Source organism: Drosophila albomicans, chromosome 2R (genome assembly GCF_009650485.2).
Source record: "Drosophila albomicans strain 15112-1751.03 chromosome 2R, ASM965048v2, whole genome shotgun sequence".
Classification (NCBI taxonomy): Eukaryota; Metazoa; Arthropoda; class Insecta; order Diptera; family Drosophilidae; genus Drosophila; species Drosophila albomicans.
In genome coordinates, this window is record NC_047631.2 from 20358020 (window position 1) to 20472009 (window position 113990).

At 38.1% G+C, this 113990-nt stretch overlaps 9 protein-coding genes across 17 annotated transcripts; 4 read left to right on the top strand and 5 right to left on the bottom strand.

Moving 5' to 3' along the window:
• Positions 1 to 21298: 21298 nt before the first annotated feature.
• On the bottom strand, positions 21299 to 22441 carry LOC127566113 (uncharacterized). The gene is made up of 2 exons (XM_052007699.1): positions 22092 to 22441; positions 21299 to 22030 (listed from the first exon to the last, which is right to left on the bottom strand). The coding sequence occupies exons 1-2, from the start codon at positions 22188 to 22190 to the stop codon at positions 21629 to 21631; spliced, it is 501 nt and encodes a 166-aa protein (XP_051863659.1). The 5' UTR covers positions 22191 to 22441; the 3' UTR covers positions 21299 to 21628.
• A 6350-nt stretch (positions 22442 to 28791) lies between these two features.
• Positions 28792 to 30841, bottom strand: LOC127566112 (uncharacterized). Of its 2 annotated transcripts, XM_052007698.1 has the most exons (3): positions 30489 to 30841; positions 30249 to 30427; positions 28792 to 30166 (listed from the first exon to the last, which is right to left on the bottom strand). In XM_052007698.1, exons 1-3 carry the CDS (start codon positions 30585 to 30587, stop codon positions 29980 to 29982), a joined length of 465 nt encoding a protein of 154 aa, XP_051863658.1. In that variant the 5' UTR covers positions 30588 to 30841; the 3' UTR covers positions 28792 to 29979. The 2 variants fall into 2 exon arrangements, with proteins under 2 accessions (XP_051863658.1, XP_051863657.1); XM_052007697.1 differs by having other exon boundaries at positions 28792 to 30427; positions 30489 to 30835.
• A 2501-nt stretch (positions 30842 to 33342) lies between these two features.
• Positions 33343 to 39484, top strand: LOC117575603 (probable WRKY transcription factor protein 1). Its single transcript, XM_034259875.2, has 5 exons — positions 33343 to 33622; positions 37603 to 38109; positions 38202 to 38289; positions 38375 to 38645; positions 38795 to 39484. Exons 1-4 carry the CDS (start codon positions 33493 to 33495, stop codon positions 38568 to 38570), a joined length of 921 nt encoding a protein of 306 aa, XP_034115766.1. The 5' UTR covers positions 33343 to 33492; the 3' UTR covers positions 38571 to 38645; positions 38795 to 39484.
• Positions 39485 to 46961: 7477 nt separating this feature from the next.
• LOC117575602 (transcription factor Sox-8) lies at positions 46962 to 65513 on the bottom strand. Of its 2 annotated transcripts, XM_052007694.1 has the most exons (4): positions 65242 to 65513; positions 62136 to 62795; positions 50865 to 51011; positions 46962 to 49053 (listed from the first exon to the last, which is right to left on the bottom strand). In XM_052007694.1, the coding sequence occupies exons 2-4, from the start codon at positions 62321 to 62323 to the stop codon at positions 47628 to 47630; spliced, it is 1761 nt and encodes a 586-aa protein (XP_051863654.1). In that variant the 5' UTR covers positions 62324 to 62795; positions 65242 to 65513; the 3' UTR covers positions 46962 to 47627. The 2 variants fall into 2 exon arrangements, with proteins under 2 accessions (XP_051863654.1, XP_034115765.1); XM_034259874.2 differs by lacking the exon at positions 62136 to 62795.
• A 778-nt stretch (positions 65514 to 66291) lies between these two features.
• Positions 66292 to 72942, top strand: LOC117574003 (discs overgrown protein kinase). 4 transcript variants are annotated; one of them, XM_034257571.2, is made up of 5 exons: positions 66292 to 66629; positions 67458 to 67584; positions 69536 to 69691; positions 69787 to 71123; positions 71595 to 72942. In XM_034257571.2, the coding sequence occupies exons 4-5, from the start codon at positions 69834 to 69836 to the stop codon at positions 71814 to 71816; spliced, it is 1512 nt and encodes a 503-aa protein (XP_034113462.1). In that variant the 5' UTR covers positions 66292 to 66629; positions 67458 to 67584; positions 69536 to 69691; positions 69787 to 69833; the 3' UTR covers positions 71817 to 72942. The 4 variants fall into 4 exon arrangements, with proteins under 4 accessions (XP_034113462.1, XP_051863656.1, XP_034113463.1 ...); XM_034257572.2 differs by lacking the exon at positions 66292 to 66629 and adding an exon at positions 67009 to 67296; XM_052007695.1 differs by lacking the exon at positions 66292 to 66629 and adding an exon at positions 67331 to 67349.
• Positions 72943 to 74910: 1968 nt separating this feature from the next.
• LOC117575366 (odorant receptor 74a-like) lies at positions 74911 to 76218 on the top strand. The gene is made up of 3 exons (XM_052006881.1): positions 74911 to 75702; positions 75918 to 76100; positions 76162 to 76218. The coding sequence occupies exons 1-3, from the start codon at positions 74911 to 74913 to the stop codon at positions 76216 to 76218; spliced, it is 1032 nt and encodes a 343-aa protein (XP_051862841.1).
• A 523-nt stretch (positions 76219 to 76741) lies between these two features.
• LOC117574564 (uncharacterized) lies at positions 76742 to 77984 on the top strand. Its single transcript, XM_034258435.2, has 3 exons — positions 76742 to 76827; positions 76925 to 77096; positions 77259 to 77984. Exons 2-3 carry the CDS (start codon positions 76982 to 76984, stop codon positions 77822 to 77824), a joined length of 681 nt encoding a protein of 226 aa, XP_034114326.1. The 5' UTR covers positions 76742 to 76827; positions 76925 to 76981; the 3' UTR covers positions 77825 to 77984.
• Positions 77985 to 78364: 380 nt separating this feature from the next.
• On the bottom strand, positions 78365 to 82280 carry LOC117574563 (alkaline phosphatase 4). The gene is made up of 3 exons (XM_034258434.2): positions 81888 to 82280; positions 79902 to 80143; positions 78365 to 79835 (listed from the first exon to the last, which is right to left on the bottom strand). The coding sequence occupies exons 1-3, from the start codon at positions 82051 to 82053 to the stop codon at positions 78471 to 78473; spliced, it is 1773 nt and encodes a 590-aa protein (XP_034114325.1). The 5' UTR covers positions 82054 to 82280; the 3' UTR covers positions 78365 to 78470.
• A 1619-nt stretch (positions 82281 to 83899) lies between these two features.
• Positions 83900 to 90524, bottom strand: LOC117573436 (serine/threonine-protein phosphatase 2B catalytic subunit 1). 4 transcript variants are annotated; one of them, XM_034256652.2, is made up of 13 exons: positions 90405 to 90523; positions 89463 to 89755; positions 87906 to 88237; positions 87731 to 87842; positions 87391 to 87536; positions 87041 to 87258; positions 86891 to 86984; positions 86493 to 86618; positions 86331 to 86412; positions 85993 to 86067; positions 85718 to 85802; positions 85553 to 85650; positions 83900 to 84501 (listed from the first exon to the last, which is right to left on the bottom strand). In XM_034256652.2, exons 2-13 carry the CDS (start codon positions 89659 to 89661, stop codon positions 84188 to 84190), a joined length of 1881 nt encoding a protein of 626 aa, XP_034112543.1. In that variant the 5' UTR covers positions 89662 to 89755; positions 90405 to 90523; the 3' UTR covers positions 83900 to 84187. The 4 variants fall into 4 exon arrangements, with proteins under 4 accessions (XP_034112543.1, XP_034112542.1, XP_034112544.1 ...); XM_034256651.2 differs by having other exon boundaries at positions 89463 to 89908; XM_034256653.2 differs by lacking the exon at positions 85993 to 86067 and having other exon boundaries at positions 89463 to 89908.
• Between the last annotated feature and the right edge of the window lie 23466 nt (positions 90525 to 113990).

Here is a 113990-nt window from a genome sequence, read left to right on the forward strand (position 1 = left end):
CCAATTTCCATAAATCTGAAGTAAATATTTTCGTAGACTTATTTGGCGTTTGTAAGGCACAACCATGCAATATTTCGTTGACATGATAAAAGGTATTTCACTGTTCACATTAGTCTTCAATTCCATATTTGCCTTAATGTCAATTGTGATATTGTGTATGTTAGTCGGTAACTCCAATATTCGTAGAGTTCCATTTACATATCGCATAAGCTCTGCTATCATAATGCCTATTCCACCACCAAGGCTTTTGTTGACGCCTGTTAGATCACGCTGATCCCATGATTCATACTGAAAACACAAAAAGTAATAACAATTTATTGATAATGATTTCTCTTGAAGCTTACCACAAATACATTTGGAACGCTCTGATAAACAGATACTGTTGATTGTTTCCCATGCATTCGACCCAGGATCGATGGATTAAAACCACGTATAATCTGCTCTTTAATCTGAAACATTGTGAAGTTGGGCATACTTCCGAAATACGACCAAATCTCATCTTCATTATAACTTTTAATAATGAGTGCTACATAATATAGATGAAATTTCCGACACCATTTAAAAAAGGCTTCTTTTTCAGCCACATTAAGTGGTAAATTATTTTCTGACTTGTGCACAAAGAGCAAGGGAAGAAATATTAAGTTTCGCATTGTGTTTTGAACAACTTTGAGAATTGGATCAGAATTTCCAGTAATGAAAACGACAGCAAAATTATGCGTACTGATAAGATTATGCAGTGAATCTGTTTCGGATCCTGCCATAATCACTGGCTTTCCAAATGTTGTCATAATTCGATGGATAAATGAAGACTCGTCAGATTGTCCTTCCTCTGCATAGAAGCTGCCATATATGATGAAGTTGTTATAGTGATATATGTTGTCGTACATCATTATAATTCGAAGAGTACTTGAATATTTCTTTTCACTTTGCACTATGGGCTTTATCTGACCATTTATGAAGGCCAGGAGGCAGAAGCACAAGATACAGAGGCTAACACACTTCATGGTTGCACTTTTTCTACTATTGTCCTTAGCATAAAGGTGACGTTATGTAGGTAGGTAGGTGAGCTAGAAGTAAAAAGTCTTTGTTTACATAGTCATTATAGAATATTAACACTGAATTCATACGCATCCGCTGTGTAGCATAAAATATAATCGACACTTTGATACAATGATAGCTACCTATTAGAGTCAAAAGTTGGATTAGGTTTTATTATGGGTTTTTACGATTTAAATAGTTCAGAATAATTGCACGTTAGCTGGAAATGTAGCTGTTTTTAATTCAAGAATAATATTTGCTACTTCTTTTCTTTTGCAATATAATATATCATTTATTCGAGTGCTTTTAATAGACATCAAGAGAAAAAGTTTAATTTTATATTATCCTTATACTACTATTACATTGGTATATTCATTCGAATGTTGACGCCAGCGAATTATAATGCATTCAAAGAGAAAGACGACCAGACTCATTGTCAAACTACTTAATAAAAATATAAAAGCACTCGTAAAGAATTCCAAAGTTAATGGTAAAAATATAGGTGGATCGTAAGGATATTGCTTGATCAGGTTTGCTTTCTTCATCTGCTCAAGTCCCATTCGCATCCATTTCTGGTTAAGTCCTGTTTCCCTTATATAATCAAAGAAGTTACCTAATTTGATTGTTAAAGGCAACTCAGGGCGTATAGGAAGCTTCAGATAACGCGACACGCCGCACAAGGGCTCGGATGCCATTTTGAGTTTGGGTTGTCGTAGACGCTTTTGGGCGAACTTATATTGAAACCATTTATGTTGCGGAATAATGTAGACGAAGTTGTTATTAAGAGAATGTAAGTGATCATGGTATACCTTTTCATCGACTATGAGCACGTTGTTTACTAATTCTTTTGGTACTGCTTCATACTTTAACATATCATTCATACGAGACATTGGCACCATAATGCGTAAATCATTTACAAAAAACGAATCGACGTCTACAATTTCTGGCATATAAAAGCCCGTAGTAATATGGGTTGTTAGGGCACCAGAAAATAATGCCAGCATAAGCAAATTATAAATCATTATGCAGATCATCATTATCTTCTCTGCCACTCTCATGTTACGAACTATTCGATCGCAAATTGGCTGGCTACAACAAATTTCCATAGATTCAACCAAAATCTCTTCCAGTGGCATACGCCAATGGTTTAATTTTTTAATGATAGCATTTGCGACAAAGTAGAATATAAGAAACAAGATCGTTGTCCAATTTCCATATATCTGTAATAAATATTTTCGAAAACTTATCTGGCGTTTATAAGGCACAACCATGCAATATTTCGTTTGTATTATAGAAGGACTATGACGGTTTACATTAGTCGTCCATTCCATATTTGCACCAATATCAATTGTTATATTGTGTATAAGGAACTGCGTTTTTGTGTGGCTCACATTGTTACTTGGTATCTCAACAATTCTCATAGTTCCATTTACATAACGCATAAACTCTGTTAGCGTAATTCCCATTTTTCCACCAAGTCTTTTATTGTCCCCTGTTACATCAAGCTGAGCTAATGATTCATACTGAAATGAAATATGAAATTAACATACATCAAATGTGAAATCGATTTAAGCTTACTACAAATACATCGGGCACGCTTTGATAGGCAGATACAGTCAATTGATACCCATCCATTACGCCTAAGGTTGATTTAGTAAAATCACGTATATTCTGCTCTGTCATTTGAAACATAGTCCAGTTAGACTTCCTTTCATAGGTCCAAATCTCATTTTGACTATTTTGTGTACAAATGAGTGTTACATAATATAGATGAGATTTTCGGCACCATTTAAAAAACGTTTTCATTTCATTAATATTCAAAGGTAAATTATTTTCTGATTTGTACACAAATACTATGGGAAGATATGTCAATCTTCTCATCGTTTTTTGAACAATATCCAATATTGGATCAAAATTTCCACTAAAAAAAACAACACCACAATTTCGGATACTAATGAGATTATACAGTGAATCTGTTTCAGACCCTGCATTAATCACTGGCCTTTTATATTTCGATATTATTCGATGGACAAATGAAGATCCGACTGATTCTCCTAACTCAGCTTTAAAGCTGTCATATAGAATAAAGTTGTTAAATTGAAATACATTGTTGTACATCGTTATAATTCGTAAAACACTTGTATAATCATATTCGCTATTTACTATGGGCTTTATTTGACCATTTATTAAGGCCAGAAGACAGCAGCACCAGATACAAAGGCTTACAATCCTCATCGTTGCACTTTTTCAACTGATACCCTCGCTTTGCAGGGCAACACTTTTTAAGTATTTCCATCGTGTTTGCATAGTAATTATGTGATAATTTATTCGCGCTTGGAATTTTCCCCATCGTGACAATAAAGTTTACTTTGTGAAGAATAGTTCCAGAAATGTTACTCTTTTCAATAATAGCCCTTTCCATGTGGGTTAGCCCTTTAATTTTTTATTTGTTTATTTTATTTGTTTATTAAAAAGAAGAAAATTCAATAGTGATGTAATTCAGCCTGATTGAAAAATATTATAGTTATCACATTAATCCTAGACATGAATATATAAATATATTTATATACTATTTTTTAATCATGCTGAATTACATCACTTTTTACCTTAAATATTCTCCCATTTAAAAAATGTAAATGCCTATGCATATATATAACGCATATGTATGCATACTATGTACATACTATATTGTTTACAATTTTAATGTTTATATCGGAGCTGACGATAGTTTTAATTCGGGAAAAGCCAAAACTTTGTAACAAAGGCCGTCTATATGTTCGCAAGACCCAAACAATCTCACTGACTATAGGAGATAGAAATATAACAAGTAAAATTTCCAAAATAAGATCGCGATTCACAATCGGTATAATTTTGTACCATTTTTTAAATATACCGAGATATCAGTTGGTTTTTATACCCGCTACCCATAGGGTAGAAGGGTATTATAACTTTGTGCTGGCAGCAAATTTATGTAACAGGTAGAACGAGGCATCTCCGACCCTATAAAGTATATATATTCTTGATCAGCGTCAACAGCCGAGACGATCAAGCCATGTGCGTCTGTCTGTCTGTGTGTCTGTCCGTCTGTCCGTCCGTCCGTATGAAACACTGGATTTCAGAGACTATAAGTGATAGAGCTATAATTTTTTTCGACAACATTTGTTATGTTTGCACGCAGATCAAGTTTGTTTCAAATTTTAGTCACACCCACTTCCTCCTCCGCAAATCAAAAAAATCGAATAACAAGCGTAATTTTAAAACTAGAATTGGTTGAATTTTGGTATATACAATAATTACTATATAAGTTATGATTCCTGAAAATTTGGTTGCGATCAGATAAAAATTTTCGATATACCAAATATACCATTTGGTATATTTTTAGTATTTTTGCAGTGTATTCGGTATATTTTGAGAAAAATATCGCTAAATATATTTCTTTTATTCAAAATGGGTAGCGGGTATCTCACAGTCGAGCTTTCTTTCTTGTTGTATATTGCAGGCTCAATGTGTTCTTCAAATCATAAAAATTGCAATAAACGTTATGACGTTATGGCACTATAGTAAATATGTACATATACAATTAGCTTAATAATGATGCTATTTAATTGAATGTTTCTGCCTTGTAGAATATTGCTAATCTCCATCGATTGACAAAGATATCCGAGTTGTTGTTAACGAAACAAACATTCTTAAAGAAAATGTCCAAAATAGTTATTAGTGAAAAGCAATACAATATTTATTTAAGTGCTTTGAAGTAACATCGATTTGATAATAGTTATTTCATTACTTATACTATCATAACATTATTATAATTTCCGCAATGCATACGCCAGTAAATACACTCAAAGAATATTACGACTGTGCTGAGAAGCAGGCCAAATACGTATATTCGAAAGGCATTTATAAAAAACTCTAGTGGCAATGGCACAAAAATATTGGGCTCATAAGCAGGCTGTACGATCAGTTTGGATTCTTTCATCTGTTGCAATCCCAATCGCATCCATTTCTTATTAAGACCTGTCTCGCGTGCGTGACTGATGAATTGTTGTAGTTTAGATGTTAAAGGTAGCTCTGGACGTACAAGAAGCGTCAGATAGTGATCTACGCTGCACAAATTATTGGGTGAGAGTTTTAATTTGGGTTGGTGTAGACGTTTTTGCAAGAAATCATATTGATGCCAATTATGTGATTCTAAAATGTATGCATAGTTTTCGTTTAGGGAGTTTAGGTGCTCATCTCGTGTATTTTGATCAACATAAAAGATTGAATTCGATAAGTCGAAAGGCATACTTAAAATATACCTTGTTTGCAGATTAGATGCCATGATTCGAAGATGACTTTCCACAAAAGTTTCATAATCGACAATATCTGGCATATACATGCCAGTAGTGACAGACATTGTTATAGCGCTGCAAAAAATACTTCCTAACAACATGGTATATAACCCTGAGCTAACCATCATTATTTTTTCGGGCATGCCCATACGATTGACAATTTTTCTTGAGATTGAAAGCCCCATGGAGATCTCAAATGCTCCAAAAATTAGCAAAGCTAATGACATTCGAGGATTATTCAATCGTTTCATCACTAGATTTACAAAAAAATACAATACAAAAAGTACTATTATGGACCAGCTTCCGTAGAAATAAAATAAATAATTCTCACACTGCAATCGTCGTTTGTAAGGTAAAACCAGACAATATTTTGTTGATTTGACAATAGGACTGTATAGGGATAGACTAGTATTATGTAGCAAATTTGCACCAATATCGATAGTAGAATTGTCCAAGCACTCTGAGACTTCGAGACAAGCTTTATCTGTAAGATGAATTTTCATTGTCCCGTTAACAAATCGCATAAACTCGCCAATCATAATGCCAAATTCACCACCAAGGCTAATATCCCCACCGGTTAAATCTTGTTGATCTGTGGAATTATACTGCAATTTTATAAATTAATTATTTGGATAATATATCGAGGAATTTCTCATGAACTTACCACAAATACATAAGGCAGACTCTGAAAAACAGCAACCGTCGATCGATGAAGATTCATTAAACCAAATTTACTATTTTTAAAATTCTCTATGAGTTTCTTGGTGATTTTAAAAATATGGATAGTCGATTTTACTTCATATGTCCATGCCTCCTGAGCGTCATTGCGTTTAAAAGTAAGCAGCACGTAATATAAATGATTTTTCCTGCACCAATTAAATAAGTATTCAATAACTTTAGCAGAAGGCGGTAATTTATCATCTGACGTATATAAAAATAACCGAAACTTTAATATATCGATGAAAAAAATTTTGTATTTTATTGAGAACAGCGTCATCAATTTCGTGGAAAAACATCACCGCTAAATTATGATATGTTATCAGATCCTGTGATCCTGTTTCAGGGCCTGCAATAATCACTGGTCGTTCAAATATCTTCATTATCTGTTGGTGTAGTGGAGTTATTATTCTTGCCCCTTTTTCCTCTTCCAAGTTTCGTCCAAATATTATAAAGTTGTTATAGGGATGCTTTAATATAAATGTTGATATCATTTCAAGTAGATAATTATAATCATTTCTACTTTGCTCTACAGGTTTTAGCTGACCAGCCACAGAGCCCAAAATACACCAACACCAAAGATACAAGCTACCGCACCTCATGATTGCACTTTTTCAACTGTTGACCTTACCATCCAACTGACGTGGCTAAAAATAAGTCCAACAATTTGTGTTTACATTGACATTAAAGGTCGTTAATACCGAAGTTACACATATCATAAATTATTATTATTCACCTTTTAACAGATTTTACAAGCTTTAAACTTTTTATAATGTTCAATTCAAGTGCTTTTAATAGACAATAAAAGAAAATATTTAATATTATTCTGTGCTTATACGATTATTACATTGTTTTGTTCATTTGATGGTGCACGGCAACGTTTGAAAATGCATTCAAAGAGAAAGACCACCAGACTCATGAACAGCCCACTTAGTAAAATTTTGAAGGGAGACATGAAGAATTCCAAAGGCAATCGTAAATGAGTTGGTGGATCGTAAGGATGTTGTTTGATCAAGTTTGCTTTCTTCATCTGCTCAAGTCCGATTCGCATCCATTTCCGGTTGAGTCCAGTCTCATGTACATAATCAAGAAAATTAGTTAATTTGATTGTCAAAGGCAATTCCGGGCGAATGGGAAACTTCAGATAACGTGGTACACCGCATAAAGGTTCGGTTGCCATTTTTAGTTTGGGCTGTCGTAGACGTTTTTGGAGGAACTCGTATAGAGCCCATTTGTGTGCCGCTTCAATATAAACAAAGTTGTCATTAAGAGAATTCAAGTGATGATTGTATGTCTTTTCATCTACAAAAATCATTCTATTTTCTATTTCCTTAGGCACTGTTTCAAATTGTAATATGTGCTTCTGTTGAGAAGTAGGAAGCATGATGCGCAAATCATTTGCTAAAAACGAGTCAACATCCACAATTTCTGGCATATGAAATCCCGTGGTAATATGAGTTGCTAGAGCACCAGAAAAAATTGCGATCATAAGCAAATTATAAATCATTGTGCAAATCATCATTATCTTTTCAGAGATTCTCATGTTTCGAATAATTCGATCACATATTGGCTGGGTACAACAAATTTCCATAGATCTAAACAAAATCTCATCCAGCGGCATAAATGGATAGTTCAATTTCTTAATCACGACATTTGCAATAATGTAAAATATAAATATTGACTTTATCGTCCAATTTCCACACACCAGTGGTAAATAGTTTTCAAAACCTATCTTGCGTTTGTAAGGCACAACCATGCAATATTTGGATAGCAAGATGAAAGGACTATGATGGCTTACATTAGTTTTCCATTGCATATTTGCAACAATATCAATTTTTATATTGTTTATAAGGAATTCTGATTTTGTGACGGTCAAGTTGTTACTTGGTAATTCCAAAATTCTCATAGTACCATTTACATAACGCATGAGCTGTTATATCTCGCTGATCCGTTGATTCATACTAAAAGCAATGACAAATTACAATATATATAGATAGAAAATGTTTTATATTTAAGCTTACCACAAATACATCTGGCACGCTCTGATAGACAGACACAGTTGATTGGTATCTTTCCATTTGACCCTGTGTCGCGTTATTAAAATTACGTATTTTCTGTTCTGTCATTTGATATGTAGTCAAATTAGACTTGAAGTCATATAACCAAATATCATTTATACTGGTTTTGTTAGAAATAAGTGCTGCATAATATAAATGCGATTTCCAACACCATTTAAAAAAGGCTTCAATTTCTTTAACATTAAGCGGAAAGTTCTTTTCTGACTTGTACACAAATAGTTGGGGAAGATACGGTAATCTTCTCATCGTGTTTGCAACAACATCCAATATCGGATCAGAATTTCCACTAAAAAAAACTACAGCAATACTTCGTGTGCTAATGAGATTATGCAATGAATCTGTTTCGGGGCCAGCCATAATCACCGATCTTTTAAATTTTGTCAGTATTTGTTGGACAAATGAAGACCCGTCTGATTGTCCTTCCTCTGCATAGAAGCTGCCATATATTGTAATAGGCCGCTTGTCGAAGTTGAAATTCCCTAAGCCTAAAAGTATGCAACATTTTTTTTTCTTCTTTTTCTCTACACCTACATATTTCTATCTATTATTTATTATATTATTTATTTATATGTTTATTGTCCTAGTTAATTTGTATTATTTAATTTGTTTAGTTGTATAAAATTATTTGTAGTCTGAGAAAATGGTACTCAATGTCTTGTCATGTTTTGTTCTGAAAAGCGGAGCTTTATTTAGCAATGAGACTGAAAGCTCCAAAAATAGCGCCATCTATTGGTGGACCACGATACATGCAAGCATGAATTGCTAGATCAGCTGATTGTGTTAAGTCCAGACCAAAATAGACAAGCGATTACCTTTTTGAGTAGGATTAATTGTCAAATTTCCGAAAAAAAAAGGTTTTTTGTTGTTGGTTTTGGTTGGAAGAAATGGTTAGCAGGTTATGCGCAGAACCTGAAAAAAAAAAAAAAAATAGTGGAAAAGTGCATGTGCTTTAATAGAAAAAAAAAAAAGTACATCAGTGAAGTGGTTGGTGTAGTCAGATGCATAAAACGTACTTGTGAGTATACAAAGATACTTCATTGTATAATTGTTATACTGAGTCGTAATCTTGTCATCTTCTTTTCTTTTACAAAAGTGCACCTTGCCGTCCACTTGTAGCTGTTTGTCCACTATAGGAATTTGCCAACTGGCGTAAATAAACCAAGTGCCGTTTTCCAGATTAGGGTAAATATTTGTTATACGTATATTTAGTTTTTTGTTGTTCTAAGTTTAGTTTTGTCTATTTATTTTTAGATTCGGCACTTCGTCATAAATTATAATAACTCAATCCTAATTTATATAATAACCCAGCCATAATTTATATAATAACCCAGTGTGTAAATTATAATAACCCAGTGGTAGAATTTTAAATTAATTTAAAATGAAACGTCAAAACACACAACTGCTTGATTAACGGCCAACCACCAAAAGCTCCAAGTCGCAGCTGTGCTGGACACATCAGCTGTCTGGGCAACGCAAACAGATGAGCTGTTGCTAGCTGCAGACGCTCATTGAGCACAGGAGAATTGCTTCCCAGCAGGTTGTGTTTCTACTGCAAAACACCTGCGTCCGGCAGCCTTGCGATCTCCGTTGGCTATTTGCTCCGCACTTGTGGTGGCATCGAGGCCGAGTATCTGCGTCACCAAGGAGGAAGGCGAACGGCTGACTAACAGCTTATGTTTTTTTTTGTTTGTTTGTTTATTATTGTTAATTTACGTTATGTTGTTTAACTATGCATCAATAAGTGATAGTCCATCAATGTTGTAAGTGTAATATGATGTGGCGAGAAAGTTGAACCAACAACTTTTCTGGGTCCTTCATAATACAAGTACCACTGTACTATTGTATAAAATAGAAATGGCAATCATTTAAGAAGGCATGTAAGGCAACACCTATAGGCAAAATATCTTTGTAAAATTGAATTTAGTTATAAATATTAATGTTTTTTTATTGCCTGAAAAGCATGTAAAACCATACTTGCATACATTCGTATGTATGCATGTTTGTTTTGATCGACGCTACCGGTCATAGCAAGCAGCTTTCATGCAGGCGCAAAAGCTCGCAATTATTATTATTCCCCACAGATACACCACAGACAGGCACCAACACAAGGAAAGATCTTTCTGCGTGGGAGTCTCTAATGTATGTAAGTCTGTTTCACTCTAACTAATTAATAATACATGAGCTATAGCTAAAGCTTCCCTTTTGCTGGTGGTCCATCTGACCATAGCGCTGCTACAGCTGTCTGCAGTCCCAGCGGTCAGTGACCTTGCGAGACTGGCAATAGCAAAACATTTCACTGAGTGACAGCCATCAGCTGATCCTCATTTTTACTTGCATCTAGTGTTTGCCTATATTCGGTGTGATGGTCTAACATTGCATTCCTAAATGAACCAAAACTAGTTCATTTTAGCTCATTTTTTCCTTCTCTTAATTTATTCAACATTTAAATGCAAAAATAATTATTTATATTATAATTATGCTAGATCATATTTTATATTTATAGGTTAATTATTTTTAGTTTTTCTTTATTTATTCTTTTTTTTTTTTTGCCTTATTTAATTAATTCCGCCTCATACACACTTAATATGTTTGTCCGTTAAATTATTTATTTATTTATTTTTCTTGTCATTTTTTTTTCTTGTCATTTCATAATGTTGTTAATATTCCAAGTATTTTTGTTATCTGTTAATAAATTAAGTATGTCCGCTTAATTGTTCACTTTTATTTGGAACCATGCCTAACCAAGCAGGAGTAGGTTAGCCGAACCACTGTCTTTTAGGGATCCTGCCAACTTTTAGTTTTTGGCAATGAATGCAGGATCACGGTAGGGTGGGCGTCTGCACACAATAACAGCTGTGTTGCGTGAGAGAGTGGCTCCGTCTTCTTTGTTAACCTACCTTCCTCTCCTTCCCTTTCTCTTCTCTTTCACTATTGTTTAATGTAACCTTCCCCTTTACACTCCTTCTTTTCTGTTTTCCCATATGTACGCGAAATTTAAATGTATTATTGTTATAAGTGGTGCGTCCTATTAGTTGGCCCTTTCCTTGAACCCCATGCTATCTGAGCAAAGCCGGAGAAGCCAGCGCGTACGCCACACTAGTAAACCTTCCACCAGCACCAGACGAATATTACACTAGTGATTCGTTACAGATATAATTATAATTTAATAATATATTTTGGCGCCCAATCGTGTGGCCTGTTTTTGAATCTAAACATGGCCTTTAAAAATATTATATATGCTCTAGAATCAATAACATCTAGTGATTCAAGTCTTTTTGTTGTCCTTATCCATATTTGTGTACTAGGTTAGTCTCTTTGTGTCTGTGTTGTTATCGAGAAAGTAATACCTCATAAGACCAGGGCAAAAGAACTTAATCAAGACGGTAGTGGTTGACGTTTTCGAAAATAATAGCTTTAACATGGCTTTATACTCAAACGATCAAACTGTCTACTGTCATTTATATGCTGTCGTATTTCTTTAGGTGTAGAGCTTACTTTGAAAAAGTTCGTGGACCAGATCTGCCTCTTGCGGTAAGCAAAACACCTAATGAAAACGGTGGAAATAAATTAGTACAGCAAAATTAATTCAGCAATGGACAACTAAACTCATTGACTGGGGTTGCATAGTCCCGTGGTGGCGCAAGTCAGCTTAATGTGTTTAGTATTGTTTATTGTCCGTCTTCATCAATCATAAAAGTTTAAAAATGTAATATTACTAATTAGGCGATCTATTATCGACCGAGTATGGTTTGCATGCGCTATTACGCTATACTGGGTTTTGAAATAATTGCTCTTAAAGTTGGTATTATTAACATGAAGGAGCTTTATGAATACTTATATTTTCCCCAATTTCTGTTCTTCCCTTTTAGTGGCTGTTAAGGCATTCACATTTCAATTAGTGTTTGAAACGGATCGTGGCTCAGAGCTGCTTTCTCGTCATACTAATTGAAGGTATGCTTATCTAGCATCTAGTCCTATCCATTCAGGTGGGTTAATTAGAAAATATGGAGGCTAACTTACACTCTGTGAAGTTTTGCATGGTTTCCAAATATCTTATGAATCGTGTTTGATTATCAGTTTTGTTGAAATTTGCATTTGTATTATTATTTATTTATCTATTTAGTTGTTCAGTTATTTTTGTGTGTTAATTATTATTTGGTATTTGTTTATTTATTTATTTATTTCATTTTTCTCTTATTTATTTATTTATATATTATTTTTTTTCCCATTATTATTATTTATTTATACAGTTGTTTGTAGAAAAATTTTTCCTTCATTAGCAGAAATTCTGAATATTAGGTCTTACATATCATGCCAGGTCCCATAATTCAAGGTGAAACCATTTGTTGCGTTTGCACTCAGGAGGTCGAACATCCTGCTCAATTGTTAGCTACAAGGTGCAATCATTATTTTCACCACGCCTGCTTTAATACTCGCACTGACAATAGGAATTTGTGTCCAGTGTGCCGAACGGTGTTAACAAGATCTTCTGCGAATCTTGCTGAAGAATTAGAAGCAGCCAGTTCAAGTGCCACTATGAGAACTAGAGGACAAGCGAAAGCCACGGCGACGGTCGCAGCGGCAAATGCCAATGTAGGAAATTCTACTGGTATTGGTAGTAGGTCCAGCTCGCAGCCAAGGCAGCCGACTCCAATTCCACAAGCCCCGCAACCAGTTGTAGTTCAGAGTCCAATAGCTCAGCCAGCAGCAAGTGCTGTTGGCCAAGAAATACAACAGACCATTGCGGCTGCGATATCAGCAGCCTTAGTGCAGCAGACGCAGATACTATCGCAGGTGCTGGAAAATGGTTTTCAGAGATTAGTTCAGCAACAGCTAGCTGTCAACTCTGAACCAATCCAATCTATTCCTAGACCTTCTCCAACAAGTCCACAGCATCAAAGCTTTGAGGAGTTGTTTGGATTACCAAATCGGCTAGATACGAATCCGTTGGTAAATCCGAGAGCGCCGCAAGTTGGTGTCAACTCTTCGCCACAGGGTTCACAACTTAGTAATAGTTTGCGACCCGACAGAATTAGCCAGATTATTGCTAATTGGAAGCTGCGTTACTCTGGTCATTCGTCTATGTCGATAGAAGATTTTCTTTATCGCGTAGAAGCATTGACTCGGCAAACCCTTGACGGAGACTTTGAGTTGCTAGCCAAATATGCGAGTAACTTGTTTGAGGGTAGAGGGAGTGAATTTTTCTGGAGGTACCACAAAAGTGTGACAGAAGTTCGTTGGGCAGACTTATGCAAGGCATTGAAAAATCAGTTTACAGATGGCAGAACTGATTTGGAGATTCGAGCAGCTATTTCGCAACGAAAGCAGAGAGCCAACGAATCGTTCGATCAGTTCTACGAAGCCATTGTGGCATTAGTAGATCGTTTGAACAGCCCAATGAGTGAGCAGTCCATGCTGGAAGTCTTGCGAGCCAATTTGCTCTCGGATATTCAGCACGAATTATTATATGTGCCAATATTCAGCGTTGAGCAGTTGCGTCACACTGTTCGTACGCGAGAGAGGTTTTTGAAAACTATTTCAATGCCATCAACCGTTCCCAGGGGTTTACCGAGACGGCATGTAAGTGAAGTCACGGTTCAAGCCACAATGGACGAAGAGGATGATGTTGAAGAATCAGAGAATCTGGAGGTAGATGCTCTAACACTTTCTTGTTGGAATTGTGGGAAAAGTGGTCATAGATACCAAGATTGTGTAACCGTACGTAAAGTATTTTGTTATGGTTGTGGTAAGCGTGACACTTATCGACCCAGTTGCACGAAGTGTGCAATTCCAACTAGACCTGTAGGTGCGTGCACCGTTAACAAGTGCACGCAAACAAGTCTCAAAGGATACCAACCCCGAGTAAATGAAGATAATAGTTTATCCAACATAGTTTCTGAAATTCAAATAAACCCGGCCAGATCTATTAGTTCGAATGTAGAGAATGTTTGTAGTTCAGGTCTTCGCAATAAGCAGCGGAAGGGGAACTACATAAAAAGTAGTAAAGAGGAAAAAACAGCTGTATTAGCGTCAGTAGTAGACATCTCTGGTGATCTTCGTCCTTATGCCCAAGTCCAGATGCTAGGCAAAACGATAACTGGGTTAATGGACACTGGCGCTACTATTAACTGCATTGGTGGGAAGTTAGCTGAGGAAATACTAGCAAACAACACCGAATATACGCAAATATTGTCATCTGTGAAAACTGCTGATGGAAATAGGCAGCGAATTTGTGGGAAGTTGAGTGTTCCTGTCCAATTTAAGGGCAAGATACAACCACAACGATTTTATATCGTACCAACTTTGTCACAAGACGTATATTTGGGTATTGAGTTTTGGAGAGATTTCAAGCTATTGCCAATATGTTTAATGCACCCGGCTGACACTGACAGCATTGCATCAATTACCTTTGATAATTCGCAGCAACTCGAGTTGACATCGGAGCAACAAACAGAACTGGCAAATTTCATGCGAAGAACCTTAAGCAATAATCGCTTATCTTCGCATCATTGCAATTAAGCTACCTCCAAGCGGGTATCCCACTTTGTCGTTACAACGACTAAGTGTGATTTTGCCAGGGGGATGTGTAATAGGCCGCTTGTCGAAGTTGAAATTCCCTAAGCCTAAAAGTATGCAACATTTTTTTTTCTTCTTTTTCTCTACACCTACATATTTCTATCTATTATTTATTATATTATTTATTTATATGTTTATTGTCCTAGTTAATTTGTATTATTTAATTTGTTTAGTTGTATAAAATTATTTGTAGTCTGAGAAAATGGTACTCAATGTCTTGTCATGTTTTGTTCTGAAAAGCGGAGCTTTATTTAGCAATGAGACTGAAAGCTCCAAAAATAGCGCCATCTATTGGTGGACCACGATACATGCAAGCATGAATTGCTAGATCAGCTGATTGTGTTAAGTCCAGACCAAAATAGACAAGCGATTACCTTTTTGAGTAGGATTAATTGTCAAATTTCCGAAAAAAAAAAGGTTTTTTGTTGTTGGTTTTGGTTGGAAGAAATGGTTAGCAGGTTATGCGCAGAACCTGAAAAAAAAAAAAAAATAGTGGAAAAGTGCATGTGCTTTAATAGAAAAAAAAAAAAGTACATCAGTGAAGTGGTTGGTGTAGTCAGATGCATAAAACGTACTTGTGAGTATACAAAGATACTTCATTGTATAATTGTTATACTGAGTCGTAATCTTGTCATCTTCTTTTCTTTTACAAAAGTGCACCTTGCCGTCCACTTGTAGCTGTTTGTCCACTATAGGAATTTGCCAACTGGCGTAAATAAACCAAGTGCCGTTTTCCAGATTAGGGTAAATATTTGTTATACGTATATTTAGTTTTTTGTTGTTCTAAGTTTAGTTTTGTCTATTTATTTTTAGATTCGGCACTTCGTCATAAATTATAATAACTCAATCCTAATTTATATAATAACCCAGCCATAATTTATATAATAACCCAGTGTGTAAATTATAATAACCCAGTGGTAGAATTTTAAATTAATTTAAAATGAAACGTCAAAACACACAACTGCTTGATTAACGGCCAACCACCAAAAGCTCCAAGTCGCAGCTGTGCTGGACACATCAGCTGTCTGGGCAACGCAAACAGATGAGCTGTTGCTAGCTGCAGACGCTCATTGAGCACAGGAGAATTGCTTCCCAGCAGGTTGTGTTTCTACTGCAAAACACCTGCGTCCGGCAGCCTTGCGATCTCCGTTGGCTATTTGCTCCGCACTTGTGGTGGCATCGAGGCCGAGTATCTGCGTCACCAAGGAGGAAGGCGAACGGCTGACTAACAGCTTATGTTTTTTTTTGTTTGTTTGTTTATTATTGTTAATTTACGTTATGTTGTTTAACTATGCATCAATAAGTGATAGTCCATCAATGTTGTAAGTGTAATATGATGTGGCGAGAAAGTTGAACCAACAACTTTTCTGGGTCCTTCATAATACAAGTACCACTGTACTATTGTATAAAATAGAAATGGCAATCATTTAAGAAGGCATGTAAGGCAACACCTATAGGCAAAATATCTTTGTAAAATTGAATTTAGTTATAAATATTAATGTTTTTGTATTGCCTGAAAAGCATGTAAAACCATACTTGCATACATTCGTATGTATGCATGTTTGTTTTGATCGACGCTACCGGTCATAGCAAGCAGCTTTCATGCAGGCGCAAAAGCTCGCAATTATTATTATTCCCCACAGATACACCACAGACAGGCACCAACACAAGGAAAGATCTTTCTGCGTGGGAGTCTCTAATGTATGTAAGTCTGTTTCACTCTAACTAATTAATAATACATGAGCTATAGCTAAAGCTTCCCTTTTGCTGGTGGTCCATCTGACCATAGCGCTGCTACAGCTGTCTGCAGTCCCTGCGGTCAGTGACCTTGCGAGACTGGCAATAGCAAAACATTTCACTGAGTGACAGCCATCAGCTGATCCTCATTTTTACTTGCATCTAGTGTTTGCCTATATTCGGTGTGATGGTCTAACATTGCATTCCTAAATGAACCAAAACTAGTTCATTTTAGCTCATTTTTTCCTTCTCTTAATTTATTCAACATTTAAATGCAAAAATAATTATTTATATTATAATTATGCTAGATCATATTTTATATTTATAGGTTAATTATTTTTAGTTTTTCTTTATTTATTCTTTTTTTTTTTTGCCTTATTTAATTAATTCCGCCTCATACACACTTAATATGTTTGTCCGTTAAATTATTTATTTATTTATTTTTCTTGTCATTTTTTTTTCTTGTCATTTCATAATGTTGTTAATATTCCAAGTATTTTTGTTATCTGTTAATAAATTAAGTATGTCCGCTTAATTGTTCACTTTTATTTGGAACCATGCCTAACCAAGCAGGAGTAGGTTAGCCGAACCACTGTCTTTTAGGGATCCTGCCAACTTTTAGTTTTTGGCAATGAATGCAGGATCACGGTAGGGTGGGCGTCTGCACACAATAACAGCTGTGTTGCGTGAGAGAGTGGCTCCGTCTTCTTTGTTAACCTACCTTCCTCTCCTTCCCTTTCTCTTCTCTTTCACTATTGTTTAATGTAACCTTCCCCTTTACACTCCTTCTTTTCTGTTTTCCCATATGTACGCGAAATTTAAATGTATTATTGTTATAAGTGGTGCGTCCTATTAGTTGGCCCTTTCCTTGAACCCCATGCTATCTGAGCAAAGCCGGAGAAGCCAGCGCGTACGCCACACTAGTAAACCTTCCACCAGCACCAGACGAATATTACACTAGTGATTCGTTACAATATGATGAAGTTATTATAATGAAATACGTTGTCGAACATCATTATAATTCGAAGAACACTTGAATATTGATTTTCACATTGCACTATGGGCTTTATCTGACCATTTATCACGGCCAGAAGGCAGCAGCACCAGATACAGAGGCTAACACTCCTCATCGTTGCACTTTTTACACTGATGCTTTACAGGACATAAAGCTTGAAGTATTGCAAGCGTGTTTGTATAGTAATTACGCAACATTTTGTTCGCGCTCGGGTTTATCCCCATTTTGGTAATAAATAATATTTCATGGAGTGACGTATCTATGGGTTCATCCGTTGTTTAAATAAAACCACATTAGAAATAGTTGCTTTTTTCAACAACTAACTATTTCATGAAAAATACTTGGCCCTGTAACAGGTAGAACGAGGCATCTCCGACCCTATAAAGTATATATATTCTTGATCAGCGTCAACAGCCGAGACGATCTAGCCATGTCCGTCTGTCTGTCTGTCCGTCTGTCCGTCTGTGTGTCGGTCCGTCTGTCCGTATGAACACCTAGATCTCAGAGACTATAAGAGATAGAGCTATAATTTTTTTTCGACAGCATTTGTTATGTTTGCTCAAGTTTATTTCAAATTTTTTGCCACGCCCACTTGCGCCCACGCAAATCAAAAAAATCGAATAACGTAGCGTAATTTTAAAGCTAGAGTGGGTATTTACAATAATTACTATAGTAGTTATGATTCCTGAAAATTTGGTTGCGATCAGATAAAAATTGTGGATGTTATTATAGAAATACTTTTGTATGGGCAAAAACGCCTACTTACTAGGGGTCTTATTTGCCTTGGCTGACAATCTGGTATATTGTGCCGTCTATGGTATATTTTGAATGCGGTACTATATCGATATACCAAACATACCATTTGGTATATTTTTAGTATTTTTCAGTATATGCAGTATATTTTGAGAAAAATACCGCAAAATATATTTCTTTTACTCAAAATGGGTAGCGGGTAGCTCACAGTCGAGTACACTCGACTGTAGCTTTCTTAATTGTTATTTTAACTTTAGCTCCTTTTTAATTTATGAAGAAAACAATTAAAAAAAACAAATAATAAAAAATCTCACGCTCTAAATGTGAATAGTATATAAATTTATTTTTTTTATGAATATCTTTAGTGCTATAATATATGATTTATTCAAGTATTTTAAATAGACAACAAGATAAAACAGTTAATGTTATAATGTATTGTAATTATACTACTATTACATTGTTATGTTCATTCGAATGTAAGAGGACACGCGTTAAGATACATTCAAAGATAAAGACCACGAAGCTTATGAGCAAGCCAGTTAATAACAACAAAAAGGGACCCATAAAGAACTCTAAAGGCAATCGTAAATGAGTTGGTGGATCGTAAGGAAGTTGTTTAATCAGATTTGCTTTCTTCATCTGTTGGAGTCCAATTTGCAACCATTTTTGACCGAGTCCTGATTCGATGGAATATTGAATGAAATTAGTTAATTTAAATATTAAAGGCAAGGCCGGACGAGCAGGTAACCCCAAAATACGAGATTTGCTGCACAAAGGTTCTGGTGCGAGTTTTAGTTTTGGTTCTCGTAGACGCTTTTGTGCGAATTCATATTGAACCCATTTATGTGTCGGAATAATATAAACAAAGCTATCATTAAGAGAGTCTACATGATAATCGTATATATCATCATCAACAAAAATAATGTTATTCCGAATCTCTTTGGGAATTGATACAGACGATAATACTATATTCTTATGAATAAATGGCACCATAATGCGCAAATCATTGGCCACAAACGAATCAATGTCCACTATTTCTGGCATATTAATTCCTGTAGTAATATGGGTTGTGAGGGCTCCACAAATTATTGCCAATAGAAGCAAATTGTAAACCATTGTACAGATCATCATTATCTTTTCGGCCTTTCTCATATTGCGAACTGCTCGATCACTTATGCTTTGGTGACAGCAAATTTCTATAGATCTAAAAAGAAGTTCATCCAGTGGCAAACGCCGATGGTTCAGTTTCTTAATCACAACATTTGCAAAAAAGTAAAATACAAAAAACGAGAGAGTCGTCCAATTTGCGCAAATTATGTATAAATATTTTCGAATACTCATCTGACGTTTGTATGGCACAACTAGGCAATATTTGGTTAATTTAAGTAATGGATTATTAAAGTTTACATTAGTCGTCCATTGCAAGTTTGCACCAAAATCAACTGTAATATTGTCTACACAGGACAGTGTATTTCCGTGACACAAATTATTCCTTGGTAATTCAACAATTCTCATAGTTCCATTCACATATCGCATAAGTTCTGTTAACATAACGCCAACTTCACCACCAAGGCTTTTGTTGCTTCCTGTTATATGTAACGTGCAACGATATATACCGCAAGGGTGAACGGACGATCTGTGGGTGCGGGGCACGCTATAGTATCCGGCTCTAGCTCGTCGGCTTTGGGGGTGGTGGTCTTGCTTCCACAAATCTACCCTATATTCGCTGCGTACTATCATTAATAAGTCTAGAATTGAGCGTGCTGCGACAAAATGAATAGCTAGAACACTAACCGGAAGAGAAGTGATAAAAAAAAAAAATTTAAAGTTTCCATAACCCTGCAGAGAAAGAGAGAAAGAAAGAGAGAGAGAGAAGAGAGAGAGAGAAGAAGAGAGAGAGCACGAGATTTAAGTTACCAGCTTGTCACTGGTGTTACGTGACAAGGATCCCCACCCATCCTACGATCACAAGCAACAGAGCTTGGCTCTGGTGATCCCTTTTGGGCCCTACGACGGTGGAGCCTAAGGCCCGGTTCGGCTAATTAAAAGAGAAATTACTCCATGTTCAAATTTGTTTTAATTAAGGGTGTAAGTATATAAGAAATAATACATTATAAACAAATATAAATAAATTTTAAAAATGATATAATATGACAAAAGAATATAATATTTAAATCTAATAATTTTTAAATCGTATTTCAGAATGTTTCAATTTTGTGCCGTATTTGTTTTTTTTTTTTTCTAATTGTTTAATATTTATTTGCTTAACAATAATCATATAATTTGTCTATTTTTTTTTTTTTAGTTTGTTTTGTTTTCATCGGCTGTGTTTCATTTAATTTTATTTATATTTATTGAGAATTAATTTTCTTCTTTTTTTTCCCAACTATTATCGATTTTATTATTCTCATCTATCTTTTATACAAACTCATTTTTTTTGTTGCGTGAATTTTTCGTGTGCGTAATGTGCAATAATTAAAATATTTGTACAAGATGTACATCTTTTAGTTTTCGTTATCGAACTTACCCCCAGAACTCCTGCGGCGGTGATCGATCTCCGGCGAAGTGCTGGAACGGGCTAAACGACGAGGTGTTGCAAAAAAAAAAAAATAAATTTTTGCACAATAAGCACATCCGCACATTTTTTCTTTTTTTTTTTTTGAATTATACACTATCAATTTTCAGTACGACAAATTATTAATTAATTTAGACGAAATTTTACTTATAATTCATGTTCTTTCTTGACATGACTTTCATACTGTTTTTAATTTTCGATTTGCTTTTCATTCTTATCTTTACAATTTTACAGCACTCTTGTTTTAATAATTTCCTTTTACAATTTCATTCTTTTTATCTTAATCGCACTTTTAACTCTGTTTTAATCTATTATAACTACGATTGCATTTAATAATTTTTGATTTTTAATATGTGTTGGCGCTTCGCAATTGTTTCAATTAGTATTCAGACATAAGTGATTTTAATTTTTTCGTTTTGTAGTGCACCTTTTACATTTCTTAACTCGTCTGTGTTTTAACAAAACTGCACTTCCATTTTCTATTTTTTTTTATTTAAATTTTGACTTGAATGTGTAAAATTTTAATTTGTTTCGGTCGAAAGCGCTACACTTTTTCAAACATTTTTAAAACTTGCAATTTGCATTTTATTTGCTTTGTTTTATTTAAAATCTAGCTTTCTTTTCAAGCGCTACACTTTTCGATCATTTTTTTTTTTTTTTTATAACAGGTAAATTAGATTTTGTTTGTTTCAAATTGCAAGAGTGGCATGATTTAATTTAAATCATCTTTTTGGTTTTCACAACACTTTTAATCGACGATTAGAGAATGATTTCACAAAAACAATTTGATGATGATGGCAGAGAGTTAAAGTTGGCACCTAAAGGCGCTTCGCTGGCCAGGCAGTGGCCTGTAGAGGCGCTCCGCTGGCCGAGAGGGCCGGTGCAGGGGTGCTCCGCTGGCCGTGAGGGCCGGAGAGGTGCTCCGCTGGCCGAGAGGGCCGGAGAGGTGCTCCGCTGGCCGTTGCAGGGGTGCTCCGCTGGCCGTGAGGGCCGGAGAGGGTGCTCCGCTGGCCGTGAAGGCCGGAGAGGTGCTCCGCTGGCCGTTGCAGGGGTGCTCCGCTGGCCGTGAGGGCCGGAGAGGTGCTCCGCTGGCCGTTGCAGGGGTGCTCCGCTGGACAAGCTGCGGCTTGCGAAGGCACTTGGTCGAAGCAAACTGGCTGTCTGCTTCGAAGCAAAGAACAAGGCCTTGAAGGCAACAAAACCAACCCTGCGAATAAAATTTTAGTCAAAAGGAGTCCTCCTATGACATGATAAAACTTTTCTCTTACCAAATATTTGCTATAACAATAAAAAAAATCGCCAATAGCGCTCGATGCCTTCCGATTTAAATCTTCGGTAATTACGCGTCTATGTACGCAGCCGGTCATTAGAAAAATGACCAAACCGGAACCGGCCTTCGCTAAGTTGGCCGCGCTCAAGCCGATGCAGCTGGCGCAGATGTCAAAGCTGAGCTTTCCAGTGCAACCGATGCACTTTACGCTTATCAGCAGTTTTACAACACTGCTCAGCTTATCAGCTGCTTACAGCGCTGCTTTAAGCTCAGCTTAACAGCAGCTTAAGCTAACTCGACAGACTAACAAATGCATACTTTTAGGAGCTACTTGCAACAACATGAACCTTGGCTTAAACTCAGCAGACTTTTAGGCCGAATTCAATACATGTTGCTGTAGGCGCCGTTACAAAACCCCCCCGCTACAATCAGACTAGGGTATTCCTTTTCAATAGATACCCTAGACTGATACCGCCGGAAGCAACATCATTGTCGAATGTCCTTGACATGATAATTGCCTAGCAAACGGCCTTGCAAATCCTCGAGCTCGTAATTCGAGTTGCCGAGTTTTCTACGAACTCGCGACTTTACAAATGCAGGACCAAACTTTGCATTATAGCCAGTCTGGAAGCAACTTTGCTTGAAATTTCGACGGAACACTTCTTGTCCAGGCGCGAAAGTTATTATTCTTGACCGCAAATTGTAACGCTTCTCGTTCACATCATGCTTCAGTCGCATCAGCTTACATGCATTCTTACGGATCAAATCAAAAGAGTCCTGTCGATTAAATACTAATGATCGATCATCCAACATGTTTAGCTTACTAAGTAATGCATATGTCGACCCAGATGTAATCATGTGCTGACCGAAAGCCATGTAATATGGAGAAGTACCGATGCTCGAATGCACGGACGATCTCAAAGCACAGCATATTTTGCTTAAGCTTTCGTCCCAATCCTTCTGATCTGGACGCAAGTAAGCTCTTATTCCCGAAATTACCGAGCGATTAACTCGTTCGGATGCATTCGCTTGAGGGGAATGAACAGCGGTGAACATTTGTTTTACTCCATACTGTTTCAAGAGCTTTTCAAACGCCTCAGAGCGAAACTGCGATCCATTGTCAGAGACAATAGTTTCTGGAACGCCGAAAGTCATGAATAGTTCTCCTTCCAGATATTTAATTACGAGAGCCGCGTTTATTTTTTTTTACTGGCTTGAGGAAAACATATTTTGAGAAATGGTCGAGTACTATAAATATTCCAATATTTCCACTCCTTGATCGGGGATACGGTCCAAGAAAGTCAATGAAAAGGCGTTGGAAAAACCGCTGACTTTCAGGAGCTTTACCCAAAGGAGGTCTCAGAGCATGATTTGGTGCTTTCGTAGTTTTACAAACTTCACAAGCGTTGATGTAAGCTTTAACGTCAGAAACGAGACCAGGCCAGAAATAATATCTCCTCACTCTTTCGATGGTTTTGTGGATACCACCATGTGAGCACAAAGGACTGTCATGCGACTGGAAAAGAATTTCAGGGACCAATTCTTTTGGTATCCAGAGTTTCCAGGCATACTCGTCGTGTATCTGCACTCCTGTCAAATGCTCAGCCTTACGATACACGTAGCCACTATCAACTTTTAAATCCGGAAAATTTGTACTATTAGCTTTTACGCTATCGAGCAACTCCAAGTACTCTTGAGACTTGAAATGTGGCGAGTCTAAATCCACAATTAAACCCTGTCGTAAGTCTATGGCAGCCACGCCATCTTCATTCACTCTCGACAGAGAATCTGGTACCACATTCATCGAGCCTTTCCGATGTTCTATTTTAAAACGATACCTTTGTAACGATAATGCCCAACGAGCTAGACGTGAATTTAAATCATGGTTGGACATCAGCCATTTTAACGAAGCATGATCAGTCACAATGGTGAACTCGTGACCTTCCACGTAAGCACGAAAATTCTTCAGTGCTACAATCGCTGCTAAACACTCTTGCTCGGTGACAGTGTAATTGCGTTGAGCTTTGTTGAGTTTTTTCGAAATGAAAGCCACTGGACGTTCATCTCCGTTCTCACTCAATTGAACTAATACTGCCCCAACGCCAGATTTACTAGCATCGCAATGTATTGCGAATGGCTTAGTAAAATCAGGGCTGCATAACACGGGAGCTTCACTAAGGCGTGATTTCAACACGTCGAATGCTGTGCATGCTTCCGGTGTCATACTAAATCTTCGTTTAGTGGTCATTAAATCAGTTAAAGGTGAAGCTAACGAGGCAAAATTCGGAACGAACTTGCGATACCAACCGCACAAACCCATGAAGCTTCGCAAACCTCGTAATGTTTTCGGAAGTGGAAAATCTTTTATGGCTCTGACTTTCTCTGGGTCAGTCTTAATTCCACCGTCTCCGATTATGTGGCCCAAATAGCGCACACGGCGCATGCAGAAATGACTTTTGCCAATGTTGATTGTCAGACCTGCACGCTCAATGTGGAGAGCTATCTCTCTCAACACCTCCAAATGGCCATTGAAGCTAGATGAGACTATAAGCAAATCGTCTAAATATACAAATACTTCATTTCTAAGATGGGCCGGTACTACCTTGTCCATCAATCGCGACATAGTGCTAGTCGCGTTACACAATCCAAAAGGCATAACCTTAAATTGATATAACGGCCTACCAGGGACAGTGAAAGCCGTTTTATCTCGGGCTTGAACCTCGAGAGGCACTTGCCAATACGCATCCTTTAAATCTAAGCTGGTGATGAACTCAGCTTTAGGTAGTCTACTCAAAATGCCGTTAATTTGAGGAAGTGGATACGCATCTTTCTCCGTGAAGCTGTTTACTTTACGGCAGTCTAAACAGATTCGCACTTTGCCTGGTTTTGTTACCATAACGATTGGGGAAGACCAGGCGCTTTCTGACTCTTCTATCACTCCCAGTTCCAGCATCCTGTCTATTTCAGCATACATCGCCTTTTCTACAGCAGGCGAGACTGGGAAATGTCGCTGCTTAATAGGCTTAGCGCCGCCCACATCTATAGAATGCGAAATTAAATTCGTCTTCCCTAATCCCTTTCGAGCAAATGAAGGAAAACACTCTATCACAAGAGCTAGCTTGGCCCTGTCACTGCTCGATAATTCATGTTGGTCCTCATCTTCAACTTTGGTGTTAAAATCTTCGACACTGGCTACTTCTAGATTTTTCGGAAGAAGATCGTAAAGCTTCCAGAAATCAATACCCAAATACAGGTCTTGTTTCAGGGATGGAACAATATAAACTTCTAAGAGTTTTTCAAGGTTAGCGTACTCTACCTTAACTTTCATCCGCCCTACAACTTGTTGAAGACTTCCATCGGCAGTGGTTGCGCTTTTATTAATTTCTTTAAATGCGATTTTATTCTCAATAATTTCTTTTGCTAGCTCTCCTCCGCAACAACTTATTGAAGCCCCTGAATCCAGCAGACCGTACACAGTGCGATTGAGAATTCGAACGGACAAAAATGGTCGAGGATCACTAGATCCTGGTGAGAGTGTGCCTATGTGTTCTAACCCAAGCACACACTTTTTGACCTGCTGCCAAAACGATTTAATGCGCTTTGTGCTTCGAGTTTTGGATTTCGTAAAATCAGGTGAAAAATCATTTGTAAGAACGGTTTTCTCTTTCAATATTGGTATTTTCTGATGTAGTAATAAACTGACATCGTTCTGTAAGTCCGGTAAAATTTTTACGTTTGGTAAAGTGTATGGTGGAAGTTGTGAGACTTCCGTCACTCGTCTGTCATTGTCGCTTGGCTTCGTGAGGCACTCGAAGTCTTCGGTTTGTACGCTGACTTCGATGTGCCGGGCTTGGAGTTTTTTGAGCACTTGCCACAACTCGGCTTGTACGTGTTAGCTGCTCCACAGCCATAACAAAAGACTCTTCGGTCTGATACGCAATCCTGGTATCGGTGTCCTTCCTTACGGCAATTCCAACATACCAAGGATAGAGCTTCTATGTCTAACTCGCTTTCGCATTCTGACTCAATACTCTGAGTTTGACAATCTACAAACTCTGCGACTTCACGTCTAAATGGTGTCCTTTTTACGTAGCCGTGAGACTTTTGGACATCGTCCAAAAAGGTTTCGCGTCGACGGCATATCTCTCTCAAATCTGACACAGTTTTTACGTCTACATTTAACAGCTCATGCCGTATTTCAGGCCTTAAATTGTTTTTAAGGACGCGAACGACCTTCAGAGTAGACCACGGCACTTCTAACTGATCTATTAACACAGATAAGCCTTCGTAAAAACTGTCAAACGATTCATTTGGTTTCTGTTTTCTGTTTCTAATAAGCTCCTCTATGTCACAATCGTCTCGTGCGATTTTGAACTGTGATCGCAAGGCTGCGCACAATTCTTCCCATTTCACATCATAGACGCTTTTGTGGTAACGCCAATAGAATTCGAGGGCCTTGCCTTCGAAAAGTACGCTAGCATGCTTACATAGAACAACAAAATTCCCGCCTAAGGTCTGATGTGTGAGTGCCTCTGCTCTATATATAAAATTGTCAACGGATACTCCTGTTCCAGAGAATTTCATTTTCCAACCATTTAATACTTGCACTACCTTGTCTGGCCTATTTAATAGGTCGGATACATGCGACATTGGAGTGCCAGAATTGATCCTTGCAGAGTCAGCATTGAAGTTTTGCTCTCTGACATACTCAGGCCTACTTTCCATTCTCTGCCCTGTTGGAGGTGTGCTGGTTCTAGCATCGCTATTTGCTGGAGTCGCGATCAACCTTTGCACACTATCTACGACCGAACTCTGAATTAGTTCGGCCATCCTCTCGGAGAGAGTAGTGAGCAATCTTCTCTCCATAGCGAGCCAGGAAAGAGCATTCACGGATTCAGGATTCTCTGAATCACTTACGCGTATGTTCGATCTCATTTGCGATGTGCTAGCAACGTCATCCGTCACTGAATCGCTACTCCGCTCTTCTGCCTGACGGCTTTTAGACTGTGAGCGAGTTTGCAACCCTTGAGTATTCGATGGCTCAACTGGCCTGGATTGCACTTGACAAACTGGGCATTTGTCCTTCGTTTTAAAATGCAATTCTATGCACTTTTTGTGAAACTCGTGGTTGCATGCGGTTCTATACGCCTCTGCAACGGACTTAATTTCCTTTTTGCATAAAGGACATGAAGCGATAGGCAAGCCCATTGCTCCCTTGTTCGGCGATCGAGCAACACTCATTTTTCAAAGGGAACGAAACAAACTATAGAGCTAATAAATGTTTCCAGAGTCGATCTTAATCGAAAATTATCAACAGAAGAAAAAACCAAAAATTTACTAACCAACGAACAATGTATATAAACAAAAAAAAAAATAATAAATAAATAAATAATAAAAATTAAAAAAATACAAAAATGGTACTATTCAAAGGAACCAAAAATAACGTAGAGATATAAAGAAATAATTCATAAATATTTTTAGCCGAACTCGAAACCAGACATCACACCTGTCGTAGGGTATTTTAACTTTTAATAACTAAAAATTCTCGTACAAAGGATAAATAGACAAAGGGATGCGTTTAGAATCTTAGCTGATTTACGGACAACAGAACGATCAGAAATCTTCTTATTGTTTTCCAATTAAATCTTCTAAGAACTAAAGCTTCCAAAGTTTTGAAGTGAAGTCTGCCAAAGTCATACGGGGTTGTGACACTTTTTAATTAAAATGTCCACATTATCCACCGTTTGAACTTTGTGCAGATTATCCTGTGTCGATAACGTGTGTATCTTATAATAAGGGCCAGAATATCCACCGGAGTTGAATTCTTCTGTAGTTCCTCTTATTAACAGATACCCCATTATTGACCCATTTGATAGAAGAGGAGATAGAATTCTGACGTCAACTTTAAATAGTGGCCAAAACCGAAAATAAGATTTTCTGTTTTGTTTTCCAAAGCTATTAGAAAATTGACGACGAATTCTTTTAAAGAGTTTTTAATATTAAGAAAGGAAAAAAACCAAAAACTGTGAAACAAAAGGCAAACTTTAGAATTTTCTTTTCGAGAGTCTTACTGAGTTATTACTGTACCCAATAAGGCCCCACGTTGGGCGCCACTTTTCTTATTAATAATAATGAATTATATCTGTAACGTGCAACGATATATACCGCAAGGGTGAACGGACGATCTGTGGGTGCGGGGCACGCTATAGTATCCGGCTCTAGCTCGTCGGCTTTGGGGGTGGTGGTCTTGCTTCCACAAATCTACCCTATATTCGCTGCGTACTATCATTAATAAGTCTAGAATTGAGCGTGCTGCGACAAAATGAATAGCTAGAACACTAACCGGAAGAGAAGTGATAAAAAAAAAAAATTTAAAGTTTCCATAACCCTGCAGAGAAAGAGAGAAAGAAAGAGAGAGAGAGAAGAGAGAGAGAGAAGAAGAGAGAGAGCACGAGATTTAAGTTACCAGCTTGTCACTGGTGTTACGTGACAAGGATCCCCACCCATCCTACGATCACAAGCAACAGAGCTTGGCTCTGGTGATCCCTTTTGGGCCCTACGACGGTGGAGCCTAAGGCCCGGTTCGGCTAATTAAAAGAGAAATTACTCCATGTTCAAATTTGTTTTAATTAAGGGTGTAAGTATATAAGAAATAATACATTATAAACAAATATAAATAAATTTTAAAAATGATATAATATGACAAAAGAATATAATATTTAAATCTAATAATTTTTAAATCGTATTTCAGAATGTTTCAATTTTGTGCCGTATTTGTTTTTTTTTTTTTCTAATTGTTTAATATTTATTTGCTTAACAATAATCATATAATTTGTCTATTTTTTTTTTTTTTAGTTTGTTTTGTTTTCATCGGCTGTGTTTCATTTAATTTTATTTATATTTATTGAGAATTAATTTTCTTCTTTTTTTTTCCCAACTATTATCGATTTTATTATTCTCATCTATCTTTTATACAAACTCATTTTTTTTGTTGCGTGAATTTTTCGTGTGCGTAATGTGCAATAATTAAAATATTTGTACAAGATGTACATCTTTTAGTTTTCGTTATCGAACTTACCCCCAGAACTCCTGCGGCGGTGATCGATCTCCGGCGAAGTGCTGGAACGGGCTAAACGACGAGGTGTTGCAAAAAAAAAAAAAATAAATTTTTGCACAATAAGCACATCCGCACATTTTTTCTTTTTTTTTTTTTTGAATTATACACTATCAATTTTCAGTACGACAAATTATTAATTAATTTAGACGAAATTTTACTTATAATTCATGTTCTTTCTTGACATGACTTTCATACTGTTTTTAATTTTCGATTTGCTTTTCATTCTTATCTTTACAATTTTACAGCACTCTTGTTTTAATAATTTCCTTTTACAATTTCATTCTTTTTATCTTAATCGCACTTTTAACTCTGTTTTAATCTATTATAACTACGATTGCATTTAATAATTTTTGATTTTTAATATGTGTTGGCGCTTCGCAATTGTTTCAATTAGTATTCAGACATAAGTGATTTTAATTTTTTCGTTTTGTAGTGCACCTTTTACATTTCTTAACTCGTCTGTGTTTTAACAAAACTGCACTTCCATTTTCTATTTTTTTTTATTTAAATTTTGACTTGAATGTGTAAAATTTTAATTTGTTTCGGTCGAAAGCGCTACACTTTTTCAAACATTTTTAAAACTTGCAATTTGCATTTTATTTGCTTTGTTTTATTTAAAATCTAGCTTTCTTTTCAAGCGCTACACTTTTCGATCATTTTTTTTTTTTTTTATAACAGGTAAATTAGATTTTGTTTGTTTCAAATTGCAAGAGTGGCATGATTTAATTTAAATCATCTTTTTGGTTTTCACAACACTTTTAATCGACGATTAGAGAATGATTTCACAAAAACAATTTGATGATGATGGCAGAGAGTTAAAGTTGGCACCTAAAGGCGCTTCGCTGGCCAGGCAGTGGCCTGTAGAGGCGCTCCGCTGGCCGAGAGGGCCGGTGCAGGGGTGCTCCGCTGGCCGTGAGGGCCGGAGAGGTGCTCCGCTGGCCGAGAGGGCCGGAGAGGTGCTCCGCTGGCCGTTGCAGGGGTGCTCCGCTGGCCGTGAGGGCCGGAGAGGGTGCTCCGCTGGCCGTGAAGGCCGGAGAGGTGCTCCGCTGGCCGTTGCAGGGGTGCTCCGCTGGCCGTGAGGGCCGGAGAGGTGCTCCGCTGGCCGTTGCAGGGGTGCTCCGCTGGACAAGCTGCGGCTTGCGAAGGCACTTGGTCGAAGCAAACTGGCTGTCTGCTTCGAAGCAAAGAACAAGGCCTTGAAGGCAACAAAACCAACCCTGCGAATAAAATTTTAGTCAAAAGGAGTCCTCCTATGACATGATAAAACTTTTCTCTTACCAAATATTTGCTATAACAATAAAAAAAATCGCCAATAGCGCTCGATGCCTTCCGATTTAAATCTTCGGTAATTACGCGTCTATGTACGCAGCCGGTCATTAGAAAAATGACCAAACCGGAACCGGCCTTCGCTAAGTTGGCCGCGCTCAAGCCGATGCAGCTGGCGCAGATGTCAAAGCTGAGCTTTCCAGTGCAACCGATGCACTTTACGCTTATCAGCAGTTTTACAACACTGCTCAGCTTATCAGCTGCTTACAGCGCTGCTTTAAGCTCAGCTTAACAGCAGCTTAAGCTAACTCGACAGACTAACAAATGCATACTTTTAGGAGCTACTTGCAACAACATGAACCTTGGCTTAAACTCAGCAGACTTTTAGGCCGAATTCAATACATGTTGCTGTAGGCGCCGTTACATATATCATTCTGTTCCATTGATTGATACTAAAAATATGTAAGGAATCAGAATTTACTGTAACTGATTTTGATTTGTACCTACCACAAATACTTCGGGTACACTCTGGTAAACTGATACAGTTGATTGATGCCGTTCCATTAAGCCAAGAGAATCCAAATTCAAATCCCGTAAGTTCTGATCAAAAGTTTGATATATATTGAAATTGGATTTGAAGTCGTACGACCAAATTTCATTAATGCGGTTGCCTTTAAAAATTAGTGACACATAATACAGATGAAATTTCCAACACCATTTAAAAAATGATTCAATTTCAGGACCGTAAAGTGGTACATTTTCTTTTGATTCGTACACGAATAGAATGGGAAGATATGTTAATCTCCTCAAATTGTCATTAACTATGTCACACAGCGGATCATTTTTTCCTCGAAAGAAAACAACGGCATAATTATGCGTACTAATAAAAGTATACATTGAATCTGTTCGGGATCCAGCAATAATTACTGGTTTTTTAAATTTCGTCATTACTTGGTGAACGAATGAGAACCCAACTGATGGTCCCATCTCTGCATCGAAGTTTCCATATATTATAAAGTTTCTATAATTAAATACTTTGTCAAACACCGACATTAATCGAAGAGCCGTCATATAAACATTTTCACTTTCTCCTATAGGCTTTGTCTGACCATTTATTAAGGCCAAAAAACAGCAGAACCAGATATAGAGGCTAACACACTTCATGGTTGCACTTTTTTAACTGACTTACTTGGCTTTGCTGGACAACAAGTTTCAACTGTTGCAAGTCTTGTTTACATTGTATATCGGTGGTGGTCTAAAATATCCCTAACGTGACATCAAAAATAATATCTGGTCGGCTACACGAACAAAACCTGTGTATAATCTAAATTTTCATTAAATTGTTGTTGATATAAAATGCATTGTGAAAATATGATTATAGATTATTTAATAAAATTCTGACTAGGACCATGCTTATTTTGAATTTTAATTAATATGCCAAAGGTTATAAGTATTTTAAACAAAATCTGAATGTTATGTCTGTTAGTAATCAAGGGAAAATAACATCTGCAATTTTAATTGCTAAACTGCAGGTTAAATTTGCATATACACCTGAATGCAATTGAAGCTTAAATTAGTTTATTTGCAGAATATAAGAGAGTTTGGTTTTTGCCATGTCTACTGCAGTTTCAGTTATGAATATTGTTGTTGTTTGTCGTATGGGATATGCATAATCCATGAGCATTTCATGATATATCAAAATTGGTAGAATAAATTCCACAAAATCGTGTATTATTTAACATTCGATATCGATTGCGTGCAGTTTGACTTTTTGACTTTGCCACGCAGAAAATTAATATTTATTCTATCCGTTGTTTTAATCTTTAAGCCAAATTTATGGTAATTTGGATTAGCAATTGTCAACTGATTGGCAAAACAGCAAATGTATAAGCTTGATAATTTAACAAAATAAAATGAAGTACATTTTTTAAAGTCATTTAAAAGTATTTTTGTATTTTGCTTCAACATAAAAGACCAAACCACACATTTTCGTAAACCACTTTCCCAAAAGAAAAACAAATCATAATTTCAAAATATCAAGTTACGCTGCGGAACTGCAAACAAATCGTGCAATTTTCAGACTCTGTCATCAAAGCGTTGGCATTTTGGTTTGCTGTCTAATTTGTGCTGCGGTGGTATTAAAGTCGCCGATGTAGAATGTTTGCGAAGTGCAACCGAAAGCGAAATGACGCTAGAGCAGCTGCACTTGCTCTTGACAAATATGTGTGGCCGGGTGCTTAAGTTTTATGAGGACGCAGACCTTAGAGACACTATGGGCGTGTCTGTCGTGCGTGCCAGTGTGGCAAGCGAGCAGACAAGTTTAAACGCTGTTGACGCCAGTATCCGGTTTTCCGGCTCTTGATTGATGGGTATTTTAGTGCAGACAGTTGAGTTTAAGGCGCCATTAACAAAAACGTTAACGCACCGGGAATAGACAATCGATTTGAGTACCAAAATAAAATAGCAAAAATATGAAACTGCGAATATTCGGTGCAACTGTTGGCGAAGGTCAAGTTCAGCGTTTAGCATGCGAAGACAAAATGCAGAAGTGGCGACCACGACGCGAACGATTCCCAAATGAGCAGTTCAAAGCGTCACATTAGGTTACGTTACGTTAGCAAAGTACGTAAGGCTCGCTCTCAGTTGTAACGCGCTCTCTCTCTCTCTCTTTCGCTGTCTATGTTTCTTCCTTGTGTCGACTATAAAACGAGGATGCCAATGCCAGCGACAGTCAGTTTGCTGCAGACAACGCGACGATACGGAACAGTCAGCCAGCAACGGAACACAACGCTCTACATCCTTTAGTCGCTCGCTCGTATTCGTATTTGTATTCGTAAATCGCATTCAGTTTCAACTGCGACGCGTGTGAGTGTTGTTCGGTTGTGCTGTGCATTTCATATGCTGCCTGCTTATCAGCATACGCGTTGAAATGCCGTCGCTGCATTTCACATAGTTCGCTAGAGAACAATAACAAACTGCACATATCACAGGATAAAATAAACTAAACAAGTGAAACATGTTTTGGATTTTACGTCGCACTGGCGCTGCCAATTTCTTTAATTCGTTGAACAACAATTGCAACTTCAGCAAGGGCAACAGCAATGGAGGCGCCGGCGGCAACGGGAACCACAGCAACAACACACAGGGTAAGCTGGAATGTCCAGGTGGCAATTATATTATTATATTTCGTCACAAGGCGGTAATTGATTGGGTTGCCTAATTAGCGAAACATGACTCAGCAGCACAAAGACGAACGAGTACTACAACACTTAAATTAACGTCGAGCTTCTCTAATCACAGAGCAGAAGTAACTGGATCTGATAAACTGACCAAAGACCAAACAGGCTCAATAAATCCATATGAGCATAAAATGTTTGTATTGTGTATGGGTAAACAGCACTCGAGTAGGTAAATTTGAGAATGATTTAAACAAGAGATAGATTCCTAGAAATGTTCCTTCCACGTGCTGGCTAGAACTTCAAGCACGTAGCAGGTTATCAAAACCAGTTAATTAAAATTCCCACAATGGTCTGGGAGTATTACATAATATATATAACATATAACAATATATTGTATATACTCATATACTCAAGTACACACTTATTCGTATTGTTTGCACAAAATCCTCTGGCATATGGCAAGCTGTTGATGTCGTCGCTGTCGTCGATGGTGATGGCGATGGCGATGGCAAAGTCTGATGGAAAAATGCGAGGATGTGTTTGGAGTAAAGCAAATACAAGCATTTAGCTCCAGCAACCTCTCTTAATAATAAGCTCGTCCTTATGGCCATAGTTACGTATGTGTGTGTGTGTGTGCCTACGTGTGAGTAGAGCTGAGTGTCAATGCTCTGCTGTGTGTGTAGGTTACTGTCTGAGTGAGGATGTGTGTGTGTGTGTGTTTCGGGTGTCTTAAACGTGCCACGGATGCGACTGTCGAAAAAAACACTTAAGGCGTTGTCCCAAGATGCTTTTGTCTAAGCGCTAAGCCTCGCGTCAACTCTGACGCCAGGAAATCGTGATAAAGTGCGAACCAAAAGGATGCCCAAAGCGGAAGCCCAAGATAACAGACGACAACAGTGTGTAGTAGTAGGTAACAACAATTGGTATTCATACACATGTCTCTAGCAAACGAATGAATTTTCTTTTGTGCACTCGAAAGACTAACATTATTAATTTCATTAACAAATTGTAGAGCAGACTTTTCAGCAAAAAGAGAAAAAAGAAAAACAAACGGAAAAACACTAATTAAAGAGTAATTTTCAAGGAAATTTAACACAACAGTTAATCCGACAGCACAACAAATAATTGAATTAAAACCAATTTAAATTTAATTATCTTTTTTTTGTGTGTGTTTAACCAAACAAAAGCGAATTTAAAATTGGATATAGAATTACAAATTAGTTAGTACAAAAAGTAAAAACAAATTGCTAATTTATGCAGCTCATAACGGAATTAATCCATGAAATTTTTTTCCTTCTGTACTTTTGTTGTTTTTTCTTTTTTTTTCGCTAAAGATGTGAAAATACATTTAAAATATGCAAATATGCGTGGCCCACACACACACACACATGCCAATTAAAAACTTAACTCTTTTTATATATCATAATAAATTTGCGTTATTTTGTTTGGCTTTATAGATTATTGCAGTGTTCGCGTGTGAATATGCTTCCACTCTGATTCATTCACATGAATAACTTATTATGCAAATGCAACATATGTCAGCAGCATTAACCGATAATTATGACAGCCATTTGTCATTGATAATTATATAGGAAACATGTGTGTATGTATTTTGCATGCAATTTACGACAATTTTGCAATAACATCAGCAATTAAACGCACATTATTGCATGTGAATGTGTTGCTGTCTCTCTCTGTCTCTCTCTCTGTCTGTGTCTGCGTGGAGCCAATAATTTATGGCTCTCTTAAAACACACAGAAAATTCAGGTCCTTACAAACTTTTTGCGCTAATTTGAAAAACTTTAGTAGCAAAATAAACCGAGGAGAGAAAATAGAAGTTGAACTATAATAATAAATTATATTATGGCACATTCCCATTTGGCAGGTTTTTGATTGGGAAAAAGCGAATATATATTTCGAAGGTCTGGCAAATTATTGGGCGTTTATCTGGCATATTAATAAGCACGCTGCCTGAGCTGCCAGTCTTTGGCTGCCTTGGAGCACTGCTTGTGCTTTTTGGCCATGATTTATGTTCATGTAACCCAACAAGTTGTCTGCCGGCGGCACATCATTTGTAATAATTTGTGTTCGTAATCGGAAAGTACATTGCGAAAAACTTTATCCTCAAATCTTTTTGATCATAAGACGCAAGACGCAACTAAATATTCCTCCGCGTTGCAGGGCATTTTCCTTACTTCGTATGCTATTTCTTTTCTATATTTTCTTTTCTTTTTTTTGTGCGGTCTTTGGTGCCGTAAATTTCAATCAGTGCATAGAAAAGGCCAACGGCAGCAGCCGCACCCATTTCCACAGCCAAACCCATATGCACACACAGACACCCAACACACACACACTTGCATAGTTAAATGCTGGGGCGAACAAAACTTCTTGTTGCATACTTTTTGGCGCGCTGCACACACATTTTTGCTATAAAATTGAGTTTTATTCTTGCTTCACGCACTGGCGCGCCGCTTCACGGCAACGCAAACAATTTTTTTGCATTCGCCCGCAGCTTATAGAACGTGTACGTGTGTGTGGATTGTGTGTGTTTGGGTGTGTTTGAGTTGCCTAGCATGCTTCACTTTTAATATTCATACTTGCTTTTATTTGCCTCGCGCAATACAAACAAACCTTTGACATTTTGCTTTCATCTAAACAGTTACGTTACTACAAAGTCGTGATTAGCTTACTAAACACACACATTGTTAGCTTATGCACTGTGCATTCCAATTAATTGCAAAAAAATCATAATTCTCTTTATCATTCTCGAATTTCTTTAGTTACTAAACGTCGAATCAAATTTAATTCTTATTTTATAATTAATTAATTGCATCGAAAAGACAATACTCTGCATAATTCTCGAATTTCATTAGTTACAGCTCTTCGCATCAAATTGAATTTTTATTTTATAATAATATTACATAATTGTTAGCTTATGTACTCTGCATTCTAATTAATTGCAACGAAATGATAATACTCTTTATCACTCTAGAACTTTTTTACTTCTTTAGTTTAGCTTATAATACTAATTTGAATTTCTCATGGCATAGCTCGCCATTTAGGTTTATAATGTTAGAATTTTATCTGTGATGTTATGACACTATTAGTTTGTAAGCATTCTTCACTTTAAAAGTAAAAATTATAAAAAAGAGATTACAATAATAATCTGCTGAATCATAACAATAATCATATTTGTGGTAATATTCTTTTAATTGAAATTCCAAACTTAACGTGTTTTGGAATTCCATATACAAAAATTATATTAGAGTACGATTCTTTTCCACTTTGTTTTTCGAAACTCATAATTATTTATTCGTGAAATAAATCAGTATTAATTTCCTCAATTGATATGCCACGTTCACCTCTCATTTGGTAATGAGCACTTAAAAAGCAAAACTTGGCCAAAATAAATTGTAGCAATGGGCAAACGCAATGCCATAAATTCAGATCGTAAATAAAGCCTTTATAGAATTTTATAGGCAGCGACTATTTATTGTAATCCTTGGCAAGCAGACTCGCACACACACACACACATACACACTCGCAATGACAATGGGCACAATAAATCTCATTTTATCACTTCACGGCTCGAGGACAGCCCGCAAAACTTTTGTGCTGGGCGGTCGCAAGACAAAACCTGAGATCCGAGACAAAGGCTGAAGGCAGCACAAAGGCGGCCATAAATTGTCAGCTGCAGTGGAAAAACATTTTTTAATTTCGATGTTGCGAAAAGTTTTGGCTGAAGAAAAAACACATACACACACACAGACACATATCACACATACCACACGTATGCCAAGTCTGATGACATTTAAAGGAGGGGAGGAGGGGGCAGAAAAGTGTTGCGAGTGCTGCTTAAAGCTGTTGCAATTATGAACGAAATGTTTTTCGCCAAATTGGTGGCACTAATGAAATTCCTTCATGCTATTGTTATTCGCCAAAAACAGACAAATACGTAAAGAGGCCGCCGCGCAAGGCGTATGGCAGGCTCAGTGCCGAGGCTGATGATGCCGTGTCGCTGGGCAATAAAATCGATGATCCATTCGATGAGCTAGACGATTTTGAAATGCTGGCACCAGGTGCCAGCAACAGCAACAGCAATGGCAATGCCAACCACAACCACAACGGCAACGGCAACAGCAATGCGAGCAACAACCCTAACAGCAACACCAACACCAATATAAACAGCAATGGCAACGGCAACGGCAACGGCAACGGCAATGACGAGGCGAATGGCAATGAGAAGAGCCTAGAGCTTTTTCCATGTACGAACGCTGATTGCCAGGGCAACTTTGTGGTGGAGAATGCGCTGTGTGAGCTGGGGCTGTGCCAAGTTAAAGCCAAATCATCAAAGGAACTGTCAGCGGGTGCCATGTCCACATCCAAGCAGATTAACGAGAGCACAATAAGTCGCCTACACGCACTGGCCATGGCCGACGATGACGATGACTACGGTGAGTAGGAAAATGATTTGCCCAACTGACGCAGGAGAGAACTCATTAAGCTAACCAATGGACGGGGGGCTCTGGTCATGTTCAAATTTCAGATGAATCGCTCACCTGCAATGTTTGTGATCGGTCGTTTCATTGCCATCGGCAGTTGGCTTCACATCAGCAAAAGAAGCGACATTTTGGGTAATGAAATGTGCTTAATTTGACGACGGCTCTCCTTCCACTAACAACAAAAACAAAAACATATTCCAATTATTACCACCAACAGCTGCAGCGGTTGTGATAGCCTGTTTCCATCGCTGATGCTGCTCGAACATCACAAGGAAGAGTTTGAGCACTGGAGCGACGAGGAGATTGGACGACGTGTCTGCTGCCGTCGTAATCGATGCGACGATGACTACTTCACGGACACGGACTCCTACATCAGCGATGCGGAGAGCGAGGACCTGGAGAGATTGTTGTAAACATGCAGCAGCTGCACCTGAAGAGCAGCACAGCTGTGGCTACAGAAGACCGAAAAAAAGGAAAAGCGTGTGATGGTGCGTATAAACAACAGTTTTCATTATTACTTTTCTATGTATTACTTCTCTGCTACCATTTTAAAGTGCTGCCTTCGCCGCTTAAATCACTGGGCAGCAGAAAATTTAACACAGAATCAAAACTGAAAACGAATTTTCCATTGTTACAGCCAAAGGCAAAGCCTTTGGGAGCTGGCATATTTGTGGCTTCGTGCGGCGTGCGGCGTACGGCGTCAATTGTTAGGACTGGAAAAACGACGCACCGGAAATTGCGAAAGTACCGAATGAATGTGGCCCATAATGAAAATAGATTAAACCGGTTGACAATGGAAGCTCGGCACCACACAACAATGAGAAATGAGTGCTCGACCAGCAAGCAGCAAGCAGTCGCAGGCAAAGTCAAGTCGAGGGACTGCGCTACACTTTGACCCAGTATTGAGAGAGTATTGTATAAAAGAGAAAAGGAGCGAAACCAAGCATATTGTACTTTTAGAGTTTAACTGCAGACCCCTAGCAATGGTCTTAAAACAAAAACAAAAGCGAACACACACAAATACAATCAAATAGGAGAACACAAATACCAATACAGCAACTAAAAGACAAAGCCAAAGAAAAGCATACTGCATATGTTGTATGCAAATTCTTGTATTTGTGTGTGTATACATTTATAAGTAAATATTTGTGTAAAAAAAACAGAGCTATATAACCAACACCCCCCAAAAAAAATGAAAAAAGAAAAAATGAATTCATATCATTCAATGCATATGTGTCAACCAAAATGAAACTATTTGTGTACGAATCTGAATGTGCATACGACAAAAGAAATACCTGTATTTTTAAATACAAGTACTCGAAATAAATATGTGTAAATCTTTCATGACATTCTTTTTCATTCGGGAGCGTAAATATCACAATGTTTTTGTCCACGTGTTGACTGTTCTTTTTGCACACAACTCGCACCTAAATCAATAGACAAATGAACACAGCAAATCATGAGAGGGTGACAAGACTATAAAATACGAAGAATATATAATATCCCTACGGACATTTGTTAAATTATTCAACGTTGCGACGCAAACTGTCCCCGTCATTAAAACTTGATTGACTTCATAAAACTTGTCAGTGGGGCAAATCAACGCCGAGCACAGGGAAAACTTTTCTCGCTCCTTGAGGCTATTTTTCTATGTGAACAAACGCAAAACTTAAACGCAAATTTGTGCTCGCCTTTAAATTATTTGCACAGCCTGAACATTTTCTGCCAGGTAAGTTAATTTTCTGTCGAGAGTCGAGTCTATTTTCACTAAATTATTCAGGATCCCTTTTACTCTCTGTAATCGAGGCAAGGGCATTTGATGACTATAAAAATTATATAGATTGACATTAATTGACAAAGGTTTCGTTTCAAATAGACAAATAAGATAAAATATATTGGCTATTGGCAAAGAGGCCGACGGGCAAATTGGTAAAATAAACAAGAAGAGCGTGCAAGGACAAGATTTTAGATATATTTCCTGTTTGGTTTTCAGCAGTTGGCCGGCAAAAGTGTAAGTAACCGGAAGAGCATAGATTATGAAGGGAAACGGACAGCGCAGAGATAAATGTTTATTTCAGCTCCTTTTTTCTTGTTTTTATAAATACGAAAAGCATATTTTGTGACGGCAAAGTAAACATCCGGTTTCATTAGCAAGATGAATTCGAAATGTCAGTTATGCAATCTGTTACATGAATTAGGCAAAGTCCAGACCGAAACGCAAAACGCAAGAAGCACTGGCATATTCATTTCACGTAATTCATATCCTGATTGCACAAAGGCATTGGGCGACATGTTTTTGATTGATGTGTGCAAAACCAAGCAATAGCAAAATCTCGGCCCGACATGCAAAAACTGGCCAGTGCATGGAGCCGGCTAGTCGGTTCCACCAACCCAAAGTGTCCTGCTGTGGACAGCTCATTTGACAATTTGATAGATGCAGGCGTATAAAACCGTATGCGATATACTACTCTTCCCATACTCTGTGTTGCTCTGTAGCTCGTGGCTCGACGCCAACAAAAACATTGAGTGACAAACTGTATGTGGAGTGGAGGATGGAATTTCGGTCTGAACATTAAATTCTGTTTTGATTTTATTATGGCACTCGTAAACGCAAACATTTTATGCGTACATCATACGCACTGTTGGCCAAGCGGCCATTTACATAAAAGAGCAGAGCAAAAGAGCAGCCAATAGAGACGATGGCTGGAAGGACAGTGAATTGTTTATGTGGCAAACGCATTAAAAGCCGCTTTCAGAAAGCAATTCAAAAGCAAATTTACATATTTAACATGAAATTGTGTGTTGTGTCCATTGTCCGTTGTCCGTTGTTCATTGTGCTCGCCAACATATGCTACTCTGAGGTCTACCAAGGGCAACAGTTAAATTGCTGGAAACAATTTTGTTTGCTTCAAAATATTTTCAAAATTGTTGATTTTCTTCCACAACACAACCACCACCAAGGTAACGCCCAGAAGCCGCTGTCAGTTTGTGGGCTGCTTTTGTGTAGGGAAAATATATATTAAAATTGCTCAAAAAGGCGAGCTGTCAGGCTGAAAGCGTGCAAAATGTTGCATTATTAAAATGCAGGTAAGTGAAGAAGATGAAAATGCAGAAGGCTCAAATAGTATTAACGCGCTGACATGCTGGCTGCTGCCAGTTCTTCTACGTCAGAGAGATGCTTTGCATGCTGCATGCCAATCAGACCAATTTGTCAGCAGCGAGGCACGAGCACAAAATTGAGTTTTCTGATTCGCTGTCAGAGCCAGGCAAGGTTTAAGCTCTGTTTCGTGACTGGCAAGCGCCAGTGCAGCCATTAACCATTAGCTAATTGAGCCCATGGCATCAGACTAAAAATAAAACCTAACGTACCACGAACAAAAGCCTCAAACGACAAGCAGCAGTCATTCACACACAAAAAAAGTGCACTAAAGATGCAAAACATTTTACACTGCACACTTAACACTTGGCCGCATGAAAGGCGAAAAGAACTTGAAAACTATTCTCAAACCACCAAGTAAAACTATTCATAAAAAATTCAACGTCGAGCAATTTTTGTAAACTTTAATTGAGCAGACACTTAAGAGAACAAAAGGGTTGAAATTTTGCATGCGACAAGGTGTGTATTTAAATCGGTTGCTATGAGTTTCATTTTCTCATTTGAATATGCTTAGGCATTAATTAAATTAAACCTGAATTTACAATGTAAATACATTTCACTCGCTCAGTGCTTATTAAGGATATTTAATTAATGTTTCAATTAAATTTTGCAGCACTGTAGGCAGTAATGAGTTAATTAAAAAACTGCTGACTAATGTCGACACTTTTGCACACAGTCGAGCGATGATAATAATATGTTAATGGGCGGGTATTAAATGCATAAATTATGAATAAAAGCTGAATCTGCAATCCGCTGTAAAATAATTCAATTTTAGTAAACTGAGCAATTGCTATATTTAAACTGATGTTCCTGGCAGCTTTTCACTCACAATTTTTTTTTCTTTTGTCTCTGTGCAGTTTCATTGACATTGACAATCTGATCAAAACACAAGAGAGAGAAAAAAAACCCTGATTTGCTATCCAAGCAACTGACAAGCTTGTAGCAGAAAATCCAAATATCTACATTGTCATGTAAGCAAGTAGTTGATATATCCATTAAGCAACAACATATTGGGTATACACAATGCAGATTTATAAATTTATAGCTCTCTTAGGGTATCTCTCAGACTTACATGCCTTCTCATCCTTGTCACTCGTGGCTGTCAAATGCAAACGTGCCTTAAAGTTTAGACCCTCAAATGCTGGGGTAAGGACACGCAGGACAACTTAACCCAAGCAATTACAGGCAAAAGTTAGTCAACGTTCATTGATGAGAACAACACACATACCACACAGATACGTACACACAGCTCCCACGCACACACACACACACTTAAGTGAGAAGAGCTGTGCGTGCCTCGACGTAGTTGTCGGATAATTGAAAACAAGGTATCCAACGGATTGTGAGTCGTCGGTCAGGCAGCTCAGTGGCTTGTGCAGCTGATGAAATAGTTGATAACGCTGAAAAGTTGCGCTTCAATATACAAACGACTATTTTCATTTAATGGTTTCACTTGTCTACTTTAAAATAGTTTACCAACTAGTCGAGCTTGATGCTCGAGAGCGCACTTTTTATTGCATTTCCTCGTCAAATTTTTTAAAATGAGTAAAGTTGGCCAGCGATTTCTTGAAAGCTAAATTGTAAATTGTATAAAACTAAACGAAAAGGAATGGCAAAAATCCGAAACTAACGAACGATATACTAGACTTTATTCGTTTTACTTTGACGTTGCATTGTTCGATCGAACGAAGCAACGATGCAACTTTTTATAGATTTAATAGTTGTTTGCGCAAAATATTTAAGGTAAATTTCACGGGCAAAACCACTTTCAGCGCTTCTCCTTTAGCGCTCTGCTTTCGTGGTGTCATTAATTATATTAACTATTTTACACTGAACTAATTAATTTGACATTTACAAGCTGTTTGTCCAGCTGGCAGACTCGGTCATCGTGGCAAAGGACATGCAAACAGGCAAAATGACCAAAATGGAATGTTGAAAATTGTGTGTGCGCATTTTTCAGCTCTTTTGTTGCGGTTGCGTATTTCGCTGTGTGTGCGTACATTATTTCCATTACGTAATTTCCGGCATTAAGGTAAACTTTTTAATTGGCATGCACTCATTAAAAATGCAACAGCATGTTAAACAATCATAATTCCACTGCACTTATAAGCTTTTCCGCATGATTAATGCGCATTTTTAATGAAATACACTTAAGGCAGCTCTCAATTTTTGTTTGGTAATATTTAAAGCTGTTACTTTGTGGATAGGGTATATATAAGTAACACGAAGTGGTATATATATAATAAATTATACTTAACTTAATTACTATTAAAAATATGTAAGGCGATTAAATTAGCTTTTGGAAATATTGTCGCCACAATTTACACATAATAAATTTACAGAGTATGTGTCTGTCGTTAACTACACTTCTTGATTTGCATGCTCTTATGACGTTCTTCGCATATTTTGCCATTTTACTTGTAATTTACCGCATGACAGAAAAGTTATTGACAAATAATATCAATTTGATCCATGGCAGCGCCAAGGAGAGTAATGTTTTTCTTTTTTTGGCCACAAACAGTATTTTATAGCATATGATATAAGGATGGATAAGCGAACGCTTGACGCTGAGTGATGCTGATGCTGATGGATGACAACAGCCAGATGCACAAGTTGGCCAAGTTTGCGTGCTGGCTACCACAATTTAAATACGCTGCATCATAAAATTGTTGGAGAAACATGAAATTTATGATATTATTTAGAGCTTGCGCGCTCACTTCTCGCCTGCTACTTGAATTCGCTTTTTAATTTCTCTCGTCTGAAGTATTCTCGTGGCTTAGAAGTACACTAGTCTGGCAGCATTTAGTGAAAAAAGTTACATAAAATATATCAAATGAGAAAAGTTGCCCTCAATTCGAATGTATGTGTTGGTCACACTGCGCATTTGAATTCCCTCGCCTAAAAGTATGCTTTAATTATTTAAGCACAATGTGCATGAATATTGAGTATACGAATAGAATATTCCATTGCAGCATTGAATTGCAAAGCGTTAGAAATGTATAAATTAATTAAGCTAGTAATCGCAAGTGAGTTGTGCAGAGCATTTAGCAAAAGGTCAGCATCTGGCATATTAAACATCATTTTGGGTCTCTCTAGCAAAAAACTGAAACGAAATTTAAATTACGCATTCTGCACCTCCATATAATTTCAGTTGCTTTTTGCCGTTTCCTTTTTAAGTCTTATTAAAAAATTGTAATACTTGAATATATCTCGTCTCTGTATTTGGCCAAACACAGCAGGCGCTAATAAAGACCAAATGCAAAACGAATTACGCACACTCTCACCCAGAGTAATTCATAAAAATCAAAAGTGTAAAATATTCATATTTATCGCTTGTGCCACATAAAAGTTATACTAAAAATGTAAAAGGTTACCAAGCATATTTCTTATTAAGTAATTTTGTCGATGCTTCGAAGGAAACCAAACTTTTACGAGTCTGCCACAGTTTTACAATCATTGCAACTGGTTCATCTAGGCACTTCAATAGGGTATACGAAAAAGGGCAAGCGAAAATTTCAATTTAAACGAGATGTGGCATAGCTGCTGTTGCTGCTGCTGTGGCTTTTACATTACATTTAACTTTTCTCGCCTTATATTTTATTCAAATGTTTTTCCCACAGATAAGTTGCCGTTGCTTGAGTGTCTGACGTTTTCACTTTGCTGCCGTAAAAATGCCAAAAGAAACAAGAAACAGAGAGAAAGTAAATATATATACTCGTATTTGTATGTATCTTCTTCCACTACCAAACACCCGAATGCCCCGTCATTGTCCAAGGAGCAACTTGACACGCTGTTTTGTGCCATCGTCGACTTGACTTGTCCTGGACTACTCCTGCAGGCTGCTGCTGCGCCGCCTCGTTTCTTTCTACAATTTGAATTTTTATGCTTCACTATTTATGGGTCAACGACGTTGAGCAGCGCGCGTGAAATGTGCGGCGTAAAATTCTCAATGACCATTACGAGGATCTTCTCTAGACCCAATTTCAAATGCGCCAGCATTTCGCTTTTTTTGTCTAAGCCTCGAGCAGGTGTTAAAGCCAAACTGCTGGTCAGCCTAATGGCCAACTGAAAAGTCATCGACAAACGAAAACAAAAGGGAATCTCTTAAATGAATTTAAAGCGAACTTGCATAAAGTTGGGGCACTCAGGTCATTAATTGAGTTATTAAAGCACAAAGTACACAAAATTTCATTACGCATACGACGCGTTTGCATGACCGGCAAAAAGAATACGACAGTTCAACTGTGCGAACAAGGAAGCGAAGCTGAAGCTGACAGAATGCCAAGCAAAGTTTTACGTAAATGTCATTAGTTTTAATAACATTTACACAGAACGCACACACACACACACACACCCACAAAGAGAGTCCGGCAGATTGTTAACTTTGTTTGTCACGGCATAAATTAATCCTGGCCAAACATTTGCGGCTTCCATTCCAGAGCATTCCTCCAGTGGTATCACTTTAATCGAGATGTAGCACCTCTTAATTGACTTAACGCAGGGCCGAGAGATGCTCAATAAATAATTTTTTGTTTCCTGTTTTTTTTTTTTTTGGGACTGCTGACTGAAAATTACCTAATCGTTGTTCAAGCGAAATTTTCCTAATCACTGCGAAAGCGTGAAGAAAATAAGGCAAATAATTTAAATAAATGTTGCACATAAATTGTGTGAATAAATAAACAATAGGCTCCGGAAATGTGTTAATTTGGCTTAGCACAGCACTTTGGCTCAATTTGTTTTTTTAACTTTCTAAATGTGCACACATTCGCATGTATTTACTTCTTAATTGAGTAATTTTCGCATGCACTAAGCTAAAGTTATATAAGCTTTGATGAGTAATTGAACAAAAATTATCAGAGTAAATATATATATTTTTTGATGTATTTAACGATATTAAGATTATTTGTCAATTAAGTTTGTACCTTGTACGATAGAGTATCCAATTATCGATACTACATAAATAACTGTTCATGCCTTCATTTTGTTTGTTTTTTGTTATACTTCAGCAACGGCCATTTTTGTGTCTTGGGCATTTGCCATTGGTTTGGTTTTTCGCTAATTCCCGTTTTCATTTATTTTCTCGCCGTTTTGGCCTGTTTGCGCTTCAATTAACAACAACTTGTTACATGCGCAAATTGAACTAAGCTTTAAAAAGCAACACAACAAAATAAAATATATACATAAATAAATAAATAAACGCGACGCTAAATGGAATAACAAAAAATCTGTCGACGTCGCCATAGCGGTTGCTCTCCCCGCCCAAGAGCAACGTACGGTTTACATTTTGGGGCGTTATTTCTTTATTTTTTTTTTTGTTCGTTTCTTGTTAGGCTCTTGGCAAAAAAAAATGAAAAGAAATAATAAAACGAGGAAGAAGAAAGCCGTAAATGGCCCATTTGGGGGGACGGTGTTAATTTCATTGGAATTTATTTTGGTTTTTACGAAATTTACAGGTGCCACACACACACACACACGCACACACATACGCGCGTCGGATTTGAGTCAATATGTGTTGTGGTTTTGTGGGAAAATATGAAAGAGATATACGAGCGAGGAGAATATATTTCGGCATATCTACCACAAATATGGTAAATTCAATTTATATGCAGTCAAATACAAGTCATGCTTCAAAGGATACAATATAATTTATTAAATAAATTTAAAATACATTTGTTTACATAAATATAATACAATTGCTAAAATGCATAAACGTTAAAGAAGTGAAACAGAGCGAAAGGGGAAGAAACCTTTCAGCCGAATTAAATTAAATATATAAACGCACTTTATGCCTAGGTAAAGTGGCTAAACTCAGATCAAGCCAATAATTATACTATGTGTGTGTGTCTCTTGCAATAGGAATTGGAAATTGTATTGTTGGATAACCCCGTTTAGTATTCTAAGGAAAGCAAAGCATTGAAGCCAGACAAACGATGCAATATAAAGTGTATATGGTATTGATATCATTGCCGCCGCATTTGCAAGCTGAATACAATATGAATATCGAATAGCAAATGTGTTTTTGGGGCGGGTGGCAAATGGATTGCTCGAATGGCATTGGCAATGGGGGAGTGCTGCATCGAGATGTCTCGACCATAAACGAAAATCGCAGCGATTAGCTTAAATTGCACAATATGGACGAGAGACCCTCGAGGAGCCAGGCGAATACGTATACGCTCTGTGGGACGAACCCTCCCACATGAAGGAATTGCACAGACAATAAACCAATAAACGAAAGCCATCGACTGACCCATAAAGGTCAACAGAAGCGCAGATAGTAGAAGGAGCGTGCGGACAAATGTGCAAATTAAGCAGCTTAGGGATTCACATAAGTGCCCCAAAGATGATGATGTTGCTGCTGGTGCGTCAGCTGTTGCTGTTGCTGTTGTTGTTGCTGCTGATGTTGCTGCTGTTGTTGTTGCTGTTGCTGATGTTGTTGCTGATGCACCTGCAGCTCCTGTTGCGACGTGTCAGTCACGTTGCCATATTGTGCCGTTGTCGCATAGCCAGCCGAGTTCTGTGCCTGAGTCGGATAACTCATGTGCTCATAGTAGGCGGTGGGCGAGGCCAAGCAGTCAACTGGCTGCGAACTGGCACTGGAACAGGCCGAGGACAGCGAGGCAGATGAGTTGAGTGGCGGCGAGTGGTGAGCAGACACAACTGTGGGCACATGATGTTGCGCCAACGGCAGCATTTGATCCATGAGATACTGGTCCATTTCCTTGGGATCAATGTCGACAGCCGACGCCGCCGCCGCCGATGCCTTGCTCGGCCCGCTGCCCAAGTAATTTAGCGCTCCATTGACGTGTGACGCACTTGTTGTTGCCGAAGCGGAAGCACTTGCCACAGACGCAGCCGCAGCCGCAGCAGCTGCTGCTGAAGTATCTGTAAAGTTGCCACCAGCTGTGCCATGGTAGCCGCCATAGTTTGTGTAGCTGCCACGCGTGCTCGCATTGCTCGCATAACCATACCCGTTGATGCTCTCCAGAAAGTCCATTTCCTGCACAGCTGTACCGCCGCCGACTGGCGTACTGTAGTTCAGCTCACCCAGCTCGATGTAATCCCGTCCAGCTCCCAGCTGCAACACGCCATAATCATTGCTCGCAGAGACGGCAACAGCCACGTTGTTGGGTTCGCTCAGCTGGCGCAGCAACAAGCTCGAGCTGGGCAGCGGTGCTAGCTGCGGCTGTGGCTTGCTGTAGGGCGTGGCAGGAGGCGTCAGCGAAGACAGCGAACTGGCCGTTGAGCAGGGCGAATCGAGCAGTCCACGCTCTGTGTCCATGGCCAAACCTTGTTCGAGGAGACTCGCTGCGCAGGCGCTGTTCAGTGACTTCATGAAGGCCTCGTTGCTAAATACATCTGGACTGGAGCTGCTGACGTTGCAGAGTTGTCCATTGGAGCTGCTTGTGACGCTGCTGCTGCTGCTGCTGTTGTGGTTGCTGCTGCTGCTGCCGTTGTTGTTGTTGTTGTTGGTCTTTGTGGTGCGTCTTCCATTTGTGGAAGTGGAACTGCCACAACTGCGTCTTGGCGCTGTGTTGTTGCTGCTGCTGTTGTTTATGGCTGTTGTCGACTCGCTTGCAATTGATGCTGTTGCAGCTGCAACACCGCCCTCTGCTTGTGGCATGACGCGCGCCTTCTTGCGTCGCGGCTGATACTTGTAGTCGGGATGCTCCTGCTTGTGCGTCATTCGCAGTTTCTCGGCAAATTCCATGAACGGCTTCTTATCACTATCCTTCAGATTTCTGTGGAGCACAACAAAACAAAAAAACAAAAAAGACGTTGCGCATTAATTTATTGTGAACAGCCGTCAAAAGTTCGCTTATTTATTGGTCTACAAATTGGTCGAACTCATCGGACAAGCGGTGCGGTCTTCTAATTAAACCCAAGGCGGATGCTTCGCATCTTTGTCTTATCAGCAAGACCAAAAGCAACAGCAACAGCAAGATTCATATTCTCTTATCGCTGCGTGCGCTGAACTGTGAAATTTTAATTTCAAAACTGGCTGTCTTTCTTTTTTTTATTACAAACAATATGAAGTTGTCGCCGCAGCGAGTTAATCGGAATATTTTCTCATCAAGGAAACAGCGAGCGGAATTTTAAGCATGTCAACAAAGCTGAGCAGAATCGATGAGGAAGTTTGTGCAGTTATTGGCAAAGCTGCCAATCAAATATGCTGGTTTAATATTTGTACTACTTTTTTGCTTAAATTTTATTATTATACCGGCTATCCATAGAATAAGAAGGTATTTAAATTTGTTGCCTGCCGGGAATGTATGTGACAGGCAGAAGCATGCATTTACTATTTGAATATATAATACCAAATATATATTTCGGTATATGTTAGTATTTTGGTGGTATATTAATTTGGTATATTAAAATATTAAAACCACACTGTTTTACTTTTTTTTAAATGGTAAGCGGTCAATATACCACATATAGCCTTCGGTATATTTAAGTATTTTTCCGGTATAATAATTTGGTATATTATAAGAATTACATCGCACTGTTCTGCTTTCGTTCAAAATAGGTAGCTGGTAGCGGACAATATATCAAATAATATATGGGCAAATCCCAGAAACAGTCCACCAGCGACCAATTTTTAAATTTCACATTTTGTAATGTTTTTTATATGGAACATTAAAGTAGATATCGAATTTTAAGAATTTAAAGCAAAAAAAGAAATTGCGATCATTATAAATGCAAAAATTTTTATCAAACCCAATTTTCATTATAATTTTCATAATTTTACTTAAATTCGTGCTCTGCGCACACCTTCAAATCCCTATTGTATTGTTCACAATTTTTTTTAATAATTGTTAAGCACATTTATGAATATAATAAAAATTGTTTAGTTTAAACAAAAAGATTTTTGCCTTATGTTAATGCCAGCGGAAAAAGTGTAGCGTGCGACACGTAGCGTGTGACACAATGGGTTTACGGCTTTGCTAAAAATCTATAAACATTATTAAGACCGAATGATCGGTTTTTGTCTTCTAATATTTTTAACTTTCTTTAGGATATTAACTTTCATAGGGTTTATTTTGCAGAATTCGCTAAAAATTGCGTTTGACATGAAAATTTTGAAACTAACTTCCACTTTGTGTAGCGTGCGACACGTCACAATTTTATTAATTAGTTTCAAAACATTGACTCCAGTGAAATTGAATCTTATACCCCCCGAAAGTACTCTCAATTCACTCTAAATACATAACAAAAGTTTACGGTAAATCTTTAAAAAACCCCCCAAAAAACGGATTTTCATTATATACAATGGTGCGAATGTAGCGTGCGACACGTGGGATTTGCCCATATTTAAGTATTTTTTTGGTATATTATAAAAATAATACCATGCTATTTGCTTTTAGCAAACAGTCTAGCACACTTGCCTATAGCTTTCTTACTTGTTTTTTAATTAAATTATGTATATTTCTTATTTATTTTGCTTTAGTTTTGACTTTATTTGTTTTTATATTTATATGTATCCTTTTAGTATTTATTTGCAAAGTTAAGCTTTAAGTTTTACTACTTATCTATTAAAGTTTTGTATACTTACTTCCACAATTTGCCCAATGACTTGCTTAGCTCCGAGTTCTGCAGATGCGGATATTGCTTGGACATCACACGACGAGCTGCTTGAGCCCAGACCATGAATGCATTCATTGGCCGCTTAATGTGCTCCTTTTTGCGATCAGAGGGTGCTCTGAGAAATAACAAAGAAAAACAAAAAAAAAAAGTATAAGCGACATATTCAAATTGGTTTTTCTAAGGAAAATTTGTCGTTCACTCTGTTGACCACTTTTCACTTGACATTAATTGCAAAAAGGCGTCGGAACACTTTGTTGGCATTGCGGCTGCTATTGCTGCTTCTGCTTCTGCTTCTGCCAACAGCCGTTGGCAATGTGAAATTCGCGAATTATGTCAAACTGAAAATTGCAATTAAAACTTTTATTTGTCAGGGCGGGGGAAAGAAACAGAAACTACGCCAGAGGCTGAAAAAGTTCAAGATTGCAGCCAGAACTTTTTTACAACATGAACATAATAAAAATATAAAAAAAAAAAACACACCAAAAAACAAGAAAAATCAACATCAAAAGGAACAGGAAGAAAGCTACTAGATGTCTGCAAAAATCCACAACGATTTAGCGAGATATCTTTGTTAAATATTAAATCTATAAATGTTACCAGCAAATTGTTGTTTGCCAAAGACATTTCCTGACAACAGCGTCATAATTATTTATTGATATTGTGAGTCATCGCAAAGCAGAAACTAAAATTAAATTCTATTTTCGATCAAGTTTTTGCTTATGCTTCTGCATATTTTATTACTTGCTGGAGTATTCGCAAATTGGAATCTCATGTTCCATTGTTGACAACATGGAAAATCACAGTACGCTTTCCATTACTCTTACCTTCTCCTCCATGGCCCCTACTCTATTTATGTGTCACTCACAAATTCAAATAAATAGACGAGGCACATGATAACTTCATGCCCTTAAAGTGCCTACAGTGACATGGCACACGCATCGTATACGCAATCCCAAATTGACACACAATCCCACATACGACTAAGGGCAAATTTATTGTGTGATACCCTTTTTGGCAGTCAATTGTGTGTCAACTAAATGGAATTCATTACATAATATAGTTTGCATTAAGACTAGCTTTTAGATCAAAGAATTAAATAGATAAGAACATAATTAAATTAGGGGTTTTGTCGATCACATTCAATTATTTTATAGCTTTATATTTCTTTATTATATTTTCAATCCTTTCCAATTTAAGTTTTTGAATTAACTAAATTTATGTAATGTGATTATGTTTTTCTGTTAAAGAGCAATATCATTATCTTAGTTAACTTTTTAAGTGGTATCTAAAAGTCGAGCCTATTTGAAGTGTAGCCAACATCCGTTGTACCTCAGCATGTTGTGCAACAAAACACTCAGACACAAATTCAATCAAAGACAAGGGCGTGGCAAGTGGGCGTTAGATAAAGGTTGGTTCCATTCGGATTACTTTTATTTTCTCGTATCTTGTATATTGAATTATTTATCCTAAATAAACATGAACTGTAACAGATTTAGCAACGCAGTCAACGAATCTCGATTGAGCTAAATCTGAGTGTGTGTGTGTGTGTCTTTATTTGCAGGTGCCAATTTGTACCCAAGAGCATCTATTGTCAGACCCAGTTGGCTTTAATCAGAGAAATTTGGTATGAAAATAAATTCAGAGTAGTTGAACAATTTTAGCAGAAATCAAAGCTAAAAGGCAAATAAACAATACTCATTTAATTCGGACTAAAGTCAGTCTTTGAATGAAAGGGAAAATTCACCTGAATTGCAAATACTTTGCTCATTGTCAAAGTGTTTTATATTAATGAGCTTCAAAATGCTGTAATCCAATAGTTTTGAAAATGTTGCTGGTATTAAGTGCTTGCAAACAAATGCTGCTCTCTGACGACAAATATTTTGGAAAGTTGCCAACTTATTCACAGTGTAATCAGAGTACTAAAGTCTTTTGTAACTTGGCCATGCTTGAAATAGTTGAGTACTTCACAGAATGGCAAGCGATGTACATTAAGCTTTAACAACTAATTAATATTTATCAGTTGTTAATATTTTGATTTAAAAGAGTGAAGTGAAGGGATACAACATACACCCTTCGTTGCCTGCGCCTAATTACAAGTTGAGCTCGAGTTCGAGCTTATTAAGCGATTAAAAACGCGACCGCAGGCTAAATGGCGAATCGTCGGGCATCGCATCGCACATCGGACATCAAGCTGCTTATCTGTCTGTTGGTATCGTCGTCGTCGTCGTCGTCGCTTCGTGTGGCAGCTTCTCAATACCAACGTCAAACATGACGCATACAACAAGTGCATATGCACATACACTCTGTGTGTGTGTGTGTAATTGTGAGTGTGCTTGTAGTCAGCTCTCACGCTTGACAGCACGCTAATCAGAATCAAGTGATGTTCGTTTGCAGCATTCAGTTTACAGACCAACCAGGAGAGGGGGGAGAAACCCCCAATGGCAGTTGCAAGCACTTGGCAACTCGAGCACGTCTTCATTATTTGTTGTCGTTGTAGCAATTGCTGTTGCTCTTGTTGTTGCTGTTGTTGTGGTTGTTGTTGCATCGAGAGATGCGCAAATCTCATTAAGTGATATCTTCAAGTGGCCGTTAGCTATGAGTACGAATACGAATGCCAAGACGAATACGAATACGAATGGTTATGAAAAATGAGCATTTTTTTTTTGTTTTTTGCATATGCCAAAGTGGTTGCTGGTTGCATCTTTTTATCAGCAATGGGCCATTTGGCGCTTTTGTTATTAAAAAAAAAAAGAAAACGAAAAAGAAGAGAAATACTACAGCGCAACAAATTCAAAATTGTAAAGTCAAACGACGCTTGGCGAACCCAAATATTTACAGCCAGCTGTAAACTGAACAAATGTCCATTTTTTTTTTCTGTTCCCCATTTTCAATTTGTAAGCGCATGTAAAGTTGACTACAAATGCAGCCAATTAGCAGCGGCAACGTCTCAATGATTTTCACAAGTTCATTTCACAAAACCAAAACCAAGAAAAAAAAACGCATATGAAATAAAATGTATCTTACAGATGCGCGTGTAAACAAATTACAGTCACCTCAGTCGCGTGTTTGCTTAGGCAGCCAGTAGAGCTGCCCACAAATTTCCCACGCCGCGTCTCTTTTTTTTACGACACTTTTCATTTGACTCTGCTCTGGCATATTTCTCACTTTTCCTCTATGTTTTTTTTAGTGGGCGCTTTTGCTCAACGGATGCTCGCCCCTTTCCGTTGTATAGAATTGTCTATTTACACTGTCTGCTGCTCGTTTTTTTTTCGCTCGAAATACAAAAATACAAAAAGAAAAAGAGAAATTGGTCAAACACTGATAAGCCGATAAGGAAACAGTTGTCCATTTTTCTGGTTTGGTTTGGTTTGGTTCATCAGCTACCGTGAGAGTTGCATGCGAGATGTGCACTTTGAATTTGCTCAGCTTTTGTTGTGACAACAGCAGCAACAACAACAGCAACAACAGTTGCTGTCAAGGTCTTTGTTGTTATTGTGCCGGCGCTCCTTATTGACATTGAATTGTGTTCCAAGAATATTGTCGTCGTCGTCGTTGTTCTTGAGGCAGGTTGAGGCATCACAATAGTCACAGACATCATCAACAGCAGCAGCAGCAGCAGCAGCAGGAGTCAAAGGAGCAGCGCAAATTGAAATTCATTTGAAATTTAAAAAACAATGTGAAAACTACAATTCCAAAGAAATATTCAATTTTCCATTTAAAATAATGTCTGCACAAAGTCTACACAAACTAGTCCAATAATCATAAATTTGCGTAGTTTGGATTTTCATTTTGAAATTGAAAAATATTTGTTTATCTATGGCAAATCAGCAGCTAACCTTGAACCTTTCCATATCATTGAGCCAGAAGCCAATATTCTTTGGATTTAATTCGAGCAGCTTTTACTTTTCATATACTCGATGCTAAGCCCCACTCAGGGAGCCCCCCTCTCCATGCCCCACTCCGACGGCACTTCATACGCACTTCATGGCTTGCTTTTTTTTTGCTTTTTCGCTGCTTCTGATTTTTTCTGTTCTTTTTTTTCAATTTCCAAGTCAATTTATTTTTACAGCCAGTCGCTGTTGTTGCCGCCGCCGCAGCACTCGACTCGACAAAAGAGCCCGAGTGTCGAGCAGAGGGAAGAGAAAGAGAGAGAGAGAGAGAGAGAGAAGAGCAGAGACCGAGCAGTCAAAGAGCCCAAGAGGATGCGACCATCAGTGACCGGGCTACGCATAGAAAAGCGACTGGGCGGCAGCTTCGGTGTTGTCTCCCTCCTGTGTGCGTGTGTGTGTGTGTGTTGTGGGCGTTGGCGGGCAGTTGGTCAGCAGAGGGGCGGAGAGGTGGATAGAGAAGGTAGAGCACTCTCGATGTGCCACTCTCAACCACGCAATGAAGAGCGACACTTTAAGTGCCCCGAGTTCAGGCCGAAAGCCGAGCAAACTTGTTGTAAATGTTGTTGCCATCACTGTTGCTGTTGCTGTGGCTTCAATCATTTGGCAGCATAGCATCAATGTGATATGCGATATGGCTTGATATGTCTCTGACATCGATGTTTGCTCCGCAAGGACAACACAACACTCCACAACAGCTGCCCTTTTGCCACGCCCCTTTGCCTTGACACCAACCAGACTACATTAGTGTTTGGCTTTCAAGGGTAAATATTATGTATTTTGAAAGCTTTTTAAATAACATTTTCGGGTGCACTTTAATACTAACATATCATGGCATGTTTGTGTAGCATAGTGTATGTAGTATGTAGGTAGCAAATGTGGCATAAACGACTCAAATGAAAGGTTTTTCCTTTTTGCAGTTTTGCCGCTCGAAATGTTATTCGGGAACAGAACTCGGCCATGTCATTTTGAACTGTGACATGGCCAATATTTGATGTTAACCAATTTCACCAGAAGTCCTTTTCCCATTCCGAACTGCGCTCGACATTTTGCCCCTTTTCAAAACGGCGTATTGACAGGATTTTCGTTCGCCATGTGCTTAATGCAGAATACAACAACAACAAGAACAACAACAAAAATACCCTCGACGGGATAAAATAAACGTACCGACAAAAAACAAAATTTGATGTGCAAATTTTGTTAAACATTTTATGGAAACACCGAAGCGCAAAGAGAGAATGAGGGAGAGAAAAAAATAAAGGAAAATGTGGCTGTCAACTCGATATTTCACTTCATTTCCGGCCGTGCGGCAGCTGGATTTTGTTGAGAATCCTGTCAATGTGCTTAGGCGTATGCGTGTGCCCAAATATATACAATATATATATACATAGGATTCGAGACTCGGAACTCACTCGCTGTCCGTATGCACATGAAGCCAACGTTTATTGCCTGGTCGCGGCCATTGTCACGCACCTGGCCATAAAAACCGCCATCGCCCATCAAATGAGAGGCCAGCTGCGGGGATGCTGTGGAGGAGGGGAGAACGGGGAACGAGTCTTTGCCACCTACGAGGGTGGATTGCTTTTGGGCCTAAAGCGTGTCCACTTAGATAGAACGGGGAGGAAGGGGAGTTGGTTCCGTAAAGTATGCAAAAATCTAGACAGACACGACGTCGAACGTGGGCTACAAAACTTTTGGACGACTGCTGTGTGTGGTTATGGGCACCGCAACGATGCCGAACGAACCAACACAGAACAGACAACACAACACAGGGAACGGAGAACAGCCAACAGCATCACCACCAACAGCAATGCCAACATCACCAGCAACACCAACAACAACTGCAACAAAATCAATATTTGTCTTGTAAGCCGCACGTGTGTCTGTTGTTGCTGTTGACTCCCCTCCCTCCCTTCCCCATCGCACCCCTCCTAATGTACAGAAAGAGGGAACAAACTGCGAGCAAACTGCCATGAAAATGTTCCTTGACTTGTCAGCATTGGCAACAAACAGGACCTCACCCAAAGAGAGAGAGAGAGCACACACTGCATTGCATATTCTAGCGTAATGGATGAAAATTTGAATAACTGAATCAAGCACTTCCCATTAACAATAATATTTTCGTACTTGAGAGATTTGACTTGAGCAGCCAAGTTTCCACTGTAATCTTGTGATTAAGATCCTTCTAATTTTGTGAATTCGTTATCAGAAAATTCGAATAATTATTTTCAATGAAAAGTAAAACTTCCGAATAGTTTCATTGTAATCTTATTCGAATATATAATTTTGTCTTTAAATTTCCATATAATCGTTGAAAATATATATGTATAAAATCTGAATACAAATCAAACTACATTTTTTTAATTTAATCTTAATTAATTTTAAAACTATCGACGTTTATTATATGATGAAAAATATATATTAAATAAAAATCATGTATCTCCGTTTCAAATCTATATATACTTGTAGTTTTCATTTAACTATTCATAAAATAACCGAAAAATATTCATCTCAAAATCTAAAATCTGATTTTAATTTAATATATATTTTCCAATATATCAATTTTAATCTTATAAACCAAACAAGAATATTTTATAAGCTTGAATAAAATTCTTTTTATTTAATTATAATGAAATATTTTGAAAATATATATTTAATTTTAATATCTAACTTTAATTGAATATAAATTTGGTTTTAAACTTACGATCAGAATTGAAATATTTTCTATCCCTTTTCCCTGGCTTATTACTTTCTTAAATTGTTCTTGAAATATGTATGACTCTTGAAAACTTGTATTTTTATGTAAATTAAAAACACGCCTTGCTTTTTTCAGAATGTTTCCCTCGTATAAATGTAACATTAAAGCGGTCTCTACCCTTTGATCCTTTCCGCTTCCCTTTTGTCAACATCTCTTTTTCTCTCACTCCTAAAAATTTCCCATACTGCTTTCTTAGATGTTTTCACTACACTTCAATCAAAATATTTCATATGTAAACTTTTCATGGGAAGATTGATAATATATTGGAACAAAATATGAAAAAAATCTCAAACAGTTTTGAATGATAACTGTGTCAATGTACGGTGGATTGAATTGAATGTTTTGTGGGGCATGTTGGTTGCGCCCATTTTTGGGTCACACACTCACTCTCCTGACTCGAGTCGAGTGTGTTGGTTTAGGTAACCAGGGATCCAATGTCGGGCATGTAAATTTACTGGTCGGTCGGTTGGTCGGTCGGTGGGTTAAGCGCACCCCAAAAACTTTAGTCCACCTTCGATGATATCAGAGTTGTGACACCCCACCTGGTGGTGGTTGCTTTGATAACCAACAGAGTCGCGCAGCCAAAACGCAGATAAGCAATAAATTATTTATAACGTCGTCGCCGAAGAAGAATCCTTATCTAATCTTACAGCAAATACTTAGAGCAGCGCATAAAAAAATAAGAAATAAAAAAAAAGTTGAAGCTATTCCCTCAAGAAGGGGTTCAAATTCATCAAATGGGGTGCTTAGGGTGATATGCTATACATATGAGTATGAGTATGAGTATGCTTAATAGTATTAGTAGAAGTAGTAAAAGTATATTCAAAGCCCCACCAAACTAAAGGTATGCGAATGCAGGGAGGGATGAGAGGGGGAAATTGCGCTTCTGTGATAACCGCAAGCGCCAATCGACAAAGTCTTCAAGTGATTGTCGCATTTTAGTTGTTGTTGTTGTTATTGACTTCATTGCTATTTATTTATTCGTTTATTATTTTTATTTATGTTTATATATATGATATATTCAATCGCTTGGTTGAGTCATGCTTAATTGATTCAACTAAATTGAATAAATATTTTCTGACACAAATTTGCGCATTTTGACTTCAAAAGCCATAAAAGCCAACGAAGCATTTATCTTTTATGGCATTTACATTTTGGGTTTTTAGTCCAGGATCGAACAATAGAACGTTCTGCATAATTTAAATGCGGTGTTCATAGATCTCGATGTATGGAATTGATAACTGACGTCAAATATGTCTTCTATAAGACAGGAAAGAGTAATTAAATCAAGCTAAATTTAGTTTTGTTGTAATCCATTATAAAGTCTGTCATTTCTCAAATACAAAGCAGACTTATAAATTGCAATCTTTTTCTATTCCTCTAATCTAATAATCCTGATGATAAAAAAAATTATTCAATCAAAATATATAGTCTATAGTTGTATAGTAAAAAAGAATCTTTAAGAAATTTGATGTTATTCTTTAATGCAATCACTTCAACTTTTAGTTTTAATTAAAAGTATTCTAAAAGCATTCCAGGATTTTATTTAGTGTTGCATAGAACATAATTTTATTATTATTTAGTTTTATTCCTTCAAAAAGGGAAACAAACACTAAAACATCAACATAAAGTACAGTAAATTTCCATAATCTTCCAAACATTTTTGGCTTATAATCAAATGGTAATGCAGTTTATTTATTAGCCACTAAAAGAGAAAATAATTTTTAATTTAAGTTATTCAGGATTATGTCTTTAAAAAATACGCATTCTCTTCAAAAACTTTTTAAAATATTTCTAAAATTTTATTTATAATACAATAAATATTATTTTTTCGGAAAAATATAAATATAAATATTTTTTACTATTTGGCAACATTTTCCTTCAATGAATGATGCAAACATCTTAATGAAATGGAGAGCTGCACTAAATTAAAAATAAATTTTAAGGACCTAGGATTGGATTTCAAGTATCCTAATCTTTTTTTTAGATTATTTAAGGCATTACATAATTCCAGGCATGCCGCGAAGTTTGCAAAGATCTGCGAAGTTTATGGAAAATATTTCCGCAACTATCTGATACTCGCCGGATATACGATAGGCTCCTATGCCTCCTACCCCCACCCCCTCTTACCAACCCACTCGAAGAGGGGAGCGCTGTGTATGGTTATTTAAAGCGACAATAAACTGGGCACATAAAGCGCTAGGTAAACAGGGTCTAGTGTAGACGACGACGACGACGAGTGTGCAAAGCATGTGAAGGGGTTGGCTCTGGGGCACAACGGTTGTCGCTTGCTGGTTGCTGGTTGTTGGTTGCTGGTTGCTGCTTTTGCGATGTGCAGATAAAGGAAATGGTGCCCATATCCTTGTGCAAACACACACGTGTTCTTGACAGCGATTGCGCTTTTGCAACAAATAAACACACACACACATGGTCCAAGGATGTTTGCCTGTCTGCCCAGCTGAGCGCACTGTTTGGCCCGATAAGCTCCACAAAAGGCCAGCCGGAGTCACAAGCATAATTACGCGACAATCGTGATACAGTTACGTCTCCCCTCCCCTTCCCCCCTTGGTGGAAACAAAAGGTGTCACAGCAGACATAAGCATAAAATGGAATGAGCAGCAGCTTCGATAATCGCTTGACAAACAGAGGAGAGAAAGATGATGTTGCAAGTGGATGCTGGACCTTTTTCTGCTGCTGCAAGGATCAAGTTGGATCAGCATCTGAGATGCCGCCAATTCTCACGACTCTTCTGCAATGCTACTGTGTGGCGCCAACTTGTCAACTCGTTAGCTCGTTTTTTTTTTGTGCTTTGCACTTGCCACACAATTTTTCAAAAAAGAGTCAAGTGTCAACGCGCTGCAAGGAGGCTAGTCAGCTACTTATTTCAACTGGATTTCGATTTTCTTTTCTTCTTTTTTTCACACACGTCTGCACCTGTGTGAGAGACAAGCCGCAAGCTCCCCTCGCCACGCCTCGCCTCGCCCCTTGGAGCAATGCTAACTGTCTACGCAGCTTGTTAGCAGTTAACATCTTTATGCTAAAAACATATTTATTCGCTTTTTATGCCTGAATTGATTTGTCGTCTTCCACTACGTTCATTTTCGAACGTGTTTCGCCGCACATTTATTGTAGCTTGTCCCATGCACTCATTCTTGTATCTTTGTATCTTTATATCTTTGTCTCGCGTATCTTTTTATACTCGCATTGTAGTCGATTGCTAGCTGGCGGCTTTTCAGCGATTTGTATCTGAATCTCTTCATCTCTATCTGTATCTGTATCTGTATAGATACATATGTATCTTGTATGTGTCAAAATGTGTAAATTCTGTTATATTTACATATGCACGTTTGTATTACCAATCGCTCTCTGTGTTTTGTGTTCTACTCCCACTTGGCTTCTTTCTTTTTTTTTGCGGTTTGCCAAGTTTGTTTATCCATTTAAATAAAACAACAAACATAACAAATATAGAAATTGTGTTAATCAGCAGTGGCGCAAAGGCGGGAAGGCGCCACGCTTAGTCATTCACAAATACACTCACGAATACACTCACACAACGAAGTGCGAATACCCAAAGCGCACTCTCTAAGGACACAATATTGTAGTTTAACAATTCCTTTATTTTCTAAGTATTTCTTTTCTTCTTTTTTCCCCCTCTGCTACAAGCTATTAATGTTAATACAACTTTTTAAATTGCATTCTTACGAAAAGTTTGGCATTTAACATGCCATTTGTTGGACACTTTTTCGGTTACTTTAGTGTCAAATAAAAATAATAATATGATGGGCAGCTTAAGATATTCTAATACAGTTTGGAGAAGTTGTAAACGTTTTTCAATGTTAATATTTATCAAGTGCATTACAAGATTAACATTATTGATATTACAAACATTATTGATTTAATAGGTAAATTGTATATCCGAAACATTGCATAACATATAAATATTATATTAGGAAATCTCGACAATAATTTAATAACTATTACGAAATTTTATAGATTGAAAACTTTCTCTCTTTATAAACTTCCATATATTGTATTTTTGCACTCCAATTTCAAAAACTAAAACTCTTAATCAAATTATTTCAGAATTGCTAAATTTATGCTGAGGAACTAATTGAAATTAAATTAAATTTATTTATGAATTGGTGCTTTAGGAATTTTGTTGCTTTTCAAGGGTTTTTTTATTTTAACCAGATTATTTGATAAGATATTCTGATCATTTATTTAAGAAAAGTTTGACATTATCAATAGAGAATAAAGATTTAGAAAACATAAAAATGATGATCTATATTTGTTAGAAAATTTGCTAGTTTCTCTATACAATCTCAATCATCATAAATAATAATAATTATAATAATAATAATAATTGATAATAAGATAATGCAAGGAAGTCTTCAAGTACTTCAGTTTGTAATCAAGAGTCCATTATTTTATATAATTTATAAAATGAAATATTTGCCATTCTTAGTTGAATATAAATGTCATATTTTGAAATGTAAAGTTTATGACCTTTGTCCGAAAAGAAGTTCGAGTCCATTTAAACACAAAAGTAAAGTTGCAAGCAAATAATGGAAAGTTTGGCAAAGTTGCAACTTACTTGGCAGATGCCTGCACCAGATTCCAGTCGTAACCCTCGAGCACTTTCATTACGGCACTCGTGATTCGCTCATCCTCCTTGCGCCCTCCTTGGCCGGCAGCACGCTTCTGTTCCGCCTTCAGGGCATAGTTGGCCAGCACCAAAGTCTCAACGGGTTTGGCTCGCTCCGTACTCGAATTAGCGCTCATTTTGTGGAGCACACAAATGCTATTTGTTTTTTTTGTCTAAACACCGACGGCTAATCGGGCACTTAAAAGCAGACTCAGTCACAGTCACAGCTACAGATACAGATACAGTTGGCAGCAGATGTCGTTTAAGATACAGATAGAGAGAGAGATACACAAAATATGAAACACTGAAAGTGAAACAACACCCACGACGCGACGAGACTGACAAGCAAACTGCGACTGATCTTGGGGACTCGAAAGCAGCTCGGAATTTGTTGTGGACGAGGCTACGTCGGCTGCGATCGGCAAAAGATAAGCTCAAGACGTCGTTGGTTGGCTGTTGGATCGTTGGCTGTCCCGTAACATCGAGTCGCGTCTCTGGGGCTGACGATTCCCGGCGGGGGCGCACATAAAAAACGCGGTACGCGTGTAAACATTAACATGTTCATGTGAAATTGGTTTGGGTGCCCCCAACGGGGCTAACGGGGGCAGCCTGCAAAAGAAATAGAAGACAGAGAGAGTGGGAGAGTAGGAGAGAGAGGGAGAAATGAAAACAAACACAAGAAAAAGCAGCAACACTTTATAGCCACATGTGGATTTATTACACCTCGATAGAAAACGGGGGTGGAAGTATCTTGAGATCTGTGTAGAACTTGCCACTTGTTGCAGCTGTATTTAAATGGGTATCGATAAGAATTTAATCGTTGGAGGACTCTAATGAGGGTTACGCAGGGATCCCTCTAAAAAAAACAACAAGGAGTGAATGAAGGTTAGAAGACAAGTAGCTGATAACAAGGATCATAAAAACAGAGTTTATCCAAATCACTTGTTGAATGAAATGTTCGGGAAATAAATTAGAATTTATTCCAATAATTGTCTGTCAACATTTATTTATTTAAAGATAAGCTAGGGATATACAAGTATGTGTTTATAAATCTAATAAATAATCAACTTATAATAATAAATATAATAATATAATAAAAATAATTCAATATTCTAATTTAAGGTCAAACTGGTTTAAAATAATAACCAAAATAAGTAATATAAGTTCATTAAGTAAATTCATATTATTTAACTAATTATAAAAACTATAAATTAGAATTTTATAGTATTATTTAACTAATTATAAAAACTATAAATTAGAAATTTAAGTAGTTTAAAGTTATTCTATTTCAATATTTAAATTTGTAGAAAACATGAATTCTAATAAAAACAACTTTAGCTAATTAAAATGTAGTAAACATAACAAAAATAATTATATTTTCTAAAAAAAAGAAGCTGAGAAAATATAAGTAATTTTAACTTTTTCAAATTTTAAAAATAAACTTTATGATAAGCACAGAAATGGCAAATTAATTTATGGTTCATTAGTTCTTTTAGGAAACAGGTTCTACAGCAATCAGTTTAATTGTAGTTTATTGGCTGAATAAAGTTATCAATCACAAAAATCTTGAAAAAGTGGATTTAACAAATATTGCCAAAATTTAAAAACTTTGATAGATGAGATCTAGCTTATATATCACATTCTCTGCATTCTTTTGAGCAACTTCAAAACGATCTTAAACTTGACCATAGAATACGAGATCGTAAAAACCGTAAAAAACGAAATATTAAATCTTAAGAAAAACTTTACCGAAACTAGAGGCTATTCATTTCATGGCAATAAAATGAATCGATGCGTATTTATTGTTGCCTTTTGTTTATTTGAATTGGTTTTTTCTCTCTTTTTTAGCTGGTTCCAACTGGATGTAATTGGAAAACCGAAATGTGGAGTTTTACCCAACGTTCAAACTGCTTTTTCTAACCCCGCTTGTTGTTTTTTTTTTACAACTTTATAATTTTTACAACTCAATTAACTTTTTACTCAAACGCCGCCGGCACAAATACAAATACAAAATGATCAAAAATTTTAAACAATAAAACACGAGAAATGCATAAACGGAATCATAAATACCTACTTCATAGGTACAGTGATCCAAGACGTTTGCCAGATGAGCGTTTTATGCGATAAAAAAAATACAAAAACAAAATAAAAACAAAACTGAAGTGTCATAAAAGGCATCAAAATGGAAATTATACTCAACGCTCTCTCTCTCTCTCTTCCCCTCTCTCGCTCTCTTTTTCTTTCGTTGGAAATTCGAATCGAGACTAGCAATTTAATGGCAGCATCTAACAAGTTGTTGCCTCTCCCCCCTCTGCAACAATTTTCCTTGTCGGCGCACTTCAAAGGGCAACTTGTTGATAAACAAAGCGCGTAAGTAATGCAAAAATATGCAAATAAAAGAAAGCAAAAAAAAATTCAATTAATTAAAAAATATTTTTTTTAATATAGAAAAAGAAGGCAAATGAAAATTGTTTCGATTTTTGCCAGCTCAATTTTATTTTTTTTTTGTGTCATAATCAAACTGGAGCAGCGCCGAAAGGTCGCGGAAAAATGCAACACAGCCAACAACAGACGGATGACAATTTGCGACTTGGCATGAAATCAAATTATTTGATCTAAGCCGCCGCCAAGGGAGGTGGAGTGGTGAGTGGGGAACGGGAGGCAAGCTCTGCTCAGTTCAGTTCGCCACTAAACGAAACCAAATGGTGCGTTCGTCGACGCCGCTGCCAGCGTCGCTGTCGGCGTTGACGATAAACATGACGATGCTTTTGCCGATGTTAGAAATACGACCCGCAACTCCGCCCCCGCCCTCAGCGCGAAGACAGCGCCAGCCGTGCGACATGTGTTGCGGAAATATTTAGCAAACAAGCGTCAGGAAATACTTTGATGTCCATCTCGTTCTCACTGGCGCTTTCACTACCGCTCTCTCGCTCTTGCTCAACCAAACTCATTTGCATGCACGCGCAACGCCAGAGAAAGAGAGGAAGAGCGAACGTATAAATGAACAAAAACAAAGCACTCGCTGCTCCGTCATTTTGTTTTATTGTTTTCTCACCTGATTCCCGTTCGTGCTGACATCGTGTGCGTTTGACCATCGGCTCGGTCTGCCATTCGCCGATCGTTAATTGCATCAGTGTGGGAGTGTGTGTGTGCCTTTGTAATCGTGTAGACATGGATGCGTATGTATGTGCTTAGCGTAGATCGAAACCGCTGAGTTACTAGTTGTTGACGACGTTTCTTCAGTGCCCGTTGTTTTGCTTTGTTTTCTAGCAGCCAATCAGCTTTGGAGGTGGGCGGGAGTTGAATAACTTATTTTGAACGTGATTTCACTATAACTGATTTTAATGTCAAATATTGACAACCTATAAGTCTACATCTTTAAAAACATATCAATTATGATTTAGTATTTATTAATTTAAAACTTTTGATAACAATTAATGAAAATTATATTATTTTGTTTTAATTTGCATAAATGAATTCTGGTTGCTATAAATAATTTAAATAAGTGATTTAAAGAGAACGCAAGTACCGACGGCAATTTGTAAGTTTTATTAATATAAATAATTTTCAATTTCTGAACATGCGATTAAATCTTTTGTTATACTTTTTAGCTTATGACATGGAACAAATTAGAAATGGTTTGTGTCTTCGCTTTAATGCCTTGAAAAGTTGACGACTATAGAGAAAATACTGAGAACCAACTAACCGCCACATCAGCAAATCAGATTCGGCAAGTGTGACCATACGAAAGTACATTTGCTACAATGTAAATATTTAAATGACTGCAACACCAATATAACAAGATTTTTATAATTGAGGCTTTTTTACATAGCTTTGGAAAAAACAACCAAATATATTTTCTAATTTGTTACCAGATCTTAATCATTGGAACATTTTGGTATATATTTGCGCGAAAGTTTATATTTTAAAACACTGATAGCACTGATAGAAATGAATAATTCTACTGTTTTTGTGAAGAAACCTTAATGTTTGACATTTAATAGATTTTCAAAACAGTTGCATTCTAAGTCAAAAATGTCGACATACAAATGTCATTTTATCTTTTATACATTTTTTAGTTAACCATAACATAAAAGAAAATAAAATACCTACATTATAGTTTAAATTTATTGTTTTAGAATAAGTGAAAATATCTTCAGCATGCTCTGAACTATTAAAATTGCTTTGCAAACCATTCAAATTATATTTTTGTACAATTCTCTGGAGCACAACTCGCCAACGTATAAACGAAAATTGTTCGCATGCCGGTTCCGATGCTTTGAACTAATGGTTCCATGACTGTTCAAACGGTTCTCAAACGGAACAGTTGAGCCTGTTGTTGGTGTTGTTGTGTTCCGAAGATTTATTCTAATAAATTTCATAAAAGAAATCGAGCAATTTGTGTAAAATTGCGACGCAATATAAAGAATAAATACATAAAAAGTAAGTGAATGCTAAAAGCATATACAATGTGGAAAGTGCGCGTGATAATAATGTGAAAATTGTGCGTAACAAAAAAAGCAAAAAGAGACTGCTTTGGCCAGCAGCAAGCAGCAGTGGTGGCTACTTTTTTTCGTCTCGCTTTATGGTGTGCGTCGTCGTGTTCATATTCGTATTCGTATTGTCTCTGCTTGTGTGATGATGTTGGTGTGAAAACGCTGAAACAGTCAGGCTAGCAACGTGCTCGCTGTAAAATCGAAGTCAGTGCAAGCGAGACAACTACTACTCACTGCGCTGCAAGCATGCATGTGTATGTGTATGAGTGCCAGGGCAAACGACTCGCTTGTATGTTTTATATGTCGCCGTCGTCGTTGTCGTTCTCGTTGTTCGTTGTCTTCTCAACAAAATCTTAACAAAATTTTTTAAACATATTTTGTGTATTTTTGGCGGTTCTTGTTGTCGCAAATGCAAACTGTAAATAGTGGCAATTAACTGAGAAGCATAAACGCGTCTGCACACAAAAAGAAGCGCGCCTTGCTAATAAGAAAAGCAATGAAAAGAAAGGAAAATCTTTAAACAACACATAATAATTGCCAATGGCCAAAATGGCAACTGCTTTAAAAAGTTGTTAACTAACTAACTAATTGAAGTGTTTTGCAATTGTTTGAACGTACGTGTGTGAAGCGCGAGTTGTTAAAACAAAACAAAAGATATGGCGTATATGTAAATTTTTCTCTTGTTTCTCTCTTGTTATCAAATGACGTCGTCGTCATTATTGTTCTTGTGAAATTGAAATCCAATTAAAACGCTTGTTGTGTGTTTGTGTTTCAGCTGGGAAATTTAAGCAAAAGTCAAGTGCAATCAGCAGAAGCAGCAGCAGCAGTAACGACGCCAGCAGCGACGGCAGCAGCAGCAGCGGAGCAAGTCTGGTCACACAGCGACTCCCAAAACCGCCAAGGTAGGAAAAGCACTCTCCTCCCATTCCCCTCTCTATTCTGTCTTCACCCTTCCATCACACTTGATCCAGACAACAAAAATTGAAACGAATAAATGTAACGTTAGTTTGCTTCGTCCTCGACGCCGAGGCCAATGACTGCAGCGACGCTGACTGCGACTTCGTTGTAGTTGACTTCTAAATTAATTGCATAGATTGTTTTATTATCCATGCATTTTTACACTTTTACACTTTGCATGTGTGTGCGTGTCAGTGTGTGTGTATGTGTGCACAAGGCAAATACGGTTGGTTAGCTGATGTTTGAGCAACTGTTTTTTATTGCTTCTTCGTCTTGTGCTTCTTCTTGATTGCGTTGCTTTGTTCACTGTTGTTATTGTTGTAGTTGTTTTACGGAAGTCTTTTTGGCACCCGCCAACGCAACGTGCCGCTGTTTTGCAATTGTAAAAAGGCCACACACAGTATGTATGTGTGTCTATATATACGCACACATGTTTCGAGCGTGTGCTTCACACATACAGACATATGACAAGTCTGTCCATACCGGAACAAGACCAACAACAACAACAGTAAGAAGAAGCCGTTGACTGCACTCGCACTCACTCCCACCACGATCAGCTGTTGCTCCTCTCACACAACTACCACAACAACAACAAACACCCACACACATACACAAGCAAGTGGGACTGTCTCACTTGCACGCACCTGCTAAACGATAAGAGTAACAAAACTAGAACGTGCATCAAAATTGGCAGCGCTGCTTCTTTCTTTCTATTTCTTTTTTTCGGTATGGCGACATGAGCGGTGTGTTAATGTATCAGCCTAAGCGAGCGAAGAAAGCGAACAACAATTACAAAGAAATGGTATACGTGTGTGTGCCCGTGTGTACGTATTTGTAAAGCCCGACCAGTTTTGAGGTTAGAATTGGCCCCAGCTTCATAGGTCAAAAAGCACACTTATACGTTACTAATATGCAAGTGTATTTTGTTGTTGTCACACACACGTACACACGGCTTCAAAAGAAAGTGCAGCATAGAATATAAGCAGCCCATCAACATAATAGGCACATTAATAATTATCTTCTGTTTGAAGAAAGCAAAATCAACAGCAACAGCAGCAACAACAAAACTTAATTTTGTCATTTATTTTGGGAGCAAACAAGTGAAAATTTCTTCTGTTGCTGTGTGCGCCTTTTACCTAACAGCTTGAACAGCGACTCCATTTTGTGTGCAAGTATGTGTGTGTGTCTGTGTGTGTTGTGCTTTTCACCACTGAAAGTGTCATTTAAATGGCACTTTTTGTTTGTCGCTTCTTTTCTTCAGCCTGTTTCATCTCTAATTGTTTACCTACACAAACACACACAAAACGTTCACACACACACACACACTTATCGACGCTCATTGTCGCTTTATTGCCTAGCAGGTTATTTTGTTAGGGTTTCTGCTGCCGCCTTGCAACTTTTTGTTGTTTTTTTTGAGCTGATTCATCGCTTAATGCTAATGTTAATGTCGTCATGTCGTCATGTCTCGGTGCGCTGTTTGTGTTATTTTTAGATAGTGTGCTGAGCATTTATTTACGCTGAATTGGCGCCGTTAAAACTTGAAGTTATTATCACAGCTCTTGATTTTTGAAGATTTCTGCAAACTGCAATGCTTTGCAGCTTTAACCAGCTGTTGTTATTGTTGAGCGACGTGAGCGACGGTTTGCTTGCTTATCTATTTGTCACATCTTTCGCACGTCGTCGCCACAACAACAACAACAAAATCAACCTCTGTTATCAGAATCTTGCATTTCATTACATTTAAAAGTGTACAATCGATAAGTGTCAGCTGCTGGTTATCGATAAGCATATTTTAATGTTTCCGCCATTTCGATTTACAGTAATTTTAGGCGGCAAAGCCAAAAGTCCACAACAACAATAACTAATAAGAATATTTCATACATTTTCCATTTGCAGCAGCCGCAGCTCCCGCGACTGGCCACAAGAGAAACATCGACAACGCCTGCTAAGTGCGCATTGAATTTCAATTCGAATCCCAATAAGAATCACAAAAGAAAAGCTGACGAAAAAGCAGATAAAGCAAAGTGTGCGCACATTAAAAAGACAAGAAAGGTTTTTAAATTTGCTCATTTTAATTGAACTATGAGTGCGTCTCTGCAAGTTGAATATTTATAATTAATAAGATTTCTTTACAAAAAAAAAAACAGGCAAGGCAGCAATCTTAACCAATAAGCAAACACATACAACACACAAAATGGAGCTGCGTGTTGGGAACAAATATCGACTGGGCCGCAAGATTGGCTCCGGTTCCTTTGGCGACATCTATTTGGGCACAACGATCAACACGGGCGAGGAGGTAGCAATAAAACTGGAATGCATACGCACCAAACATCCACAACTGCACATCGAGTCCAAGTTCTACAAGACAATGCAGGGCGGCATCGGTATACCCAATATCATTTGGTGCGGCAGTGAAGGTGATTACAATGTAATGGTCATGGAGCTGCTTGGTCCATCGCTGGAGGATTTATTCAACTTTTGCTCACGCCGCTTTTCACTGAAAACGGTGCTGCTGCTAGCCGATCAGATGATATCACGCATTGACTATATCCACTCGCGTGATTTCATCCATCGTGACATCAAGCCCGACAACTTCCTGATGGGTCTGGGCAAAAAGGGCAATCTCGTGTACATAATTGACTTTGGTCTGGCCAAAAGGTTTCGGGACGGCCGCACTCTGAAGCACATACAATATAAGGAGAACAAGAATCTGACGGGCACCGCACGCTATGCTTCGATCAATACACATCTGGGCATTGAGCAGTCGCGACGCGACGATTTGGAATCCCTTGGCTATGTGCTGATGTACTTCAATTTGGGAGCGTTGCCATGGCAGGGCCTGAAGGCGGCCAATAAGCGACAGAAATACGAACGCATATCCGAGAAGAAGCTATCAACATCGATTGTGGTGCTTTGCAAGGGCTTCCCCAGCGAGTTTGTCAATTATCTGAACTTCTGTCGACAGATGCACTTTGACCAGCGTCCCGACTACTGCCACTTGCGTAAACTGTTCCGCAATCTGTTTCATCGCCTGGGCTTCACCTATGACTACGTCTTCGACTGGAATTTGCTCAAATTTGGCGGACCCCGCAATCCACAGGTCATCCAGCAGGCACAGGACGGCACCGATGGCCAGGGCGGCGGCGGCGGACAAGGTCAAGATGTCGCAGCCTCTCCAGCAGCATTGGCTGCGGCGTCGCATCAACAGCACAAGGTCAATACGGCCATGGCCACCGCCGGCGGCAGCACACAACAAATGCTGGGCAATAGCTCGGCGGCTGGCACAACGCTCGCCATGCTAGGCGGTGGTGGCGGTGGAAACGGCGGAGCCGGTGGCCAGCTAATGGGCAACGGTGGTCTCAATATGGATGACTCGATGGCGGCCACCAATTCGTCGCGACAGCCCTACGATACGCCCGAGCGGCGTCCCTCGATACGCATGCGTCAAGGCGGCGATTTACAAGCTGGCAGAGTTGTTGGGGATGTACGAAATGCTAAATAATATTTTATTGTTTAGATGCTCTGTGTTCTGTGCTTCAGTGTGCTTCTTCCGGCTCTGGACATGACACACACACACACACACACCCAACAGCAGCTAACCCAGCCACTCTATATGCATATATAAATATTACCAAGCAAAACAAAAACACATTTAGTATATTACGCTGTATAGTACATATATACAATATATATAAATATATGTAAAGGTATCCATGTCAGCGACCTGGTCGCTGGCAACATGTTGCAGTAGCAAACACAGATCGACCCCATACACATACACATACACAGAGACACCAACACACGTCACCACACGCAATAAGAAGCAAATAGCTGCGCTTTTCTTTTGTACATTTTTGTTTTTTTTTTTATTTGCGTTTTGCTTTTTGATGCTTCGGATGGATGGATGTTGCAAAACCTATTATTAACTTATGCTTAATTTAACTTATAATCTTAGTTGATAATCAATTGCGAGTCGGCGGCAAAGAAGAATACCTATGCACTACATTTATTTAAAGCCACAGCTCGTACCGCAAGTTATTGTAATGCGTTAATTTTAAGCAGAGATGATGATCATGAACGACCGATGACAGACGACAGTTCCAAGAGGAAAGGAGTGCGACGCTTGTGTTGCATCCCCAAGATATTGGGATGCAAAAAAGTTCAAAAAGAGCACTAAATATACACGATCAGCAAATGATTTAACACTCCAAACAAGCGTTATGTTCGATTTTTTTCTCTCTGGTTCTGTGAGTTTTGCATTTACACTGCTGAACAAGAAGAACGACATCATTATTGTAAACAAGAGAGCAACAAGAATATATAAACAAATTACATCAATTTTGATAACAAGCATTTTGTTAAATTAACTTTGTGTTTTGTGCAAACAAACAAAGAATAGAAAGCAACAACATCAACAACAAAAATGAAAACAAGAATAAATGAGGATGAGAAACGTATCAACCAACTCAACTGAACAAAGGGCAAATTTATATTAAATGAAGGGAAATATTTAAATATTATATTTAAATAATCTGATTGTAAAGTAAACAAAATGACACATTGTGCGCCAGTGTCTCTTAACTTTTAGTGTAGAAACTTAGCATTAATACAAATTACCGAGTAGTCTATAAAAAAAAAAACCGACATTAATGAGTTTTTTCGCCACCAACAAATGAATGAGAGAAACTCCCAGCAAACATCCTCACACACACATATACACACGCACACCCTCAACTATGCCCAACAACAAACAATACACACACATGTATGTTTAAGTGGAACGAGGCGAGAAAATAATATTTGAAATGGGCGCAGAAAATGTCAACTTGCTCTCGCCCTCCTCCTTCTCCCACTCTACCCCTTCAACTTAGCTTTAATCAAATGTCAAACAATAAAAAGAATTATTCTTAATTTATAATTTTGATTCATTTATATTACAATCGCGATTAGCGACTTTGACGATAATGTACGTATGTGTTCATTATGTTTTGCATTCTCTGTTTCTCTATAATAAAATCGAAATCGATAAGGAAAATATAACAATGTAATGTAACTAATAACATACTGCATATAACAAAATCAGTGCATAACACATCTTCAACACACTACATAACAAATGTACTTTGCATTAAACATTATATATATTTTCAATTAGTTTGTAAAGTTGTTAAGGGGCGTGAGCTGCGAGCGCGCATTAAAATTAACGCTAGCTAATAAATTGTAGCTATAATATGAAATTTGTTTATAAGTAATACCAAACCGTAAAAAATAAAACTACAAAACAAAAAACCAACAAAAAAAAATATTCTAATTGTGCAAGTCAAAAATATGGATTATAAAACAAGAAGAAATTACAAAAAAAAAAATGAAACACAAAATAAAATCGTGCAAAACAAAATACAAAAGTTTAATCTTATGAAGTGCATATGAAACACATAAATGTATGTAAAACTACAAAACGCGCTGATATGCCGTTTATATAGCAGTAATCCGTAAACTATAAATGAAAAACAAAGTAAACCATATATAACATATAAATATATGTTTAAACGCAGGCGAGTAAAAGTAAAATCAGAAAGTTAAATAAAAATGCATTACGTGATATTTCTTACAAATTGTTTTATTTCCTTTTTGTTTATTGCTTTTATGCTTTCTTTAGTTCTGTACGCATTATAATCCCAATTGGAATGGCGTTTTTTCGAGATATCAGTCCAATAACTTAAGAGCCTTCGACTGGGAGTTTCTTTAGTTGGTTCCAAAAGCGCACGCCTTGCAACTTGACCAAAAAAAAAAACAAATACTTATACTACAATATACAAAAATACACGACAACAATGATGAACAACAACTATATAAGGATTACAACAGTCCCCTAGATAGAGTCTAACCCCAATATGCTGAGCTATTTAAGATTGAAGATCGCAAGTTCCACAAAGAAATACAAAAAAACAAATATATTGAAACTGAGTGTACATAAATTATAATATTCAAATAACCTTGTGTGATTTCCTTTTAACATACTACAAAATACAACTAGCGATTTATTAACGAAACTAACTAAAACTAAATTATGATAGTAATGATAACTAACTATAAAACGATTCGAAACGAAACTAAACTAAACTAAATGATAAATGTATGAGAAGTCCATACGCCATAAGCGAAATAGATCATGTAACAAATTTAAAATAAAAATCAAACCAAAATTAAAGAGTAATGGAAATTTTAAAAATTTTGTAAAATTTAATGTATATGTATATGAGAATAGAACTTTTGATCTAATATAATTAACACTAAATCGAGTACGAATAAATACATATGTATGTGTGTAAAATACGCGAAATGAACATAAACAAACCACCAACAGTGATATGAGATACAACAAAATGACAAGCGATAAAGTTCATCGGAATATTTAACAACAAAAAAAACAAAAGAAACCCAAAATTTATAATTAATCGTAACCCGCACGCGCCATTCAAATAACAACAGACATATTTATTCTAAATGTATATTATTATTATTATAATTATTATCATATTGAAAATGTCGAAACTAGGCAAGCAGTCAGCAATTTTCCAAAAACAGCTAAGAATAATGTAATACACACAACAAACATAAAAGATCAATAAAATACATTTCACAAGATAAAAAAAATTCATCAACTTAAGAACACAAAATAGAAATGTTGATGGACTTAAGTTATACTAGAAGCAAAAAGGGTAAACGTATAAACAATAAGTAATCCGAGAATTAACAAATTAACAAACAACAATATTAGATACAACAAATACAAATAATAAAAACAATAATAATAACGAAGATGAAATGAAAATGAGCAAAGGACATTTACTCGTAATTGTATGTAATTAATTGTCGAAAAGAAAACACGAGCCGGCGCTAAAATGAAATAAAATCTATGATTTTGAAAACAATTAACCTAAGCGTACAATTCTTTTCAAGGATAATGCAAAATTATACATAGTTTTCTTAAAAAGAATAAATAATGTCGAGTGCAGAAACTTTCATTGCTTTTCGCTCATTTGCAAGCTAATTAAAATCTTATTTATTATTAAGTAGACACAGGTGAACTTAAGGATATAAGTCAACTTAATGCATATAAAAGAGCGGTCATCACTTAAATATTTCCAATTGTTAATCCAAGTCCTATTAATTCAGTCAGTGCGATGCGGTTCCAACCAAGGCTGAGAAATGGAGAAATAGTGAAGTTATCCTGGTCACTGAATTTGTATAGTCGCGGAAATCCTGTGATGTGGCCTAGGGAGGATAATCCTACTGAACGGGATCGTTATATAGATCGGTTTCTTATCGTATTTGCCTTTCTGATGCACTGCTTTCAGGCTGAGCTCGACGCACATTATTTACTGAATAATCTTGAGGATATTGAAGACTTTGCAGCTGGCTTACCAACTATACTTCTTCAGACTGAAGTGATTGTTCGATACGTGGATGTAATTAATCACAGGGACGAGTTAAAGGACTTGCTCAAACGTTTCTACACCAATATCTATGTACCGCAGGAATCTGATCAGAGTGTTTTTTCAAGGATTTCACGGCAATTATTGGGACCGCGTATGATAACAGTTTTCTATGTGGCGACCATGTTGAACTATTTCCAGGAGTTTGTGGTGAACATCTTAGCTGGTGGACGGGAAATGATTTACAAGCAAGTTTACTTCTTTGATAACACCAAAATGCCCCAGTATTTAATACTTATTGGGATTAACTTTTGGGTGGGCATATTAATCATCACAATGCTCTTTGGAGATCTGAATTTGCTAGGAGAGCTTTTGATGCATCTGAACGCTTGCTATCTGCAACTTGGCAAAGATTTGCGGCTCGCTGCAGCTCGCTTACTGGAATCAAATGATAGTACGAATATTGCCGCGGATTATCGTCGAGAACTTATCAAAATACTGCAACGGAATATAGATCTTAATGATTTTGCCGCAAACCTCGAGAGACTCTTCACTTTTCGGCTCTTTATTAGCTTTGCCGCCAGTGCCTTAATTCTTTGTGTATTACTTTTTATATCATACAAAGTATGTGTTGTTTTGATTACGTTTTTAACCCATACTATCCACTACATAATTAAATTTTTTTTACAGACTCCTTCGGAGAATATGGTTTTTATTTTCTGGTTCATCTCCAAGTTTATTGAACAATTCTCGTTTGGTTATCTTGGATCTGTTATATATGAGACTGTAAGTGCTTTTTAGTATTATAGATTCATTTGTTTAATATCACTTGAAAATAGACAAACGAGCTGGATATGATGTACTATTGCGGAGATTGGGAGCAAATCATTTATCGCTCAGACAATGTTGAAGAGAATAAAAAACTTATGAAGCTTGTCATATTATCTATTGAGCTAAACTCAACACCATTTTCGCTAACTGGCTTAAATTATTTTACTGTTACACTAACTTCTGTTGTGAAGGTAAATAATAATTACTTGAAATGTGAATGAATATAAATTGCATTATTTCTATTTCATATAGATAGTACAAGGAGCCTTTTCGTACTTTACTTTCCTCACATCGATGAGCAGCAATTAAATATTTTGAAGGGCTAGAAAGATGAAGAAAAAATGAAAAGCACACACACATAGCTTGCAAAATTAACAATATTTTAAATCACAAGAAACTGCAATAAATGAAATGTTATGAAGTAGTGTTATTTGCTTATTAAAAGGTTAAAAATAAAAAAATTTGCCTGTGCTGAAGTTAAGCCGCAATTTAAACGATAATTAACGTTCAATTTAAATTTATAATCGATTTCCGATTATTACTAAGCGGAGGAGCATTTTTTTAGAGGACTTGTGGTTGCTTTATTACCAAAACATGTTTTTTGTCAAACATTTCATTTTTATAAAAACAATGTTTTTTGTTATTTGGGTTTTTATTGTTATATATCTCGTAAAAGTTAAATATATTTATACTTATTAATACAACACGAAGCTGGTGTTGAATAGAGAAAGTTTCAAGACATGAAAATATGATTTTAATTAAATTATTTATATTGTCTGTTTGATGTTTCGATATATCACGGATAATGTAATCGATGTTTCCCAGCCGCTATCGAACACGAACTAGTTCCGTTCGATGAATCGTTTGAACGAACTCATTCCGAACGACTCGCGAGAACGTAGATTTGCAGACGAAAAGGTTTCTATTTATTTATTATTTAACAATCGCGACAAACTGTGCAATGGGAATAATTGCAATAATGACATCGCTTACTAATTTTGCAATCGTTCTGCAGGGTTCGCCATAGTGAGGGGCCAACAGCAATAACAAACAGAGCAGCAAAGCAACAAAGATGGGTGCAAAACAGTCGCGTGAACCACGTTCTGTCTCAATGGAGAATCCTGCTGGCGTCCTCGACATATCCGATGATGTGGTCAAGCGCCTGAAACAGGGAATCACACAGCAGGGTAAAGCTAAAGAGAATATCAAAACACAAACAATTCTTGCACTGAGTCCGCTGATTGCGGAAAATTTGTATTGTTAGCGAACAGTGGTTATGCAACAATTGTCAAATGACAATTTATTTATATTTTGAATATGTAAATTAATCGAATCTTCATTGTTTGCAGCACGTGACAATGCCGCCGCTGCCCAGGAATCGAAACCGGCATCAAAGTCACAAGAGCCAGCCAAGAAGGCGCCCGTAAAAGCCACAGACGGTGTTGCTGTTGCTGCTCCAGTTGTGCCGCCGACAGTTGTCTATCAGAGTCCCACGCCCGTTTATGTGCAGGGAGGCGGACACACAATCAGCGCCGCCGATGTGCAGCGTCAGATGAACCAGGAGCTGCAGAAGAACGACGAACAGTGGCGTCAGCGTATGACGAAGCTGGAGGAGAACCTCAAGAAGACAAACACCATCATGGAGACGGAGTATGCGAACGCTGTGGAGGGCGTGCATAAGCGCTTCGTGAGCACTGCCGCTGCGCATAAGACGCCACCATGCCAGGACCTTAAAGCCCAGCTGCTGGCCTGCTATCGTGCAAATCCCGGCGAGACGCTTCGTTGCATCGATGAGGTGGCACAGTTCAAGCAGTGTGTGGACTTACATCGTATCAAGAAGCTCGACAGCGTGCCAGAGGCAGCGCCTAAGGCGACAGCTGACAGCAAGAAGGCGGCTGTTCCAAAAGCAGCTTAAAGACTCTGTGTGTGCGGACTTAATATGATTTGTTTAAATATTAATTTCTGATTGCTCCTAAATGCGTCCTTAAGCCTTCAGAGAGCTGTGTAAAGATCAGCACCACTTGCTGCGAAACGAGCGTGTAATTGTGAACAATAGTGAAATAATTTAATATATATAAAGAAAGAGATGTGGTTATCTATTGCCTAAAACTGCATTGAGTTTTTAATTATATCCAAAAACTTAAGAACTTTCGAAAAGAAAAAGTATTTGTTAAGGATGCATCTATTCGTAATCTTTTAAGTGAAGGTGACCTGCAGTTGAAAATGTATCAGCTCGATAAAAACAGTGAGCTGGAAGAGACAATAGTCAGATTTTTCCATCAAGATTTTGGCATCTTAGTTTAACAGAAACTTATTCAGCTGATAAACGAAATAACTATCGACTAAATCTAAAAAAGATTATATTTGGAACAATTTTCAATTCTATACATAAAAATATAATACGAATATGTCGTACAGTTTTAATGTGAACTATAGATTTATGAGACACCGTAGGTAAACTAAATCATTTTTATTAGCTTGTTAAGCAAAGTTAACTACAAAACCCGTAATACTAGACAACGACATATATCTTTAATATATATGTAAGGAATTGTGCCACCTTAGAGCAGGCTGGCGACCAAACAGGTGGCCAGAGAGAGGAGTTCGAGTGTCAGGGCGACAGCGTTGCTTGTGACATTGTGGATATGGTCCTCGTGTTTTTCCGAGTGCTGCTTGCAGGAGTCATCATAGTTCTTGGCAGGACCCATGCAGCCAGCATAGCTCATCACATAGGCGAGATAATTCTGCTCGAAGGCGCCGCGCACCAAACTGGAACCAGGTCCGCTGGCGAAGACAATCACATCCTCACCGCCATGCGTTTCATCCTTGAGTGCCAAGGTGGCCATGTGCCTGTAGGTGGGAGACTCCATTTCCGTCTTGGTGAACTGCTTCAGTGCCATCCACACATTGGAACTGTTCACGGGCTTCGTCTCGTTGGCCAAGTGATCAAAGTAGCCGGGTCCATTGGCATACGTGATGGTCTCGTACACCATGGGATCACGGGGTTTGTGCAGATTGGCTGCACCCAAGATGTCAGCGCCTCGCTGTGGATAACCGTTGAAGGTCACTGAATGCGAATGATCCGCAGTGACCAGAATCAAAGTCTCATCCGAATCGGTCATGTTAATCGCTGCCTGCACAGCCAAGTCTAATTCGTAGACCTCGTGGAGTGCAGCACGCGCATAGTTCTGATGATGTCCCTGATCGATGCGTCCTCCCTCCACGAGCAGCACATAGCCAGCGGACTTGTCACCTCGCTCGAGCACAGCAATCGCCGCCTCGGTCATCTCCTGTAGCGAAGGTTCGCCTTCTTCGCGAGCAATCGAATAAGTAATGTGATTGTTGCGGAACAAACCCATCAGATAATCCGTCTCCTTGACATTCACTTTCGCCAGCTGCTCGCGATTCGTGACCAGCGCCGCGGGCACACTATCGTTGGCATGTTGGAGGAGCCATTCCTGGGCCAGATTGCGTTCATCGCCTCGTGCACAAATTGTTTCGGTGCCGCCCTCGAATTTCACGGTGCGCACTTCGCTCGTGTTGAGTGCTCCCATGGGCGAAAGACCGCCGCCGAGGATTACATTGAACTTGTTGCCGGGTGCATTCTCTACCAGCTGGCGGGCAATGTCAGCGTGTATGCCAACGGATTCCTTGGGCACCTCCGTATCACATTCCCAGTCACGATGATAGATGCGAGCAAAGGTTGCAGCTGGCGTTGCGTGTGTGATGCGAGTGGTGGTCACGATGCCGGTGCGTTTGCCTTCGCTTTGGGCCCAGTCCATAATGGAATCGAGGCGTCCCTTGGTGGCATTCACCTTGGAGCGTGTGGTGTCCATGCCAATGGCGCCATAGTCGCTCTTTACACCCGTAAATATGGCTGTAGCTGTGCCCGCCGAGTCCGGAACTTGCTTATCCACATTGTAGGTCTGTGGATTGAGATGAGGTTGAATTGAGTGTCTGACCGAATCGAACTTTTTATCTTGATCACTTACCTTGGCCAAACCGGTGTAGGGGAAGTCATCGAATGACAGCGTCTCCTCCTCGCCGTGACCGTGCTTCAGATACTGCCCCTTATAGATGCGTCCAGCGCTAATCGTTGACAATCCCATGCCATCGCCAATGAAGATGATAATGTTCTTCGCCTTGCGTTTATACGAGTTTTCCTTGGTCTTCTGCGCCTGATCGATGATCTTCTTCAGCTGCCTTAGACCCACGCGACGCCAGAATTGCGCATCTGTGATGGAAATGGAAATTAGCAAAACACATCGAGTAAGTCACGGTCGTAGTTACTACGACTATAACTACCTATAGCTAGATACTTATTCATGACATTTCGATGTCGATGTCGATGTCGCTTTTTAATTATTTCTAGTGAGACCCACTTGACACTCGCCCGTACTGCTTTGATCGTTACTAGTATGAACTGCTCTTGCTAATTATTTAGATTTAGTTTTTTGTATGTGTAGTTTCCTATATAGACGACGCAAATATCTGGAAGTCGCTCGTTGAGCACACAAGACCCATTAGAAGCGTTTCCACAAAACGGTTTGAGGGCCTATAAGCTTCTCTACCTTTGCGGTGAACCGATGTTAGCTTTACAAAAATATTCCATTTCTCTATTAGAGACATTCTATTTCTGGACTGGGGTTTACTTAGCTGTTAAATTAACTCAGTTTGCCGCTTGGCAATTTATGGATTCTAGCTTTAGTTAGATAAACTACAACAACTATGAATTTGCATTCATTTATTGTTATTTTTATAAGCGAGAAATTATATTTTAAATGCAAAATAATAAAATATGACAGACAGCAATTATCAAGCCTCGTCATCTGTCGAAATTTCAAAATAAATTATAATATTTTTTTATTTCTTTTTCGAATATATAAAATGCATTTGTCTCTAGGTTCTCTGTCAACTCGATAGCCATTTAATAATATTCGTTTTTTTTTTGATATACCATATTATAGCATTACTTCTTTAATATGCAACAGGTGTTATCATGTTTCCCCTTTGTTCGCTCCCCCAAAAAGCCAAGAAACCTCGACACTGACGCACGTTACAGTTAAGTCGCGTTGTTCGACTGCTAATTTGCATTGTCAATGAAATCGAAACTAATAAATAACTAAATGTTTTTTGAGCAGTGTTAAGTTCTTGCTACAATTAACACTATAATTGCCAGAATGTGATTTTACCAACGTAGCGTTTAACACCTGTGAAGCTGTTTAAAAGTGTTCTAATTAATTGCTATTTGTACTTTGTTTGCCATTTGGTTAACACGCAATTCGACGACGTTTTTGTATCTTAATTAGAAATTTGTTGTTGCCAAATTGAAATGCTGTCAGCACAGAATTTTTCGACATACGTAATCTGGCGAATTCCATTATAATTGGAAAATCGTGCGCGAAATTTGCTATGCTATCTGCCAACAGGAAGTTGAGGAACTAATTCCGATTGATTTTTCATTACAATTTATAAGCGCAGTACATATTCATATAATTAAAGGGGTTTCCCCAGTTGAGGGCTGTACTTTGCTTCATCTGCGATGTACAGAATAATTGTCTATTTATCACGTGTTTATAGCAAACTGGATTTGAACAATAAATGCAGCATAGAATTTACAATTAAAAGTGCTGACAATGATTATAATTATTGCTTAAGTACTGAAGCTTGCTCTATAAAAAGCAAATCATTAATTGCAATTGCAAATTTTTTTTTTAATTGATAGATGTTCAAATAATTAGAGATCTGCACTTGATACAAGATTTTCACTCACAAGGCAGACCTTGAAAATATGTGTTGCGGTCGCCACAAAAGTACTTTTTTCACTTTATACTTCTGAGATTGCATAATTGAACTCAAATAGCTGAACTGGAACTAACACGTAGTAAATATAACGGCTGAATGCGCCATAATAGTCAACGTGTTCTATATTGCATACTATTTATATATTCTATAAGAAGGAATTTTTGGAAACGCACCTTCCAACCCGCTGTCTTTGTCCTGTTCCAAAGCCGGATCGAGCTTAAATTCGGGTCCAATGTCGCCGCCAGCGCTGAGCGTTTGAATCAATGGAGGTGGCTGGACTGTGGCTGCCCAAGTGCCGATGAATAGGCCGCAGGCAATTAGAAGAACAACGGGATGCATCTTGAACTTGTTGAATTGTCGTTGAGCTGCCGACCGAGATTGAGTTTTATTTATATGTATATATCACAGATTTTGCTTTGTGTGGGTGTGTGAATACGTTTGGAATGCGTTGGACACTTTTAGCAGTCCATTAAATTTTGTAGAATGCGATTTAACGGAACGGATCAGCGAATTATAACCGAGCTCCCGCCTACTGTGGATTGTCACAATTAGCGACTGACGTCTCCGTAAGCCCTGAAGCGCCGTTATATGGAAGCACGATCTATTGGCTGCCGCCTACACACACATCGGTTGTGCACGAAGTTGACACACGACAACAACGACGACTACGCGAATCGGCAGTACGAGTTCTCGCAATGGCTTTACCTCTATTTCGAATTGCAGCGCTGATAAAACGATTAAACAGTAACTTATTGTCTGGCACATTGACTGGCTTGAGGAGCCCTCCAACGTTCATTTGGCCACATAAATCTTTATTGTATGATGTTTGTTTCGAGTTTACGACTTGTTTGGGTTTTAGCATGTGCCAATCCGGTGAATTACGGCTTTCGTTGCACGTGTATCTGGTGTCGTCGGCTGCTGCGCGTTGACTGATTTCTGACTGATTTGTTTTTATCAGTTGACCGAAAGCGGATGCCGTATCTCTCATTCGTGATGCAGATGAATTTATTGCTTGCTTAGTTCTTTTTCGTTGAATTGATAAAACTTTTCCTTATGACGGGCGGGCGCAGCGAAAACAAATTAAGCCAACAACAGTGCGTATGCGTAATGTTTGCGCTATCCGAATATTGGGCAACATATTTGCGTTTATCTCGCAATCTGCAGCCTGAAGTCAGAGAATCTTTGAATGCCAGTTCAACCCCGGTCAATGTCATACAATTGTCATTCGTTTACAGAGGCGCCAACACTGTGTAGTGCACAAGTATTACACGACATTTGATCTAAATCTTTACTATATTCCATAATAAAAGATTACCGCATTCGTATAAAATTGGAACTATTGTCCCATTGTTGACTAATCTGTGCATCAAAGCTACAATTTTAGCTCAACTCTTCTGCAGAGCTGTCTGCTTTTAGTTACTAATTCATAAATCGCTCAGTTGTTGGACAGTTTTGTTGGTTTGTTTGTAAACGTGATAGTTATGCTCAAATTTTGTTGCGTCTCAGTTTTATCTCATATGCCGGAACTTTACACAAATATTTTGATCTTCTTAGCCGATACTCACTGCGACTTAATAAACTTTTTTTTTTTGTTAATAATATCATTTGGTGCTTAAAACTAATTCCATGCTAAGCTAGCGTCGTATTAATAAAGATATGTCGATAACATGATATATAGCGCTTAATTTCAGCCAGACATTTGGACATCAAACTAAAGCGTGCTTTCTCTTTGCTAATCATAAAGTGAATAGGGTCAGTGTTTGTTAGTGTTCACTGTAGTCTCAAAAGGGTTTAGTTCCCACTATCTGTGTGTTCTGATTGCGCACGTTTTTAATGTGCACTGTAAAAGCTGAACACAAAAAAAAGCGAGTACGAAAAACTTCAATTGGAATTGACGTTAAGCAATGACTATTATGATGATTGTCGTTTACTCTTGGTTAATTATTACAGTGTAGTGTTTTATGACTCGCGTTTTTCTTTTGTTGATCTGCTACGCTTGACTTGTGCTGCTGTCAAGTCGACAGCTGTATTTGACATTGGTTTGCCTCCTCCCTCCCTCTGCGATCCCGATTCTCACTCGAATAATTCAAATATCTAAAACGCAACAATTGTATCTTTGGTGTGCGAGTTTGGTTCAAGAGCTGTTTAAATATATATAAACAATATTTTATGTTTTTTTTTTGTTTTTGGTTCGCTATTTGCTGTCAGGTTTATTAAAAATTATTCATGTCACGTATAAATTTTCACTAGTATATAATATGTATTATATGTATTGCATTTGCTTCCACGAAAGTTCTACACATTAGAAATGAATTGCTTCATACAAATTTGTGCTAAAAACAGAAAATAAACATATTTTTTTTAGCGCAATACAGAAAGTAAATCGAGTGAATTGAACTAAACTGAGAGAAAATTAACTAAAAATAAATAAAAAAAACGTGTTTTGCAATGACTAATCCTTGATCCAAGTTGACTATGAGAAACGCTTCGTTGAGTAACCGCTGCGCACGTTGCTCGTTGTGGCCGATCTAACGGTAGTTCTGGTCGTTTTGGTCAGGGTGGCATCACTGCTAGCAGCAGAGTTGCCATTGCCATTGCTGTTCTTAGCTGTGCTGCTGTTGTTGTTGTTGTTGTTGCTGGTGCTTGTGCTGCTGATTGTTGTGATGCTGCTGCTGCTGGCACTCATCGTTAGAGGCCGACGTGGCGGCATTCGCTCATTGACGGCATCCAATCCCTTGGCCTCGGCAAAGGAGTGAATATGTGAGGCTGCGGTCAGTCCTTGCAGAGCTAAAAGAAAACGAAATAATAGGGATAATAAGTGAAGTACTTTATTAGAACTATATGAAAGTAGAATTTAAAAGGAAACTTAGTAAAACAAGTAAGAAAGCTACAGTCGAGTGTACTCGACTGTGAGATACCCGCTACCCATTTTGAATAAAATAAATGTATTTTGCGGTATTATTCTCAAAATATACCTAATATACTGCAAAAATACTAAAAAATACCAAATGATATATGTGGTATATCGATATAGTACCGCATTCAAAATATACCATAGGCGGCTCAATATACCAGATTGTCAGCCAAAGCAACTAAGACCCCTAGTAAGTAGGCGTTTTGCCCATACAATATATTTCTTTAATAACTTCGACAATTTTTATCTGATCGCAACCAAATTTTCAGGAATCATAACTACTATAGTAATACACCAAAATTCGAAACTCTAGCTTTAAAATTACGCTTGTTATTCGATTGATTTTCGGGGGCGGAGGTGGGCGTGGCAAAAATTTGAAACAAACTTGATCTGCGTGCAAACATAACAAATGGTGTCGAAAAAAAATTATAGCTCTATCTCTTATAGTCTCTGAGATCTAGGTGTTCATACGGACAGACGGACAGACACACAGACGGACAGACGGACATGGCTAGATCGTCTCGGCTGTTGACGCTGATCAAGAATATATATACTTTATAGGGTCGGAGATGCCTCCTTCTACCTGTTACATACATTTCCTCTCGGCACAAAGTTATAATACCCTTCTACCCTATGGGTAGCGGGTATAAAAAGAAAAAGGAAAGACAATTTCAAACATTTCTACTTAAGTTGATTAAATAAAAAAAAAACAACTAAAAAAGCTTTATTACCACATTAAAAATATACCATTGAGAGCAAATTATACTAGATTGTCAGCCAAATTAAGTAAGACCTCATTGCAGTAGAAGTTCTTTACGCTTACAAAAGTATTTCTTAAACAACTTCTACAATTTTTATCTAATCGCAACCAAAATTTAAATAGTATAGCTATTATTGTATATACAAAAAATTATTTTAACTTACCCTCTTTGAGTGAATCACGTCCACGAGAAAGTGCGCCGACTGGCAACGCGCCCGTTGGCGTCAGACCCTTTAGTTGTAGAACGCTCTCCGATTCTTCCCTGCAAAGGTGTACAACAGTTTGAAATGCTTAAAACAATCTCGCCTATTGGCCGAATCTCTGCTCACCTCAGTACAGAAAATACACGCGACATTTTGCCAATGGCGCGTATCTTGTTCCGAATAATCTCTTTGCGCAGCGCCGACATTGAAGCTGTGTGAAATACATTGAAACTCAATTAGTTTTTGCATGTCGATACGCGATATGCATCTACAATTTAACAAAGGTGGCAACTCTGGCTATTTTGGGCAAAGCTTTACGACGCCAAAAGCAGATCAAAGCTATGCAAAGCTTACGTTAAGCTCTCGAGCAGAAGCGCGCTGCGGTTCAACACTGAGCTTACCTGGCTTACTGGGCGTATTATTGTTATTGTTATTATTCACGGTCGCCGGCACGAGCACAATTTTCTTTCGCAGCTCTACGACGTTTTGTTGTGGGTTGTGGGGAGTTGTGTAGGATAGTTGTTGTTGTTGTACATACAAATTGTTGTAGTTGTTGTTGTTTTTTTGTTATTACATATTTTGTGTGCAGATTCAGAGAATAGTAAGTCAGTTTAATACAAGATTAAATTGTAATTTTGTGTGTTGTACTATTTGTTACGTATACGACACTTAGACATCAACACAGATACTAACATAGAGACAAGGATTCTCTCTGTATACACATAAATTTTATACATACCTTCCTCCAACTCATCATCGGGACCCGCAACGAGTTCATCATCTGAGCAAATATTGAGCACATTAACCAACATCTCAGTCACCTAGCGAAGCAGAACGACACAAAGATAACTTCGCAATAAACTTGAATTATTCAGCGGAGGGGTCGAAGTTGTGTTTTTACCTTCTCGCCGACAAAGGGCAACGACCAGGTGAAGACATCCATGAAATTGGGCAACCAGTAGGGATGTGGCGAGCAATTGAATTGTCTTATGTTCATCACGTTGTTCTCATACTTGAGCACAGCTGCCTTTTGTCAAATGTTCGACAATGGGTTTTGACAATATTTTTTCGTTTGCGCATCGCATTGCGGTGGCGGCGACGGCGAAAAGCATGAAAAACAAAAAGGGAAAAGAAATATTTACGGAAAATACTCGCAGACTTGTGCAGTAGTAGATGGTGCAGCAAAAATGATTTGCGTGTGGAATTTAAAAATAGATAAACGCCAACAAAATTTCTTCATCCATTTCTTCAATATACAAATGTGCCAAAGTAAAGTTGATCGCATTGGCCAACTCATACCTTGTTGTTGTAAACATCCAAATAGTTTGGCGCCGAAAAGATGGTGATCAGTGATGGGAAGCCGGTTACTTGATTCTTACGATACATGCGATAGCTGAAAATAAAAAAAACATTAAACCAATTGCATTTTTAAAACAAACCTTAGCTTACCCCGCATCTTGTGCTTCATGAGCTCGCACTATGGACAAGAGATTGTTCTTTTGGAGAAACTCACAGCAGGCCGCATAGCTGAAGAAGTAGGAGCAACCACGTACAGAGTTGTGGGAAAAGAAATCGTTGCTCTTCTCATTACCAAAATCCTCCAGCGGATCGGACCACAATAGATCACACATGGGCCCATAGGCGGGTGGCTCCCTGAAGCGATTCAGCTGCCAAGAACAAGAGCGAAACAAAACCAAAAAGAACACAGAAAGAAAATGAAAATGAAATGAACAACAAAAACAACATTGACAGATGATTGTAAACATTTCAGCGAGACATTCGCCTGCCAAATTTATTACCGTCTTGATGTCGTCGAGTGTGAAAATCTCTGGCGATAGCCCGCCGTGTATGCACAAAAACTGCTGGTTGAGCAGCGCGGCGAGGGGCAGGCAGTCGAACGCTTCCATGCATGCATCGTAAATACTTTCCGAATATTTAATAATGCCTGCAACAGACAAGCAAAAGTGAGAAAGAAACCGACAATCGACAACCGACAACCGACAAAAGGTGGTGGCATTTAATGCACTTGTTGCGGCTCTCAAAAGAGCCTTAAACAAATAATTAAACGTTTGCGAGTGGGCAAATCGCAATAGTATAGATTTGTGTTATTGCGAAATGTTGAGAATAAAATTAGCTTACACTCCTGTTTAAAGGTGAAGTATTCGGTCAGATGACGGCACTCGTGATTGCCGCGCAGCAGCGACAAAGTATCTGGATAGGTGATCTTCAGGGACCACAGATAAAGCACACACTAAATGAAGAGAGAGAGATTTAAGCATATGCAAATTGTATGCTGCATTTGACACTCACTTACCTCTATGCTGAAGTAGCCTCTGTCCACGTAGTCGCCCAGAAAGAGGTAGCGTGTGGTGGCTGGCGGACCGCCCACCTCGAACAGTTTGACCAGATCAAAGAACTGTCCGTGAATGTCACCGCACACTGTGATCGGCGCCTCCACATCGATCATGTTCTTTTCTTCGCGCAGCAGGTTAGCGCCCTCGTCGATGATGCGCAGCGCAACCGATTCTTCGATGCGTCCCTCGAGCAGAAAATGCTGACGCAGCACATCAAAGTTGGGCTTGTCCGTCTTGGGATCATCGTACACCTCAGACATGGTCAATTTGTGTGTGGGCGGCAGGGGCACATCTGCAGAAGAAGAAGAAGCAAGTGAACAACTTCGTTAACATATGCGTATGCGTAATCAATTGCGTATACGCAGCGTGCAGCGTCTCTGTTGTGCATATTAACGAGCTGCTGCAACTTAACGCCAATACTACGAATACAATATTTCTGAGTTGGCCTAGCTTGGCCAGATTTACGAGGTACGCAAATATGCCCCATGTGGCATGTGCCAGCGAATGCACATGAATTTCTACGCTAATTACGAAAATTTGAATGAGTGAATATAAAAGTCGAAAATTGATTGGCACACACAAAAACAAACACACAGTCAAAACAGAGACAGACAGTCGGGACAGCAGTTGGACAGACGAACACGACGAACGCGGCCTGCACACATTTGGATTGTCATAATCTCTGGGGGAAATGTTCAAATTTCAGCGGAATACGCCAATAAAAATGTAATATATAACACAAGACAAATGCTCTTTATTATAGCTGCTTAAATTTAATTTAAATTCAATTTTATCAGGCCATAAACTGTGATTATAACAATCAATGCAAGCGTATGTTGGCATATATGGCGCAGTCCTCTAATAGTCCATTTGCTTGAGTATAAATTTATCAATTGGGTCAAGGTCATTCCTGCACATTTAATGAGGAATTGGTAATTACCCCATGAAAATTGTACATTAAAAATGACAGCAATTATTTTTCTTGGCTGAAATTCAATTCGATTGACAGTTAATTTTTTTTTCTAACATAATTCTACTATATGCGAATCGTAAAACAAAGGAAATACTTAAAGAAAATAATATTAAAAAGAAATGATTCAAGGAAAAGATATGTTTATGGCGAACCTTGAATTGCTAATAAAATATTAACAGATTATATATAATGGCATATTAATAACCTAGCCAGAGCATTAACATTAAGTCTTTGGACAACAAAAAACATCACGAGACAAATTTGAAATGTTTTAGACAAAAATTTAATAACTAGCCTGATGGAAATATTTAAATTCCAAAGGTAGATTAATTATGATCATTATGAATGTTGTTAATTTAGTTAAGATATTCAATTTAAATATTAATATTTTTATTTATATAGACACCATAAATTTAAATAGAAAAGCTAATTCAATAAATGGAACAAATGGATATCAAGGATGTATCTGGTTAATATCATGTCTTCTCAATATTCAATTCAAGTGACTTAAATGCTATTTTAAAAAGTTGATATCAAACTGTACCATCGACAATGCGCTCCCTGGTTTTTGTGTATTGCATTTTCTGTTTGCTCCCGCTCCCCGTCGCATCTGATTTCGTTGCTGATGCTGTGTTGGAGGAGGCCTTTGATGAGGATGATGATTTGCTTGTTGTTTTGTCCGTGCTGCCACTTTTGGCCAGCGAAGATTTTCTCGTGAGCGAACTTCGCGACGTTGTGGACATGTTGTTGATATATTTTATTTATCTGGTTTATGTTTTTAATAATTTCTTTTTTCTTTGTTTTTAGTTTCCTAATGTATATGCTCTTAACTGTCCGCTGAAATTCACGACGAATTTGTTTTTATTTTTCGTTTTTATTTTGGCGTTTCTTTTTTTTTGTTGTCTTGTGTTTTCTACTGCTTGTTTTTTTATTACTTTTTTAATATAAATTTTATGAGATGAAATTCTTGTTGTTGCTGTTGCTTTAGTGCTGCAAAAAAAAGTTAGTAGCGCTAAAAATTAGAAAATTATTTGCCTTTGGCCGAGACAGAAAGACACACACAAACATGTGTGTAAGTATATATTGGACAATAAATAAAATTTGTTGTTATTTGGTATATGTATCTTTTTATTTATTTATTTTTAGCCAGGCACTAGCAAATACTAATAGAGACAGCTCCTCGGACAATGTGTATTAACACACACACAAACACACGCACACACACACTGAATCACAAAAATACACTCAATATAAATGCCAAGCAATTAATATTTCAATTTTGTGCAATTATTCACGAATTTATTAACTTTTCACTTGGCAAAGGGCAACATTTTAGCTCAGCCATATAACGCTTTGACACTTTGTGCTAATTAGATAGAACACAATGTAACATTATTTATTATATTTATATGTGAAATTGCATTTGTATTATATTTGAAAATGTATTTTTAAATATTTGAATTTATTTATGCACTTTGTCACACACTTTGCACCGTTGCAGCAGCCTCAGCAGCGTATCCTTGTGGGCTTTATTTGACGCGATCACGGACTGGCATTTCCACCAAGTTGGCGCGTCGTGATTTCCCTCGATACTGAAAGCCGAGCGAAACAAAATTTTCAAATACAATTTTTCGCAAAACGACTCGCCAGAGCTAGACAACATCAAAGACACATTAAAAACAACGATCAACGCATCGACAAAACAGCGAACGTTCGCTCGGCTCCTCGCTCTTTTCCGATCTCCGATCACTGATTTGCGATCTACGATCTCTGATCTGCTGAGATCTTTAGGCTGGTTTGACGCTCTATCGCCGAGAGTCCAGTCTTTCCCTTTGCCCGCTGCCCTTGACTGCTCGATTGTGGTCCTCTGTTAAAAATAAAAAAAAATATATACTCTCGCCAATCTCTCTCGCAGAGTTCGCGGCTGCTGCCAGCATAACAATCTCGAATCTCTTGTTTATTTATTGGGTTAATGTGACACACACGCGATTATTGGCTGTTGTTGTTTTTGTTGTTGCTGTTATTTGTTAATTTGGCCTCCATAAACATGACCACCTCCAAGGCATGCTCCAAAGCAACATCCGTTGTTGCAAACAGTCGACGCTCCTCTCAATGTTTTTCAACTTGACCGTGAGTGAGACATCTCCGCTCTTTTGTCCAATCTCCGACGTCCGCTGTCTGCTGTCGGTTTGTCCGTGATATTGTGTATGCGTGCTCGGCCAGAAATTGGGCGCCAATAGGTGGGTGTCGCTATAATTATACATAGTCTTGACTTTGTGCGCGCCTCGTGCAAAAATATATATCCTAAATGCATACATACAGACGCCGTACTACGAATCTGCTATCTCTCGGCGATTTCTCCAACAGATCGCTTCGATTCGGCGGGTTAATTGCCCATCGGATATTGGGAAAGCGTACAAGAAAATACTTTTAAAGTCCATTTTACTATTTACTACTACAAAGTGTTTTTGAAATAGCAGAAATAATTATACCACAAATTCTTTAGCAACGTTTTATTATGATATTTAGGACACAAAGTGGCAGACATAAAATATTAAGTATTTTCTTGGAAAAAGTTAAATTTAAAACAAAGAAAAGTAAATTTACTTTTAAAATATATTTATTAAGATTAAAGGGTATTTAAAATTCGTTTTCCTAGTTTATTTAGTTATTTCAATAGATTCAACTTATTAGAAGAGAGACAACATAAGCTGAGAAAGCGTGGCAATATTTTAATAACAATTTGTGCGAGGGGGAACTTGTTGTTGTCGCTGTCGCAGTCATTGATGTCGTTGTCGTTGTTGCTACTGATGACAGTTCTTGATGGTCAATTAATATGTATTTATCTTAAATGAATATATTGTATTTTGTCGTGATATGTGTATTTATTTGAGCGATCTTCACTGACAAGCACAAAACTAGCACCTGCTTTGATCGGAATAGAAATTCGCGCATAGAATTCTTTGTGCATTCCAAGGGTCTGAACCTGAACATGGCATTGGGATTTGGCCAAGATCACGCCCACAGCACAGTATATTCGATAGACAAAGGCAAGTCACCCGATAAAAGTCATACTATATTAGAGTGAGACAGAGATGGAAGCATCCATGGAGGAGGAGGATGCATCGATACCTTTTTTTTTCTTGGCACTGCGCTGACAGCAAACTCAGTCTGTCCGCTGTCTGCTGTCCCGTTGTCCATTTCAGCTTTGTCTACACATCTGCACTTATTATGATTCGTTATATCGATGAACACCGAACGCTGGCCGAAAGAAAAGTGTGGGAGGTGTGGAGGGTGCTTGGGTGCTTTGGCAATGCTCACTGTTTTATATACTTTACTTATTTATAAGTATTTATTTTTATAACCGCAAAATCGTTGCCAGCATTTCTTGAACGCAATTAGAAGGGGCCCCCAATGCCGTTGTCGATGCCGATGCCGTTGCCATTTGTCGCTGTTGTTGTTGATTTCGATTTTGTTGTTGTTATTGCTGTTGTTGTTGGTATTGTCGTTGTTGGGCACTGACCAATGGTCAACGCTGCGCACTTGAAGATTCATCTTGAAGTCATCTGTATGTGATTAATTTGAACACGCGCTAAATTGATTAGAAAAATGTTTTGTTTGGGCTGCTGCCATTTGCCCAATGAGTACCGAGTACTCGAAGATCGTTGTTGTGTTTATCCACCGCATATTGTATGCTTTGTGAATGTTGAGGGGTGCTAATTTTGTTGCCTAATTTTGTGCAAAATACGATGGCGAAAATATTTCTAGTCAAGTTGAGTCAAGTCGCTCGCATATCAAAGTTGACACTTGTACATTCATTTCAGCACATGTTTGCATTTCAATTTGAATTTCAATTTGTATTTTATTTTTAACATCTTTTGCCCCCACGAATATTGAATATACTCGTACAATGAACAGAGCGCGTACGCTACTCACTAAAGTGTGCACTTATTTATAAAACAATGTTTTTTATGGTTCGCCGCTGATTCAGTCTTTTTGGCTTCCTGGCCTATAAACAAACGCAAAGCAAAAACCAAACAAATAGAAAATAGAAAAAAACATAATATTGACACGTAGCAAAAACAATTCATTCATTGTTTGAACTTTTGTTTTTTTTGTTTTCTTGCTCTTGTTCTTGTTTTTGTTTTGGTTTAAATATATCTTCAGTTTTTGGCACTTGAAAATTACGTAGCCGAATTGCTTTATTTCAATTAGAATTATGCATTTATTTTAACATGGATCAAGTGGTTCAAATATTTTTGACGAAAATGTATTAAAGAAAGATAGAATTTGTCTTAAAGCGTGTTATAGAATACGATCAAATAATAATGTGGTATTTGTTCTGTTACGTGTTGGTGCTGGAAATATTAATGAGAGCTTTTTTCAGAACGTTTAGCGAGTGCCGCAACCCATTAGATGAGCTTTCTGTTAACGTTAACAGCAATGTAATGGCAGAACACTGTTAACGTTAACATTGCGATATTAACGCACTGTGGTTTTGCTTTGTGTTTGCACTTCATTTTTTGTTTTGTCTGCAGCATTTCTGTCTGCGGCAGCCATTTTACAAATTGATAAACTTTGCAGTTATCATTGTTTATGTATCTTTTGCCCATGTGTACCAATCTCTTGACTTGTTATCATTGTTTTATCTCCTCCCACACACACGCGTTTCTGGCGTTTCTGCTGCCGCTGCCAAACATTTGGCAAATGTTTTTCTTTGCCTTTTGTTTGTTTGGGATTTGCCGAGGCATCCAAGAAAAAACAATAAGAAAATGCTTCAGATATACGAGTATAAAAAATCAACGTAAAATTATGTCGAATTGATTTATTGACTTAGTTATTTAGGCTCTCATAGGCAGGCATTGTAGTTGTTGTTGTTGTAGTTGCTGTTGTCTGGGGCAGAATGAGTTTTTTTTTTTGTGGAAGCAAACGGGAGTGAAAAACCTTTTCTTGTGCTGCTTTTGTTTAGCTGTTGTCAGTTGCCAGCAATAACAAGACCCTGGAAAAGCCAGTGCAAATATTTAGTTTTCATTTATGCGTTTTTCTTTTGAATGTTTTTCTCGTTAGACCCATTTCGAGTTTAACTCGATTTGTACTACCAGGCAAATACCCGTAGATATAAAAATGCTCCTAATTGAAAAGTATCTGAGTGCTAAAGTGAGCTTTTGGGTTTTACAATTCGTTGGGTCCCTAGCCCATAAAAGTATGCTAGCCTTTTTTGTCTGGCAATTTGTGTTTTTGTGAAGTAGAGGTCAGTTTCCGTTTACCCAGCAATGGAAACATTAACATAACTCTAGGAGAAAACACTTGTTATTTAACTTGAATGGAATTCCTAAAAATTAGAATACCAATTAAAACAAAGCGAACGCTAATATAAATAGTTTAAATAATGTGCTGACAAATCTGTATTGATAGAAAGCGCAATCATTAAGTGACCAGTTGATATTATTGCTGAAAGCTGATGACTTGACTTTGATTTCCATTCAATTGATTATGCACTGCACGTTGCCGCATTAATTGACACACACGCGATTCATTGGCCTGTGCTGTCTGACACCTCCTCCGCTATTTGCTTCGTGTCTCGATATATATCCGCAGCCTCCCCTCACAGTTTTTCCTTCCTTCTGGGTGTACTTGTGTGTGTATATATTTCTGCTAGATTTGATTTATATGGGCTGCAAATTGACGGTGCGCTATCGACGCACGTAAATGATTTTCATTTTCCAATCATAACATTACGCGTGCTTGCACTGCCAAATGCTCAGCTGGTAATGTGCCCCATGCTTCCAATCGAATCGACAGCAAATCTATAACAAACTTGCGGGTGGTCTCTGTCTCTCACTCTCACTCTCGAGCTCACTCTCGCTTTGGCTTTGCCCTTTTCTTCTCTTTTTTTTATTGCAATCAAGCAAATTGAATTAACATATTGGGCCGACGGGCGAATTTAAGGGCAAAAGCGAGCGGGGCAAATACACGAGCAGGATGTTGATTGTGTACGACGATGCCACTGTTGTTGTTGTTATTATTGTTGCTCTTGTTGTTATTGTTGCTCTTGTTGTTATTGTTGTAGCTGTCGCTTAAATTGTGATGGCAGATGGGGCGTCATTTCAATTATTTATGGCCTCATGCGCGACTTGTTTGCCTTTGTTAATGACGAGACGAAAGTAAAAAGCACAAAGTGCCTACAATCGGTAACTGCAGCCAAGAATTGCAGCAGCAGCAGCAGCAGTAGCAGAAACAGCAGCCGGCAGCAGGCATCTCTTCGCAAAATAAGTTAATTAAAAGTGCAATCAAGCAACGATGAGGACCTGAACCAGAACCAGAACCAGGACGACGACATTTTGCTGCAACGACACAAAAAGGCCATTCAAGGGTGAACTTCAAAATGAGCCAAAACTTGTACAGTCTCGCCGCCTGCTGGCATCCTCGCATGGCTCGACGTATCAGCAGAAGAAATGGGGTTTGGTGTGTGCCGACATAAGCTTTAGCGCAAATACAGCCAAGCTTTTTCTTATACACACATTGACACAGTGGCACACCCCCACACACACCCACACATACACATAAATTGCTGCAATTATAGGCGTCATAAATTATAAAATGTCGACGGCAAACAGCGATTGAAAGAGCTGCGAAGAACAAGACGAAGACGAAGAAGAAGACGAAGAAGACGATGCTTGCAAAATGGGAAATGCTTTTAATTGATTTCCTTGGCTGTTGCCCTTGTACCTTTTTGTTCTTTGTTTCCTTGCCAAGATAAGTATTTCCTATCCTTTCTCGTTTTCTCTCTTTGAGTTTTTTCAATTCGTTTTTGTTTTTTTGGTTGCTTCAAGTCCATCATTGATAATGTATAGTTTTTTTTTTAGCTTTCTCAATATTCGCAAAGATTTCTCTGGAGTTTAAAGCAAAGTTGTAAAGATAAATTAATTAAAAATGCGCTTAACAGTTTTCTATTCTATCGTTTTTGCATCGCTGATGATGATTTTGATTGACGCCCCGCAAAACTACGATAACTACGTTTAAAACTTCCACAAAGAACTCACTTTTCTGACACATTATTAATTAGTGAAGAAAGAGGCAGACTTATAAAAACTTTTCTATATTTTAAAGTTGCTAATTTTATTAGCAGCTTAAAGTTGAGTATTTGTTTTGTCTAACCACAATAATTATTCAATCTATTATGCAGCTGTCAAACAATATAATTAATTACATGTTGAACTTTTCAACATTGATCCATCATTGAAATGATTGGTTTGTGGTTATTGGAAACCAAAAACATTCGTCAACAATAATTCGGCAAGGTGAAAACCAGATGCCAAAAGATACTTTCATTAACGAGAATTCACAGACGACGGCAACGACAACGACGTCAGCTAAATATAATATTGAGTAATTAGGAACTATGACCTGCAGCCTTTTAACAGCAGTCACAAGTCGCCCACGTTTGCGGTCATGGCCTTTGACATGGCCCGGGAAGGGACACAAAACGTTTTGCGTTTTGCATTTTGGAAGGCGCGTGCATTGGACGCGCTTTTCAAATTTTGATTTAATTTCACCTCCGGGTGCTTGAAGCCGCTTTGCGCTTCAGCCAATTAAAAATAACTTAAGTGCGCGCTACGTAAATTTCATTTCAAATTGTTGGTCCGACAAATTGAATAGCCACAGCTCCCCATCCCATCCCATCCAATTTATATATGTATCTATTTGCTTCGTCGCCCCTCACTCGGTGGCTTTGCTATTAGTTGGCAAATCATATTTATTTATTAATTGTAATTACATTGGACAGCTGGCATTAGGGGGGCGGACGCTTACTAGTCGGTCGACAGCTGTAGAGAGTAATAGATATTTCTATTTGTACATTTCAAAATCGTTTGCTTGACTTGTTTGCTCCCCAACCCCGATGCCAGCTTCTTCTCCGATTTCTTCGCTTCAGCTAAGGCACTCATACTTGAGCTGGGGTTCTGGTAGTGCGATATTTAGCTTGGTCTCGAATCGCAGCACAGCTTAGATGATGGCTACAATTTCTAGCACTACTTGACGAATCTTAGTGTGAGTTCTCTCTTCAGATACTCTGCTCACTTCAATTCGGGACGCATTGAATTTAAATAAAACTTTCGAATTTATGGTTTAAAGTTACTGGATCTCAATTTCAAGTAGCTGTAGATTATAAAAGCAGTTTGTTTCGTATTATCGATTTGGTTTAAATTTTGTGTGTAAAGCGCATTCGGAGTTCGTGGCAATGCAATTAGAAATTTATCATGTTTTTGCAATTTCGTTTTGCTATACTTAAGCGTATCTGTGTGAACTAGTCCATGTGTATGTCTGTATGTGTGTGTGTGCTATGCACTCAAGTAACAGCTGCAGATGAAAATTGCAAATGAAACTCAACTCAACTCGGGCAAAAAGGGTGGAGGAGGAGGTGAAGAAGAAGGCAGAGCAAATGGCAGGCAAGTGCTGCTCGACTTGTCTGGTCTAGTCGGTTCAGTTCGGTTCGGATCTGGTCTGGTCAGGAGGCATGAGGTCCTTTGCTCGTTGCACAAATCAACATTAAGTACATGTAACTCCTGTAACTCACACAGACAGACACTCGCTCACAACTGGTCTTTGCTTGGCCTTTTGGCCTGGCGCAGCACTTGCTGGTGTCAAAGTTGCATGTTATTGCATCAACATTATTTGCTCTACGTCTATCTCTATCTCTATCCCCATCGCTATATCCTATGTGTGTGTGTGTGTGCCATAAAAGTGTCAAACTTGAACTGAGCATACATATATACAACTCTGTGTGTGTGTGGCAGTTCTTTGCGGTGAATTTTGTTATCGTCGTGCAAAGCTGCAGCCTGCAATTTACACTGATTAATTGCATTTCAAATGCTTTGGCCTTGGAGTTGGCAGCTGCGGCCAGCTACGCAATTGGGTTAAAGGGGATTGGCAGCGACTCGGTTGCAGTTGCTACTGCTGTGGCTTCATTTTGTTGGCTTTGGCGTTGGCTTTGTGGTTCACCTCGAGCGTGCAAGCACAAGCAAATTCATTAGCAATGCGCTCAACAGCAACAAAATCAAATTATCGAAAGCTAAACGACTTTTGAATTAGCCCAAAAAACCTAAACCAGTTGCATAAATTCAAACAATTCATATCAGCAGAAACGAAACTTTTTCAATTTCGTATGCATTTTCCCAAAACGGAGCAGAACAGAAAACAGAAATGAGAATGAGAAGAGCATAGAGAAAAAGAACTCAACGATTCGCGTGGAAAATGTACACATAACCCACACATTGAAGTGCTTGCAAGTGGATTGGTGGGTTCGTCGAGTTGATTGCTGGGTTGTTCCGGGCTGACAAAGTGTAACTTTTGCCACTGTGTGTACATTGAAACAATTTTATGCGCTCTGCGTGCCCTGGCTACATGAAAAGCAAATCGAAGATGAAGTGCCACTGCTGGACGAACAGACTTAGGGGCAGCCAAGGATGCCAAGGGTACTGCCAGGGTGCCAGGGTGCAAACAGTTAGGGCATACCAGAAGTTAACCGCTGGCCACATCGAGCGAATCCCCCAAGCCCAAACAGAACAACAGAAAAAGTTGGGCGTGCACACAGTGGCAAGTTTAGTTGGAGGGCGAAAAAACACAAAAGTCAATTGAGCCAATCTCTGGCACCATCATCATTGCCAGTCTTTTGCTGCACTGTCACTGAGACCAGATTTATCACAGACACTGTGTGTGAACTGACCACAAAAATATCAAATATTTGCTAGTTAAAGCACAAATGTAAAATATTTTATTTTTGCCTTGCATTGATTGGCAATATTTTGTTAAATTTAATTTGCTTTTTTAACTTACCTTTGAACTTTAAAATTTCATATTTCTTCTAATTGAATTTGCAATAAATTATATTGTGGTTTATTGCCAATTAGGGAAAATATTGCATAACATATATATTGATACTAATGATTGAAGAATTTTCTTTGACGTTTTTATTGGCATTTTATGCAGTGCTAGACAGTGTTCAATTTCAATTGCTCTATCGCTGATCAGGCGGCTGATTGCAAAGTCATTTTAGCCATGCCTTCATCGTATATGAATATATATAGCCTGATAACCTACTCGGAGTGGCGCGGCGTGGCGGCGGCGTCTATGATGTCGTGGCAAGTAACCTTAATGCTACACACCTTTTGCCATGTGCCACATCCTGTGCTTTTGATGGGAAAAGTTTAATAGCTTTCGACAATAAAACTTCAACTATTATGTAACAAAGCACCAACATTTGCCCCTCGATCGACTCCGTGAACAGTGAAGAGTGAAGCGAACTGACTATTGCCTCGTGTTTTGTTGAGGCGCCCACGATTGTATGTAGGAGGCGCACACACAAGCCCAGTATGGACTTTATTGGCAGTCACAGTAGCTTCGGCCTCGTACACTTTGAGAGTTGGCCATATAGAGAGAAGAGACAGGCAGACAACCAGCCAGCTACATTACCAACCAGCGGCACATGAGGGCAACAGCAACAGCTCTCTGTGTGGTACTCTGCTGACTGAGCCTGGCCCCTAGTCATGGTCCCATCTACGTTCTCTCTTGCTTCGCCTTCGGCTTGGTGTTTGCCTCGTGGGTTTTGGCTTTTATTGCGCCCTGGCTCATTGCCTTCCAATATTAAATTTCAGCTTAGCTCTAGTTGGGTTAAGGTTCCCTTTTCGTTTCTCTCTCTCTCTGTGTGTGTGTGTGTGAGTGTACTGATGTCTACTTATCTGACTTTGCATCTGGTTATGTTTATTTTGCGCCTTTTCGATGGCTCTATTTCCCATAATACTGAATGCCCCCATGCATATAATTAAATTTTTGCGCATGTTTATTAAAATTGTTTGGCCAAACTTTCAAAACTCTTGGCGCAAAATATTTGTTGGACTCGTAATACACCTTAAGTGCTTCCTCTTCCTCTTCTTCCATTTGCTTGCCGTCGAGCGTTCTGTTTTTAATGAAAAAATTGTTCATTGCGAAAAGGGAAAGACAGTCGAAGGAAAACTTTTGTTTTTTTTTTCTATTTTGCAACGTCACTAACGTAACGTTTCGCTCCATTCTTCTTCGTTTGTTATTCACGCTGTTTTTTTTTTTTTGCTATTGTTTGTGTTTCTTTACATTAAAATACTTTTGCATTACTTTTTGCCTGACGAGGGAAATGGCAACAATTTACAATGCTAAAGAAAAACGAAGCAGCAAAACGTCAAATTGATTATAATTGTAAATTGTTTCAAATGGCAATTCAAAAATGTTCCAGCGAATTCATTCTCTGTTAATTCTCAAAAGGTAGCAAAATACGTTTTGTCTAGAAATAAATGAAAGTCAGTCAACTTGAAGTTGACAATAAAAAGTTATTGAATTCAAATATGTAAATTAAACATGAGCTAAAAATGAAGAAGTTTTATATTTAAAGTGTACGAAATAAATTTGAGAAATTGAATTATTTAACATGAATTATATCTCAAATTTGTCAATCAATTTACTTTTCATATATATTAAAAGTATTAAGGCATTTCCTTCATACTAATTGTTAAATTTCCATAAAGTTGTTCACTTTTTAACACAATAAAGTAAAGAGAAAAAGTCAAGTTGAATCTGACATCAAGAACTCCCACCATGAGCGCAGACGAAGCGAGCTCTTTATTTGGCTCTTGGCTTCTTTTGTTTCGGTGGTGCAGCCAGTGTCATTTCAATTTTACTGTCACTTTGCGTCAAGCATTGTTGTTGACATCAAATATGCAGCGGGCGTTGCTAGAACTCTCGGCGAACAGCCAGAAAATCGCACAAAAGTACTGCAATGGCAAAAGTAACAGCAGCAGCAGAAGCAGCAGAAGGAGCAGGAGCAGAAACAGAATCAGTAAGAGCATCAGCCGGAACAGCAGCAAATACTGGAGTCTGGAGTCAGAGGCGAAGATGAAGCCGCCATCCGGACATATCCTTTTAACCCATTTAAGTTATCCATGGCTCGCAGCTGTCACAGTCTAGCAATTTGGTTTCTTTGTGCCTTTGGCTCCCCCGAATCCTGCCAATGTCGAAGGTCATTTGCTGTCGGACGTGCACACAGAGACAGAGAAATGGAAACGCCCACACACACACATATACACTTTGCTGTAAAATTTATTGTTTCCCAATATATGCAAAATTTTTGGCAGCTTCTACAACACAGTCCCCCAGTTGCGAATGCCATTGCGGTTGCCGCAATTGAATATTGTTGTTGTGTGTGTGTGCGAGTGTGTGTGCTGTATTTGTTGCCACATTTGTTGGCTGATCGTCTGTCAGTCACTGGGGAAATTTCAGTTGTGCTGTTCAGCTTACAAACAGACAGACAGACAGACAGAGAGACAAACAGTTGGACAGCATGACAGACACTGAGAAGTGAGAAGAGGAAAGGAGAGGAACAGGTCCTGTGTGTGCCACAAGTGTGATGTCGATGCTGATGTTTGTAATACTGTTTGGCGCTTTGCTGCTTCTAACAATGACAAACATATTCAAAACAAGCTGTCCCTCACACACACACAGGCACAACCACAGCATTGCGAACATGATGCTGCGAGAGAGTGAGTAAACTTTACACATTTGCCGCTTTATTTATAGCGTTTGCATACGTAACATCAGCAAAACTCTGTTTATTTATTTATTTTCCTTTTTTTTGTGTGTGTGATTTCCAGCTTCGTTTATGCGTACAGCATTTGATGATGAATACAAAAGTTCGTGTTTAGCATTTAATTATGAGCAGCAAAATGTTTTCTGCTTTGATTCTGAGTTCTACATTCCTTTTGTGGAACTAGCTAATCGCAAATTGTGCAGACTTCGTAAAATGCCACAATCTGCATTTGTGTTTGCTGTTATCATTTTCGCAACAAATCGAAATTGGTTTAGCGATACTTTTGTGGCAATGCGAATGCAGATGCGGAATGGATGCGAATGCCAAATGGCGGAATGTGATATGATTAGAGATGGATGAAATTACATTTGTGCTACTCCTGCTGTTGTTGTCTGTCATTTGAACTGTTCGTGTTGCTCTTTTATTTGTGCTCAATAAAGTGGCAATCGTTTTATGTAAATGGCAACTGAGAGTGCGAGTGCGACTGCTTTAATGGCCAACGACACTGCGCGTGTGTCTGGTATTGGCTTACTAATTGTTGGCTCTGGCCATGGGCCATCGACTAGCCACCAGTCAGCTAGCTAGCTTGTTAATAAGAAGGGTATTGAATGTGGAAATGGGCCATGTCAGTTGCCTGCAGACAAAGTGACAGTCGCCAGACGACAGTCGAACCTTTTGTCTTAAGTAACTTTTAAAGTATTTGGCCAGAAAATGTCAAAGCCCCTGCAGGAAAACGAAATCCAATTTATTTTCAGACAATTGTAAGCTGGTCAAAGGGATCAATTGCCATATATGTATGTGTATGTGAATGAATGTGTTCTGTGTATGTGTGCTAGTGTGTATGTGAGAATGTTCAGAGTCGAAATTGCAGATGTTTCTTTTGCCTTCGACCGGTTGACGAGTTGTGTTTGTTTTAAATTTGCTAGCTGTCCTTTGAGGGGGAAGTTCATTATACGCTTTGTCAACTACAATTTGCCTATCAATATGGTTATCCACTCCAACGTATCCAATTTGAATTTTGTTATTCAATTTAAACGCTCAGCACAATTTAAAACTTTGAAATCAAGCGCTATTACGACACCAATTTTATTATTGTTAGCGCACATTTTGCTAAGCGGCTTAAATGAATTTTCCAACACTTTTGGCTCTGCCATTGAACCAAGCCAAGTCCTTAGTCAGCTGCCTTTACTCACATACACACAAAACAAATTTCCAACTATGTATTTACTTATAGCATCAGGCTATTGTTATTTGTTAAACCTTCTTTGCAAAGAAATAAGTTGACACATTTTCTGATTGTTTACAAATTTTCGGGCAGTCATCCAGGCCTGGGCAATAGACGCAGTCTCCTTAGCTTAAGGCCTGACTGGCCCTGTAGGGCTTGCTTTGCTCTGGCCAGGCAACAGGAGCGCCAAAAACTTAATCCAAACTTTGCATAAAAGGCATTTGACTCGGATTTATATGCCCTAATACACGAGTATGTTGGTTTTTTTTTTGTGTTTGTTATGTGAGAAAACTTGGCCCATTCCCAGTTTTAGTTTTTCGTCGATCCGACCAAACAAAAAAGAGAGCTCGACATGAAAGCAAAGATTTAGTGCGTGCCGGCATGAACTTGGATCCTGTGCCGTCCGGACTTAGAGAGCATTGTTGCAGCAATAGAGCAACCAGAGATTTGGGCCATGATATGGCAAAGAGTTGAACAAACAAAACATTTCCACTTAGCATGAAATTTGACGTCAACATCTAAAGAGTTTTGGCTGCGATTGAATTTAAGATTTATTAATAAATCTCAAAAGCTTACATGCTAAATGAATATATGGGGATTAACTGAAAGTTATTATATGAAATAAAATGTGGTTCAGTATTGTCTAATACTAAATTTAAAATTTATTAATAAATTTTAAAGCCCACATGCTAAGTGAATATAGGGGAATTCACTTGCAATTTTTGTATAAAATATATTGTGTTTTAAAGTCGAAGAATTTAGGATTTGTTAATATATTTCAAAGCTTACATATTAAATGAATTTACACAGATTTACTCGCAGTTATTGTATGCAATAAATTGTGGTTCAATTTAGGCAAGTTCAGCTGTCTCTTTGTGTATATTAACATTTACATAGAGCAGCCACAAAACGGTTTGATTTCAAAGATTATCAGAGATTGCCGAGGCTTAGACCAAGCTATTTATAAACATATAATGCCAGACAAGCTGTAGTCAAAGCTGGCTGGTATCATATAATCAAATATCAATTTGTATTTAATTGCATATTGAAGGCGACCCCCAAAAGTAGGCAACACACATTTGGCTGTGAAGGCAACGAACTCATGCGAGAACGCAATCAAGGCATCCATTTTCGCACCTACGTTTATGACATTGATTGCCAGCACGCACAACACTTGTTCACACACACACACACATACATGGAGCACACATAGTGAGCTCGCTTCTGTATGCCTTTGAGTGTGTGTGCAGCCAATAAACCCAAAAGGGATTAATTAAATAATTTATATGTGCTTTTGTTTAGTCGTAAGTTGATTAAGCAATGCTGCCACACACACTCAAACACACACTCACACACACATACTCAAAAGCGCATTAAACGTGCGTGTGACAGCCTCCGCCGTAGGGATTCGGTGGATGCCTTTTACGGCGTTCTGACACAAATTGTTTAGCTCTTAATGATAGACAAACGTTGACGCCACGCTTGACAGCAGCGCGGCTTTTGACAGGGCAACGACAAAGCGAACGCATTGCACATAGATGGGGGGTCACACACATAGACGTTGATGTTGATGATGCGGCATGATGTGCCAACACTTTTGAGCAAACTGACAGCTCATCCAGACGCCAGACAGTAGACAAAGTATATACATAGGCTAGCCCCGAGATGCACGCTCGATTTGTCGCGATAACACGTGCCAATTAGCAGATCACTGCACCTGTCGCTGAGTCTGTTTGCTCAGGCATTGTTGTGCGACTAGCTAATTGACGTAAATTGGCCTAAGAGACATGGCCAAATTAATACAAATGACAGTTTACACTGTAGTCAATTGTAGTCAAGTCTCTCTGCCACCTGTTTCAATTTAATTTAAATGCATCTAATTAACAGCCATTGAAATCGTCTATGATTTCAAACCTGATTGTTTGCCCCACTCGACGCGTTTATGTACATTCAGCAATTGTCCTCTAATTTGTGTCATTAGTTTACTAAAATCTCCGCTGGCATCGAGTCAACAACAGCCACAAGTTGTATAAATTAACGCACTCTCACTCTCTATGAAAAGGATTCTTTTTTGTCGTACTTTTTGTACACAAAATAATTGAAAATAATTAAATAAATTACTCGAAACTTTATGGGGTATCACAAAGTCAGGCATCAGTTAGTTTGGAGAGCCCCAAATTACCATTGGGGCATTAGTGAAACGTTGTGTTAATTAAATTTTAATCAATTTTAATGTTGAAACCAGCAGCTGACACTACGTTAGGCATCAGCAGGCACATCAGCTGTGCTTCAAGGACCTAATTGAGAGAGGCACAATGTGGCATTGAAATGTATAGAGATATATAGTAGTCAGTGAAGTGGCGAAACAATTGCTGCTGTACAGTGTGTACAGCGTAAGTGCGACAAACGGATATCCGCTTGCCACGCAAATGGAACAAGACAAACAATAACAAAGGCAAAATGTAAATACAAAAGTGGACCGGGGGAAAACTGGCAGAAATGGTCCCCCTTTGAAGTACCTCACTGAATGAAAATGACAAAACACGATTTGAAATTTGACGTAGCCTTCATCGCGTTGGCGTTGGCGTTAGCGTCCTCTGCGTCTACCTCATCCTTATCCCGCTCGCTGGGCATCATGCTTGCCGCCATCTCCATTTCCTGGCCAGCAAAGAATCCACACAGAGGCAACATTGTTTTTAATATCCGCTAAAATTGTTGTTTATACAATGTCGCATGGAATGAGCTGCATAGTTGGCGGCATATTCCCCTCTTTTGTGTTGTTGGTAGTTTGCGGCTTTGGGGTTTTGTGGCAACTTTGGCTGCTTTCGCTGCTACTGTTGGTGGTGCTGCTTCAACTACAACTACTACAACTACTGTTGGTATTTGGTGCTTGCAGCTTAGTTGCAATAATGCAAATTGTAGTTTATTGCTGGGCTTGGACAACGCGACAGCTTGTAATATAAAACATGGTATTTGTCTTTATTTGACAATAACATTTTTGCATGTGCCATAAGAGGATAAAAGTTTTAAGAACTTTAATGCCAAATAAATCTGCCACTCGCTGCATTTTGTAACCAGGTTAGTTTCCTTAGAGTAATATCACTTGAGAGGGAGACTGTAATGCATCCTTAAACGCCAGCCAACCGCATGACTCCAAGTGCCTTAAAGTCTGGTAAAGACTTCAGTGCTACTTGAAACTGACTTTTTGGCCCAGAGCTCGACGGCAAATCTATTCTCTTCGTTTTCGCAGACAACACGAAAGAAGTTCCTTAAACAGCTGCTGCTAGTTGTAAAACTTTTGATTTTCGGTTTTCTCTTTTTGCCGTCGTTTGGAGTGCGGGCGCCGCTTTCCCAAAAAGGGAGAACTCAACGGTGATTTATATGCAAGTTGCTTGGTAATTGAGTATAATGTTGCATTAATTATTTACAGTTGTTTTCAATCCAAGAGCAACAGCAACAATAAAAGCGAAAGCAACAGCAACCAAAGGCAACAGGCTGAATAGTAGTGTAGTTGAACAACTACAAACAAAAGTTATAAATACTTTCAAGATTAATTAGACACTGCGGCATCAACACAGGCGACCAACTGGAATTCTTATCCTCCACGATGCGGCAGAATGATGTTGGATGTTGCCCCATCGACAGCTGACTTTGAAAGTTGCCAAGTTTTTGTGCTAGTAAAGTGATTCTTCACAGCCAACACAAAGGGAATACAAAAGGGGAGCGGGTCGCTTTGGCCTCAACAACTTCTTTCAATTGTAATGCTAATTTAATAAAATTTTCATGGCGTTAATGAGTTTTCCAGTTGCTTTTCATTAGAAATCTATCAATTTGTAAGGCTCCCCTCGCACAAACAAACACTCATGCTGTTAATTGTGAAAAGGGGAAAATCAGACAACGGATGTTGTGTTTTGCAAGTTTCTTCATTTGCAAACGCTTGGGCAACAAATATTCCAGTATGCAAACACATTTGAATATTTTGCTTTATTTGTGGTAATTAAAGCACACTTTAAAATATGCAACAATCTCTTTTTAAGTTTTCCGAAATTGTTGGAGATTTATTAGATTTATTTGCACAATTTAAGAGCTGGAATGCTGTAATTTCACTTACCCAGCAATGCAAAGGGCTAAAAGATAAAAAATATTACATAAAGAGTTACAAAGAATATATGCATCTAATGAATTTTAAATGGTTGTTTTAAATTATTTTACTTATGCAATGAAATGAAACAAATTCATAATATGGTATTTATATAGTCGAGATCTCACTTGAATTATTTCCATGTGTTCTTAGGCTGCCGCCTGTGATGTTAGTAAAACAGTAAAAATACTTTCAAATATAATTTACATATGCTGGAAACTGAGTTTGCCCATTTCGTTAACTGGTATTTAACTTGAAATATTTTATGGCCAACAACTACATTTGCGAGCTGGAGACGGAGATGGAAAGAGAGAGAGAGCGATGAAGAAACGAAAGAGCACGAGTAAATAAAGCAAAAGGCAGAAGCTTCTGGCAATTTATGCAAAGTCAGCAAAAACTAAACGAGTTGGGCAAATTGGCAGCGAACCGTACAGAGGCTTCGGTGCGTATACTTAATTAACTACAAGTTGAACATGTGTAGAAGAACCCAAACAAAAGTCCAAAAGTTGGGTTCACTCTGCAAGCTAATTTTTGTAAATATTTAATTAGGTTCAGTATTGAGTGACGAGACATTTGGATTCTCTGTAACTTATTCAATATGCAGTTTATTTTTACCAGTCACTAGCCTCAAAATGTATCAAATATTGAAAGAGCGCCTTTTCAAATGCAATTCACTCGCCCAGATGTGAAAACTCTTTATTTGCCAACATTCCTGAGAGCAAAAGCGCAATGCATAAATACACACAAATACGAAACTTGACTGACGAAAGAAGAATGGTGAATACAATTGAATTCAAGTGAATACCTGGCCCTTGGGCAAATACTCGCACCGACCACAAAGTAATCAAATTTTACAGATAGCCCCAGACAAACATTGCCTGTTGAAGCTTACGATAAGAGTGTGAGATGGACGGACAGAGGGCAGGGGGAGAAGTTCTATTTGTCACTTGTCAGCCCAAAGGCTGCTGCTGCTGCTGCTCTTTGTTTCTATAATTCTATGAGAGTGTGTTTGCTTGGCCAACACGACGAATACGTAATATTGATTTACACCACATTTGCATGCAAATATAAACGGGCTTTTATTGCATGCAACGTGCTTCGCCCATGAATATATCAATTCATTTGAAGTTCCCTTCCGCCTTCCTTCCATCTCAGCTTCGGCTGCAACGTTTAATTACGCCCAGCATCCTCTGAAAGTCCCTCTAATTAATATTGATTATGAACACCGTTAAGCCCTTTCCCGGCTCCATTTTCATTTTCATTTCCATTTTTATTTTTTAAGTTTTTTTTTTGCCCTTTTCTCGTCGGCCATTCGATGTGCATGCTAATGCATATGGAGATTAATTACCACCAACACTTTGACCCCAGATAAAGCAAGGCAAAGCAGGCTAAATCTGCTGCCTTGAATGACCATTAGAATTTCCATTTCAAAAAGAAATCCGAAAATAAAGAAGAAAAAAATCAAAGTGAGTGTTGGCCAATAAAGTAGATACGCAAATCAGAGAAATCGTATCAAAATGCTGAAAATAAACTAGCATTTAATTTGATTTTGTGCAATTTTTGTGAAATATCTTAGCCAGCTCTTCCAAAAAGTTCTTGCACATGTCTGTGTGTGTGTACAAATGCGTGTAGGTTGTAAGTTTGGTGTTTGCTTTTCGGTATGGTCGGGCATCATGTGGCCAGCTGTCCAATGACTCATTTTTCATGATTTGCAGCTCTCTCTGTTTGAATAGCGTCCCATTTGGCTTTCAGATGTTGTGTTTCTTTTTTTTGATTTGCACAATGTTCGATTCTTTGAAAGGAAAATCATGTATCCTTAGCCGTATCATTTGTTCAACATATTCGACATGTTGGTGTGCGCAATTCAATAAAATGTCCCTTTGCATTTTATTGCTCTGTATTTGGAGCACATCGAACGCCATTTCGAAGGGAGGCCGTTAAACGAATAGGCCGCAATTTGCCACAGGATACAGGATACAATTTGCATTGAGGCCAGCGAGCGGCCGGCTAATTAACTTGCTCATTAAAGCCATAAATCGGCAACTCAGCATGACATGACATGCAACACCTGGATTTCTGTTTGACTTTTTGCTGGTCAATCGCAAAAAATGCTAGTGAAATTCAACCACATGAAATGTGCCATTAGGTTGAATTGACTTCTGCTACTGGTCTGCAAATATGTGTGAGGTTTCTTAGCTACCTTTCCTGGGATGTGCACTCTTATACCCTACACAAGTTTTTTTTGCTGCTAGCCATTTTAGCAATGGGTACATTGTAGTTGGGGAAATTTGAATATTTTCTATGCCCATTCAACTGAAAACCGTTCGACTTTTGTGCAAATTCCTAAGGCCAAGCGTAACTTTGAGTTATGTGCAAAGTTGAATGCAAAAACCTAGAGCATACTTTTTAGGGGGCACATCGCTTAACATTACTCTTAAATACCATCAATTTATGTCAATTCGATTTGCCAACTGACTTTCAATGAGTGCGGCCAAAGCAAACAAATTTCATAATATTTGCTGAAATTTGCGCTGTTCGCTTTATGGCCTGTTATTATGTTGTTGTTCACTGTTGCTGTTGGTGTTGTTGTTACTCTTGTTATTGTTGTATCTATTGATGCGTGAAAATTCAATCACTATGCGGCTGTTGCTGTTACTTTTGCCGCTGCTTTGATGGTTGTTGCAATTTGTGTTTTCCTTTGCTTCTGTTTAGTTACAGTCTTTTTTTTATGGCTTGTATTCGTATTTGGCATACACTTTTCGTGTACTGTTTATTTGAGGCACTTATGTTAATGCCAAGACTTTGTGTTTATAAACAAAATTGAATTGATAAATTTGAAATATGTACCTCATTTTTTCAAAGTACTAATCTCAACAGACTTACAAATTTTAATCTTATAAAGTAAGCGCATTTGTTAGTCGGTTATTTGGACAATTATGCCAACCAATATAGATTGCTCTTAGTTCGATTTGTGTGGCGATGTATGTCTGTTGCTGTCTGATAGCAAAGCACCCTACAACACTGGGCTATATTAATTTTGTAATGCAACAATTATTCAAATTTAACATACAAATTTCTTCAAGTCATATTCTATGATATAATATGATAACGTATACGCAATGTTATCTTTTACAATGTCATTAGCTGAGTAGCGTATAAGGAGTTCCAGCGCAGCCGATTATTATGTTTGCTTATTTGTTGTTTTTTTTTCTCTCTGGTATTTTTACTACTGTCGCAATTTTCCCCATTTCTGCCAGTGGCGATTGCGGTTGGCCAACGTTATGAATGTTTTTTATTCAATTTGCGTTCTGAGTTTTGTTGTTGTACTATTCTTTTTTGCTTTTCCTTTGACGACTTCGTGGGCGTTGACGACCCCGCGATATGGAAAACGGGATGTGGGTAGCTAGTGTAGATGGCTTTTAGAATTTAAGGCAGTAAATTAACTTGTGGAGAATTCAAGTAGCGGCTAACTAGATACGCGCCCGAACACACGGCCACGTGCCGGCGTTCAGCCACGAAGCGTTGCGGCTTAAACTTAAATTCAACTCCAAAGTTTTTTATGGCTGTCGAATGAACGAGCGTGGAGCGTTGAATGTTGAACGTTGTTCGTTGTACGTTGAGCAGAGCGCATAAAAGGCGCGTCATTCAAATTCAAGCCATTATATCTGCGAGAGCACTCCACACTGATTCCCTCGCTCATGCCACTTTCTTCTTTTATGTCTATTTGCCTTTTTACTCCCCGTTCCCTTCTGCATTTGTTTGTTGGAAATACGCAACGCTTCAACTACCTGGTGGCTTCTCTCTTGCTCCACTTTCTCTCACTATTCCTCACTGTATCGCTATCTTTAATTGTCTTTTCAGCTTTGCAGCGCATATGTGTGTTTGTGTGTGAGTGTGTGTGTGTTAATACGATTTCACATTTGGCACTTTAAGTTACTTTTTATACGTCCTACTTATGCAATTCGTTCATTCTCATTTATCGCCGACCTTTTTGTATGCTAAATGCGCTTGGCATTTGCATTTTGTTGTGCCTCTCGTTTGCTGTGTTTCCCCTCTTTCTGTTTATTGGCGCTGTCACGTTTGTTTTGCATACTTTGAAGCGTTCACACCGGCAAAGGCAACGGGAACGTCTCGGCGTCGTATACGTAATGTTTAGCATACGCAGCGCTGTCGTTACCTTTTGGCCTGGCGTCGCATTTGTTTAATTGAATTGGCATGAGTTGGCGCATTTTTCAGTCAGCCTTTAATTCTTTAAATGGAAGGTGAGCGCAACCCCAACAAGCAAGATCTGCTTTGATCTGTCACTCACAGTTCTGCGTGTGCCTGTCTGTCTTTCGTTCTCTCTGCACGTTTTTTCGTGTCTGTCCATTTGTAGTTTTTGCCTGTTTTTCTTATCAATTGGCAGCAATCAAGCAAGTGAGTAGGCGCCGTGTCAGCAAATGTCGACAGTGAAAACAACATTTCAACATTTTGTCGGATGGGCGGGTTTTGGGGGGCAGAGAGCTCACAGCTTCGCGTGAAATTTAATCAAATAAATTAGCTATAAAGTTTTATTTTCGCTGTCACCAGCCAGCCAGCCAGCTCGACTTGAACACGGCAGTCGGCGTGATGCGCATTGCGCGTTGCGTATACGCAATGTGTTTTTATTGCTGTCAGCCTTTGGAGCTTTATAGGAGTTCTTCGTATTTTTACTTTCCTGCGCATCAATTAACATTGACAGCTTGATGTGTTTGCCTTAAATAAAATAAAACACAAAACTGAAACGGCAAAACCGAAAAGCAAACAAAGAATTGATTTAAAACAAAACAAAACAACAAAATGAAGGCGTGGCCAGCCACCACATGTCCTTTGAGCTTGGTTCAATTAAATTAGGCTGGATTTGTGACTTGATATGTGAACGTGGGAGTTCAATTGGACGGTTTTTTAGGTAACAAAATCTATTTTTCTGTGTGGATTACGACTTTACACACACGTGGGTATGTATGCGCATGTGTACGTGTGTGTGTGTGAGTCTGTTAGCACATATTTGGTACTTAATTAAATGGCTCCTCCCTTTGCCGTTTCACACTGTCAACCGAAGCAAAAGCAGAAGTTAATTAAAATTTGTTTTGCTTTACTTTTGGCTTATGCTGCGGGCTCTTCTATGATGAAACTTCTGATTGTGTTGATACTACATTCACTTTAATCCTGATTGTGTGAATAATTTTTGCTACTGTCTCTAATAAAAGGTCTCCGCCTCTGGGGGCAGCAACTTACAATGGGTCCCAAATCACAGTGGCAAATCAAATTCACTTAATTTGTTAATCGAAACAAGGAGAGTGGACATTTTTACACTCAACCTCATAAATCCTTTCGAGCTGTTTGCCAATTTTCATCGATTATGGAGATACAATTTAACAGATACTCAAGACATAAATTTGTCGAAGCTGCAAACAACAATGAAATGCTTTTTGCATAACTGTGAAACTAACATGTGAAAATATGCTAAACAAGAAAAGGTTATTCATATTTGCAGCAGACGATTCTAAATAAATAAATAAATAAACACAAAGAAAAACCTAAGGAATATGAAAATACAACGCATGATTTTGTGGGGAGAAAATGGCGCGCACAAAAGTAGGCAGCAGATTTTAAGCCCATGACGTGGGCAATTTGTATGCACGAAAGGGGAATCGACAGAAGACAGCAAATTGAATATTTTTGTGAAGCTGATATTTCCAGCAAACCCTGAAAGTATTTTAGCGAAATGAAAAATTGAATAATGCCAAATGCGAAAGCGAAATGCGATTTCTCGATTTGCGGTCGCCGACAATGCCAATGCGCTCTTTGCTGTTGCTGACGCTGATGCCGATGATGCTGATGCTGATCAGCTTAGACTCTGGACACCATGAAAAAATGTGCGTTCAAAGGGCATAAATCATTGCGAATTTATCATAAATCACATTCAATTTTGTTTGGCTGCCAATGCCACGCCCCAAAACCGCCCCAAATTGCCCAGTTTAGGGAGCGCTTTGCTCGTCCTGTTGCTCTGTTGCTGCTTTATGGCATGTATTTGTTTAGCGTAAATATTTTATTTATGATTGTTTCCAGTTGACTAGAGAATCAGTTCTGTTTCAATGGCGCCTTCGAATCGCTTGGCGATTGACATTTCACCGCTATTTACTCGCCATTATTTTTTAAGCAAAATCTTTTACTTCTCAGAAATCAACTGAAGAGAAAAAGAGATTTGCTGACATTGAACATTCGCTTAGTAAAACGTTTCAATTGGAATTATAGGTGCTGTGCAAATGATAAATGTCTATGATACTAACAAGGGTCAAAGGTCAAAGAGTTTGTATTAATTTAAGCAAGGAAACTCATTTATTAGCGTTTGATGGATTACTCTTTACCATTCTGATCTTTTACGTAAAAGGTGTGCAATTTGATCATTGATGTCCTTCTTAGAAATTAACAGAAAAAGAATAAGAAGGATTAAATATTTGAGTTGTAAAATGTTTAATCTTGTGGGTGTAATGCCAATGATAAATGTCTGATATTAACAAGGGTCAAACACCTTATACTAATTAAGGTAAGGCAACTCATTTGTTAGCAATTGATTGACTGCACTTTTAGAATTTCTGCTAAGCTAAGAATTGACTCAAATTTGATTAATTTTGTACAATAATTGGTAGCTGGGTATGAATCTTCTTTTCAATATTCACATCTCATAAAATTAATCCGCTTTACACGCTTCTGATGTTTACTATATGGGGTATAACCGCTTATCTTTTCATACGCCAACACGAGATACGTGTAAATTGCCCGTAACAGCGGCAGATAAATGCAAAGGGAAATGGGGGGTGAAGAGGGGTAAGCGATTTGATAGCCTTTAGTAAGCCCACACAATGTGTCATCTGGTCTATTGGCCGTTTCCATTTCTATTTCCATTTCGTCAGCTAAACTGACAAACTGACAACCTTTCAGACTCATAAAAAACTTTTATGCGCCGTTCGCTTGATTGTGCATTTTTGTCCAACATATCTGCTAATTGAATCGCCTGTGTCTGTGTCTGAGTCTCATAAAAAGCCCAAGCGCTAGAACATAATTCCATTCAGCC

Excerpts from the sequence above, each read along its gene's own strand:
- LOC127566113 (XM_052007699.1), bottom strand. The coding sequence starts at position 22,190 with ATGACCGGCTGCGTACATAGACGCGTAATTACCGAAGATTTAAATCGG. Across the intron at positions 22,031-22,091 it reads ATTGTTATAGCAAATATTTG|GGTTGGTTTTGTTGCCTTCA; the intron begins GTAAGAGAAAAG and ends TTTTATTCGCAG.
- LOC127566112 (XM_052007697.1), bottom strand. The coding sequence starts at position 30,587 with ATGACCGGCTGCGTACATAGACGCGTAATTACCGAAGATTTAAATCGG. Across the intron at positions 30,428-30,488 it reads ATTGTTATAGCAAATATTTG|GGTTGGTTTTGTTGCCTTCA; the intron begins GTAAGAGAAAAG and ends TTTTATTCGCAG.
- LOC117575603 (XM_034259875.2), top strand. The coding sequence starts at position 33,493 with ATGTTTTGGATTTTACGTCGCACTGGCGCTGCCAATTTCTTTAATTCG. Across the intron at positions 38,110-38,201 it reads CGACGATGACGATGACTACG|ATGAATCGCTCACCTGCAAT; the intron begins GTGAGTAGGAAA and ends TTCAAATTTCAG. Across the intron at positions 38,290-38,374 it reads CAAAAGAAGCGACATTTTGG|CTGCAGCGGTTGTGATAGCC; the intron begins GTAATGAAATGT and ends TACCACCAACAG.
- LOC117575602 (XM_052007694.1), bottom strand. The coding sequence starts at position 62,323 with ATGAGCGCTAATTCGAGTACGGAGCGAGCCAAACCCGTTGAGACTTTG. Across the intron at positions 51,012-62,135 it reads CTGGTGCAGGCATCTGCCAA|AGCACCCTCTGATCGCAAAA; the intron begins GTAAGTTGCAAC and ends GTTATTTCTCAG. Across the intron at positions 49,054-50,864 it reads TCATTGGGCAAATTGTGGAA|AAATCTGAAGGATAGTGATA; the intron begins GTAAGTATACAA and ends TGTGCTCCACAG.
- LOC117574003 (XM_034257571.2), top strand. The coding sequence starts at position 69,834 with ATGGAGCTGCGTGTTGGGAACAAATATCGACTGGGCCGCAAGATTGGC. Across the intron at positions 71,124-71,594 it reads CTGGCAGAGTTGTTGGGGAT|TTGATAATCAATTGCGAGTC; the intron begins GTACGAAATGCT and ends TTATAATCTTAG.
- LOC117575366 (XM_052006881.1), top strand. The coding sequence starts at position 74,911 with ATGTGGCCTAGGGAGGATAATCCTACTGAACGGGATCGTTATATAGAT. Across the intron at positions 75,703-75,917 it reads TACTTTTTATATCATACAAA|ACAAACGAGCTGGATATGAT; the intron begins GTATGTGTTGTT and ends ACTTGAAAATAG. Across the intron at positions 76,101-76,161 it reads CACTAACTTCTGTTGTGAAG|ATAGTACAAGGAGCCTTTTC; the intron begins GTAAATAATAAT and ends TATTTCATATAG.
- LOC117574564 (XM_034258435.2), top strand. The coding sequence starts at position 76,982 with ATGGGTGCAAAACAGTCGCGTGAACCACGTTCTGTCTCAATGGAGAAT. Across the intron at positions 77,097-77,258 it reads ACAGGGAATCACACAGCAGG|CACGTGACAATGCCGCCGCT; the intron begins GTAAAGCTAAAG and ends CATTGTTTGCAG.
- LOC117574563 (XM_034258434.2), bottom strand. The coding sequence starts at position 82,053 with ATGCATCCCGTTGTTCTTCTAATTGCCTGCGGCCTATTCATCGGCACT. Across the intron at positions 80,144-81,887 it reads CAAAGACAGCGGGTTGGAAG|ATGCGCAATTCTGGCGTCGC; the intron begins GTGCGTTTCCAA and ends TTTCCATCACAG. Across the intron at positions 79,836-79,901 it reads CCTACACCGGTTTGGCCAAG|ACCTACAATGTGGATAAGCA; the intron begins GTAAGTGATCAA and ends CTCAATCCACAG.
- LOC117573436 (XM_034256652.2), bottom strand. The coding sequence starts at position 89,661 with ATGTCCACAACGTCGCGAAGTTCGCTCACGAGAAAATCTTCGCTGGCC. Across the intron at positions 87,843-87,905 it reads GAGGCTACTTCAGCATAGAG|TGTGTGCTTTATCTGTGGTC; the intron begins GTAAGTGAGTGT and ends CTCTTCATTTAG. Across the intron at positions 87,259-87,390 it reads CACTCGACGACATCAAGACG|CTGAATCGCTTCAGGGAGCC; the intron begins GTAATAAATTTG and ends TGTTCTTGGCAG.